Here is a 144,179-nt window from a genome sequence, read left to right on the forward strand (position 1 = left end):
GCAGGATTTTCAGTGTTAACCATAGGACTGATGCTTGCTTGTAAATAGACTTTTTAACAGCTTCTGGAGAACAAGTATCATTAAAAAGGAAGCCAAGTGCTAAATATAAGCAAATGTGTTTAATTTGGATGTAAAATATGAACTACTCTGATTCACTAATGTCCAAATTTTACAGTACACTTACTCCCTCCTGGCTTTCAGTTCATTCTTCTGTTTTCCTGTGGTGATTTATTTCTCACAGGAGCCATCAGCCTACAGGACAATACAACCATGTGTATGGACAGAATTTTCTCTTAAGCATTGCATCCTGGAGGTCTGAAACAAATGGGATTCAGAAAAAACAATATCCAGCATGACTCCCACGAAGTGGTCTCCACAGATGGTTATGTTTGCTGTGAATATCGTTCTAACCTCGGTGTGTGTATCTTCATTCTCCTGAGAGCATTTTCCTATTCAACTGTCACGCCGGAGGTATTTTTTTTTCTACACGTCAGTGATAACTTGGAGCAAAGAAACAGACAGACAAACCTCAAGTGATCTCATTGTTCACATTGGTTTGGATTCTTTCTGCAATTTGTAATTCATTCTACAGGTTTCATAACAAAGCTGCTGGCAGATACAGGCCTGTGTGAAGATGTGAACTGGGTTCTCGAATCTGCTGCATTTGGAGGAGTCACCCTGGGAAATGATACGTCTTAATCGAACACAAATTAGCCTTGATTGCTTCAAGAGCAGCATGATCCTTAGGGAGACCATTCTAAATTTACACCTCATAAAGATCGCCTCCAGACAGAATGAAAACAGCCCAGTGATTTTCTCTTTTTCCACTTATTACATACTTTACAGAATTCTCCCTTTCTGCTTGCCAACATGCCTGAATGGCCTCAGTATGAAAAAGTAATCAGTTGACAAACTGAGAAATGATTAGCTGATACCTAAGAGACAGCTGGATATCTTTGGATGCTCAAACAGTTTAATGAAATATGACAGCTGTATAGTGTCATTTTAATTTCTATAGATAAAGGGCAAAATATGCAGTGTGTTTCAGAGCTTGGCTGCAGCAGTAGCAGAAGCTTAAAGCTTTAATTAATCAGTAGAATTGACTTAAATGGCTAGGGTGGTGAGGATGGCAGATTCCACTGTTTTTTAATAACATTATGCAACGTGGCATTTGTTGGTTGCTTTACTTTACTTACTTTAGTATGATGAGAATCAAAGTATGTTACGGTCTGTACTTTTGACAACTGGGAAGATGGATACATGTACTTAAGGGAGTTTCTTAACACCCCAGTCCTCCTATTAATATGAATAACCAGGAACAAGACCCCCATCACACCAGGCAATTTTTTCCAGTCCTTCAATTTTTCACTTTCTTCAACACAGCACACTTTCTTGCTTTTTTGTTAACAAAAAGAGAACCCTGTTAGGTCATTGGTTGCCAGGCATCATGCAAGACAAAACACAACAAATTGTGCATTTGGAATGCTTCTACTGGCCATTAGCTGACTTAACATAGCTTGTCCATTATTCTAAAAAGTTGCAATAGTCTCTTTTAGCTCATGAGCATGTTGTTCTGGCTACAACCATCTCCTATTGGCTGAGAGCTTGTTGGTTGCAGACCATTCCTGGTGCTACTGTGAAACTGTTGTGTGGAAATTGGTGAAATGGAAACCGGTGAAGCAATGGGTGGCATCGACCTCAGAGTAAGTTATTGGGGTTTACATCTTTCTTATTAGCAAACTGATCAAGAGGGTTTCATGAGATAAAGAAAAAGATGGGCAGTGACATCTGCTTAGTGTGAAGAAAATTGCAGAAGCCAATTACATGATAGGAAGAAGAATGACAGCTGTGGTGCCTCCTGAATTCATAATGAGTTCTAAGCATTGTGTTTACTGGTCATCGACTGTAACAAAGAACCTCCGTATAAGTTCTGGAAAGTCAAAAAATCAGAGGCAGTGTTGAGGACCAATGGTCCATATGTTTCCTGGTTTGCAATAATTTTTTGAAGTGTTAATTTCTTCTGTCTTCCTGGTGACATCATTATCACTTTGTGACTCTGTGTGTAAGTGGCAGCAGTCCCCATAGGTAAAATATTGGGGCACCACAATTTTTTGGCCCCAGAAGCAGCACGTTGGTAAGTAACATGATGTACACAGATGTGGTATAATATGTTGGCATTGCTGCTCTATAGAAAAATGCGGTGTGCCCAGGAAGGGATTTGAACTTTAATTAAGCAAAGGGGAAAAAAAATAAAAGCAACAACAAAAAATAAATAAAAAAAAAAAAAGAAAACAGCTAGTCGGAAACACATATTTTGATTATTGTTTAATTTTGCGATTAGTTTAGTAGACCTTTTAATGGACTGAAAAGTATTCAAAGGTATCTCAGTGTAACAAATGGTGCTAATGACAATCCCAGTCTCTACTGTGTGTTAATGTTTGTATGATTAGGAATCTTTGTTTGTCCACCAGTACAACTCCACTCAGCTCCATACTGGATTCGTAACCATTTAAAAGTTTAAGTCCAATCTCTTTACTCTTTAAATTATACAATGTTAGTAATTTCATATTTGCCTCCAACAGACTTTTGTGAATATATGATCCTGTTTCTACCTGAATAACCACTTACATGTGTACTCAGTGTATACAGATCTATTCTTACATAGTAAAACATTAAAAAAGGCTTCTAGTTGTTATAATGTCACATAAAGGAAAGCAAGGTGAGGTGAGCTGAGCGAAGCTAAAACTGGGGGACAATATTTGCATGATTTCGTATTAAATAAGAAAGTTGATTTGTAATTTATAACACGTAAATTTGAATTCCTATTTGTTCTTCTTCCCTCTGTAACAGATAATTAAAAACACAACAATAAAAAAAAATCAAAAGTTTGAATAACAGGACCATCAATAAATATTGTAATTATTACTTTACAGTAGGTTAAAGGTTATTTCCACTCTGAAAAGGAAAAAAAAGTTAAAAACACAATGTTTTGGCCGTACAGCCTTCATCAGGTATTTAACTCATTACAGCATAGCCATAGAATATGAATTGTGAAAATGTGAATTTCCCCTTGGGATTAATAAAGTATCTATCTATCTATCTATCTATCTATCTATCTATCTATCTATCTATCTATCTATCTATCTATCTATCTATCTATCTATCTATCTATTTAGTATCACCTTGTCAAATCAGTGGCGTAGCCTGACTGGTGCTTGTTTAGTAATCGTCGTCTTAAAGGAAACCATTCTGCTAATGCTTAGTCTCATTTGGAGAAATCTATCATGACCACAGTCAATAAATTACAATTCTGTTTTTCAAGAAATGTTAATTAGACAACAGACCAAATATAATAGATATAAAGAAATGGATTAAAAAAATTTCTTTCAGCCCATTGGGTCAGAAACAGCAAAAACTGAAGCATAAAACAGAACTGTAAAAATAAATAAGAAATGCACCTACACAAAATGCTAGGCTCCACCCCCTGCTCGCTTCACTCGCCAACTCCCAGGTCTCATGGCAAAAGTCTCCGTTTCGCGTAACTTGCTGCCAGAGGTTGTAAGTATGGTGTGACTTGAAAGAATCTCATGGTAAAAGACTCCGTCTCACGGGACTTCCTTCCAAAAAGTCTCTTGAAAAAGTCACGTCTCGTCGCAGGATTAGTCTCACCTTGTCCCAAGAATTTTTTATATAATAGAGAGAATTTGCTCTGATATGTTTGTAGCTTAGAGGAGTAGGAACTGTAAATGACCGCGAAATCATTTTGCACGTAGGAAACGTAACAACATAAAATACCGGAAGTGTGAAGAAACAGTGAGGACATACGCTATCTCTGAAACGGTGACCTTTAGATTTGTTGTACCCCTTGGTAAGCGGAGCGAGGTACGCAATTAATTGTATGTTGTTTAATTTGTTCATGTGTTCTGTTACTTTGTAAAATGTTAAAAAATGTACGTTTATATTTTTGTTTATAGTTTTCTCGGTACTCGTGACGATATAATGACTACAATAAAGAGCCACAGTTTGAGACATAAATAAGAGAAACGTACCAGTCCGAGACTCTCTGCGTATCGATTCCTTAGAAACCAAGGGCTGCTACAGTGAAAACTTGACCATACATCTGAAACGTCCTTCACGTCTTGTGCTGCTTGGCACCTCAAAAACAGCAGTTGTCCTGCTGATAACCTGCACTCAGGCAAGTTCTGAGTCTGACGGCACATCATATATGCGGATACTACAGAAACAGCGATACATCCTTGACGATAAGGGACAGTGAAATTTGAACATCCTTATATATAAATACTTAAACCTACATGGACTATACTATAATGATGTTATAGTAAAATTCTTAAACCCTTTAAGTTAAAACTGTTCAGTAAATTGTATGGTTTATTTTATAAGTAAAAGTTTAAGAAGTGCTATATTTATTTTAATAATTATAAGTCAAAGTTTAAATGTTATTATATTGTAAAAATTTAAAAGTTTGGATAAAGAACTATAATTCCTGAGGTAAAAGTTGACAATCAAAATGTTTAAGACAAAGTAGAGAGATATAGCTGTGAAGGTATGAAAAAGTTCAATGCTATGTTATGAAATCATAACTTTAAGCTTGTAGTACAGTGAAAACACCTTCTGTTTAAGACTGAAAGGGTTATTTAAGTATTCATAGTGTATTTGCCTATGACTTTCATTTTATTCTAATTTAGTAAAATCCTTCAGGGTCCAAAAGTTGTAGGTGTCTGGTGTAAGTGGTGTCACTGCGGGCTGAGATTACTTACTGCTATTTCACAGCCCACTGAAGACACAAAGAACGCAATACTCAAGATAATTAATCAGCTGCCCAGGCTATAAAATGTTGTCCACTACAGAAAATAGTGACAATCCAATAGAGACAACACAAGTTAGATCCAGCTCTCGTGAAAGAAGCTTCACAGAGAAGGGCCAGGAACTGCATGATCAGGAAGCCAAGAAACATAAGAAGGCATTCAACAAGACTTATGACTCCTGGAAGCAAATAGCAAAGGAAATTTGGACAAAATTGAAAACTTTCTGTTCACAAGAAGACCTTAATAAAATACAAGAAGACATTCAAACAAGACATGAAAGGGTGTGCCAACATTATGAATCCATTCGACGCAACCACACTTCTACTCCGGAAATTGTTAAAAAAATGGATGCCTGTGTCATCTTGACTGCAGAAGTCTGTGAGCTTAAAAGTAAAAGACTTCATACTGTTGAAGAGACCTATAATGATCAACTAGAGAAAGAAAGAGTGAGAATGGCACTGAATAAGGATGAGTATGGGTCTATCTTTGGATATACAAAAACAGAAACAGTGATCTCAGGGTTATCACAAAGATCAGACAACCACTCAAAAGCCAGTTCCAAAGTCTCTAGCCAGTGTGCAGATGCAGAAACAGAATTTGCAGCCAAATTAGAGCAGGCCAAAGCTATGCAAAAAATTCATGCTCAGCAAGCAAGATTTCACAAATTAGAAAGCGAATGGAAGCTCAATGAGACAAAAATGTTAGCAGAAATAAAGCAAAAAGAAGCAGAGATGCGCCTAAAGCTGGAGGAGGAAAAGGCAAAGCTCCAGCAACTACACACAGCTAGAGAAGTGAGAGTAGCAGCAGCCTGGGTAAGAGTTTACAACAATCTTGAAGGTGACATGGAGAGGTATGAGGAACAAGATGAACACAGAACCTACTGTGTGCCAAAACATTGAATCTAGAGTTCAGCTAAATACAGAAGCTGTACCTTTTCAATCTCAATATTCTTCTCCTGAAGTGCCTGCACCTCAAGAATAGGTTAGTCTTGCCCAAGCAATTGCAAGTTCTTTAGCCATAAACCGTCTCTCTATCCCTGAACCAACCCCATTTACTGGTGATCCCTTAAAGTTTATTGATTAGAAGACACCATTCATTGCACTTATTGATCGAAAGCCCATTCCAACTTGTGAAAAGATGCTGTATTTGAAAAGGTACCTTGCTGGAGAGGCTTACAAGGCCGTGGAGGGACTTTTCTATAGAAATTCAGAGGATGCGTACAAGAGTGCCTGGACTGTCCTTAATGAGAGATATGGAAACCCATTTATTGTACAAAGGGCCTTTCGAGACAAGCTTATGAAGTGGCCTAAGATTGGTGCAAATGATCCTATAGCACTTCGAGAGTTTGCAGACTTCCTGCAAAGCTGTGTTGAAGCTATTCCCTATGTTAAAGGATTGTCCATCCTAAACAATTGTGAGGAAAATCACAAGCTCCTTAAAAAATTGCCCGAGTGGATTGTACGCAGGTGGAGCCGAGCTGTCATAAAGGAAATGGATGCATCCGGAGACTATCCAGGCTTTACTCACTTCACAGAATTTATACAAAAGGAAGCCCAGATAGCCTATAATCCCATAGCCTCCCCTCTCATGATGAACCTCAGAACAGGAGTTAAGTCACCAAGAAGAGTAAGAACACTTAACACAAGTGCTGAAACAATTAATACCACCACAAGGAAGGTGGAGACATTAGACTCCAAATCCAAACTACCCTGCTCTGTGTGCAGTGATGAAAACCATGACATTGCTATGTGCACTGTTTTTGCAGTGAAACCTACCGAGGAAAAGAAGGCCTTTATTCATAAAAATCACCTTTGTTTTGGATGTTTAAGGAAAGGGCACACCAGCAAGGATTGCAAAGGGCGACACACCTGTCGCACATGTGGCCGACGCCATCCTACCTGTCTGCATGAAGAAAAATTTAAATGTTTTGTGGAGGCATCAATGACAGGTTCCACTTCTACAGAAAACAATGAAGTGCAAAGGTTTCATGTATTTGTTGCTAATCGTATCCAACTAATAAGGGAAACCACAGATCCCAACCAGAGTATTATGTTGACACAGCAGAAAACCCTGCCGACTATGCCTCCAGAGGTCTTAATGCTTCTGACATCTCTATGTCAATCTGGTTGACAGGACCTAAATTTTTGTGGCAGCAAGAAGTGAATCCTACAACTGACCTTTTAGATGAGTTACTTGTGGGTGATCCTGAAGTTAAATCAATTCAGGTATTTGCAACAAGAGTCAGCAAACACATGGACATTCTTAGCCGACTGAGTCGGTTTTCTTCATGGACAACACTTCTTAAGGTGGTTGCAAGAATAAAGAGACTGGGGTCTAAACAAGAAAATCACTGTGACCTGGTGACCACTGAAGAACGTGAAAGAGCTGCAGTAACTGTCATAAAGCTTATTCAACAGCAAGCTTTTTGTCAAGAAATGAAGTCACTCCAAAACCAAAATACTCTTTCAAGCGTGAGTCCTCTCTTCTACCTTGACCCCATTTTGATTAGAGGAATTCTTTGTGTTGGTGGAACACTGAAGAAGTCTTCTCTCAGTCAGTAATTAAAACACCCCATCATTCTTCCAAAGGACAGTCACATCACCAAGTTGATTCTGTTCTATTATCACAATAAGATCTCTCATCAAGGCCGAAGTCAAACTTTAATGGAACTTAGAGTCAATGGATTTTGGGTCATAGGTGGGAGCAAATCTGTTGCCAAATTGATACACAGCTGTGTTTCATGCAGGAAACTTCGACAAGCAGGAGAGGAGCAAAGAATGGCTGATCTCCCAAAAGAGCATGTGGAAGTTTCAGCTCCATTCACATTTTGTGGAATGGACTGCTTTGGACCCTTCCTCATCAAGAGGGCCCGCAAGGAGTACAAAAGATGTGGCCTGATCTTCACATGCTTCTCATCTCGAGCTATACACATTGAAATGCTTGAAGATCTGCCAACAGACACATTTATCAATGCTCTGAGGTGTTTCATTAGTCTTTGAGGAGCTGTTCGCCAACTCCATTGTGACCAGGGGTCAAACTTTGTAGGTGCCAAGAATGAATTCAGAGAAGCACTCAAACAATGCGATAACAAGGCACTCATGGTTTTCCTAACTGAAAAACAATGCGAGTTTATCTTCAATGCTCCCTCAGCAAGCCATCTTGTTGGGTTTTTGTTAATGGCAGATTCGTACTGTTCAAAGTGTGCTGAATGCCACATTTGCTCAGTGTCCAGGAAGACTTGATGACGCCTCCCTTAGAACATTGTTGTATGAAGCAATGGCTATTGTCAACAGTCGTCCATTAACTGTAGATGGAATCAATGATCCCAAGTCACTGGAACCATTGACCCCAAACCATCTGATCTTGATGAAGTCTAAGGTTGCTTTTCCACCTCCTGGGAAATTTGTAAAGGAAGATGTGTATGGTACAAAAAGGTGGCGCAGAGTCCAATTTCTGATTGAACAGTTCTGGAGTCGCTGGAAGAAAGAATACCTCTTGAACCTTTCCACACGCCAGAAGTGGCATGTTCCCAAGCGTAACCTCAAGGTGAATGACATAGTCATTATCAAGGAAGACCCCCTGCCCAGAAATCAGTGGCATCTTGGACGTGTGGTTGAAACCATGGAAGACAGTGATGGCTTAGTTTGTCGAGTCAAAGTGCAAATAGGTGAGCGAAACCCAACTAAAACACATGATCAACCCTCCAAAACTTTCAATCATTGAACGACCCATCCAGAAGTTAGTACTTCTTGTTGAAAGTGGGTGATCGGCTTAAGCACTGGGTGGTTCCCCCTTACATTAGACATGTGATTTATTGTTACTTTTATGCATCCAAAGGTTATGTTTTCCAACTTAAGAGCTCATTTAGGGTTATATAGAAATCATATTATATTCAGTCAATGGTTCCTCATAACATGATTGGTGGGAGTGTAAATGACCGTGAAATCATTCTGCACGTAGGGAACGTAACAATGTAAAATACCAGAAGTGTGAATAAACAGTGAGGACTTACGCTATCTCTGAAACGGTGACCTTTAGATTTGTTGTACCAGATTTGTTGTACCACTTGGTAAGCGGAGCGAGGTACGCAATTCATTGTATGTTGTTTAATTTGTTCATTTGTTCTGTTACTTTGTAGAATGTTAAAAAATGTACGTTTATATTTTTGTTTATAGTTTTCATGGTGCTCATGACGATATAACGACTACAATAAAGAGCCACAGTTTGAGACATAAATAAAGAGAAACGCACCAGTCTTAGACTCTCTGCGTATTGATTCCTTAGAAACCAAGGGCTGCTACAGGAATGTTAATCATCCTTGAGTCTTGAGTCAACTTAAGATAGACAGAGAGACAGAGATAAGATAGGACTTTTTTGCCCCCAAGGCATATACAGTGCACTCACACACACACTTTATATTATAGTCACACAGGCATTAAGCACCTCCACTCTAAGGCAAGTGTGGGCTAACAGGAAATCTCATCCCTTTTTCACAAGCCCTACCCCTTCTGGGAAAAGAGCTACATAAATGACACCCATACCAGAAAAGACTGTCTTTAAGACCAAGCTTCAGAGTGAGAAACACTTTCTCTGTCTGAGTATCACTCTGATTGCTTTTGCATTAGTAATTGCATGCATTGCAGAGAGTCTTTGTTAAACTGAATTACTTTGTTTGAAAATTCTGAGTAAACGGGGCTGCTTCTTGTGCACCCCAACATTAGTCTGTTTATGTAGTGTGAAAAAGTCTTAGGCCATCCAAGGATATTATTTTTAAAACCAGGTATCTGTCCAGTAAATGTTTACTTGCCTTAGAAAACACTACACCTGATACAATAAACAGTCCTGAGAATTTCTTGTGATTTTAAAACAAATCAGTATTTTATGTGGCCTCCCTTTGAATGCAAAATTGAACCAATGGGCTTAAGATAGAAGAAGTGATGAATCACTTTGAGCACATAGCTCTCCATGGTAACAACATCAACATTCGGTCCAATCAGATGGGTATTTTTCTGCCCAAAGTCTCTCCCTACTTACCTGCCTGTGATATCCAGTAATACCTAAAGAAGCTACAGTATACATTGTGACAGCATCACCATACTCTCTGTTCTTGTGCAGATGTACTGTAGATTCCCTCAGGTGATGACCCAAATGCATGATTCAGGAGCAAAGAAAACAATTGAAAGATTTTTTCATAAAAGCATCCAAAATGCTGTCATTATGCTGAACCATTCTTTTCATGTTCACATGAAAGATGAAATGATACTAAGCGGATTTGGAAGACAAATTCTAAATTTATGGGAGGGCAGAAGGCCTAATCTATTGGCTACTATAAACTAAGCAAACATTGTAGCATATGCAGGGTTACTCTGACAAAGAATTCTCAAAACATTAATACAGACAGATATTAAACAAAATTTTTAAACAAAAATGACAACATAATTTCAAATAAATATTAATTTAATAAATAATTACAAATTAAAAATACATTTCTGCCACATAACACAGTATAAAAACAAAACATTCACAGTGTTAGTGCTCAAAATCTCGCAGATTTTGAACTGTTAAAAGATTTTACTGACTAAAGTAAAAAGTTATGCCAAGCTTTTTTTATGATAAAAAATGTTTCAGCTTTTCTTGATTATACAGCAAGTGGATGAATTTGACACCAAATGTAATACAACTCATTATACAAATATACTGTATATACATTTGCTAAGAATTAAAAAAATAAATTTATAACATCAGTATGTTTGGCCCCACTAAATTGTTTTAATATTTTTTTCCAATAATGCTGTCATTGTTCTGTAGTCTTACCTAGCGATGCATAGCAAGTTCACCTCTGCAGTTTTAACAGCATTTTTTTTTTTAAATAGGTATCACTCGTTCAGAATTATGCATTAAATATTACTAAATTCTTTAAACATGAATCGTGATAATCCCATTTTGTGCTGCATTTACAAATATATACAGTACGTACAGCAAGTATGGAATGAGTTTTATATATAAAGGGCATGTACATACAGTATTAATCAATTACTGTGCAGTCTTAATGCAGAAGAAGAGATAACAGTGTGATTTGCTGCAATGAATATAACATTCCCATCATCCCAAACAAAAGTCTGTAATGGCCATTCACATAATCAGTTTTCTTTAGCTAATGCCTCACTGATGCAATTGTTTACAGAAGGAATCCAAACTACATAAAGACATTATCTATTTATAGTTTAAGCAGGAACTTCTTGTCCTAAAGCAAAGGTTCTCACATTCAGTCCTGGAGGTCCATAGTCACTGCAGGCTTTTGCTACACTCTCTTTAATTAGAAGCCAATCCTTGCTAATAAGATATTTAATTTTATGGCTTGTTAGTGTCTTCAATCTGCCACCAGGTAATTTTTCTATTGTGCATATTTTTACTTTTATCCAAATGTTCTGTAGCCCAGAACAGATCAGAAATTGTCAGTCTTACCCTTTTTCTCATCCATTTCTCTCCATGAATTTTATTTACAGGTAGTCAGATAGTACTATCTACAGATAATTCTTGACGCATGTGCACATGCAAATGGGACCAAGTTAGATGGTAATCTGCTAGCTGCTTTATCATCTGTATGTCATAGTTAACTGGCAATTTGTTCAGGCAACAAGACATTCAAAACAGAATCCAGCTATTCAAGAATCAATTAAGCGTTGAGAATCTTCAAACGATCTTACTAAAATAAATAACATAAATGCTACTTGAGAAGCAATAGCTCCAGCAGCAAGAAATGTGTTCTGCATAAGACATTTGATAAAAACAAAATCCTACAACATCTGCTCTCCATGACCAAACTTGACCACTTCTTTCTACAGTGTCTGTTTAACTGCAATACATTACATTTAAAAAATGTACCCAGTCTCTCAAAACATTAGAGGACTATGGAGGATATACAGTACATAAGTTAACATGTCACATTATAACATAAATTGCACATCTATTTAAATAACATAGACTGCACATATATTAATGGTTTCTAAGAAAAAAGTAAAAAAAGAGTGTGTGAGAAAGAAATACAACCCATTTAATAATATGATCCTTACTTTGTGTAAAACTTAGAAAAGAAAGGTGATGCTTCATTTTCCTTTCTGTTTTTGGCAATTACAGTCACAATATTTTCAAAATAAATAAAACTATTAGCAATAAAAACATCACATTTTCCATATAAAATTTTCATTTTTCTTCCACAGGTCTATTGGGGACTGGCTATCTTTTCTCACTTTTGAAGCTATATTCCTGTCTTCACAAATTCTCTCCACAACTGACATATCAGTTAGTATATTTACACTGTCTTCATCATCTTCATTTAAAATATCCCATAAGTCTTTTGACTTTTTCTTAACTTTTGCTGTGTGACTTGATGCAGAAGAGGTTTGTGGCTCAACACTGATTTTTGGATTGAATACATCATCAAGTACAGAGGTATCACCTAATAGGCCTGCAAGTAATTCCTTTTGTGAGTCAGGATTTTCTGTACTGCTATTACTAACCTCAAGAGGCTCATTTTTTTCAGAAGGATTTGCTAATAAGTGAGTATGGCTATCATTTTTTGATTTAACAGTGGACAAAGATTCCTCATTATAACAACTGAAGAAATTCTCTGGGATGATGCAAGAAAAGTCTTCTGAATCCTTTGGAATGTTACTTATTTTCTCTGAATCTCGAGGATTATTTTTACTTACATTTTTAAAATGTTTTAGAGACATTCCTTGTACAGGTTCAGATGAGTCCTTTACGTGAGGAGTAGTTTTATTGCAGGGAGAATGACTTGTGCTTGGCCCTGATGATTCATGTTTAATGTCTGTAAGTGGCATTGGTGGTATAACAGTCAATATGTCGTCAATATCAGGGTAGTGATGGCAATAAAAATCTTTCAACATATGCTGTCGAGATTCTGATGTGGTTGTTAAGATCTGTTCTGCTAGTTGTTTCACTGAGGATTTTTTAAAGAATGCAGTCATCTCAGATATATGCTTCCTGAAAGAGAGAAGAAACAAATAAAAAAACAGAAAGTAAAGCATTTTAAATTTAAAGTTTTTCAGAAAAAATATTTCTAGTGGAATATTCATTCATTAAATATTAATGTTTAATCTGGTTTTTAAAAGTCGATATATCCATCTTACTTTTTTCCACCTTTGTTGATGAAGGGGTTGGAAGCAACAGACTAAGCTAGTCAAACCAAACCTCCCCAACCTCAGCAGCAGAAGTACTAAGCGCTGTAACATTATGCCATTAACTGTTGGTATAGTAGTATTATTTTTATGCTGAACCTGCTGCGCATTACATTCTTGGATTTGTCATTAGTAGCCATATCATTTTTCACTCTTGGCAAATGCATTGATGGTTCATGAAATTTATATTTTTGTTTCTGGTGGTAAAAGATTAATGCAGTTACTGCATCTTTCTTCAATCTGTCCCAAAGTTGTTTGCATTCTTAAACAGAACTGTGAGGTAAAACAAGGGCTGTCTGGGGAAATTAAAAAACATATTCAATTATTATGAGACTCAGGAGAACACGAGGCACACATGTTAAGATTTAAGTATTATATGCGCTTCTTATACAAAGAATTATATCAGTATTGTGATTGAAATCAGACATGGGATGACATCTCTGCTGGAACTGTCCCTGGTTTTTTACCTGGCTGGAAGGACAAGGTAGTGAGTAGTTAGAAAGAAAGTCTGGGTGCTCCCTGCTTCAGCAAGGAGGCTGGTATGTGATGCTTACATGGAAACAGAAGTGAGTACACTGGTATCCTGGTGAGACAGGGAGGGCAGTATAACAGAAGGATGGGGAGACAGCCTGATAGGACTGTAAGCTCCCCTGACACATTAGATTGCAGCATTCCTAGGTTGGAGTACCCAAATGCACGCCTGCAAGACTGCAGTCCCATTGGGCAGCCCTGCTAGGTTTCATGGGTGCCACTAGGGGGAGCTGCAGAGCCTGGCTGTCCCTACTTCATGGGGCTTCTGCCTGACCCAGAAGTGCTTTGCACAGGCAATGGTCCTGGCATTGGAAATACTCACGGATCCTGCATAAAATGAGCCGTTCTGCCTCACCCATGGTGTTGGGAGTTGGGTGCTGAGGAAGAACAAAGCTCGCCTGGAAAGAATGGGCGAAGAGAGAAAATTATACTTTGTGTTGTGAACAAGAAAGAAACCTCTGAAAGGTACTTTGTTAAATAAATACATTTACTTGAACTGGGACTTGTACAAAATTAAACTTGAACTAGTAGTGTTATTTTGTGAAAGACATCAATAATTATGACTAAGAGTGAAATCACTGCACCCAAAATTTTTAGTTAAAGGCCTTCCATGAGTTCACCTCACCAACAAAATATAATGCAAATTGAGAAATATTTCAGTACATTATATAAATGGTACAGTATGCACACATCATATTGCAGCATTCGCAAAATAAGGAGGAAAGAGTTATCTCATAACTGGAGTTGTGAAATTCAAACATGTAATTTTTTTTCTTTTTCAAGGTTATATTACATCTTTTTGCAATTTTCTTTGTCAGAGATTTTTGAAAGAGACCTTCAGGACCTCTTCTTTAGTCTAAAATATAAAGTAGTTTGACATCTGATAAAGATAAACCTACTGTTTGATAAACATTTAAAATCCTCTATCATATCTTCTTACCTACGGATTGCCGGTGGTGTTTCTCCAATTAAAAAGGTGGTTCTTCCGGACCTGTGAACTTTTCTCTCAGTATTGATCACAGGGTGCTCTAGATGAACAAGTTCTGTGCCAGAGGTAATTTCCTGTGATATGTTTTTTTTTGTATGAGTCTTAGCAGGTTGCTCTGAGAAATTCTATTAAAACAAACAAACAAACAAAAAAAAAAAAACAACACAACAAAAAACAAATTTACCCCATGATTTGGTTCTCATTTTGCAGACAATGCTTTCGGGGATCAAACCGACTCCTTGTGACCCCAAATTGGAGAAGAAAGTTAGAAAATGGATTTATGAATTTTTCATGTCTTAAACAAATAATCTAGATTTTTAAAAATGTAAACTGCCATGTTTAGTAACAATATCTGAAACATCCATCTATTGTCATATGCAATTATTCATCCATTAATATATTAAATAATACATTGAATATGATATTCATTATTTCTTATAAACCTAATTCAGCTGGTTCATAATTGATGGCCACCTTACATGAGATATATACGTAAGAACCGTCCACAACATTTCTGTTGTAACGAGATATAGAATTTACTTAAACATTCCAAAATAAGAAACGTTTTTAATTAATCATCTTAGCAGTGTTGAAGGGCATGCATGAACAATCAGGCCAGCCATTGCCATCAGAGTGAAGCAGATGGCTAGGTTTTTCAGACACACAAAGTCATAATCAAATACATTTTTTGAAATTAGTTTACACATAAATTTCAAAGACTCTGGGGAACCAAAAAACTGAGCTAGACTGTCGAAGTTGAGGATAGTCATTACTTATTCACACTAGTGGTCATCCTGTCAAAATCTAGCCAAGAGAACACCATACATTTTTGTACAATGTCTCAAAGCACCCTTCAACACACAGTACACTGATCTGTAGACCGTTTCTGCAATTGCTAAGGTAAGTACTCATGACAAAGACTGGGAAAAGAAATAGGGAGTGTAGAAATTGAAACCACAAGTCAATAGTAAGTGTTCACCTCAGGTTGCCTAAATACACCCGGATCATCATCATAAATTTTGGGAAAATGTTCTATGGACAGGTAACAGAAAAGGGATTTTTTTTTGTTTAATATACTGTATGTCTGATAAAGTCTGCAGGAAAGCTAACACATTTCCCATTGTATGAACCTCATACCAATGGACAGACATGATGGTGGTAGTGTCATGGTTTGGGGATGCTTTTCCACATTAGAATTAGATAACCTGTCATTTTTGAAGGAACAATGCATTTTGCTTTGTATCTGTCAGGTATTTTCCAAACATAGCAGGGTCATGCAGTAAACAAATGACCCAAAACAGACATCATCCATGACATCCATTGCAGCTGGATGATAAATTAGACTGGACTGCCAATACTGCTGCTCTGTGCAAGAAAGGACAGAGCCGACTATACTTCCTTAGAAGGCTGGCGTCCTTCAACATCTGCAATAAAATGCTGCAGATGTTCTGTCAGACAGTTGTGGCGAGCACCCTCTTCTACGCAGTGGTGTGCTGGGGAGGCAGCATTAAGAAGAAAGACGCCTCACGCCTGGACAAACTGGTGAGGAAGGCTCTATTGTTGGCATGAAGCTGGACAGTTTAACATCTGTGGCAGAGCGAAGGGCACTCAGCAGGCTTCTATCAATTATGGAGAATCCACTGCATCCACTAAATAGTATCATCTCCAGACAGAAGAGCAGCTTCAGCGACAGACTGCTGTCACTGTCCTGCTCCACTGACAGATTGAGGAGATCGTTCCTCCCCCAAACTATGCGACTCTTCAATTCCACCTGGGGGGGTAAACGTTAACATTTAACATTATACAAAGTTATTGTCTGTTTTTTCACCTGCATTATTATCAATCTTTAATTTAATATTATTTATTGTATCAGTATGCTGCTGCAGGAGAATGTGAATTTCCCATTGGGATTAATAAAGTATCTATCTATCTATCTATCTATCTATCTATCTATCTATCTATCTATCTATCTATCTATCTATCTATCTATCTATCTATCTATCTATCTATCTATCTATCTATCTATCTATCTAAAAAGCGTAAAGCAGAATGAATGAAGGAAGCAAAACTTGCAAAACAAATTTTACAATTGTTTAGTCAAACAGAGTGTTGTAGTAAGACCAGAAATGAGTGAGTCACGATACATATACTTTACTAAACTGCAAACTCTGATCAACAGCTACAGGAAACCTCAGGAAGCAGGTATTCCTGCTAAATATGGTTTAACCAGAGACTGAGCCTAACACACTAATACATTTTTCACATGGGTATTGCACTCTCTAATAAATACACAAGTATTAAAATGTATGAGTAATTTGTATTTACTTGTATAAATATATAAAATATTAAGTGAAAAATATACACATTTTTTAGAATATTTTAATTCTAAATAAATAATTCTAATAATTTTTAAAAAAACAGACGAGCAAGTAATTTTTCTTTTTGTAAAAAGGCATCAAGTAATTCTAACCAACAAGTCTATCTGCAAACTGCTGTGGCTGTAATGAGGAAATCTATAATGATATGACTACTAAAATATTAGATTTTTTATGCATATCCTATATATATCTAAATAAAGGGCATCTCTATAAATATCCTAAAGAGATATCTATACAGCTCAACTTAAATTACAAAAAATATAGTGAAGATCTGTGATGTCATTTTTCAAAAGTAACAATAAAAACATAATAATGATAATTCCTTTCCTTATAAGTTACTCACTCTCTTAAATGAATAGTTTCAGCTATGTTTTTATTTAACAGAATACTTCAAAAGCAGTGAGTTTTTTTGAGGGGCAGAACATACAAAATCAAAATAATTTAGATCTTCTGTGCCTAGATTACTAATATATGTTAGTCTCAAACAAAAATAAATCCTTCCCTGGATGGATGTTAAAAGCTCAGAGAGAACTACAGAAAAACTCAATGTACTCAACTCAGTGTTAGTGGGAAAAGTCAGTCCTGGAGGGCCGTTGTGACTGTAGGTTTTTGTTCGAACCCAGTTGCTTAATTGGAAAAATCCTTGTCAATAATTTAATTTCATGGCTTGTTAATTGTTTAACTGCCATGTCACGTCATTCTCATAGCCTAGATTTTTTTTCCTTTCTAAGGATATCATCCAAATGATCCAATGTCTAAAACAGATGAGTAATTCTCAGTCCTTCACTTTTTTCTCTTCACTTTCCTTCCAAGTATTTAATCAAACCAAATACTGCACAATAAATACAGACAGGTGTAAATGGAAACAAGCTAAATGGAGAAATGGTGGTTTCTTTTATCATTTGCATCTTATTGCTAATAAGGAGCAATTAAAAACAGAGAATATAGCTGTTTAAGACTAAAATGAGCACTAGGGGTTGAAAATCTCAAAGAGCGACACAACTAAAGTGAAGCAAAAGTGTTACTTGAGCAATAAGTGCTTCTTATTAAGCAACTGGGTTAGAACAAAAACCTGCAGCCACTGCTGCTCTCCAGGAACAACTTTGCCCAGCCCGTGTTAAAGTATACATTGTGTGAATAAATCTTTAAGAGTGTTTTAAAAAGGAAGAAAGCACATTTTCAAATTTCTATTTCTATAAAGACTTAAGAAAAGGAAAAAGTCACAATAATATACACCAAACTACAAACAGTATATTATTATGTATAAGGAATTATATATCTAACATATGGTATTTGCTTTAAGCTAATTACAAGATTTTAAGTCTATTTGTTTAATTATGTTAAAAACTCATCATCAAAATTAATGGTCAAGGTCTTCTGTCTTATCTGATAATGTACACAATCCATATGTGATGGCCTTACCCAGCAAAACAAGAACTAAGTGTAAAAATAAACACATGTAGCAATTAAGGATTTAGTACCTTCATTTTACAGTTTAGGATTATGTCCAAAGTACATTTAATATTTTGAATCATGTAGAGCTGACTAATTTCACTGAAGCTCAAGTTATAAACATAATTGCATAAAGCTGGGACTTCATACTTATCTCAGACCACACACAAACAAATCATACAGTGAAAGAAAAGATCTACAATAAACTGTTACAACTAGTCTTAACTTCTAAATCACTGTCTGTGAACCACAGCACATGCCTTCTTTATTTGCTATAAAATCAGTACAGACAAAAATAATTTTTAATGTAGCTTAAGTAAATAAATTCACAGTATAATGCAAACACTAGTAACTTTAATTATCTTTCTTAGACAGTTATAATTTTCTATGAAATAAAAGACTTAAGTACATCAGCACCTTCATACTGCATTTGAACTTCCTTTGCAACAGCTATTTTAAGAAAATGGGTACACACAAGTCTTAAAAAATAGTTGAGTAGTCATTCACATTGATGAAAAGGAGTTAAAATGAACAAGCCTGTTCCAACTCTGCTTTAAAACAGACAGAAAGTTTTTAAGTAATCAACAAAGAGATGAGACACCTGTGCAAATTGTTTGCTTCAACTTTCAAGGCTTAATTTACTGTAACTACTGCAGAACATCTGTAGGTTGTAACTTCTTAGTTGTTCCTTGAAGAAAGCCCATTTCTAATATTCTAATATTTGCTTTTTTCAGTTTTTTGCTACCCTAAACTTTAGATTTAAACCACTGGCAGTTTACTGCTTACCTTTTCACCATTTTATGTCATTCACTGCATTTCAACTGAGTAAACATGTAGAAAAACTACAAAACTGAGGTGCTCTAAACCATTTGACTGGTAGTGTGTGTATATATATTATACACAAACACACACACATACACTTGCAGGCTTGAATACATCTGTTCTGATACATACACTGGCTGAATATTACATCATATACTTCCTTGTTTTGAATATATATATTTGAATACACACTGTATATTCATATATACAGCTGAGATATATACATATTGATTGGTTGGATCCATTTTGAGGCATAATAAATAATAAATAATAATAAATTTATAACAGCAACGTGGTATGGCAAAGCGGAAGTACCTGCTCAAATATATACTTCAGTTTAGATATACTGTATGTATACACATATATATATATCCATTCAGATATACATTGGTTTAAATACATCCATTTGGAGATATATATATATATATATATATATATATATATATATATATATATATATATCAGAACAGATCTATATCAAACTATTGTATATATATAGAAACCAATGCACCTCAAAAAATATGCTGTACCATATATTTCCCTAAATGGCTCTGCATTATTGTTATATATATTACATACTGTGATATGTGGCCGGCCGTTCATCCCGGCCAATACCCCCAGGCCATCTGCAGCATGGAGGTGCCCCGAATGCCAGCAGGGAATTCTGGACAATGCAGTTTTTATCCCCAACCCTGCTGGATGCCGTGGGAGCCGCTGCAGGGAGGAACAAGGATTATTTGCCTTACGCCCAGGAAGTACGTCAGAGTCACATGGACAAAGGGAACGATGTGCTTCCTGGATGAAGAAGAAATGATTTTTATCTGACCCGGAAGTGTTCCAGGTCACGTGGACAGAGAGGGCGAAACGGGTCAAGGACTATAAAAAGGACTATGAGAGACCAGAGCGTTGAGCTGAGCTGGGTGGAAGGGTGGCAACGCATCTGAGAGTGTGGAGGATTGTATTGATTGTTTATTATGATTATTATATGAGTATTGTGGAGTGTAGGTGCTTTGTGCACTTTAATTTTGTCCGAATAAATAATTATTGGACTTTTACCTGGGGTCTGAAGAGTGGTCAGAAGGTTCAAGGGGTCGAGAGGACCGCAAACTGTCACTGTGGCGTAGTCAGGCAGGATTTTCTGGCTGTCAGTTTGGCAGAGGACCTGTTTAAAAAATTTCTGTTGACAGAGAACCCGAAGACGGCAGCATCAGAACCTGCAATAACATTGCCAGAACCTACCTGCACCACATCCGTCATGGGAAAGAAGAGGGGTAAGCAGAGCAGCAGCATGAGCGGAAAAGCTCTATTCGTTATGGCTGACGCTCGGGATGAGTGTAGGGGCGACCACATGGATCGGGAGAAGCCTACTGAGGAAGACTGCATTGAGGTATGTGCCGGCGATATAGTGAAAAATATTTTTAAAATAACACACTTTGTACCTTGCACATACCTCGGAAATCATCAGCCGGAGGCTCTGCGGGATGCACACAAAGCTCCTACAAAAGGTGGAACACTCTTGTTCGAGCCTGTGAGAGGGACTACAGACTTCTGCATGTCAGCTGCCGGTGAGGGACACGTGACCCAACCCGAAGAATTTTGGGAAGGAGGAGGTCCACGTCCGCTGTTTGCGCCTTCGTCGGCGAAAAGACGGACTTGGACTTTCTAAAGGTGAAGGGGGAGGCGAGCGAAGCACCGCTCACCCCGCAAGAAGGTAAGGAAGGCCGGGAAGTGGCTGATCGGTATGTCGATAAATTAATAAAGACAGACCGCAGTTCACCGAAGGCAACCCGGCCCCCAGACGATAAAAATTCCAATTCCCAGAAGCCTCCTCGAGACCCGTCAGAGCACGTGCCAGCAGCGGGCGTGCTCATTGGCTCCCGGCTGGTAAGTGAGGTAAATAAGGAAGTAAGCTTGCCTCCGGTCGAAATAAATAACATTTTGGACTTGCGGGAACTTCCCATATTAAAGAATACGATGGTGCAGGTACCGTACATAATAGAGGGACACAGAGTGAACCGGGCCTGCGATTGTTCAGTAACAGGTGCCAATCCTCTGTGAGCCCTACAAAAGAGTCTGAAACAATGACCCGAGTGGGCGGGGGAAGATCCGATCGTACCGGAGCAGTGCTGTCTTACGGAGCAAGGTGGATCTAAAGACGCCGTCACCGGTCGTTGTTAAATCTAAAGGGGTGCAGACAGGAAAGGGGCTCTCTTTTACTCATAGGTAGACCCAAACTGTGCACAAGCCCCAGATTAAACAGGAGATCACTAAAATAAAAAAGGGGTCTCCCGATAAGTTGGAAAGCTTAAGGGTGGCCGAAAAATCCTCATCCTCAGCGGAGAAAAGGGTGGAACCAGATGTTCCAAGGGGCTTCCAGTCCAACAGAGAGAGACTACCAAGGGGACTGCGGCTGTGCTATGAATGCCGCAGGCCGGGCCACGGATGGAGAAGTTGTCCTAGGAGGACAGGGGACCAAAACAGTTACTTTTATACTGTTCCTCCTAGGTTTGCACGGGAGTGTCAACAAGATCGCCGAGGTCCGCTTTTGGATCACCTTGGAGGAAGATGTCCCTTGCGGGGCTGGACGCTCCAAACCATGTTTTTTCACTGGGAGAAGGGTACTGTGATATGTGGCCGGCCGTTCATCCTGGCCAATACCCCCAGGCTGCCAGATGGAGCCCTTTCTGCAGCATGGAGATACCCCGAATGCCAGCAGGGAATTCTGGACAATGCAGTTTTTATCCCCAACCCTGCTGGATGCCGTGGGGGCCGCTTGGGGATGCTGCAGGGAGGAACAAGGATTATTTGCCTTACGCCCAGGAAGTACGTCAGAGTCACATGGACAAAGGGAACGATGTGCTTCCTGGATGAAGAAGAAATGATTTTTATCTGACCCGGAAGTGTTCCAGGTCACGTGGACAGAGAGGGCGAAACGGGTCAAGGACTATAAAAAGGACGCGTCTGGGAGTGTGGAGGATTGTATTGATTGTTTATTATTGATTATTATATGAGTATTGTGGAGTGTAGGTGCTTTGTGCACTTTAATTTTGTCCATATAAATAATTATTGGACTTTTACCTGGGGTCTGAAGAGTGGTCAGAGGGTTCAAGGGGTCGAGAGGACCGAAAACTGTCACAATACATACACAATACCTTTACAAAGCATATTTATTAATGGCAATTTGTTACCACTGAAACCATGTCTTGATGTAATACTGTACTCTTCACAAATTGACAGCATTTTCAATTGTACCTCTTCTGCATCACTGTGAACAAGATTCGCTGGCATTTGAGTATACTGATTCAATTCAAATACATCCCGCAGGGCTGAGCGACTCATCTGATTCTCTGCTTTGCTTGATCCAACAATGTGCTGATTTGAATGGGTATAGACAACCCCCTGGACACCATCTAGAATAGAAAAATAAGGTACTGAAATTTTAACTGCCCCAGAATAAGTACATGAAGTTCTACTTTTTAAAATAAATTACTCAGCTCATTTTTCCTATATGTAGGTATTATTTTAAGCATTACTGACATACTTCCAGGAGTATTTAATATTTCATCATTTCAACCAGAAAAACATAGACTTTACAAGTAAGTTTTGTATGTGTCATTTACACTGAAACAAAACCTTACTGTCTGAAATGATAGAATTTCTTTAAAGAACTTGGGTTATGCTTAGCTGCAGGCATTTTAATGATTCACTGTTACAAAGGAGTTCTTTTGTTAATTAAATTGTTTTATTACACCTTTACTTCAATACTTGTTGTTTGGTTTTCAGGAAGTTTTGCTCAAAACTATTAGTTCTTTAAAATGATCTTCATTTTTTAACATAAAATATAAAGTCTCTAATACAACTCTGTACCAAAAACACTTCAATGACTATTTTGACTTCCTAAATTATAATGTACTGACAAATCAATAGTGTTTAAATTTATAACTATAAACTATCTTCAGTAAAAATAATGACATGCCAACTTTTAGAATGTTCAGGGGTAATTTGTCTGTTATCCATATATCAGCATTGGTTTCATTTGGGTACACTGGTTTGCTCACTTATGCCAAAAATGTTGTGTTAGGTTGTTTGGAAACTGGCCTAGTTTGAGTCAAGTTGGATCTGAGTTTGAGTTTTCCCTGTCACAGTTTAGCATCTATTTTATTCAGGGTTGTTGATTCCTGCCAAGTGTCCACTGCTGCCAGGATATGCTCTGGCTTCTTGCAACACTGTAATGGAAAACATGAATTCAGGAAATGGGTGAATGGATAATACATACTGTATGATGGTGTTCAAGGCCACAATTACAACAAGTAATATGCCAAAAGACTGCTGCCAATCCTGTAAAATATGGTTTGGAAAGCAAGAAGAAATCCTAGGCTCAAAGTTCCAAATCTGTGAGATCCTCAAGACTCATCAAAGCATAAGGTCTTAAAAAATGAAATTTGTTACTGACTGCATGAATATTAAATTTTTGGTTAAACTAGAGCTAGCACAAGAAGACATGGTAAGGGTATTTCAAACGGCCCCCTAAATATAATTGTGGCAGAAAACTATATTTTACTGAATTAACACGCTTGACACAGGAAAGATGGGGCACATGTTGACAACTGTTAAAACTGACTGAACAATGACCTAAAATATGTATTTTGATGTGTATTTTGCTCTCTACCATGAAGGCTCAATAGAATTTTGAAACGGATTTTATAGACTAATAAACTGTACAGGGAACATAACATAATGATTACAAGTGGCTATTTCCTACTTTACCTAAACCAAACATTTAAATGGCAATCTTGAGAGAGCAAACCACCAAAGAAAATCAAGAAATGTGACCTGTGTAGAGCATCTAATTTTTAAGAAATTGTCAGATGTTTAATAGTAAGTTAAAAACAAGCCTCTTCTTGGTGACTGAAGTAAAGGTGGATAGTAAAAACAACAATTTGGTCCTCTTGCCTTCACTGATATATAATGCATTATTTTACATTGATGTCGCATATATTCTATAATTGTGTTAAAACATACTTATAAGTTTGAAATATGCACCAAAACAATTTTCAGTTAAATCATTTTACATAACCTTTACACATATTCAAAAGAGGTCTGAATAATAAAAGACTGGGAAAGTTTTCTAGAATTTTTACATATTGCTGACTTTCAGTTTGGCTCTTCATACTAGTTTAAGTGACAGCCCTGGTTCAACTCTGGTGGAAAATTTAAGAACCCTGGTTCAATAACACCAGATAAAAAGGGCAAGCAAGACTAGTTCTATTTAATGGTTAACAAGTTTTAGCTGGTGAAATTGTCACAAATATTTTTCTCATAATCACAGGGAAATTTTCATCACATGAATTGATAAAGGCACACCCGACCAAAGGTAAAATAAACTCTTCACCCAGTATCACTCTATGAACAAAGCTTGATACCATAAAGAAACTAGCACAGAACCTCACAACATTTAAATATCCACAGGCCTCCATCATGCTGATGAACTTTTTACCTGACAAACCCTAATAAATGCATTTTGCTAGGTCACTTGCTGTGTTTGACAAAACACCTTCAGAGGGACTGCTAAGCAAAGTAGGTATAAGTGGCATTTTTTTTAAATTTAGGGAAGCTTTGCTGTTACTGAGCTGAGTATTCTACCACAGAAAAACAGGCACCATTTTTTCCATAACTTGATGAAACATTCATTAACATTACAAAGGAAGTGTCTGAGAGGCAGCTATTTTAGGTAATTTAACTAAGCAGAAACCTAATTTGCTGAGACATATAGGTACAGTTTGGACATTGCATTCCTTTGCATATACAATTAATGAAACAAGTATCAAAAATGTTAAGTGCTGGCTCAATAATTCTCATCTATTATTAAAGACTACATTAAATTTCAAAAATAGGCAAAGATTCATAAAATACATAAAAAAGCAAACTCTGTAATCTATATGACACAAAATATTTTTTATACTCAAACTATAAAACATCTGTGGCCTCATGTATAATGCTGTGAGTAGAAGTCAAACTAAAACATGGCAAAACATGAACAAAAGTGGAAATGTGCGTACGCACAAAAAAATTCAGATGCACAAAACCGTGCGTAAGCCAGCTTCCACACACTTCTGCTCCATAAGTCCCGGTCAGTATGAAATGTAATGCATGTGCCTGCCACCCCATCCCAACTTCTCCCAGAATTTTGCATACTTGATTATGTAAATCAATATAAATATTCCTTTCAGTTGAGTGTTTGTTAAAAGACAATGGCAAAAGCATGTATAAAAAAGAACTTCACCAAATGCAAAGTGGAGATCCTACTCAGTGAAGTGGTAGCAAGGAAAAACATAGTTAGGCAGTGGTACTGTATGAGCAACAAAAGGAACTTGATGGAACAACACTCAAAAGTTCTAGTTCAGAAAGTTGCACTGTGCCTGAAATAAAGAAATTGTCAGATATCAATGTAGACATGAAAATGTGAGTTGTAGCCCCACTGTCTGAGTGTCATACGGAAGTATATTAGAGCACAGAGAAAAGAAAAAAAAAAGGGACACAGTGGAAAAAAAAGAGGCTGAAATGTCGAGTTTAATCTTGTAGTTTATTCTGCCATTAAAGTAGAATGTCATAAACTTCATCTTAAAATCGGTTCAATTTATTAGAGTTTCTCAAATCCCATTATAACTAAAGTAGTATGTTAAATGCATCGTATTCTATGCATGTGAATCACTGTGTGCTTCTTAAATGAGCTTTCCCTTTCGCACATAGGAGTGCACAGGTACTGGTTGCCATACAGAATACATTACATTCATGATATTACAGCTCTCTGAACATTTTAGAATACTAAGATATATAATTGATATCATTTTCATAATGAAATGCATTAAAGCATGTATTAAATGTGGGGGCACAATGGCACCACGATAGCGATGAGCTGGCTCCTTGTCCAGGGATTGTTATTGCCTCCCCCATCTAGGGATTGTTTATGTCTCCCACAAGATGCTTGCTGGGATCCATGCCACCCTCGATGAAATAATTAATTGCAGCAGTACTGTGTCTGTCAAACGTACCAACCCCCAATCCCCGTCCTTCCATTTTCTTTCTCCACATAACCAATCGCCACAATATAAGCACTGTAATTAATGTAAAACCAGCTGTAAGCTTCAAAACTTTTAAGGAAAATTTAAAAATCTTCGTAATACGTGTTTAATTATTACATCCGTCTATTCATACAGGGTCGTGCTAGTCCCAGCAAGCATACAGCTTGAGACAGGAACAATCCCAGAAGTGGGCACCAGCTCATTGCTACCGCTGCTCCACTGTGCCCCCACATGTTTAATTATTAACAGTATACATTATTTAAATGAAGTTAACAATTTATCTGTAAAATATAATATACACACTTTAAAGCATTTCATCATAAAAATGACATCAAGTATACATCCTAGTATTCTAACAGCACACAGCGCCATCAGGATAGCTCTTGGAAATCTAAATCAAATTACAAGCCAGTCATCATCATGTGTAAATATGCGCTCTGTTCTTTTGAATTGAATCAAATTCCTTTATTGTCATTATATGGTACAATAAGATTCAATATACAAATCCTTCATAATCTTATTTTCCTATAAAATGACTAGGGGGCTTTGCCCCCTGCTCGCTTTGCTCGCCAACCCCAAAGCCTGCGCTAAGCGCTAGCCTCTTTGTGGTTTTGCCACTCGCATATGGGGATGCGGATATACAATTTAAACACATTGTTATTTTCATGGGAATTGTTACATTTGTATAATAGATCTATTTTACATTACAGCAAGTAATTAACCATATTAAAAAGTAGTAAAACATAATAATTTGAAAGTAAATGGTTAGAATTAGAGTTATTCGTTGTGTAATATGATTTTGTTCTGTTTGGCTTTGAAATTAACACACAAATACTTTTTAAACTTACATTTTTACTGTAAAACTATTTTTTTAATTCAATTTTCGTCAATATCGCATTGAATTTTGATTCTGTGTTTGGATTTTCATCATGACAATGCAACGTATAACTGCCCGTGATTGAATTTCGTTTCTTTCTCTCTTTTAAATAAAACGACTTTTTTGAATATTTGGCTCTGAGATTTGTTAATTGTCTTTGCAAAAGCTATTCTAACAGGAAACTGTTAATGTTTTAGTACAAATGGAATATCAAGATCTCCTTTGTTGTCTAATGTTATGCACAGAAGATGTATTACATTACCTTTCTTGGATACATCCTTCTTTCTACCGCAATTTGTGTGGTGGAAGACCGGACGGTGTTAACAGTTGTAGATATTCTTCAGGATATTGTAAATTGATGTTTTCATGTTCCGCACGACCACCACCAACTGTTTCAGCATAGTCTATCGATACGCATTTGACCAATTTGCTGATTAACCGATCGTCATTTTTGCCATTAATTCGTTTCACTTCATAGTTTCTTGGTGCTAGGATTGCCCGTGCACTCATTTATTCTGTTAATAACAGTACTGTGCGCGTGGTTGAATATGGTTGAGAGGAGGGTGGGACTTGAAAAAATCTCATGGCCAAAGTCTTGTCTCGCGGGACTCGAAAAAATCTTTTGAAAAAAGTCTTGTCTCATCCCAGGATTTTTTTTATATAATAGAGATATAACGATAATAATAATAATACAATAAAAAACACTGAAAAATATATAGTGTGAAAACATAAGTACAATATACATGTACAGTAATCCCTCGCTATATCGCGCTTCGCCTTTCGCGGCTTCACTCCATCGCGGATTTTATATGTAAGCATATTTAAATATATATCGCAGATTTTTTGCTGGTTCGTGGATTTCTGCGGACAATGGGTCTTTTAATTTCTGGTACATACTTCCTCAGTTGGTTTGCCCAGTTGATTTCATACAAGGGACACTATTGGCAGATGGCTGAAAAGCTACCCAACTTACTTTTCTCTCTCTCTCTTGCGCTGACTTTCTCTGATCCTGACGTAGGGGGTGTGAGCAGGGGGGCTGTTCGCACACCTAGACGATACGGACGCTCGTCTAAAAATGCTGAAAGATTATCTTCACGTTGCTACCTTCTGTGTGCAGCTGCTTCGTGAAGCGACATGCTGCACGGTGCTTCGCATACTTAAAAGCTCAAAGGGCACGTATTGATTTTTCACTGTTTGTTTTTCTCTGTCTCTCTCTGTCTCTCTCTCTCCCTGCTCCTGACGGAGGGGGTGTGAGCTGCCGCCTTCAACAGCTTTGTGCCGCGGTGCTTTGCATACTTAAAAGCCAAACAGCCCTATTGATTTGTTTGCTTTTCTCTATCTCTCTGACATCTGCTCCTGACGCGCACTCCTTTGAAGAGGAAGATATGTTTGCATTCTTTTAATTGTGAGACGGAACTGTCATCTCTGTCTTGTCATGGAGCACAGTTTAAACTTTTGAAAAAGAGACAAATGTTTGTTTGCAGTGTTTGAATAACGTTCCTGTCTCTCTACAACCTCCTGTGTTTCTGCGCAAATCTGTGACCCAAGCATGACAATATAAAAATAACCATATAAACATATGGTTTCTACTTCGCGGATTTTCTTATTTCGCGGGTGGCTCTGGAACGCAACCCCTGCGATGGAGGAGGGATTACTGTACATATAGTGCAGATAGTGCAAATGGTTCATAAAGTTTCTCAGGTTGTGCAAAATTACTGTTGTAGCACAAGTTTACAGTGAGGGAATTGTAATTATAAGTACAAATAGTTCTACCGGGATCACTTGAAGGACTGATTGAGTGTGTTTAAAGCTCTTGAGATGAAACTGTTTATGAGCCTCGATGTCCGTGCAGGTAGGGCTCTGAATTTTTTCCCGGATGGGAAAAGTTCAAATAGACTGTGTCCTCGGCTAAATGGAATTTATGCAAATGCTGATGGCTTTCCTGAGGCAGCATGTGCTATAAATGTCCACCAGGGCTTTTCGATCAGCTGCTGTACAGCTGTGATTCCACATACAGATACAATGGGTTAAAATACTATGAGTGGTGCACTGAGAGTAACAACGTTAAAGCAGCTATGGTATTTGGAAAGTTTTGACCACTGCGTGCACCATTATGTGGTTACAGAATGATTACAATCAGATGCCTTAAATTTGTAAACAATATGCAATTAATTTCGATATATTTGATAAATCCCACTGTCATCTCACTGATGTGAGTCTGGAAAAAGGGAGACCACAAAGAAACAGTAGCACTGCTTTGATGCTGGGTGCTGCCAGTTTGCAATACTAAGCAGAAACTTGTGTATGAAGGTTGGGAGGCTGCCATGAAAATGTGCGTGGCTTTAGTTTTTATACATCTAAAAGTGTGTGTGGAAACGGGCGTATGCAACATTTTTGGGCGTACGCACCATTTATACATGTGGCCCCTGGAGATAAAATATTTTAACTAACCAGTTTACTATTGGCCTTTAACAAAGAACTACAGATATATTTTGTGCTACTACTTTTACTTACCTAAAAAGCTGTCCAATGATCCCTGTTTTTCAGCTGCTTGATTATGTTCTTCTTTTTGTATAAATATTTCCTTATTCTTAAATGATGACCTGGAACTTACGTAACACTGTTTCCGCTTTCTTTTGGCTTTACAGAATTGGACTTTTTTAACAGAAATATCTTCTTCTTCTGAAGAGAAAGAACTGATCATCTGCCAATCAGTTTCAGGTCCCTTCTCACAGACATTAAATGCAACATTTCTTTTTGGCTCTTGGGAAAGTGACATGCACTGTTTGGCTCCTGGTTCTCTGAGTTTTGCTTTACTGTGGGTAATCTTTTCTTTTTTAGACATAGCAACATAATCAGATTCTTCACCACTATCAGATTCAGTGATGTTGCACATTTTTGCAGTCTTCATTTCCAGGTTTTTATTTAAATGTTGGAGGGTATCAACGGTGCTTTTGTGTTTTCTTGGTTTGCAAGATAGTAAGCCAGGATGCCCACGTGAGGACAATTTAATTTTTGCCTCATTTTTAATTTTTTCAGTTAATTCAGAAGTTAATTTCCTGCATGTTTTATTTTTTCTCTTTCTGTTTGTGTTAAAATTTGTCCTTGAACTAACAGAGCTTGCCTTAGAAGGACTACTATGGCTTTCTTCACAGTCTACACAACTGTAATTCTTTATACTTTTAGGTCTGTGATTTGCAGATTGTATCATGTTAACTGGCTTCAGGTTTAGATCAGAACTCTGTCCTGTAATTTTTTTCTTTTTATCTGTTGGCAGTATATTATTTTCAGAAGATGACTGGGTCTCAGAACTTTCATTGTCCTCTTTATAAGAATATTCCAGCGCTATTTTTGCATCAAGAAACTCTGAAAGGCCACACTGAATCAGACTCAAAAGACCAGAGGTTTCATTCTTTTCAGTTCTGTATTTACTTCCCTTTTGCTCTTCTTCACTGTCACTGCTGAAATCTAGTATTTCTTTTGGAAAGTTATTTGTAGCCTTTTGAGCACACTGTCTTCTTTCAGGATTGTCTTCCAGCGCTGATGTCTAAAAAATAATTATTAAATGAAATTCTTAATAAATGTTACTATGGACTAAGATTAAAATAACAGAAAATGGTTTATTTTGACTTTGGGAATGTATTGTTACAGCATAAGAGTTCATATTAAAAGTAGTGAATGGATACATATGTGTAAAAATGTTCTGTCATGCAGAAAATTATGGTCACTTTCATGTGGACTGAATACTTTTGCACGCCACTATAGTTATCAATTTTCTGCTGTCATAGCAGTTTACATTTATGAAGCTGATGCATACATTAAATATATCTGTTATGTTTTAATAGCTAAACATGATTTGTATTCTGAAGATGAATATATGTATCTTGGTTATTAATTAAATACAGCTAGGTCTCAAACTACACAATTTCAGAGTATGTAATTTGCATCAAATATAAGTGACATCCCTCTCCTGGAATCATCACCTTATCATGGTGGAGAGCTTTGAGTGCCCTGTGACCCTGGGAGCTATGCTGTCCAGAGCAGAAGCTCCTAGTAGGGCCTCCCAAGGCAAACTAGCCTGATGCAATGTGACTTGGGCAGCACTGGACCAAATGCCAAATCGGAGTACCAGGCCTTATTGGAGTCACTCGAGGGGATCCTGGAAATAATCCCATCTTGGGACTCCATAGTTCTGCTGGGTGATTTCAACACCCACATAGATAACGATGGAGACACCTGGAGAGGCATTATTGGGAGGAATGGTATTCCTAATCTAAACTGGAGTGGTGTTTTGTTACTTGACTTCTGTGCTGGGATGATTTGTCCATAACGAACACCATGTTCAAACATAAGGTGGCTCATAAGTGAACCTTATACCAGAGCATCATAGGCCAAATATCTATGAGGTATTTAATAATTGTATCATCAGATTTGTGGCCATATGTTCTGGACATTTGGATGAAGACAGGGGCAGAGCTGCCAACTGATCACCACTTGTTGGTGAGGTGGGTCAGACTGTCAGACTTGGGTGGTTGGGCCTGGACAGACCTTGAAAGCCTAAGTAAGTAGTGAGGGTGGACTGGGAACATCTGTGGGCCTTGTTCAAATCCCCCATTGTGGAAGCAACTGCAAAGAGCAGCAGCCGGTAGGCCAAAGGTGCCTCTCAAGATATGGCAACCCAAGGACCCAATGGTAGACAACAGAGGTGAGTGATGCCATCGGGCTGAAAAAGGAGGTCTTCCATGTATGGTTAGCACGGGAGATTCCCAAAGCAGCAGAGACATACCAATGGACAAAATGGGCTGCAGCCTTGGCGGTCAGGTTAAGCAAAAACCCCGGTGTGGGAGGAATTCGGAGAGACCATGGAAACAACTGTCAATCGGACTCAAAGTGGGTCTGGCAAACCATCAGGCGACTCAGAAAGGGAAGGCAGGGATTCACCCAGGCTATTCTCAGCAAGAGGAAAGAGTGTTGATCCAAACTGAGGATGTTGTCTAGTGGTGGAAGAACACTCTGAGGAACTCCTTAACCCAATGGACATGTCCTGTATGGAGGAGGCAGAACCAGAAGCTAATGGGGGATCAATGCCCATTTCCCTAAGGGAGGGTCACTGAGGTAGTTAAGCAACTCCACAGTGGCAAGGCCCTGGGATGGATGAGATCCACCCAGAAATACTGAAGGCTCTGGACACTGTTGGGCTGTCATGGCTGACACTCTTTTTCAATGTTGTCTGGTCACTGGGAGCTGTGCCTCTGGAGTGGCAGACCAGGGTTGTGGCCGCAATTTTTAAAATAAGGGACAGGAGGGTGTACTATCAGGGGATTAAAAACCTTAGCCTCACTGGAAAAGCTTATGCCAGGGTACTAGAAAGAAGACTCTGCCCAGTGGTGGAACCTCAGATCCAGGAGGAGCAATGTGGATTCTGTCAAGGCCGTGGAACGGTGGCCCAGCTTTTAGAGAAGAAATAAGACTGTGTTCCTCAAGGGATTCTATGGTTGCTGGTTGAGTATGGGGTTCTGGGCCCCTAATAAGGGCTATCTGGTCCCTGTATAATCACAGTAAGAACTGCGTCCACATACTCGGAAAAACATTAGCACCGTTTCTAGTGGGCGTGGGACTCTGCCAGGACTGTGCTTTGTCTCCTGTCCTGTTTGTAATTTTCATGGACAGGATATCAAGGCACAGCTGGAGAGGGAAGGGGGTCCAGTTTGGTGGCCTTAGAATCGTGTTACTACTTTTTGCAAATGACGTGGTGCTGTTGGCTTTATTGGGCTGGGAACTCCAGCATGCATTGGGACAGTTTGTGACTGAGTGAGAGGTTACAGGGGATGAGGATCAGCACTTCTAAATCTGAGGCCACTGTCCTCAGTAGGAAAAAGGTGGACTGTCCTCTCTGAGTGTGAGGGGAGTCACTACCTTATGTGGAGGAATTTAAGTACCGTACTTCATGGTGTTGTTCACAAGTGTGGGGAAAAGGGATGGTGAGATTGACAGACCAATTGAGGCGGTGAATGCAGTTATACAGTCGCTATACCGATCTATAGTGGTGAAGAAGGTGAAGCTCTTGATTTACTAGTTGATCTACACCCCTACCCTCACCTACGGTCATGATCTTTGGATAATGACCAAAAGAATGTCACTGGTGCAAGCGGTTGAAATGAGCATTCTCTGCAGGGTGGCTGAGCTCTCCCTTTGAGATATAGCAAGAAGTGCAGACATCCAGGAGAGGACTGGAGTAGAGCCACTGACTCTCTGCATTGAGAGGTGCCAGTTGAAGTGGTTCGATACGGATGCCTCCTGAACACCTCCTTGTAGAGGTGTTATGGGTGCGACTAGGTGGGAGGACTCCGCGGGAAAAAAAAATCCCCTGGAATGAAATCTCCCAGATGGCGTGGGAATCCGTTGGGATCCCAAAGTATGAGTTGACATGTGTGGCTAGCGAAAAGGACATATGGGCCTCACTTCCAATACTGTTGCCCCAGTGACCTGGCTTCGGATAAGCGATGGAAAATAAATGAATGACTAAGTGACATCTTGACTAATGACTAATGAAAAGCAAAAATCATCAAAGTCTCTCACCATATTGTTGAAAAAGTGTCTTTGCTAGAGCTGCTAGATTTAAACTGACATAACAACTTTTATTGATCCTTTCAAGTGAATTAAATTTTTTGAATCAAGATGCTGAAAATCATTTTACAGGAGCATAAAGTAGTTGATGATTCTGCTATTCCATTAGTTATTTTTAATTATTTTCTCCACCAAATGAAAAGCAATGTGTAAATGATTATTTTTTCAGTCAGCTTTTTCACATGCAGCATGAAGACAAAATGCAGTTTGATTCATGATCAGTTTTAATCTACACTGGGATTTTAACATCAATATAGTTATTGACTAGGGCTACAGGTTCTGTGATGGTCTGGTCTTGAACCCGAACTGTCGATAGTTATGAACCAAGATGAGGTGAGAAGTGCCTTTATTACAATCAATTTAAAAAAAAAAAAAAAAAAAAGAAGATCAAAAAATGCAATGCATCAAATCCATAAATAAATAATCCTTAAAAACAGTGTCTATGTGAAGGTTAGAAATATCCAAAAAATAACTATTCCATTAAAACAAGGTTAAAATCCAAAAGACAATTAAAAAATGAGCCCAATGCTGCCTTCTTCAGCCCAAGCCTCGTTTGCAACCACCTGCCTTCATTCAACTTTATCACAGGCTCTCTCTATCCTGCTTCTTGCTCTTTCTTTTCATTGTTTTTCTTTAACCTCCATTTCTCCTTTTCTTTCAGCATTTTCTTTTCATTTTTTCACCCCCTGCTGTGCAGGATTCTCTTATATTGGATTGATTGGGTGCAGATATGACCCTCCGTCCACTCCAAGGTGTGAATTTGGCACCTTACTAATCTTCTTGCTTTTGCACACGAGTACACGATCAGCCGAGCACCTCAATCAACCCCAGAGTAGTAGCGTTATGTGCTCACCTACTTCCATTCCGAGCCTGCATGCTACCAGGACCTGATTATTTATTTAAATCTGCTTGATGCCACAGACCTCTTATCACAGATTCAAGCCATGTGATACACAAGCACCTTTCAGATGATGTGTGAGAGAAACACACACACATATGAATTTGGAAAACTGGCCCTTCAAAAACACGACTGATCTTGTTTTTTCTGTACTTGGTTTTACTACCCTTCCACTGCTACGCTCCATGCTGTGAGACTTCACTCCCACCTCTTCCTCCTCACTGTGTTCACCTCTTTGTTGTTCAGAGCCCACTCGTGCCAATTCGAAATCTCTCACTGCTTATTTGGGGTATTTGGTTGCCTCACACTCCCGCCACCCACCTCTTTGCAGCTTCCATCATCTAAATGTGACAGTATGGTTTGAAAAGCAAGTCATATGACATTCTCTGAGGCTAGGGATCTACACTGGCAATCGGAAGGTTGCCGGTTCAAATCCCGTAAATGCCAATAGGGACTCTGCTCTGTTGGGCCCTTGAGCAAGGCCCTTAACCTGCAATTGCTGAGCGCTTTGAGTAGTGAGAAAAGCGCTATATAAATGCAAAGAAAGAATTATTATTGATTGTGATGATATGCAAACTGAAGTGATCACGACTATCTGTAATATTCTATTTAATGCTTCCCAGCCTCTGTATCTTAAAGCACTTCATCATGATTGGAGTGAATGCCTCTAGTATTTGTCATTCTGTCTACTTTTTTTTTTCTTAGGCATAGGGCTAATAATTGTCCCTTTGAAGAAGATGGGGGCCACGCTTTCTCTCAGACAAATACTAAAGATGCTACTGAAAAAATCAGCTTATTGGCTGTCTGGCATTGTCTCTTGTAATTGTCTATTTGTTTTTTACAAATGATTATGGAATAATATTTGGCACACTCCTACCCCTATTACAACTCCCACAACTATGTGTTGTTTGAGGGGTTTCCTGCATGAAAATCTCATTTAAACGCTCATCCTCAAAGCATTTCAACTCTTATTTTATTTACAGTATTATAAGTATGTAAATGAACATATTGTATAGTGTAATTTGTTTTTAACATGAGATATTTAAAGCTTCTTTTAAAGAACTCTCAGTATGTACTGTTAACTTTAAAATGGAAAGTGTGCTTATAGAGGACTGTGATTTTATCAGGTTATATTTCATCATCTTTAAATTATTAAGAATGTTTTACTTTGTTATAACTGTATGTTTGAACTGTAAGTTTTTTTTTTAATCTGGTTCTGCCCTTGAAAGTTAATTCTCAGTAAAGTAGCTTGTCTAACCACAGAAAGAGGAAGTGTTAGTACAGACTGGATTTTTCTGCAGTCAGAACAGCAGACAGACACCATTTTCAGGGAGAAAAGTAAAAATTTTAAACAGCTAAATTATATTTTAAGAAAGGTCAAGGTCTAATGGCAATTTTCTGGACTTTTCACAAGTGTAACAGCAAAGTTATCAAACCATTGGTTACTTTCATGGGCACACAGTGGACAGAGAGGGGCTAGGGGTGTTTACCATGGCACTGGCAAGCTTTAAAAACCCATCAGCTTAAAGTGAAAGTATCTATTAAATTAAACAGAGGGAGAAACAGGAAAAACATTTTCACCAAGATGCAGCAATGTAACCTTAAGAGACTAAACGGCACACACATTGACTTGGCCAGCATCATCTGCTCCTGAAATAGCCAGTTTGTATGGTGGTTTGCCAGACCCATTTACTTTTATTTACTTTCACTTTTAATAAAGAGAAGATGTCCTCTAATAGGAGACATTAAGTAGAGTAGCAGTTACTTCTGGGTGCAGAACAGATCCATTTAGTCTATTAAGGCTGTGTCTCCTTTCAGGCCAGGTATAGTGCAAGGATAAATGAATAAGAGTTGGAGTGGAGAACAAAGTGAGTGGGTCTACATAATAAAGTTAGGATAGGGTCACAACAAAACCCTTCCATAATAAAAAAAGTGCTCCATAAAATTAATTTAACTTTAAGTTAATTTTTTGAATGATTCCATCTAAATATACATCTTTTGATTGAGAATATGTGAAAAACAATAATGTATTATATGTTACAGATATTGTCAAACTACAAAAAAATGAGTACTCACTGTCTTCTGCCCCTGTGCTAGACTTTCATCTCTCATTTGTGTGACAGCTGTTAATATTCCTGCTTCCACTTGGCCATCTCTCTTAATAATTATAAAGAAAGTAATCAATATAAAAAAATAGCATTCTGGTTAAAAATAACAATATCTGGTTGACACCGTATAAATACCTTTTTTAAATAGGATTTATTATTATCTAAATTAAAACTTATTAGGTTGGAATCTTAAGAACTGAAAACTGAATAAAAGTTATAAATAACAGAAAAATATTCTTTCATTAGCTACTATTTCAAATATATTGCATGTATTCTCATAAAAATAGGAAAACTATTATTAACAAACTGACGTGAAGCAACCACTAAATGTTGCAGTACAAGCAAAATACTATATTGTCTTTTATTTTAATGAGTTCATTATATATGCAATTTTATACTTTTATTATTAAGATACAGAAAGGTCAAAGATTGTACCTGTAAAATGTTTCTAGTTAGACAGGTTCCACTGGTACTGAACTGAAAAAGGTTCTTAATGCCAAATAATTCTCCTCGATGGTCATCTGATCCCTGAACTGCATCAAAATACCGTTTCGCATTTTCCCTCCCAATAACTGCACATTGCAGCTGCTAAAATAATGACAAACAAAAGTATACTTTTAGAAATTTCTACTCAGATGAACCAAACAAATACTGTATAGTATAAAAGACATTTACCAAGAATTTAACAGTCAAACAAATATTAGTAAAATTAAACATGATAGATCAAACATAGTATCACAATTAAAGTCTAATACAAAATTTAAATTGAAGAATAAAGTATCAGAAGATTGTTACAATTATTGCATTCCTTGCTTCCTAAAAGTTAAATAAACCATGAAAAAGTACTTTATAAAGTTATTATTTGAAATCATATGCTAAACTATACTAATAACCTACCATATGTTAATGTACAGATCTAAGAAGAGACACTAGCAATTACTAATTTGGAAATGTCAAGAGTTAATCTGTCATACAAAGTATATATTTAAACAGTTTTAACTCACTTTGATTCATACAATAGAATTATTTTAAATTTGAGTAGAACATTGCAAAGACTTTGTATGTATTAATATAAATTAAATAATTACTGTACCTGCTTGTATACCTGACGAAGATAGATTATTTCTTCAACTGTGCCCAGTGAAATCAATCGAAAGACTTTCACATCTCTGCACTGACCAATTCGATAAGCTCTACAACAACAACAAAAGAAAGCAGTAAAAAAAGTATACTTTTTTATTTGATATATTATGCAATGATTCTGCCAATGTATTACCATGAAGAAACTGAACTTCTATGCAGGAATCCCATTACAGCAAAGAAGAATTTTTTTTTTTTTTTGTTAAGCAAATAAATAAATTTTTTCTGAGGATTTCATAGTCTTTCGTTAGCCTAGAAGTAGCAGCAGCAGTAGTAGTAGTAGTATCACTTGTAGACAGTAAAGTGCAATTCTTACTTGCATGTCCAACTAACATGCAACATGTCACCTGACAAGAAATATTTTTATCAACCCTTTATCTCACTTTAGCTGGAAGAATTAATATTGTTAAGATGAATATCCTTCCTAAGCTTCTCTTTTTATTTCAAAACATTCCAATATACAGTACTGTGCAAAAGTTTTAGGCAGGTGTGAAAAAATGCTGCAAACAAAGAATGCTTTCAGAAATATAAATAATGATGGTTTATCGTTATCAATTTACAAAATGCAAAGTGAGCGAACAAAAGAAAAATCTAAATCAAATCAATATTTGGTGTTACTACCTTTTGCCTTCAAACCAGCATCAATTCTTATAGGTACACTTGCACAAAGTCATGGATTTTGTAGGATTATAGTCAGGTGTATGATCAACCAATTATACCAAACGGGTGCTAATGATCATTAATGTCACACGTAGGTTGAAACACAGTCATTAACTGAAACAGAAACAGCTGTGTAGGAGGCTTAAAACTGGATGAGGAACAGCCAAACTCTGCTATCAAGGTGAGGTTGTGGAAGACAGTTTCATGCCATGGCAAGATTGAGCACAGCAACAACACACAAGGTAGTTATACTGCATCAGCAAGGTCTCTCCCAGACAAAGATTTCAAAGCAGACTGGAGTTTCAAGATGTGCTGTTCAAGCTCTTTTGAAGAAGCACAAAGAAATGGGCAATGTTGAGGATCGTAGACGCAGTGGTCGGCCAAGGAAACAGTGCAGCAGATGAAAGACACATCAAGCTTATTACTCTTCGAAATCGGAAGATGTCCAGCAGTGCCATCAGCACAGAACTGGCAGAAACCAGTGGGACCCAGGTACACCCATCTACTGTTCGGAGAAGTCTGGCCAAAAGTGGTCTTCACGGAAGAGATGCAACCAAAAAGCCATACCTCCGACATGGAAACAAGGCCAAGCAACTCAAGTATGCACGAAAACATAGGAACTGGGGTGCAGAAAAATGGCAGCAGGTGCTCTGGACTGATGAGTCAAAATCTGAAATATCTGGCTGTAGCAGAAGGCAGTTTGTTCATCGAAGGGCTGGAGAGCGGTACAATAATGAGTGTCTACAGGCAACAGTGAAGCATGCTGGAGGTGCCTTGAACGTTTGGGGCTGCATTTCTGCAAATGGAGTTGGAGATTTGGTCAGAATTAATGGTGTTCTCAATGCTGAGAAATATAGGCAGATACGGTGCATGTGCTTTCTCAATTTTTTTATTTTTAATAAATTTGCAAATACCTCAAGTAAACTTTTTTCACGTTGTCATTATGGGGTGTTGTGTGTAGAATTCTGAGGAAAAAAATGAATTTAATCCATTTTGGAATAAGGCTGTAACATAAAATGTGGAAAAAGTGATGCGCTGTGAATACTTTCCTGCACTGTACTTATCCATCATGCAATACCATCAGGGAGGTGTATGATTGGCCCCAAATTTATTCTGCAGCAGGACAACGACCCCAAACATACAGCCAAAGTCATTAAGAACTATCTTCAGCGTAAAGAAGAACAAGAAGTCCTGGAAGTGATGGTATGGCCCCCACAGAGCCCTGATCTCAACATCATCGAGTGTGTCTGGGATTACATGAAGAGACAGAAGGATGTGAGGAAGCCTACTGTACATCCACAGAAGATCTGTGGTTAGTTCTCCAAGATGTTTGGAACAACCTACCAGCCAGTTCCTTCAAAAACTGTGTGCAAGTGTACCTAGAAGAATTGATGCTGTTTTGAAGGCAAAGGGTGGTCACACCAAATATTGATTTGATTTAGATTTCTCTTTTGTTCATTCATTGCATTTTGTTGATTGATGAAAATAAATGATTACCACTTCCATTTTTGAAAGCATTGTTTGTTTACAGCATTTTTTCACACCTGCCTAAAACTTTTGCACAGTACTGTACATCAATAAATCATTTTTTAAGAAATTATATTCAACCACAACCTCATTTATTTGGAATTCAAAACATCCATGTATCCAAAGAGCGACCCTACAAAGACCAAAGCAAAAGGTGGCATGGCTCTACCTAACTTTCAATTTTATTACTGGGCAGCAAATATACAAGCTATAAAAACCTGGACATGGACACAAATAGATGAACATACACAGGCTTGGTCGGCAATAAAAATAAAACCCTGCAGTACATCTTTATATTCTTTGCTTTGTACCCCAATAAATGCAAGTTATTGTCAATATACTAACAAACCAATTGCACTTCACTTACTCAGAATATGGAACCAATGTAGAATGCATTTTAAGATAAAGAAGCTTTTATCTGTGGCACTTCTGCATGAGAACTATTTTTTTCCACCCTCTCAAACATATGCAGTTTTTAATGTCTGGAAAACATTTGGGATTAAATCACTTAGAGATCTGTACATAGACAATGTCTTTGCATCCTATAAACAATTACATTCCAAATTTAACTTTCCCAGCAACACATTTCTTTAACTACCTTCAAATCAGACACTTTGTTAAACAGAACCTGCCCGATTTTCCTCACCTCCCACCTACCTCTAAGCCGGAAAAAATATTGATCAGTTTTGAGGACTCAGACAGCATTTCTGTAATATATAAAACCATTTTACAGTCCATCCCATTCAAAGATCCAAGATGACAGTGGGAAAAGAATCACTCACTGAATATTTCAGAAATGGAGTGGAAAGTAGCAATGCAAAGAATCCACTCAAGCTCCATATGCACAAAGCATACAATTATTCAACTCAAAATTATATACATCAAGCACATCTGTCTCGCTTAAAATGATCCAAAATGTTTCCAGGACAAGATCCAACCTGCGAACGTTGCAATCAAGTTCTAGCCTCACTGGGCCACATTTTTGTGCCTGCACCAAATTAACATCATTCTGGACCAAAATCTTTAAATGCCTATCAGACAGTCTTGGTGTCCCAATCCCTCCTAATCCTCTAACAGCTGTGTTTGGTGTACTCCCAGATTATCTTAAAGTGGAGAAGGAAAAAACAAATTGCAATTGCCTTTCCAACACTATTGGGACGTAGACTTATCTTGCTCAACTGGAAGAATCCTAACTCTTCTCTTTTAAGTCAGTGGGTAACTGATGTTATATACTATTTGAAACTGGAAAAAATCAAAATTTGAATTAAAGGATCTGTGCAGAACTTTTTCAAAACCTAAAAGGATCTAATCAATAACATTTTAGAATAAGCTTTTAAAGCACTGAGAAAACAAATTCTCTCTCCTTTTTTCCCCCATTTATCATTATTCACTTATTAATTAATCTACTTACTTATTTTTACTAGCTTTAAGTTTTACTCTGCTGGCTTAGCTCTCTTTTTCAGAGGTGGGGGTTGATTTGTTTTCGATCTTATGTTTCTAAAAACTGATTTATTTGTATGGAATGTTGTGTGATTTTAATAAAATCAATATATATATATATATATATATATATATATATATATTTGTACAGGTCTTCAGGAATAAGACTAAAGACTGACACTTTTCTTATAATCATTTATTAGACCCAATGAAAAGGAAACACAGACAAAGAGACCAACAGGTTTTAAAGGATTTGTTTAATATTGAATCATTTGTTTAATGAAACTCATATCTTTAAAGGTTTTCTCATTGGAGGCCAGTATTTTAAAATGACTCTGTTTGTTTTTACTCTACTTACATTGTGGCGGTTGGCCAGCCCCTGCCTAGGATGCCCCTATATTAGAAGGACCGGGGAGAAAACATATTCAGAGCTAACCCCCCAGGTTGCAGCAGTGCCTCGGACTCCCACAGGGCTCCATGGGAGATGAAGTTTGCTGCAGCCCTGTTGGGTTCTGTGGGCACAAACAGTGGGTGCTGCAGGTACTGTTCAGCCCTGTGTGGCAGCACTTCCGCCACAAAGTGCTGCCAAAAGAAGGTAGTTGAGCACTTCCAGGTGTCCTATAAAAGGAGCCAGCTGCCACTACTCTGGGAGCCAGAGTCTGAAGGAGGTTGGCAATGCTTGTTGGAGGATGAGTGGAGGTGAAGAAGAGAAAGAAACAGGAAGAAGAAAAGTTTGCTTTGGTGCTGTGTTCTAGTGCTTGAACTGTGCTGTATAGGTGGGAAACATGGGAAGGCATTTTTCAGGCAGAAAAATAAAAATAAAATAAAAGCGTGTGTGCTGAACTTGTGTTCTGCATCTGTCTGTGTTGGGTTTGGGTGACAGGAGCGCCCTCTGCAGTACACAACATTGAAACAACAGTTAAATAGCTCTCTAAGAAGATCCCAGTTCTGAAAATTGTTAAATTTTAACAGAAGCAACTTATGTACCTATGTTTGGTCCTGTTCACTACAAAATAGATTTTTCTTTACTATTAAACATTTTATCTTTATAAAAACATTTTAATGTTATGTTTTTCTAATTACTTTGTTGATGCATAGCCCTTCAAAAGAGGAAGAATTTTTGTGGTTATAATAATCAGCTATTCCCTTTTCCTATATCACTTTATTGCCTCTCCTGAGATCCTGAAATAGTTATTCTGTTTAATGGAGAGGATTCCATGCCCAAGCTATTAGAGCTTTGTTGTCAAGGGTCTTGCACCTCTGATACTGGCAACATTGGCAAATGACTCTAAAGCAGACGTGTTGAACTCTGATGCTGGAGAGCCGCAGTGGGTGCAAGTTCTTGCTTCAGCCACCTTCTTAATCAAAAACTGGATGGATGGATGAATGGATGGACGGACGGACGGACTTTATTCATCGCCTCATGGAAATTCAGGTGTCCAGTAGCTCAAGCACATCAATAAAAATGGTTACAGATTATTAAAAAACTAGACATTAAGCCCGTTACGATAACGGGCGCTAGAATAGTAGTGCATAAACATTAGTAGGAACAGTCTATATTAAATGGCAAGGGACCTTGCATTCTGTTTCTTGTCAAAAATATTTTTGCAAGAAGCCTTAAGTAAAATAATAATAAAAATGAAATAGAAACATATATGACAATACAGTAAGTATAATTAATATTACATTTATCCTCTCCTCTGTGGCTGTTGATTGATAAGTTGTTTCCGTTTGAAGATCTCCTATCCTGCCTCTCTTTATTTTAGCTTGCTGTGGCGTTTCTCCAGCAAGTACTGTGCAGTTCCCCAGCAAGTATTTTAATCTGTGCTGGCATGCAGCTGATTATTTTATGTGTGGCATCTCCCCAGCAACGGATTTTATGTGTGCGAAAATAAATCTACTTTTAAAAGTCATCCTATTGTAATTTCATGAAAATTCGTATATTTAGGAAAACCCTTTCAACGACTGACACTTTACACTTTACCGAGCCAAGCTTCTTGATCGCAAATCTGACATCCTCAGAGTGAACACTTGCACAACAACAAACACTAATCCCACCTCTTTGGGGAAGCTGGTCTCCGCGTCTCAGTACCCAATTGGATTTTTCGTGCCTTATGTTTTAGGTGTTACCTCATTTACCTAAATCCGATTGGATCGGCCGCGCAATATTTTATAGGTCCTGCCCACTCTGTCTTGTGTGACGTGTCAGGCGGCCTTTGAAGCAACTGCTTTGAAGCATCGCACCTCGCCCCGCGCATGCGCACTTCACCAGAAGACACACACACACAGACACATGGACGCACACAGAGATTTTATTAAAGAGGATAAGGAGAAGGAGAACAAAACATAAATAAACAGTAAAAAGTACAAATGTTCAATTGTTACTGTGTTGGAAGGTGGAGTGGTGACCACGTCATGAATCACTTGTGTTGACAACAGTTATAAAATCTCACAGCATTAGGAACAAATGATCTTCTAAACCGTTCTGTTCGACAGCGCAGTGAGAAAAGACGACTGCAATATTTACTTCTCTGACCAGCCAAAATGTTGTGGAGAGGATGACTGCTATTGTCAAGGATGGTCTATACCTTCCACCCATTGCACCTTTCCACCATAATTCCCAGTGAGTCCACAGTCCTACCCAGCACCAAGCCAGCCTTCTTCACCAACTTGTCCAGACTTTAAATGTTCTTATCTGTCACAGTGGAAACAATTGTCTATGATAGAATGCAGACAGCATTTCACTACATACTGTACATTGAATGATCAGTCATCTGAGGAAAAACAGCCTGCTCTGCTCCTTCCCGTAGAGGATATCTGTGTAAACAGACCAGTCCAGTCTGTCATTAAGGTGGACACCTAGAAATTTATAAGTCTACACCACCTTAGTGTCCTTCTCTCGGATGTAAACAGGCTGAAGGGAGAGCTTTGACCTGCGGAAATCCACAATCATCTCCTTGGTCTTTGTTGTGTTCAGAACCAGGCAGTTCTTACTACTCCAGTCACTGAAAGCTCCAATCAGATCCCTATATTCCCCTTCCTGCCTATTCCTTATACACACCACAATAGCTGTATCATCAGAATACTTCAGAATGTGGCAAAAGTCTGACTTATATTTAAAGTCTGTTGCGTATAATGTGAACAGGAATGAGGCCAAAAAAGTTCCTTGTGGGGTCCCAACGTTGCCACTACTGTCCCAGAGACACAGTTCCCCAGTTTGACAAACAGCAGTCATCCACTCAGGTAGCTGCGAATGCAGGAGGTGAAGGTAGAATCCACACACATCACCTCCAGTTTATCTTTAACAATGGAGGGTTGGATGGTGTTGAATGCATTGGAAAAAACAAAAAATATAATTCTCATATAACAACCCAGTTCATCCAAAAAGTAGTGAGTATAGTGTAGTATGTAGAGGACTTCATCTTCAACACCAATGTGCTCCTGGCATGCAAACTGTAAAGGATCCAGTGCATGCAGGCGTTGTGGTCTGAGGCGATGCAAAAGCAGCCTCTCTAGTATCTTCATGATGTATGATGTGAAGGCCACCAGTCTGTACTCACTGGGACACTCCCACCTTGAAGACTCAGGTTGAACAATATCTATAGAGGCTCAGCAAGTTGATATACACACTCCTTCAGCAGTCCGGGGGGCACACCATCCAGACCAGCTGCCTTTCCAGGGCATAGCCTCTTCAGCTGCATCCTCACCTCATCTGTTGTGAAGAGCAGGGGAGTGGAATTTGATGTAGCAGATGTTGCATCAATGATGTCGGGGTGCAGTAACGTTGAGGAGCAAAATTTGTCACTGTAATGGTGGGAGAGGGAACACTTGACTGCTACTAATTGTTAACATATTTTTTTGCCTTAATTATAATAGACTTAACACTAGAATTACCAGAGCTTACGAAAAAACTCGTAGATCCGGCCCACCTTAAATCGCTTCTTAAATCCGTTCACACCTCTCCGCCAGCATCCTTTGTCCTCTAAATGTGCTGATAAGAGACAAGCTGCCGGCTATTCCATCCCCCCACCGACTTAGAACGTGAGCGAACTTTTCCCAGCTCATGCCTTGATTGATTATCTAGAAACGGAACACGCATGAAATGAGTGTGTTCCAAATAACGATCTATTATTTCCACTGTAAAACTCCACTTCACTCCCAGATAATCAATCAAGGCATGAGCTGGGAAAAGTTCGCTCACGTTCTAAGTCGGTGGGGGGATGGAATAGCCGGCAGCTTGTCTCTTATCAGCACATTTAGAGGACAAAGGATGCTGGCGAAGAGGTGTGAACGGATTTAAGAAGCGATTTAAGGTGGACCGGATCTACGAGTATTTTCGTAGGCTCTGGTAATTCTAGTGTTAAAGGGCAGCTAAACAATAATTAGATGTAAAGCAAGCCAAAACATCTCCAGCTTACTCAGGATGTTCAAAATATCTTGGAAGGCCACCATTTTCACTCTAATCAATCTTCTATTTAGATGATAATGAAACCCATTATTCCTTTGGCTTATTAGTGGTCTCATTTTGGCAAGACAGTTATTTCTGTCTACCTTCACATTTTTCTTTTCTAATATTTAATTGAGACAGACATAGTATGAAAGACACAGATGCAAATAGGATAAAGTTAGACTGGTCATCTGTTGCTTTGCTTTGCATCTCATTACTGTTTGGCTGTTGAATAGAAACAATTAAAGTTAAAATGTAAGTTAATTGAAATAAAGGCAAAATAATACAGTATGTTCCATTTGATTTAGCAATGGGTTATTAATGGGTAAAGTGTCTGTAGTATCAGTGTTCTCCCCAGAAATTTTTTCGAGCCGGGTGAATGAAAAAGTAGCCAGGTGGGGTGGGATGGGGAAATTTGGTGGTGGGGAAAATTAAATGTGCACTATTTTTATTAGTTAATTATTTTCCAATCCTCAACATGACTTCCTTTTTTAAGGTTTGACACTTGTGCCAGAATATTTTTATTAAATTTAATAAGTATCCAATTCAGGATCCTGCAACCCTAACAAAAATTTTAAATAACAATTGTTATGACATAAACCAAATGGCACAAGTGTTGTTGCTGTCAGGAAGAAAAGTAAAAACAATGGAAAAAAAAGTATGGGAAACCTAATGAAGAAAAATAAAAAAATATTCTTCAAAGCCAACTTGCATATGCAGAAGGTGTCTTCAGTTAAATATTTATTCTTCTTTTCTTCCTACAGGCCCAGTTGTCTGCAGCTTTCCCATAATCAAAGTCCCCAGGATCTGGGCCCTCCAAGGAGATCAGCATGAGATTATTTAGCGTGCTTTGATTCATGCAATTTCTCAAACATGTCTTGATCCTTTAAGGGCAGAAAAACCCCTTTCACATTCAGCTGTGCTCACTGGGATCACTAGCCCAACAATGGGCTAGTTTGGCTAAATTTGGAAACGACTCTTTGAGCTCTGATGTCGTTGCCATTTTTAGTAAAATCTGTTTTGGACTTAAGTCTTTGTATGATTGACTTCTGATTTTTTTTGACGCAACTGTCCATTCTTGCCTGCTACTTTCAAATTTTAAAATTGGAGGGCTACCATTTTTGTAGTAATGATTGAAAAGAATTTCAGCAGACTCACTTGAATTGTGAGTTTCTGCATTGAAAACTTTTGAAAAGCTGGAAATAATTGGCATGTCAGGGAATCTTGCATCTAGGTGCTTGACAACTGTCTCTAGGTATTTATCATATATTGCAGTTTTGAATGACATTACATCACTCTGTGTATAAACGATAGATAGATAGATAGATAGATAGATAGATAGATAGATAGATAGATAGATAGATAGATAGATAGATAGATAGATAGATAGATAGATAGATAGATAGATAGATAGATAGATAGATAGATAGATAGATAGATAGATAGATAGATAGATAGATAACTTTATTAATTCCAAGGGGAAATTGACAATGCAGAGATCTGACCATTCTTCTGCCAGACAATGATGAAGGCTTTGAAAATATCTCCCAGGAATGTCTTTCAACTCCATGATGGACAATTTTGTGGCGAGCAAAATTGGCTCAATTTCAGTAAGATTGACATCTTGCCTTTGCCAAACCTTAGCTAAGAAGGACAACAAAGGTAATACGTGTGGAAACATCATCAGAGAGGAAACAAAATTGTATGTTTTAATACATCTGCTTAATCCTTCAGCTGTGATGTCATTTCGTTCAATGGCCTCTCTTTCTAGCGCAGCTATGACACTCATCATACACTGTCGTAGTAACTGTACTGCAGAGTCATGAGACAGCCATCTAGTGTCACTGGCCATTTTCATCTTAATCTGCAGAATGTTCAGAATATTTTGGATTTCTATTAAACCAGCCATCCTAACTGAAGAATTTTGGAAGAAATAGAACAGCTGCCTTAAGATGTCATTTGGTTTTGTTAAATAAGGTACAGCATCTGCTGCTTGGGCACTTGCAAGGGCCAATCGGTGGTTTACACAGTGGCAGTTGACCAAGAGTCCAGATGTTTTATCTTTAAGCAGTTTTGCCACACTTTTCTGTTTCCCAATCATAACAGCCGCTCCATCTGACCCTAGTCCAACCAGATTAGCAGTTTTCAAGCCTAGAGTGTCCATAGTCTAACTCAGTATGTTGGTTATAGTCTCCACTTTGCCATCAATCATATTGCAGGTTGATATAAAACTAATTCTGACCTTTTTAGTGACCTGGCAAACATATTTAATGTAAATAATTCATTGTTTTACAACTGAAATGTCTGTGGTTTCATCACACAGAATACTGAAAAAATTTTCAGCGTGTATATTTTTCAGTATGTTAGACTTTATTTCTGATGCTACGACATCCAGCAGCTCTTGCATTATTCTTTCAGAGGTGTAACGTGCATTTTTACCAACATTGAGATGTTGTAAAAAGAAACAACCCATTTCTTTACAGTGTTCCAACAGCTTTTCAAACAACGTTGTATGTGGCAACTCATTTTTTGCCAACCAATACATGGGTCTTAAAGCTCCCACAAAGGCATCTCTCTGTAAGTTATTTAACACAGATACAGATCTCTAAATTTGACCGGTCCCAGTTTGCTCTAGTACACGCTTTCCTAAAGACTGAATGTGCTTTTTACTTTTTTCATGGTCTAGCAAGCTTTCTTTTTGAATTCTTGTTCATGGCACGTTTACCCAAGGTAACTCCCTCCTTCAAGGGTTTTTGTTTGAATATTTCATGCACAATGAGCACCACATACCATTTACTTTGACCATTAGCCAATCAAAATCTTTAAACAATTGTTTGTTTATGCCAGATAAGTGGTGCTCAGATTTATCAATTGGCAGAGTGTGTGCTGAAGAGATTTCCCCTGATGGACCAGCCTCTGCAATGCCTTTATCTGAAATTGCCCCATCAGGAGCTGACGCTGCACCTTCATTAGTTTGTGGCGTCTCTTTCCTGAAATAACTAAGCAGTGCTGTTTTCTGAACACTTTATTTACTCATGTTGGTAAAACATTTGGAAAAAATTTAAAGTACCTATGAATAAGACTTTTGAGTGGGAAAGTGGGAGCCTGTTGGATATTCAATGCACACTTGCACTACGGCAGGGCAAGATATGAACAAAAAAAGGAATGGCAGATGGGTCACTTTAACAAAACCCTCAGCAATTCAGTGACAAAACTTTTGCACAGGACACAGTGTGTGCTGCAAGGGTTTCTGCACACATTTTGCAATATGGACGCATGTCCAAATATAAGCAAATACAAGAACGGCAGATGGGGTCACTTTAACAAAACCCTCAGTATGAGCAAATATAAAACGGCAGAGGGAGTCACTTTAACAGGAACCACAGTGAGTGCTACAAGGATTTTTGCACACAGAACACACCTAATGCTTAACCCTTAAACCGCTGGAACCAGCTATAGTCAGTTCCCAATGCAATTTGCCAGCATGCTGGAGCCGAGTATACTCAGCAAAGTACATTCATTGAACGCAGCAACAGGCTAAAGTTGGTTTCCAGTGCAATTTGGAAGCACGCCGAAGCCGAGTATATGCGGCGACATACATTCGGCGACATACATTCATTGAACTCCACCACCGGCTAAACTTGTTTCTCAGTGCAATTTGCCAGCATGCCAGAGCCAAGTATATTCGGTAACGTATATTCATTGAATGCTGCAACCGGCTATAGTCGTGTCTCATTGCAATCTGCCAGCACACAGGGGCCGAGTATATTCGGCGACGTACAGTCACAGAACGCCGCAACTGGCTATAGTCGCTTCACAGTGCAATTTGCCAGCACATCGGAGCTGATCAGTCAGTGTGTATATTCGTTGAGCAGCCAGCTCAAGACCACTGCTGGCCCCGGCAGCACTGCAGCCTCACTGTCTCTGGGATTCAGCCGCTGCACTAGACTAGCCTGCTAGCGTCACTGTTGGCCCCTGTGTGCTTGTGTGCAGCTAGTTCAAGCGCAGTTGGCTCGGTGATTTACTGAATTTCATCAATGGCGTCAGTTGCACCTTGTACATATAATAATTGATTGTTTCAGTAGTTTTTTTTTTTTTTTTTAAGTTTTTACTGTTCATTGGCAGTGTGTAAAATGATCAGTGTTGCAGTAATTGTGATGCTCTTTGCATGAAAAAAAATATGTGTTCCATTAAAATTTCACATTTTCTTTGTGAATTGTGAAGTTTACTTAAAAAGTGCAGCAAAAAAGTATTTGGCGTCCAGGGGTGCATTAACCCCCAAGTATGTGGCGGTTTAAGGGTTAAACAACTGTCTGTGTGTGTGTGTGTGTGTGTGTGTGTGTGTGTATGTATATGTATATATATATATATATATATATATATATATATATATTGGTTTGCTATGTACTGAACAAGAAGACTGCACTGACACTGAGAACACAGAGTCATTTACTGGTGGCCTTTTTCTGATATCTGACAGGCTGGTTCAATTAGTCTTTTTTATTTTATTATTTACACTGACTCTGCATACACTGTAATCCTGAATCCTAATAGAAGGTGTTACAGGTTTGTAACACCTTCTATTAACATATCACAGCATTCTTCCTCTCGCCCGCCCTCCTCCACATCCTCTTGAACTTGTGAACTTCTGCTCCGCCCCCACTATTAGCATGTACAGCCCCCTCTCGCCCACCCACCTCCCCATACTCTTTGCTTGTGAACTCCGCTCCGCCTGGTCCCCGTTATTAGCTTGTTCAGCATCCAGTGATCGGCAACACTCCATCCCGCCTCTCCCCTCGCTACTTGTGATCCTGCTTCTAAAATATTTGCCCACCTGCCCACTCGTCCCTTGCCATCTCTGCAGATCATTAGATCTGCCTGTGCCTGTCATGCGAGATGATAGCCGGGCACTGCGCCCGGCTAAAAGACACTAGTGAGAACACTGAGTATGACAAACCTGTTCTTAAGGAGGGAACAAAACAAACACTAATCCAAAAGTTTGCTCTAATGACAGTTCTTTTAAAAAAAAGAACATACATACTACTGTAGGGCATAACAGTATTTAAGTATAATTTGTTGTATCTCTATAAAATAATTTCATTTAAAATACAGATCACCAACAGATAAGCAGGTGATACATTAATTAGCAATCAATGGAACATTTTGTAATACACTGCATTTCATTGCTAAATAAATGTAAAATTTATGGAGTTATCACTAAAAACATTTTAACAAAAACTCATCTAATGATACATGATGATGCTATGCTGCGGACATTTATTAGTTAGCTGTGCAGCACCGAAACTGAAAAGTGCAGGAAGACTAAAATCTAGTTGCTGAGATTGTTAATAGGTAATATAAAGATGTGAAATGAAGAAATTAAGCTTGAAATATAGATATGAGTGATATATACTGTAGATAGATAACATTATATAGAACTTGTCTGTATTTAGATAGAGTATTAAAGAGATACTAAACCAAAATGTGATATATCTGTTACTTAACCTGTGTTGCTTGTAGTGATGGCTGAGAAAAAAAAATAAGGTCATGTTTTCATCAAAAATTGGGGGCCAATAATGAACAACATTAATCAATGAACATAGTACATTAATCAAAAAAGGAAAAAGTTTTTTTTATTTTTGTCAAGAATCACTGTTTTCTTCACAATATACTTAATCTAAACTCAGATCCATATTCTACACGAACTCTTCACATTCTTGTCTCCTCCTCTCCCTTTATTTTCCACACCCCACTTTAGTTTTGCCAGTGTAGATAAACTGCTACATGTATGAATTCAGCAGCTTACAGATTTACAATGTAAGGCAACATCAACCAGCAGTCAAAGAAATTGGTCATATGGCCAAATAATAATGAGCCCCAACGATGCATAATAAATGAGTGGGTAATAAGTGGCTAAACCCTTCTTTTGTGCAAATAAATAAATACAATAAAATGAAATTAAACTTCAATAAACACAGGATAACTTAGTAATTATGTGTTACAGGCTTGAATGCATACATGGATGAAGTGGAATAATTACAAAGTATGCAACCAAAGTTAACAGTATTGAATTTACTAATGAGATACTAGCAATAAAAATAATTAGAAATATGTAACTGGCACTGATATAAATCTGCTGAAATACCCACCTGTCAATTGCCTGGAGATCACTAGCTGGATTCCATGTTGGATCAAACAATACCACAATATTTGCACCAACAAAATTAAGGCCTAATCCACCAGCCCTATAATTAAAAATGAAGGCAATACATATTATAAATATACTAACAAATGTTCAAACAGAAATAGCTACTGGTTAACAGCAGAAAATAAAAGGCATATATTAAACTACACTGATCACAGCATTTACTAAATGCAATATGATACATTTTATCACAGTGAATACATAAATGGTATATGGTTATCACATTTTTATATTACTGTACAAGGTTTGTCATCAAATTAAATATGTTTTTACATACAATGTTATCATTAGATCCACTACTGTTTTTGGAAATTAGCTTATGTGAGGTTTCACAGTTCATTGTTTATGGCTCTGTTTTGTTTTTTCCTACAATAAGGCTCATTCATTTCAAGACAGACCTGATTTGCTGACATGTTAACATCTTTAAATGACATGTACAACATAAAAACTAGCAGATCTAGAATCCTTATGAAGAAACCTTTTACTAATGAAATATTGCCTATTTTGCAAAAATGGCAGACTAATCACAGATAACACTCATGTTTCCTGTACTTAATGTACTCCTGTCTGACAGTCTATTTTAGGGTGTCTCACTTTTAGAATATTCTTTTAAATATGCTAGATTAAAGCATTACTTAGCATTTTGATGAAGGCAATAAATAAAAGCCAGATCAAAACATAGTTACAATTTACAACTGAATATTTACAGTATAAGTAACAAAAGAAATGTTTTCTGAAGTTTTTACTAGGTTTGAAAAGCTATTCTAAAGGCTTTATTAGCTACTGTTGTTTCCCAACATTAAAAGATCTGTACATTGCCAGACTGAAAAATAGCACAGGAAAGACTGTAGCTGACTCCACCCACCGCAGCAACCACCTGTTCATTAAATTGCCATCACAGAGGAGGCAAAGGTTTATTGCGACCCAATCTACATACCATCTCTGCAGCTTCTTTCCTCAAATTATTCAGATCTTAAATAAATTTACACAGGCTTACCCCTGTTTTTGCAACATGTAACTGGTAACTATGATATTTGTCTATTCGTAAATACTTCATTTTTGCCTAACTTGTACTATTTGATATCTACCGTATATACTCGAATGTAAGTCGAGTTTTTCAGCACCCAAAATGTGCTGAAAAACGTCACCCTCGGGTTATATTCACGTCAGGTCCCGCTGTCCCCGCCAACCCAACAGAAGGCTGGAGTATACAGATAGAGAGAGTGAGACAGAGAGAGAGAGAGAGAAAGAAAGAGAGAGAGCGCGAGAGACAGACAGACATGCGCGTGCAACAGAGACACACACACACACACACACACACGAGAGGCACGCGCGCGAAAGAGACACATGAGCATGCGTGCGTGCAAGAGAGACAGACAGACAGACACACACACACACACGCACGCACGCACGCACGAGAGAGAGAGAGACAGAGAGACATACCATATTGTTTTTGTTGACCCTCTTCTCCACTTACAGAGCTAGTTTACTGTTTTTCTTTGAAATAAATACTCAAAAACATTTAACCTACTGATGCCTCAATTAATTTATGGTAATTTTATTGGTATTTATTTTGATTATTGAAACTTACCAGTAGCTGCTGCATTTCCCACTCTAGGCTTATCCTCGAGTCAATAAGTTTTTCCAGTTTTTGTAGGTAAAATTAGGTACCTCGGCTTATATTCAGGTCGGCTTATACTCGAGTATATACGGTATATTATTTTGTTATTATTTTTCTATTTATTTGAGTTAACTACTGAAGTATGTAATTGTTTTGTTCAAGAAACTTGTGTTTGTATTGTGGTGTGTACTGTATTACTGTATTACAGATTACTGTAACGCTTTCCTCTCAGGACTACCAAAAAAAGACATAAATCGTTTGCAACAAGTGCAGAATGCAGCTGCTAGAATCCTAACTAGGAAAAGAAAATCCGAGCACATTTCTCCAGTTTTGATGTCACTACACTGGTTACCTGTGTCATTCAGAATTGACTTTAAAATACTGCTTATAGTTTACAAAGCCTTATATCGGAATGTCTGACACCTTATATTCCAAATCGTAACCTTAGATCCTCAAATGAGTGCCTGCTTAGAATTCCAAGAGCTAAACTTAAAAGAAGTGGTGGGTTGAAATTATGTTTTCTTGAGTTGGTTATGACTTATATCTCATGTTTTTCACCTAATCAAAGTCAATTCTACCAATAAAGTGATTCTGTTTCTGATTAAGTATTTTTCTTCCCATCTTCTTCACACATTCAAAAATCTGTCAACTAGATCATTTGTTTACACAATCCTTTTTCCATTTTGTGATTACTGTTTAACCGATTGTATCCTAGCATCATCAGAAGGAAAACAGGGGAAAAAAAATTGGTCATGGGCAACAGTCCACCATATACTCATTCATACATTCAAACTCACTTGCAGTAGGCTAATTTAATCCCATTTGTGGCTCTCTTAGATGTGCAAGGGAAATATGAGAGAAACAAAACGCTCGCGCAACAACGATCCCCCCCACACATCCATAAGAAAAAATGTCTCGACTCCAAAAACGCAAAGCTCAACTACAGCTTCTAACTAACGATGTACCTAAAAGTAAAAACTTTATGAACTGCATTAGATCCTACAATAGTTCATTTGCTTTGGCATATACCGGAGTAAATATCAGGCCACCAAAAGGCAATGGCCCATACTGCTTTCCCATATGTGCACAGATACTGCATCGCATTGGAACAGTGCACCCTGAAACAAATCAACAACGCAAATATGCACAAATCTACATCCTAGATCCACATGACGCAAACTATCAATCAAAGTGTTGCATCGCAACAGGCACGGATTCAAAACGAAACAGCTCCCGTCTCAGACATACGTTAATGGCAGCGAAGGCTACAACGGGCTTCTCACACAGCACAGGCAAATCGATTACAGCTCCAAAACAACACGTCCCAAATACTACACATGCAACAACGCGCCTCTCAAACGGCACAAGGAAAACAAACACCAGGAAAATTCATTCGGATTAATGAATGTCATTTGCAATCATTGTCATTCAGTTCACTTCCCTGAAGAAACAACTGGAAATACAAGTTATACATTTACACGTTGTTGTCAAAAGGGTCAAATTAGACTGCCTTCTTTACATTCATATACTGAATATCTACAGAGGCTTATAACTGACGATGTACCTGAAAGTGAAATCTTTATCAACTGCATTAGATCCTACAAATCGGTGTTCACTATGAACATTAACGGTGGCACTGCACGTGACATCCGTCTTGAAAAAATGTTGTTTATTGATGAATGTACAATGGCATGAAGTCACTTACTCAACACCATTCATAAACTTCTACAAACGTTTATGAATAATAATATTCGATTTGGAGGAAAGGTACTTTTATGAGGAGGAGATTTTAGACAGTGATTAGCTATTCTTCCAGATGCCATGCACTCAGCTATTGTTCAGTGCACCTTAAAATACGCAGACAATTGGCATTACTTTCAAAAGATACAGTTAGTAAAAAAGATACGATGTCCAGAACCAGATCATAACAATTGCTTATTACAACTGAGAGATGGTACACTCACCAATACAGATGGACTTCAGCCACATATTATTACAATTCCTCAAGCCTTTATCTGCGACGACTTAGTTACAGAGACATTTCGAACAGCAATCTCATTAGACCAAATGCCCCTTTTAACACAACACACTATATTATGTCCAAAAAATATTAATGTGGAAAACATAAATACCCAAGTCATTCCATTACTTCCTGGAGAGACACAACTTTTCTAAGCTCTGACAAACTTGACTCTGATCACAACAATAACCATCTTCATTGACCTTACAAGTTCTGAGCTGGAATTACCTTTTACACTTAAACGGCGTGTACAAAGAAATTTTCAAATAAACCTTTACACTGTGCCACACACTTTATTGTTTGCTTTCTATTTGCATCATCTACACCGTCACACTATTCTATATCTCATTCATACATCACGCTCTTTGTCATTCCCAACACCAGGGGTTGGCGAGCGAAGCCCACCCCACATACCCTACAAGCAACGGACGGGACACACACAAAGAGGGGGATTCAAACAAGACACAGGAACACAAAAAGAAAGAAGACGCTCGCGCAACAACAATCCTCACCACCCCCCCCCCACACACACACATCCATAAGAAGTGACACCCAAAGCCAAATATTCTAAAGTGAACGTCAACACCTTCACACTAGACAGCATGGGTGTCACCATAGGTGGATCTCCTTACAATAAAGCACTATTAACCGTTCAACTGCAGAAAAGGAAACATATTAACAGTGACTGCGATCCTCCGGAGTGGCAGCAAATCTGTTAATAAATGGTCGTACATGTCACTCAATATTCAAAATACCGGTCCCAATCACAGAGACATCAGTATCCACTATGAACATTCACAGTAGCAATGCCCGAGACATCCGTCTTGCAAAACTGATAATTATTGATGAATGTACAATGGCATCCAGTCACTTACTCAACACCATTGATAAACTTCTACAAACGTTGATGAATAATAATATTCCCTTTGGAGGAAAAGTTCTTTTATTAGGAGGAGATTTTAGACAATGCTTAGCTATTGTTCCACATGCCATGCGCTCAGCTATTGTTCAGTCCACCTTAAAATACGCAGACAATTGGCATTGCTTTAAAACAATACAGTTGGTACAAAACATGCGATGTCCAGATCCAGAATATAACAGTTGGCTAATACAACTGGGAAATGGTACACTCACAAATACAGATGGACTTCACCCAGATATTATTTCCATTCCACAATCCTTTATCTCAGACGACTTAGTAAAAGAGATATTTGGAACAGCAATCACATTAGACCAAATACCCCTGTTAACACAACGCACTATATTATGTCCAAAAAATATTAATGTTAATCACATTAATAACCAAGTCATTTCATTACTTCCTGGAGAGACACAGATCTTTCTAAGCTCAGACAAAGTTGACTCTGATGACGACAATGAACATAGACCTTGCCCTTAAAAACGGAACAATAATCATGCTATTAAGAAACCTTAACACAAAACAGGGTTTATACAATGGCACACGGTTAGTCGTCAACACAATGACACGCAATGTTATTCAAGCGACATTTCTTACAGGATCACATGCTAACAATACTGTTCTCATTCCTAGAATTGACCTTACAAGTTCTGAGCTAGAATTACCTTTTACATTGAAACGCCGACAGTTCCCCATTAAACCTGCATTTGCCATGACCATCAACAAATCACAAGGACAAACCATGGACAAGGTTGGCATCTACCTCTCTGAACCCGTTTTTGGACATGGACAACTTTATGTTGCCTTCTCACGTGTTCGCCGTTCATCTGACGTTAAAGTTAAAATTATAAATAATCCATGCCAAGGAAGACTCATTCAAGGACAAGACACCATCTTTACTGCTAATGTTGTATACAAGTCTGATTTTCAAGAGAAGAGATGGCTAGTATCACTGGCCAAAATGGGACTGAGTTCTTATACTGTACTTTCTCAGTCTTATCTAGTAAGGCTCTACATGTGAATTACAACCTATAAGAGAAAGCTACTTTGATTATGCCACTGAAGAAATAATTTATTCTGACTTCTAAAGGAATTCCTCTGGTATTGAGCATAATTAAGCAACTATTAGTTCTTCCTAATGTGGAGAGTTATTCAGTCTGGCTCATTGTTGCTTAATGTGAGTCCACTTGGGATTTAAAGAAACCTCACAGCATCTTTTCTGAGATCTTACTAACCTAGCCTCAAGCCTGTTGATGCAGATGTTAAAGCATCAGGAAGTGCTTTAAATTCCACTGCCTTGTGAATGCATGACATTGGACATTGTGGGACTGGCTGGGAGAGAAAAAAAAATTGGCTGTAGTGGGTTGTTCTGCCTGATATCACAAAGCTATTCAGGAATTAAGACATTCACACATGTGGGGAATCCCAAAGGAGAAGATAACTGACTAGAACAATAATAATAATTCATTTTATTTATATAGCACCTTTCCCATGCTGTCTCTGAAATATTTAAATAGGCTTCCAAATTACTGATACTGAAAAGACTATTAGGGGCAAATGGCAGGAACTAGGACCTATCACTCTCTTATGCTTTACTTGCAGGTAGACAGGTGTCACAAAATTTCATAGCCTTCTTTCAAGCTGCTATACAGTATATGAGGCAACTGTGAGATATCCTGGATTTACTCCAAGAAGGATGGGAGGAGTAATCTGGCAACCAAATGTTTTGGAATCTGTTGTCCAGCAAAGAGAGTGAGTTGAGAAATTTAAAACCCTACTGAAAGTACACCTAGGGAATGCTCAATAGGCACAGGCCAAATTGTACAACTATGGAACCACACTTTCTGGATTGAGTTTTGATGTTTGTTCCTACCTCTCATTCAAAATTCAAAAAAGGTCATTTGAAATAAAGGCTTAGTAGATTATATAGTTTTACCACCCAATAAATAACAAAGAACAAACCTACCATGGTAATTTACTTAAGACTTTGGGTGCAACGAAACACTTCAGTGTTGACACGTCAGCTTTCTAAGGATTTCATACTTAATTGTGGAGAGAAAATGGGAAATGACAAGACCCTTGATCAAGCAGGGAAGTGCAACCAAATCATCTAAATGGTGACTCACATATATAATAATATCAATGAGCAATTATTATTATTTGCATCTATGTGACAACCATATAAATTATCAAAAGTGATAAATAAGATGAATGATGAATATATTTTATTTTAATTCCCTTTTAGGATGGACAATGCTGTGTATTTGCACTGAAGAACATTTTTGTGTTTATCAGTTTTTATTGGCTACCTGTTGTCACTTCCAAAATGCAGTACAGTAATCCCTCGCTATATCGCGCTTCGCCTTTCGCGGCTTCACTCCATCGTGGATTTTATATGTAAGCATATTTAAATACATATCGCGGATTTTTCGCTGCTTTGCGGGTTTCTGAGGACAATGGGTCTTTTAATTTCTGGTACATGCTTCCTCAGTTGGTTTGCCCAGTTGATTTCATACAAGGGACGCTATTGGCAGATGGCTGAGAAGCTACCCAACTTACTTTTCTTTCTCTCTCTCTTGCGCTGACTATCTGTGATCCTGACGTAGGGGGTGTGAGCAGGGGGGCTGTTCGCACACCTAGACGATACGGACGCTTGTCTAAAAATGCTGAAAGATTATCTTCACGTTGCTACCTTCTGTGTGCAGCTTTTAAGTATGCTGCATGGTGCTTCGCATACTTAAAAGCTCAAAGGGCACGTATTGATTTTTTTATCTGTCTCTCTCTATCTCTCTCTAACTCTCTCTCTCTCTCTCTGCTCCTGACGGAGGGGGTGTGAGCTGCCGCCTTCAACAGCTTTGTGCCGCGGTGCTTCGCATACTTACAAGCCAAACAGCCCTATTGAATTGTTTGCTCCTTTGAAGAGGAAGATATGTTTGCATTCTTTTAATTGTGAGACTGAACTGTCATCTCTGTCTTGTCATGGAGCACAGTTTAAACTTTTGAAAAAGAGACAAATGTTTGTTTGCAGTGTTTGAATAACGTTCCTGTCTCTCTACAACCTCCTGTGTTTCTGCGCAAATCTGTGACCCAAGCATGACAATATAAAAATAACCATATAAACATATGGTTTCTACTTCGCGGATTTTCTTATTTTGCGGGTGGCTCTGGAACGCAACCCCCGCGATGGAGGAGGGATTACTGTAAATATACAGGCATGATTCAATCCTGCGGAGCTGATCGCACCTCCAGAGAATACAGACGCTACTGGGAAAACCCCTGAAAAACGTTGACAGACTACCTTCACATTCCTCCTTGCCTTTCTGATGGCTCTGTCACGTAATATACATCTCGCACGGTACTCCGCTGACTTAAAAAGCTTGTACGGGCTTCTGTCAGTTTGAAATTGATTGTTTTGCTTCTCCTTCTCTCTCTCAGACTTTTCCTGCTCCTGACACATACTCCTTCGAAGAAGAAGATACCTGTGCTTACTTTTAATTGAGAAACGTAAGTGTCAACTCAATCCTGTCAAGGAGCACGTTTAAAACCTTTTAAAGAAACAAATGTTTGTTTGCAGTGTTTGAATAAAGTTCCAGTCTCTTTAACCTCCTCTGTTTTCTGTGCAATTCTGTGACCCAAGCGTGACAATATACAGGCATGATTCAATCCTTGCTTACAGAAAGCTATAACTATCATGTCCTATAGTCTAATTATAACCTAATACTTCGACACAACATGGCTTATTTAGCACTGCTTGAAGTCTATGAAATTGGTCACACTGTATATGAAAGGAATGAGTTTTTAGAGATTGGTGTGATTTTTTTTTGTCCATGATGAGGACTGGCTTATGATCTTATGGCTGCCTTGAGCCATTCACTTAGAACTATGTGCTGAGTTGGCCCTAGCATTAGAAAGACAGACTGACTGAAATCACGCTACACCTGTTCATATCTAGGTTTTACCAATAGTTGACTTTCTGGCAACAAGCACTATCAGAGGGAACTGGCCATGCTCAGCAAAGCTTCAGCTCCATCATGCCCACCATATTAGAAGCCATGAACAACTGACAATGTGCTACATTCGGTTTCCATATGGTTTGGTTTTATATGCCAATATAAAAAGGAAATGTTCAGCAGTGTCTGGTTTTCCTAAGATAATTGAGGCAATTGACAGCACTCATATTGCAATAAGGGCATAAAGCGAGAATGGTACTGCTTTTGGTATCTGTAAGCAGATACATTCCATTTATGCACAAGTCATCTGTGATGCCAACATGAGACTGACAGTGGCCAGGGTTCCCATTCAGATGTTGGCGCCTTACATATTTCCGTGACCCCCTACAGCACAGAGGAGAGGCACTACAATACTATGTGAAGTGCAACATAGACTTTCTCAAATGCAGTTGGCACTGGCTGGATGCGTTAGGTGGGGGGGCTACTCTACCAGCCAAGGAAGGTCTATAGTAACTTGATTGTAGGTGTATGAGGTTCATTAGCATAGTCCACATATGGTTGTTTCTGGGGGGCAACCAGGAAGGATTTGAGGTGCATCAACGGATGCACATTTACAAGATAGACGATTTATAAAGCTAAATTGTGTAGAAATGTGTGTACACCAGATTTTATAAATCTTTTTTTTTTGTTTTTGGTGTATGCATTTTTCTGATGTTTGGTGTGCACATATATTAAACATCAAATCCACATAAATTTATAGAAATTAGACCGCTGGTGATTGGTTAGTAACTTCAGAAATGAATGCCTTTCCTATGCTCGGAGTGGATGAACCTATTGAGTACCTTGGTGAGGATTGCTTCCTAATAACTACCACAATGACTTATGGATATTGACAAATCCCTTAGGTAGATCACAGAAGGAAAAGAAAAAAAAGACATATTTTTGCATTTCAAGTGAACAGTGGCAGTGTCATGTCCTTTCATTTGAGTGGCACAGCTCCTCAAACACTTTCTAGCATTTGTTGGGCTGGCTGCTTAGGTCCCATTATGCTTATTGGGCCTCCTACCTTCATGATATCATTTGTGTGTCCCGTTGCCTGGAAAAAAACATATATAGCGGCTCTACTCGATATACTTCAAAAAACAAATTCACATATTAATCCTAAACTATTTTTGTAATTGTGATCCAAATAATTTGGGCTTCACTATAGATCAAGGTAAAGCATGGCCACAACTGAAGCTATCACTAGATGGACTTGACCTCAAAACAAGAGATAGATTCAGGCTTTTCTAGGACTGGTGAGGATTACCTTTGTTTTGTACCTTGACTTATTGAGAAAGCAGCCTCATCTGAAAAAACACCCTAATACTGTGGCTTATATTCTAATGGATGAGACAACATTTTAAGACTTTAAATTGGCCTTATCTACTGTGTTCATTTTGACATAACATTTCTCTTCTGTTTATCTTCCATCCAAAATAGGACCGAGAGTAGTGCTAAACTGAATTGTTAATGATGAAGTGCTCCAAATTATGTATCTTAGTTTGGAGATATTAGACTAGGAAAGAGTGGTATGCAGCTGTAGACAGACAGTGAAGATCTGGCTGTGTTGTGATGAATCACATCAGGCATTACCTAATGAGTTTTAAATCTAGCCTACTGACTGATCATACACATTTATGTTATTGAGTCCAATGATCGATTAGTGCCCTATCCATAGCTGGTTTAAGCATTTTGCCCTGTACTGCCAGGATAGTCCCTGACTCTCCTACAACTGTAAATTAGAATAAGTGATTTTGGAAGATGCATACATGGAACACATAAACTGCCATTACTGTAAAATTATTAAAGCATGTTATTTATTCATAGAAAAAACACAAAATAAAGGTAACAGAAGCTGCCTGAGAGACTTAGACCTTGATAGGATTTAAGTAGAGTATGTACAGAATATACTGGTTAATAGTTTTTTTTTTCTTTTGCAATATTACTGATATTTTTGTTATTTTTATTTGACAGATTCATGTTTTGGAATATTTTTCATGCATGCTGCCACTAGTCACAAGAGCAGACAACCATGTGATGCACGATGTTCGTGTGCCACAGCATTAACAGACAGCGGTGCATGCTTATCATTGTCGAATTTTTGAGATTTTCAACAATAAAAATCCAAAACCCTAGTGCAAAAAAAAAACAAATAGAAAAAAAAGAAGAAAAAAAAAAACACAAAACAAACATTTTTTTAACTTAATGGGCAGTTTGACTTCAGCTTTAGAATATTGTTTTGATTTTTGGTAAAAAGCTTTGAAAAGAAAAGAAACAACAAATTTAGTGGGTGTGGAGAGATCCTGGGGACACACTGTCACAGAGTGGACAGGGTATACCCAGGGTTAGACACTGCTTCTTACAATTAATAAGATGGCAATATTGGTGGCAGAAAAAAAGATATATTATTATAATGCAATAAAATACATACAGAAAAATAAACCATCAAAAAATGCAAACAAAAGATAGTATGGACTCAAAATACATTCACAAAACTATATAAATAACAGAACTGGAATTTTTTGCCTTAATCTGCAGTGCCATTTTTGTCTCAACATAAAACAGTATTAAAAAAAATAAAATCTCTTATTAACTTACATTGTTGACACAAGGCAAATGTTAATATCACGGGAGGTATTAAACTCTTTGACCAAGGCGATTCTTTCTTTTGATTTTGTGTTGCCATCTAGCCTTCGGTATTCAATGCCTTCTGCCATACAGAATCGCTCTATCACATCTAGAAGCTTAGAAAATTAAAAAATACAAATTATTAAAATGACGAAAGAAAGGAAACACTATTTTTTTAAGATGTAGAATGTGTGTACTCTGCTTTTCTTATCTGTCCCACTGGGCCCACTTCCACAGTTGCTGCACTTCTTCACTCTGAGTAACAATTTTGATTTCTGATTTTAAAAGCTAAAATTCTACTCTTGGTAAATTAATTTGTAATAATATATAGTTTGGCTATATAACAAATGTTTTAATATTTTAACATCCATTCTCCTTTATACTTTGTATTTAAAATAAAGTTACCTTATATATAACAAATGTAGATTACTAAGTAAAATAAACTCTTTGCATCTTAATAGCATCCATCTGTTTTATGTTAGTTACTCTGGAAAAATACTGGAAAATGTCTGGAAAAATACATATTTTTGGGAAAAGAAATTAGAGTGTAAGGGTCAGTAAAATGGCTTTCTTGTTAATAAGCACACCTGGACTTTTAAACTACCAATCTTTCAACAGATTAAACTTTATATCTCACGTACAGAGAGACTTCCTACTGAGACTTTCCTTGTACTCCCTGCTGGCAACAACTACCCTGTGAAAGAAATAGACAATGACCAAACATCCCTAAAAATATTTAGTGAAATTCAGCATGACCAAACATTCCTTTCTGGTTTCTATATACCTTAACCTTAAAAGAAAACAGTTATGTAAAACTGCTAGAAAGAAAAATTATAACATAGGATAACACCTATTTTATCAGTGTAGCAAGTTCTGAATGCTGATTATTTATTAGTGTTTTAATATTACACTAGCCAACCCGCGGCGTAGCATACGTCGCACAATTATTTATTGATGTGTGAACACTTCCTGAAAGACAGAGTTGTCCAAATGGGGTGGGTTTGAGGATACGACTGTGAGTGAATGAAAAGATGGAACTCTGGAGACAGCAGCATACAATTGTCCATGACTGAAAACGGGATACGCACGACACAGCCCCGCCCGCCAACTCTAACCCTCATCCCGCGTCATGCTCATGTGCCCGCACGCAACACCTCACCAAACACCGTATCAGTCGCTTTCATCTCTGCTACAGTCCACATGCACCTCTGAGCCACGTTGACTTTTCATTGCTCTTACATGCTACAGTCTACATGCACCTCTGAGCCACGTTGACTTTTCATTGTTCTTTTCGGTTCCGGCTGCTTTTAGTGTATCCCATGGTCTCTGTCTTGCGTGCCATAGTCGGCTGCTTAGTGAATTATACAGGGAAATCCGGGAAATAAGGACAGTTTGTGAGGTAGCAGCTGTGATAGTTTTACACTCCAGTACATTGCGGTGAATGCTGGTAACAGTCAGGCGGGCGGGCAGGCGGGCAAGCCAACAAAAACACTATGCTCTTAGTATGGTATGAATCAGTTTTTTGTAGACAAAGATTTTCTCCATTCCTGCAGAACCATTTAAGAAGAAGCATGTTTGTTGTGGATGGGAATCGCTGTATGCAGCGTGTAAAACAGTTTGCGAGGGTGAACGCGGTCATGCGTATCCCATGACGCGGGAGGAAGGTTAGAGTTGGCGGGCGGGGCTCTGTCGTGCGTATCCCATGATGCTGGAGGAGGGTTAGAGTTGGCGGGCGGGGCTGTGTCATGCGTACCCCATGGTCTTAGAGTTGGCAGGCAGGGCTCTGTCGTGTGTTCACCATGCGCACTGCCTGCTCATGGCGGGCGGGGCTCTGTCGTGCGTACCCCATGCGCACTGAATGAAAAGATGGAACTCTGGAGAGAGCAACATACAATTGTCCGTGACTGAAAATGGGATACGCACGACAGAGCCCCGCCCACCAACTCTAACCCACCTCCCGCGTCATGCTCATGTGCCCGCACACAACACCTCACCAAACACCGTCTCAGTCGCTTTCGTCTCTGCTACAGTCCACATGCACCTCTGAGCCACGTTGACTTTTCATTGTTCTTATCTGCTACAGTCTACATGCACCTCTGAGCCACGTTGACTTTTCATTGTTCTTTTCGGTTTCTGGCTGCTTTTAGCGTATCCCATGGTCTCTGTCTTGCGTGCCATGGTCGGCTGCTTAGTGAATTATACAGGGACTAGTTATTTAGCCCGTTACAATAACGGGCGCTAGAACAGTAGTGCATAAACATTAGTAGGAACAGTCTATATTAAATGGCAAGGGACTTTGACCTCATTCTTTTTGTTGGTTGTATTTTTCTTTCTTTCAGCCTTTCTTTTGTTGATGTTTACTTGCTGAGCTGACCATTCTTCGTGGGCTGCCGCCGTGTATTGTGTGTCTTTTTCTGTGACAGTAATACTGTCTTGTACGGCTCTATTCAATAAGGGCGCGCACAAAAAGGCGAGCTTCAAAAGGGCGACTTCAATTGAGCGCGGCAAATAAAGGCGTTCGTAGATAATTTAGTTCAAATGGCTCTGGAATATGTGAAGAGCAACAAAGGTGCAGATCTTTATTTACGCGCGCCTTTATTCGCTGCGCCCAAATGAGGTCGCCCTTTTGAGGCTCGCCTTTTTGTGCGCGCCCTTATTGAAGGATGCCTGTGCGCGCCCTTATTGAAGGATACCGTCTTGTACGTCTGCTGGCTTGTACGTCCGTAATATACCTTTAATTTTCTCTGGCGGTAATACAGGCGTGTGCGTCGGTAATATGCCTTTAATCTCCTCTGACAGTAATACTGGCTTGTATGTGGCTGTAATATGCGTCACTGTATTGTGTACCTTTAATATCCTCTCGCAGTAATACTGGTTTGTATTTCCGTAAAACGCCTCTAACTTTCTCTGACAGTAATATCGTGCATCGCACCGTGCCCCGCGCATACGCACTTCATCAGAAGACACCCACATACGGACACCTGGACGCACATAGGGATTTTATATATATAGATATCCGGGGAATAAGGACAGTTTGTGAGGTAGCAGCTGCGATACTTTTACACTTCAGTACATTGAGGTGAATGCTGGTAACAGTCAGGCGGGCGGGCAAGCCAACAAAAACACTATATGCTCTTAGTATGGTATGAATCAGGTTTTTGTAGACAAAGGTTTTCCACGTTCCTGCAGAACCATCTAAGAAGAAGTATGTTTGTCGCAGATGGGAATCGCTGTATGCAGCGTGTAAAACAGTTTGCGAGGGTGGACGCGGTCGTGCACATCCCATAACGCGGGAGGAGGGTTAGAGTTGGTGGGCGGGGCTCTGTCGTGCGTATCCCATGACGCTAGAGGAGGGTTAGAGTTGGCGGGCGGGGATCTGTCATGCGTACCCCATGGTCTTAGAGTTGGCGGGTGGGGCTCTGTCATGCATTCACCATGCACACTGCCTGCTCATGGCGGGTGGGGCTCTGTCGTGCGTACGCCATTGTCTTAGAGTTGGCGGGCAGTGCTCTGTCGTGCGTACACCATGCGCACTGCCAGCTCATGCCTCGAGAGCGAGGGTGGACGCAGGAGGAGGGTTAGAGTTGGCGGGCGGGGCTCTGTCGTGCATATCCCATGATGCGGGAGGAGGGTAAGAGTTGGCGGGCGGGGCTCTGTCTTGCGTGCGTCTTGCTTGCCATGGTCTTAGTGAATTATATATATAGATTATTTAACACAACAAAGAACATGGGTCACATCTGTGGCTGTTCGTAATACTCCTTTGAAGCCTTTGGCCTTAATTTAATGAAATACAAGACACCATATATAATACTGAGCTAGGTTTCAGTGGCACAATTAATAATATATACAGTATTAAAGTGTAGTTTACTGCTTTTTTGGCTATATCATCATACACAAAACATAATCATTATACAGTAAACATCAATTTTTCTAAAGCTGTGTTGTCACACGTCAAGGCTGTAAGGAGCTATCCCTGTAAAACACAAATCATTGTATAATAGAACCCCAAGTTAATGCACAATACATGTAATATATTTTGAAAATTTAGTGTAAATTAAGAAAATGAATCCTGTCTTTCAAAAGTGTACTATAAAAAGAAGAAAAAATGTGAAAACCGATGACAGATAGACAACACACATTACAGAAAAAACAGGGTAAAAAGAAGGCCAATTAAAATGAAAACACCCAAATATATGCACTTTTTCATTTATGATTTTGTACCATTAATAATTCCTCCATGATTTACAAATATTGATGTTTTACCAATAAACATATTATATTACATCTATGCATTGATTAAAAAGATATTTACATAAATAAAAATAAAATAATTTCCTGAATATAAAATTACTTTTCATTCATTCATTTCCTTATTCTAAGGCAGTGTCTCAGCAAGACCCAACCAATCCTGGCAAGGATATGCACAATACAGGAAATGACCTTGGGAAGTATGCAAGTCCATGACTGGTCATGTTCACATGTCCATATCAGATTAATATAGAACAGTCAATCAACTTAACCTCCATGACTTAAGAACATTGCAAGAAATTTTGTAGACATGAAGAGGTTATGCTTATTTCACACATATCATTTCTGGCCAAGATCTGAACCCCCGGAAATATAAGGCAGCAACACACCACTCCTACTCTCACCCCCAAGCTGATGGTATGGTATTAAATTATTTAAACTTTTGCAGATATATGTAAATATTAATCATTTTAAAAAATGTAATTGTAAATTTTAGAAGGAGTTGGTCATTAACAAATAAGCAAATAGAAAATGTAACGAATTCACTAAACCAGTTCATTATATACAAAGTGTGTCGTGTTTAGATCTGTACCACCAATAAAAAAAATTAATTGCATATATACTTTTAACAAAATGTAATCTTATTTTTATTTGAAATTAAATATTGTTAATGTATTTTCTACAAAAAAAAAGAGTGTAGGCTATACCAGCCAACTTACCACACTGAAGTTTAAGTTGTGTTAACCCTTCAAACAGGTTTACCCCAGGACCACCAGTGCTTGACACCCTTAATCTAAAGATATATAATCTAATAATTTAGCAGTGATTGTGCATGTTTGTACTTCAAGAGACTGTCTGGTTTCTGGATTTCCGATTCCAGATTTTGATAAACAATTAATTGATTTTTACAGCTAAACAGAGCACCACATTAAACAGGGTGTTTCCAAAATTGATTAATCATGTATTGCACATTGGTGAAGAAAGTCAAGGAGAAAATAAAAAAAGTTCCACAAGACATCTACATTGCTGCTTCCTTTTTTAAATTATTAAAACATGAGTACTTAATTAAAAACCACAAATTTTACAGGCAGCATTTAGTCTGTAGTTCAGGTATTGCATACAGTATGGGCCCAAAGTTTGCTATTTATCACTACCAGTATAAAGCAAGTATGTACATAAATTTTAGTTGATTCAACTAAAGTTTAACTGAAGTAACATAAAAAGTAATACTTACCATTGTAGAAAATGAAAAAAGGAGCAGTTTGTCTTTGTTTCTGATGCAGCGTTCTAACAAATGTTTTAAAACCTGCAAATGAAACAATAAGAATGAAAATGTACATTTTATATTAAATCATTTTAAACTTAAGCAGAGGGAAAAACAGACAATAATTCTCATTCATGAAATCTCAAGTTAGACTCATAAATGCTGTGCTAAACTCAGATTTGATTGTAACCACCAGTGTATACTGATGAACCACAGTCAATCGTAAAGTGACAGAACTTTCTTGTTGTTAGTCATTCAACATGAATCTATGTCCATCAACGCTTTTAACTAAAGAACACCCATATTCTGGAATATTTGAACTACCAAAATTACAAAAGATCCAACACTCTCAGCATTTAAACCAAGCCTGGACACTCATTATTTTAGCATAGCATAACATACTTTTGTCAGAGTTGCAATAGCAATGTTTTATTTCTTGCTATAATGCTTTTGAAATTGTAGAAATTGTTTTTGCTAATAGTAAGTAATTTTTGTATTCAATCTCTTCTCAGTGTCTGTGGTAACACTTGATGTGCCTTGGCATACAATAGACCTCTTTCTCAGTGTGTTCTGCCTAAATGGAAATGTCCTTGTTTGCCTATGGAAAGCTCCTTTTCAGAATGTGCCATTCGGACATTCGGAATTTTGAGGTTAAAATAATCCTGTACATATGTAAATCTCTCTATTATATAAAAAAAATCCTTTGACGCAGCAAGACTTTTTGGAAGAGAGACTTTTTCAAGTCCTGCAAGACGCGACTTTTGCCTTGAGATTTTTTCAAGTCACACCCTCCTCTTAAACATTTTCAAACAAAATCACAGTTCTCTCAACTCTCATTCGTGTGAATGCTTTTGTCAGACACACTTCCTGCACTCTAAGCTCTTATACATTTTAACGTTTTCAATCACTTTAAGTTCCCAATTAAAGAAGACGTATTATGTCCGAATCTTACTGAAGAATTTCATCACTAAGGATCATCAACATAAAAAATGAGTACACACGCAATATTAACATAGAGAAATGAGAAAGTCAAAAGAGTTAACACTGAAAATTTTGATCGGTTACAAATCAAATTGGTTAAATGCATCCAAAAATTTTGAACGGTTACACAGCAAATTGGTTAAATGCGTATCAGTAGAATATGCTGAAACAGTTGGTGGTGATAGTGCGGAAGATGAAACAACAACTTACAATATCCCGAAGAATATCTACAACCATTATCAATGTCCGGTCTTACAACGCAGGAATTAATGTAGAAAGAAGGATGTATAGAGAAAAAAACGAAATTCAATCACAGGCAGTTATATGTTGTGTTGATGCATATGTAACAATTCCCATGAAAATAAAAATGTGTTTAAATTGTACATCCGCATCCCCATACACAAGCAGAAACGCAAAGGGGCTAGCGCTTAGTGCAAGCCCAGGGATTGGCAAGCAAAGTGAGCAAGGGTCAAAGCCCCCTAGTTTTATATATGTTGCATGATCTTTCTCTGCTTATATATTATTTCAACATTAGTTTCTGGGTTTCTGTTGTACTTCTTTAATCATATTATATTTTATTTTTTTTTACAATGGACTTGCCTCACAAGTGGAAGTGTGATAAATAAAAATAAACTGAATTGAAAAAAAACCATTAATTTTGTCCTAAAAGGATTTCTTTTCTAAATATGAATAAGATGTTCGTTTTATTTGTAATCTGGCAACATTTGGAAATTCTAAAGTATTTTAACAATTTTGTGGGGAATACACTGCAATAAATACATAATATAATACATTACATAACAAGTAGAAGATATTACACATACAGGTATAATACTATATATGCATGAAGCACAATTAATGGGCCATGCTTTAGCCATCAGAGTATGTGGCAAACCTATTTAATTTCTCATTCCTTGCTATTTCTTCCTGTAACTGACTAGTAACAGTTTTTCTTTTCTCTCAAGACATCCACTCACAACTGTACAACTCTTTCTGTGTGTAGCTGTGCGTCCAAATTCCTTGTGATTCTAGCTTACACTCTACCATTTGATCAAAACCAACAAAGTAATAAAGAGTTGGGAAATCCCCTAATCCCAACACTGCAGGAGTTCTTAAAATACTGAAAGGATGATGAGAAATACAGAACCTTCCTGTATTTCCATGCAATATAGAGTTTAACCTATCATTCTCATATACCAATGCCAAGTATTTACTTAATAAGAAAACGTAAATGCACATAAAGCATCTTCCTATTTGAATAATCAATAAAATGTATGCTAATTTTTAAACTAAAAAAGACTGTGTACATATTTAGACTTTGTTGACCTTTTAGAGTGTATAATATATTAATAATGTCAAAATTACTATTGCTTAACAAAATCTTGAAAGGATAAACAGTTTTTGTATATTATTGAAAGTTTGGTCACTTTAGATTCTGCAATGGACTTTGACTCAGTTCAGTTATAAATGAAGATACACTTTCCTTAAGGAAAAAAAAGATTATTCACAGTATATGTTAAATATAGGATGTTCTAGATGCTCTGGGACGCATCTTCAGTGATGTTCCTGGGGTCATGGGGTGTTTCGGGTGTTTCAACATGAGGTGACCAAGCTGGAGTTGATCAAGCCCGAACTTGCGTCCCAGTAGCAGCCACCCACAGATCAGCCCTCTTAATCCAAAGCCACCTGGTGGCTTTCTATCCAGTTTCACTCATGGATTTAATGACTCTCTCTCCTTGCCTCTCCTGTAATGCCCAGTTAATATAAGACTTAGCAGAGTGAACATCCTGCAAATCCTCTACAGCTAACCTCTATGGGCTCACAGAGCGCGTTACAGCCTCTGTCCAAGCACTTCTCCACCAGTTCCTGGTACTTTGCACATTTCTTCTTGTTTGCTTCTTCCATACACTCTTCCCAGGTTACTGCGAGTTCCAGCATGATCAGGTGTTTTGTCACCTCAGAGATGAAGGTCATGTCCGGCCGTAATGATGTCATGACAATATGTTGCAGAAACTTTAGCCGTTTATCCAGGTCAACATGCATCTACCAATTGGGGGGCTGTAGAAAGGAGGCCCATCCTTGTTTTTGGTTATAGGCAGGGTTTCTCTACAGCTTTCACAAAGGAGATCTTCTTTATGGTGTGATGGTACTTGCCGGACTGGATAGCAATGGCTATACTTTTGGCAACCGCCTTGAAGACCTGGTTGTGGCATTAGCAGTAGCGGCCTTCCCCATGGGCCTTTGTACAACTGCTGAGGCGGTGTTCTAAGGATCCTCTTCCAGAGCACAGAGTCTCACTTTTGCCCTAGACGTGTAGGTTTGTTGGGCTGGATAGGGCATGATAGACAGCTTGTACAAGGAACCAGACACTATGGAAATCTACCAGCATGATGTTAGACCAGTAATCCTGTGCTGCAGTAAACTCTTTCACCTTGTCCACGCTCCGTGCCCCACTGTCCCGCTCACCCATTTTTTCTCCAATGTCTGCTTGAATTTCTTTCTGGATAAGATGGAATCTCTCCTTGCCCTGGGCCTTGCCAACCTGCGTCTTTGGGAAGTATCCAACGCCTGCTCTACTATGGTGCCCACCAGCGTTTTTTTCCAAAGGTGTGATTCTGCCACATCCACTACTTCCTCTGTCCTTCATTTTCACCCCGTCCTTACTTCAGTGCCTGCTGATGACACCTTCTGGTCACTGGAATCCCTGTACTGTAGGGCTTCTCTTGTGCATGCAACCATAAAGAAACATTAACCTCAATTAGATATAAATAATGAAGTAAAACTTTTTATTTTTGAATTCTTGGTTTCTGTGAAAGAAATATAAATGTACTCAATAAAGTAGGTAAAGATTAAGTGTCTTTGGAAGGTAAAGTCAGATGGGCACCAGCACAAATATTTAATCTGTACTGACACCTCTTTTAAATTCTGAAGTTATGAATTAAGAAAAAGTTTGGGAGGATTTTTTAATAGGTTGTCACTGAAACTTTATGTAAAACTGCTTATGCAAAATCTAATTACAGAAAGTATCCTCTGTAGTTATTATTCAGCTCCAGCAAAAGGTTAAGGATTAAGAATTTTTGGCTGCAAAGGTGTCTACTTATTAATTTTTTAGCCCCAGCAAAAAGGGTTAAGTGACAGAGACATTCATATTACACATCTTACCTTAAGACTCACTGGTAACATCATTTGTGCCTGATAACTGAATAATGTAAATTGCTCACCGTGTCATTTCTTAAATCAAGCAAATGCAATATATATTTATCAAAAAACTCTCAAAATAGATTATTTTGTTGGCTTTTAATTGGAAGATTTTAAAAAGTCTAAAAAATAATAGCTACTGGCTTTTCATAATATGTATGATTTCTAGATTTAAATATAAAAATAGCTAACTTATAAAAATAAACAGAATCAGAGGTTCAATCAATGGCATCTTGTGATAATCAGGTTCTTGCACACTGTCAGCATCGCAAAAAATGATAGTAAGAAGTTGCACTGTCATCGGAACAGTATGTTTTGCTAATTTATTTAATTTAAACGATGCTGTTAGATGAATTTGTCAACATGTGCACTTACTCTTTCCAAAGTTTATTCAAATGGATCCTATTGTGGTGTGAAAGTTTGTATATAAGTTAATAAATATTTTGTATGTCTTTATTTGTAAGTCAGACAAAGCAAATCTAATATTAGTGTTTTGTTCATGAGAACAGCAATGCTTTGATGTTTAAAGAACCCCACCCCAGTCTTTAGGGCAATTTGGCAAGGGGGTATATGTGCAGGACATTCAATGAGACATCCCCCACAGGAAGATGGCAAGCTTCAGCTAACTAAATGGTGTCCACTACTTGAGGGTGTAAAAAGATGTAGTAGGGGGATGACTATGTTGGACTGAAAGCCTATGGCCAACCACAAAGCCATAAGTAAAGCAATTGGGAGATGTGTCACACCAGAATTCTACTGGTGAAAGTTGTCTGTTTGGGATTGGTTTGAATCAGAGGCCATTCTGTACCACGATGCCCTATTAGTGTAAGGATTTGGACAAAGAATGTATAAATTTGATCACTTTACTCCTTCTTCTCTCTTATACCATCGCCGTGAAGAAGCATCTCTCTGTCACACCATTGCCAAGAGGAGCACTACTCTGCGGCCATATTGAGACAGGCATGCGGCCTGTACTGAAGAAAACTAGAAATGAAACTTAACTAGAGACATTTAAAGTAACTATAAATCTGTGTGCCACTTGAAACTACATATCAGCATTTATCAGGTTGTATGCTGGCCCATATTTACATGTACTTTGCTTATTGATATTATTTTATGCATATTATCAATAATTCATTATTTAAAGTTGTAACTTAACTCCTGCTTTGTCTTTTACTCTATGTAATTACCTGAGGTTATATATGTAGAAGAGAAGGTGGGGGAAATTATAAAGTACAATACTTTATAAACAGGAGATAATTAGGGGGTCAGAATTTAACTTGGACACTGTGATATGCCCTACACTTTACAAAGGATGCCCATTGATCTTTTATGACCACAGAGAGTCAGGACCTCGGTTTTACGTCTCATCTGAAGGATGGCATCATTTTATATGACACAGTTTCACTATCATCACACTGGGGCATTGGGATCCACATTCAGACCACAGGGTAAGTGCCCCCTGTTAGCCTCCCTAAATCGTCTTCTAATAGCAACCTAAGCTTTTCTTTGGGTTGCTCTACCATCCAAGTTTTTTCCGGGCACGAACATGCTTAGCTTCAGGTGGAGGAATTATTTACTACAAAAGGTCTTTTAATAAATTATTATGATATGTAAAGTTAGCAAAAAAGTACTATATACTTTCATATTTTGAGAAGCTAACTGACTATTTGGCTTGAAATTTTGCTGATAAAATAAAAGAACAGATTTGACAAAGAGAAGTAATTTTACACATGCTATGACCATCAATTCAGCCTAATTCTAAGAAATGCTAACAATGGTATTTAAGTGCAACAACTGTACAAGAGGGTCCATAGTTACACTTATTCTGCAAATAATTAAGTTTATTATTTTCTTCCTTATAAAAAGCTTACCTTCATTTTCCCACTGTACTTAGGATCAGAAATAATTTCAAAGGCTGAATGGTCACTCTGTTGTATAAATTCTGGAAACGTGCTGAACACTTGCATACAGACTTCTTTTATATATTTCACCTAAAAGTAAATATGATTTATTAATAATTGAAAATAAATATTTTATATACTTTATCTCGTAGAAAACAGGACAAGGGTAAAATCAGAGGCCACTATGAACAAAGCTGCCTATATACTCCATAATGGGCCGTCATTAAGCACATTTAGCTCATTCTACCAGCATGTTATAAGAGGCCTGCTTTATTGTCTAGAGTCATCAAATTTTATAATACCTTATCCTTCAGACTAATCAGTTATAAAAGACACGTTTAAGAGACACTATATACAGTATTCAATCAATAATTTAACTGATCTAAAATTCTGTAGTCCTGTGAAGTAAGGGTGCTTATGTTCAAAATTCATATAGTGACAACTTAAAAGAGACATGGATCTGCAATATACAGTATTTATAAAAATTTAAAAAAAAACAGGAGGCAGAAAAGACTGATATTGAATTTTGTTCAAATAAACTGACAGGTAAAATTATGGCAGAGTAAGTAAACAACTTAAAAGCCAGATCTGTAAAATAGGTAAACAGTTTACACTGGCATAAATAAAACAAAGCTTTGCTTCTTTCTTAGAGATATTTTTTTTACTTTTGGATAATGCCTGTCATTTCTCTATTTTTAAAAAATATTTTAATATATATAATGTCAACATATATATATATATATATATATATATATATATATATATATATATATATATCTGCGGTGGGTTGGCACCCTGCCCGGGATTGGTTCCTGCCTTGTGCCCTGTGTTGGCTGGGATTGGCTCCAGCAGACCCCCGTGACCCTGTGTTCGGATTCAGCGGGTTGGAAAATGGATGGATGGATATATACATATATATATATATATATATATATATATATATATATATATATATATATATATATATATATATATATATATATATATATATGAACTCTGAGTTTCACATTGAATTTAATACTACAGTAATCCCTCACCGTTCCAGAGCCCCCCGCGATAGGTGAAAATCCGAGAAGTAGCGACCTATATTTATTTTATTATTTATACATATTTTAAGGCTTTATAAACCCTTCCCACACTCTTATAAACCTTTCTCACTCTCTTGTTAACCTTTCCCATGCTCTTATAAACACTTCCTATGCTCTTAAACACTTTCTACATTCTTAAACACCTCAGACCAACACTGCACACTGCACGCAGCGATCAGACGTCAATATGTCTGCACTCGCTTTGTGAAGGGGGGCAGCTGAACTCACGCTGAGCAGAAATGGACTTTGTGCTGCTTCTGCCAAAATGCCTGCTTGTCGCTCTTCCCGAGGAGTGTGTGTGTGTGGGTGTGTGAGAGCTGAACGCACCTTCGCTCAAACCCCCCCTCCCCGGAAGCGCAGTACGCTCCTGCCACTTCGCATTGTCAAGGGGGTGGGGAGCTGAATGAACGCTAACGAGAAGTGGACTTTGTGCTGGCTTTGTGCTGCTTGTCACTCTGCGTGTCAATAATTTAAAAGCCTGTACATCACCAATTTTCCTGTCTCACTGTCTTGTCTTGCGTGAAGTTAAAATGTTTTATAATAGTGAGATGTTACTCATATCCTTAGCCCGACATCCACATATCATATGTGTTAACAAAGTGTGTTTTATAAGTTTACATGTGTTTAAAGCATGTGGGATGGGTATTTTAAGGCTTAAACTATAAAAATGTTTATTTATATGGTCTTTCTATATCGCGGATTTTCTCCTGTTGCTGATGGGTCTGGAACATAACTTCCGCGATAGGCGGGCAATCACTTGTATTTAAAAATCCGCGAAAAGTGAACCGCGAAGTAGCAAGGGATTACTGTACTGCCTTTCTTGGTAGCCCTGGGTGCATGGAAAGAAACAGCCTTGGACATGGTTCCTTAGATAGTCACACACACATACACATAAACCATTTATACAGGGGCCAGTACAGAGTGTCCAATCAACCTAAACTGAACTTATGATGCTTGAACCGTAAAACTACATGCTACAACTCTTCACAATTATACTATAATCAGTACTTACAAATCAAGCATTGCAAGCCCTTCAGCAAACACATTCTCAACATTCTCAATACAGGTAAAGTCAAAACTGTGATCAGAATATGACTCAAAGTCTTCACATTCCATATTACTAGTATTCTGTAACTTTTCTAGGACTTCCTCAACTGTATGTTTTCTCTTTTTTTGAAGGAGACATTTCCCTAACACAAACTTCAAGTCTTATTGTGCATCAAACCAAATAATCCCCATGCATGATGGTGCATAAAGATGAACTGTCACACACACAGCTTATTTCCTACCTTTTACGCACAGCTGTTACATGTAATATGAACAACCAATCACAACAACTATACATCTCTGGTATGCTCTGAATCTCAATTATCCAATGGTAATGAGCCTTCCACTGTATGTTATTTGACACAGGTGGGATCTTTCATAAAATCAGATTTGCTCAACTGTGAAGTGCTTTTCGCCTCGACATACACATGTGCAAATCAAATATTTTACTAATGAAAGAGAGCTGACAAAATAGAAACTTATGATTTATTTGAAATAAGACACCCATGGGTATGTAAAAATACCATTATAGCTTTTGATTGACTTGTGGGTTTAATGCAATGTAAAACAAACAACTCCGAAATATGCCAGTGTCCACTGTGTATAAGTGGCTACACTCTGAGTGAGGAGCAATGTGAAATTTAGACTGGCAATGTGACAGAAGTAAATAACTTCATTATAAGGTAATGTTAAACTATTTTTAAGCATCTGATGACACCGAAACACTTTGTTAGCTACTTACTAAAGTTGAATTGCACAAATATCTAATTAATGACTGAAAGGCAAGCTACATAACATAACAACATGCAACTCGCTTAATCTAATTTAGGGCTGCAGGGGTTCAGAACTATCCTGGCAGCACTGGGCCATATACCAGTCCATTACAGGGTTCATCTGCAGGTGAGGGGACGCTGGCGCACGCATGTTGTTGCCGCACGCATGTTGTTGCCGCTCCTCCCTGTAAACAACACTTTTCGCAAAATTCGCCTAATTCTACACTTTCTTACGTTTGTTTTATTTCTTTTATTGTACGTATAGTTCATGGATACAGCTGACTCGAATTGTATGGATTTGGCTTATATTTACAGATTTTATGGACTCTACTTTGACTGGGAACAGCTGAGTCTGTGGATCACGGGACGAGAACCTACAAGCATTTCTTTGTGCCTGGCAATCTAGGACCTCGGGATGATCTGTCTCCGTGATTATATTAAATTCGCTTTGCTGATCTGCTCCCGTTTCATCTTACAGTACTCTACGACTGGGAACTGATCTGATGTTCATACTAATCTGGCTTTTGGCTCCGGGGCGATCACGCCTGAAATTACCAAGCGTTACTGTTTGTGGCTGTGTATTGGAACCTCCAACTCCTGCTACCTCCTCCTGCTATGCTTTCTGCTGCTTTGCTATCGCCGCTCACCTACTCTACCACACCCGCCTGTCCTACCGGTTCCGCTGTGCTGTGCTGCTTCTCCACTGCTATTCAGATAAGTATTGCCCAGTATCATGCTAAAATACTCTCATGACAAACTCCTTCTTATTAAACAGTTTGTCCAGAGCAAATGGTCTGACTGCAACATCCTAAAGGACGCCGGTATTTTGCAGCGCCCGAAATATATACATCGCGGGTCAGGTCGCTGCCACCACCGGGCTGCGAATGAAAAGACCACCGGCAGCATTTGCTCAGGAATACGCCGTCCTTCTCATGACCCTGGAAATAGAATTGTCGGTGTGCCAAATTTGCATTATGTGGAAATAAACCCTGATTGCGGCTCTGTGCAGAAAGAAGACTCATTATGTAATGTTGCACTGTTTAACTCGAGGTCTCTTAATGGCAAAGCATTGGTGCTGTCAGAACTCATCACTGACACCAAACTTGATATTCTGTGTTTAACGGAGACTTGGCAAAAACCAAACGAATTTGCGTCTCTCACAGAGGCGACTCCAATTGGTTTCACTTTCCACTCAGAGCCTCGCAGCTCAAGACAAGGCGGCGGGGGCTGGCAGTAATTATCAGAGAAGACTTAAACATTAAAAGAATCCCAATTGACTGCCCATTGTCTTTTGAGTGCCTGGCTCTTAAACTAATAACGGAATCTGTCTCACTCATTGTTCTCTATCGTCCCCCAAAATACAATGCATCCTTCTTATCCGATCTGATTGAACTTTTGACCCACCTAAGCTCTTACTCTCAGAGAATTATGCTTCTTGGTGATTTCAACATCCATATTGACACCCCCACATCTAAACTGAGAAATGAATTCCTGTCCTTACTGGACTGTTTTGACTTGACACAACATGTTGATTTTCCAACCCATTCTGGCGGTCATATATTGGACCTGATCTGCACTTCTGGACTATCTGTTGCCAACATTTACAGCACTGATTTGGGACTCTCTGACCATAAAGCAGTATTTTTCACTGTGTCATTACCTATCCCACCTCTTACCTGTAAACGACAAATTTCTTACAGAAACCTTAAAAATATCTGTCCCTCTATCCTTTCTGGATCCATTTCTGATCTTTTACTGTCTGCACCTATTCCACCAACACTAGATAGTTTTGTTGACCACTATAACACAGCCCTTCACTCAGCATTAGATAAAACAGCTCCTTTAAAACATAAGGAGGTTTCCTTTAAGCGCTCAGCTCCTTGGTATAACTCAGAATTGCGATCTATGAAAGCAGCTGGCCGACGCCTTGAGAGAATGTCACGTAAGACTGGCCTCACCGTGCACAGCCAGGCTTTCTCTGACCACCAAAGAGCTTACAGAGAAGCACTAACTTCTGCCAAGAACACCCATTATGGCAGAATAATAGAAAGTGGCCATGATAACCCAAGGGTTTTGTTCTCTGTAGTTAATAAACTACTTGAACTCGCATCTGGTCCAACTACCTCTTCTACTGAAGTCTGTGAGGAATTCCTCCACTTTTTCTGTAACAAAATTAAAGATCTAAATAATTCAACTAACATAAATATATCATCTGTTTATATCTCTCCCTGTTTTCCCACTCCATCCAGCTCCTTCTCTAAGTTCTCACCAGTCACTTCTGCGTTTGTTAATAACCTGCTTTGTAAGATGAGGCCGACTACTTGTGTACTGGACCCCATCCCCACCACACTACTTAAATCCTGCCTTCATGCCATAATCCCGACTGTTACAACAATAATAAACTCATCCCTTGACACTGGCTCCGTGCTGCTCACTTTTAAAATTGCTTCTGTAACCCCAATGTTAAAAAAGTCTGGCCTTGATGCTGACAATCTTAACAATTTCCGGCCTATTTCCCACTTACCTTTCCTGTCAAAAGTTCTTGAGCGTGTTGTAGCTTCCCAACTCACCAATTACCTAACTTCTAATAATTTGATGGAACCCTTTCAGTCTGGTTTCAGGGCGCGGCACAGCTGTGAAACTGCTCTGCTATGGGTAACCAATGATTTGCTTATGGCAGCAGACTCTGCACAAACTAGCATATTAATTCTGTTAGACCTCAGTGCAGCATTTGACACAGTCAGACATGACATCCTACTGTCCAGAATGGAGAACATGCTGGGTATCTGTGGCACTGCCCTCCAGTGGTTCAAGTCCTATCTGACTGATAGGCAAGAGTTTGTTAGTCTTGGCAACAGCAGATCCAACTCCGTGCCAGTCACACAAGGAGTCCCTCAGGGCTCTGTCCTTGGTCCTCTGCTTTTCTGTATTTATATGCTTCCCCTTGGCCATATTATCCGTAGTTATGGATTGGGTTATCATTTTTATGCAGATGATACCCAGCTCTACTTCAATGTTAAAAGTGGAACTTCATCAGAGCTTTCTCAGCTCACAACCTGCCTTAGTGAAATTAAAACCTGGATGGAGCAGAACTCTTTAAAATTAAATTGCAATAAAACTGAACTCCTGCAAATTGGGACTAAAATGCAACTTAATAAAATGAGCTCCTTCCCAGTCCATCTTGGCAGTGATCTCATCAGACCTGCATCTACTGTAAAAAATCTTGGTGTCATTTTTGATTCCTCCCTCACTTATTCCGCCCACATAAATCACATTAAGAAACTTTCTTACTTTCACCTCCGTAACATATCCCGTGTTCGCTCCTTCCTCTCCTTCTCTAATGCTGAGAAACTTGTCCATGCTTTTATCACATCCCGCATCGATTATTGTAATTCCCTACTGGCAGGTGCCCCTTCTAATCTTATATCACAGCTCCAGCTTATTCAAAACTCAGCTGCAAGAGTCCTTACTCGAACCAGCAGCAGCGAGCACATCACACCCATCCTGCTCCTGTTCAGGAAGGCTTTTAGCTCTACTTGACTTTATTACCTTTCTCTCAGTTTACTTCTCTGTCAAGATGCCAATGTAACCTGTATGTGTGTGCTAGACCATCAATTATGTTGTCTGTTTTTTTTCAGAATTTACTGTCTTAATCTTCTTTATTTATTTATCTGGTTTGTACAATGCTATATACTGTATATTCTGCCGTTCTTTATTATATTCTGTAAGTGCCTTGAGCATGGGAAAGGCGCTATATAAATAAAATGTATTATTATTATTATTATTCATGTCCACAATCACATTCACCCAGGGTCAATCTGAAATCTCCAACTAACCGACACAGCATGACTTTGGGGGAAAACCAGAACAACTAACCAGAGGAGAATCACACTCCACACAGACAGCAAGTGGGTATGGGATTCAAACCTAGGACATTGTATCAATTAGGGACAGCACCACCCACTGTGTCATCATTATGCTCTTAAATCATGTTAGATATCTCTAAAGTACAATGAACTATTACTTTGTTACTTCAATACCTCAACCTCACTGCATGTACATTACACATAAAGCATACTTTATAAATGATTAAAATAATCATAAACAGCCTTTAAGTTTCTAAGGTCCTTTAAATCACAAAACTGTTAATGAGCTTAATTTGGAATAATGGCATTTACACATTGTACACAGTGTACTCCATAAAAAGATCTACAGCTGGAATCCCGTTGTAATGAAATTCATGGGACCATAAATATTTTTGTTATAACAGAAATTACGTTACAATGAATATGGGGAAAATACGTGTACTATTATGAAAGGGGTCCCTGGCGATGTACTGTCTGTAATGGCAGCAATGCAAGGACAGCTTGTGGCTGCTCTGCTATGTCTGGTAAACAACAAGCCAAAGGCAAAGCCATTGGTTGTCCTCTGCAAGATCAGACAACCTCACACTCTCCTGGTCTGCCATGGCAGTGATTCCGAGCCGCCACTGTTCTTCTAATCTGAAGATGAGAGATAAAGCAGGACAATTGCCCCCATGTTGTGGCTCCTATCTCGTATGCTTGAGTACTAAAGTAGCAGCTCCTATTTTGAATGAAGTCTTAAGACTGTACCTGCTTTCTCTAAACAGTAATAAAGTACCTGTATTTTCCTTGGAAACCTGGACTCACCCTCCTGTCTATCATGCAACTTTGTGACTAAAGTTTGACAATATCTGTATAAAAAAACAGCGCTTCTTAAGATGGAAAAAATATTTTATTTAAAAATGAGATTATAACATGTAACTTTTTTTTTTTTTTTTTTTTTATAGAAATACAGGTATGAATACAGAACGAAAATGAGAGGTTAGATGTAACTTTTTTTTCGGCATAAACTGATTTGACTATTTTTATTCATTGGAAAGAAAACTTTGAGAAGCGCTATGAAACTTGAACAGTACAGTATCTGTGCACAACAAAACTACCCATGAGGACGCTTGGTGGAGTACTGACTCAAAATTCTTCTATGTATATGATGTCGTGCATACACTCCTGCCAAGCTTCATCAAGACTGCCCAAGATCAGAAATTCTGCACCAGACTGTCACTTTAATTTGGCCTAAAAAGAAAGAGACTGTTTGTTGCAGGGTTTCTGAGACTCAGCAAAAGTATAGGCACGGCATTAAGTATTTTTTGCATCGCATTATTATCGTCAGTGGTCATTTTTGGTCGAAAAAATGTTTTGTTATATTGAAATTTAGATTTTGTTAAAACAAAATCCATTAAATATGTTGTATGAATGTTTGTCTGGGCCAACAAAATGTATTCATTGTTCTGATAATTTAGTTACTTTGGTATTCAGGAAATTGGGATTTGACCTGTATTCACTTACCTGCATCTTACTTATACCTTCCTTTGGCTGAAGCAAGGCCACATGGTTAGCGACTTTTCTCAGAACAGTAAGGTAGCTCAAATATAAGGTATGCACTGGGATGCCATCTTTATTTGTCTACAATAATAAAAAAAATCCCACTTAAACAGCAGTTTACATATGGAATTGATAGAAACAAGCAATGACAGCCCTCTAAGATAATTCTGAAGTGACCCAGGATCAAATAAATTTAGTTTATTAAAGTAAATCAGAGTTGTGTAGTAGAATGGTTGAAAAGACAGAAACTGTAAGTTTAAACACATGTGGAATTTTTAAGAGCCCTAGGTAACTGTGTTGCATGAATTAATTACAAGTGACATTTAAATGCAGAACACAAAATAATAATTGTTTAAAATAACATGATGCTGAGTGTACAAAAAAAAGTGCTGTAATTTTCTGGCATTTAAAAAAAATATTTCATATGTTGGCAAAGATAATCTTCTGTACATTAAAATATATGAATTACTAGTTTCTAGTACTTGTGATTTATACAGTGTATGTTTCTTTTTTTCATTTACTCCATAGGTGTATAATAGTCAGCATATTATCATAATAATCAAATCATAATCAAATACGATAAATAGAGAGTTGAAATTTACTAAATGTCTATTTATAAAGTCATTTTTCACAGTCATATTTTACTATAAAAGCAAATACAGATATTTTGTTATTAGGAACATAATATTGAAACATATTATAAAACCTTAAAGCAGCACTTCTTCCTTTGACGCCCACTATTACAGCTGCAGGGGTCCCAGCTACGCAGCACCAAACTAACATCTTCACAGTCCAAGACTGCTTTATAGACTGCTTGCTGAAACTCTGTCAATGCACAATAAACTACCTGCAAAGAAAAAAGACACAAAGTATTAAATCCATCCAGTTTCCCAACGCGCACATCCAAATCAGAGGGCTGGGGCCTATCCTAGCAATCCCCGGGCACAAGGGCAGGAATAACACCTGTACAGGGCACCAATCTATTGCAGGGTGAATGCAAATGAACACACACTAGGGCCAATTCAGAACGTGCAACAATTTTACGTCATGTTTTTTTGTCACACTTTAAATCTGGCTTATTTTAAAACCTACATATATATGTTTGGTATCAAACTTTTCAGAATTTATTGAAACTTTACTGTGATACTGTTAGATTTTCTGATTCCTATTCTGTTTATAAATTATAAACTAAAAAATATCAAGAACTCATGTCCTGCAAGGCGAGACTTTGTGCCAAAAGATTTAACCACGCCCGGGGCCGGAAATAAAAGACAAAGAGAAGGACAGCTGCTGTACAGGCTTTTAAATGTTTGAAGTGCCGTGTGATTTGCAGATCACGTGGCACGGCAGCAGCAGCAAGCCAGCAGCTGATCGAGAAAAGAGGAGGTAAAAAAAACTGTACTTGTTTCCCATTGTATCACTGTTTAAGAGGGGGTTTCAGAGGAGCGACTGCGTCTCCTTGGGGTGTGTTCAGCCCCCCTCTTCACAACGCGAGCGGCAGAGACACGAAGACAACCCAACCCAACAGACAGACACACTCAACACAGGGTAAAATCACCAAGAATGTTTTTAATTATTTTTCTTCTTCTTGTAGTGCCCTGAAGCACCTCTGCCACCATAAACAGGCAATACAATAATAATAAATACAATTAACCAACACAAATGTCTCCTCCACACCTCCCAGCAAGCTCTGTCCTCTACTTCCCAACTCCGGCTCCCTTGCTGGGTCTCCAACAGTCCTTTATATAGTGTCTGACCTGGAAGTGCTTCGGTTCTTCCGTCTATGTGACTTTCCCGCACTTCCAGGCCAGCTGGAGAAGTTGAATCTTCTTTCAGCCTGGAAGTACTTCAGAACTTCTGTCCCTGTGATTTGATAGTATTTCTGGGCTATGGAAAAGATACGAGTCTCCAGGTCCCCCTGCAGCATCTCCTGGCGGCACCCATGGTATCCAGCAGAACTGAGAAGCCGAACTTCAAATCCCATGGTGCCCTGTGGGAATCCGGGGCACTGCTATGCTTCAAGGAAATCGCCATCTGGCGTTTTGGGGGAGGCAATGTCCCACAGTAGCTGCCATATCCCATCTTTCTCTTCTTTGGGCATCCCGGCCTGGTTGTGCAGATATATATATATATATATATATATATATATATATATATATATATATATATATATACAGTGCATCCGGAAAGTGTTCACAGTGCATCACTTTTTCCACATTTTGTTATGTTACAGCCTTGTTCCAAAATGGATTAAATTCATTTTTTTCCTCAGAATTCTACACACAACACCCCATAATGATAACGTGAAAAAAGTTTACTTGAGGTTTGTGCAAATTTATTAAAAATAAAAAAAATGAGAAATCACATGTACATAAGTATTCACAGCCTTTGCTCAATACTTTGTCGATGCACCTTTGGCAGTAATTACAGCCTCAAGTCTTTTTGAATATGATGCCACAAGCTTGGCACACCTATCCTTGGCCAGTTTCGCCCATTCCTCTTTGCAGAACCTCTCAAGCTCCATCAGGTTGGATGGGAAGCGTCGGTGCACAGCCATTTTAAGATCTCTCCAGAGATGTTCAATCGGATTCAAGTCTGGGCTCTGACTGGGCCACTCAAGGACATTCACAGAGTTGTCCTGAAGCCACTCCTTTGATATCTTGGCTGTGTGCTTAGGGTTGTTGTCCTGCTGAAAGATAAACCGTCGCCCCAGTCTGAGGTCAAGAGCGCTCTGGAGCAGGTTTTCATCCAGGATGTCTCTGTACATTGCTGCAGTCATCTTTCCCTTTATCCTGACTAGTCTCCCAGTTCCTGCCACTGAAAAACATCCCCACAGCATGATGCTACCACCACCATGCTTCACTGTAGGGATGGTGCCAGGTTTCCTCCAAACGTGACGCCTGGCATTCACACCAAAGAGTTCAATCTTTGTCTCATTAGACCAGAGAATTTTCTTTCTCATGGTCTGAGAGTCCTTCAGGTGCCTTTTGGCAAACTCCAGGCGGGCTGCCATGTGCCTTTTACTAAGGAGTGGCTTCCGTCTGGCCACTCTATCATACAGGCCTGATTGGTGGATTGCTGCAGAGATGGTTATCCTTCTGGAAGGTTCTCCTCTCTCCACAGAGGACCTCTGGAGCTCTGACAGAGTGACCATCGGGTTCTTGGTCACCTCCCTGACTAAGGCCCTTCTCCCCCGATCACTCAGTTTAGATGGCTGGCCAGCTCTAGGAAGAGTCCTGGTGGTTTCGAACTTCTTCCACTTACGGATGATGGAGGCCACTGTGCTCATTGGGACCTTCAAAGCAGCAGAAATTTTTCTGTAACCTTCTCCAGATTTGTGCCTCGAGACAATCCTGTCTCGGAGGTCTACAGACAATTCCTTTGACTTCATGCTTGGTTTGTGCTCTAACATGAACTGTCAACTGTGGGGCCTTATATAGACAGGTGTGTGCCTTTCCAAATCATGTCCAACCAACCGAATTTACCACAGGTGGATTCCAATTAAGCTGCAGAAACATCTGAAGGATGATCAGGGGAAACAGGATGCACCTGAGCTCAATTTTGAGCTTCATGGCAAAGGCTGTGAATACTTATGTACTTGTGCTTTCTCAATTTTTTTATTTCTAATAAATTTGCAAAAATCTCAAGTAAACTTTTTTAAGTTGTCATTATGGGGTGTTGTGTGTAGAATTCGGAGGAAAAAAATGAATTTAATCCATTTTGGAATAAGGCTGCAACACAACAAAATGTGGAAAAAGTGATGCGCTGTGAATACTTTCCGGATGCACTGTACATACATACATATATATATATATTGTCATGCCTGGGTCACAGATTTGCACAGAAACACAGGAGGTTGTAGAGACAGGTACTTTATTCAAACACTGCAAACAAACACGTCTCTTTTTCAAAAGTTTAAACGTGCTCCTTGACAAGACGGAGATGACAGTTCCATCTCATAATTAAAAGAATGCAAACATATCTTCCTCTTCAAAGGAGTGCGCGTCAGGAGCAGGGAAGGTCAGAGAGAGAGAGAGAGAGAAAAGCAAACAATCCAAAATTGACAGGTGCTGTTCGGACTTTTAAGCATGCGAAGTAATGCGCGATAGATCGGCTACAAGTAAGCCCAGCAAGCAAGGGAGCAATGTGAAGGTAGTCTTTCAGCGTTTTTTAACCTGTAGGGGTGCAATCAGCCCCCCAGCTCACAATATATATTAGTGCTGGGCGGTATACTGGTTCATACCGAAAATCGTTTTTTATTTTTTTTATGATATGGATTTTTCTTATAACGCAACACCGGTTTAAATTGCCTAAACGACGTTCGGAACGTGGCGCAGCAGGAAACTGTTCAAGTGGGGACCTTTTTCACTGCTACACCGCTAAACACAGATTTGTTGCACTACGGTTCTTTTTCACTGCTACACCACCAAATAGTGGGCGATAGCATAGGTATATGGAGGACTATTTCGGACAAAATTAAATAAATAAATAAATGCGCAAATAAATTAAAGTTCTGTGAAATGTGAAAAATGGACAGAGAGCATTCCTAAACTGAAGCCGACGATAAAGTTGAACATGAACAACAGAAGAACTTTTGCCGAAAAAAAGGAGTCACGTCCGTCGCCTGGAGATACTTTAGTTTTAAAAGGTCAGATGTGTAAATACTGTTTCTATACTACTGGATAATACTGCAAGCCAAGTTGTACTTGTTTTAGTACTTGCTAGTGTATGTTTTGCTTGAATTCATCCTGCAATGTGCTGGCGACTCGTTCAGAGATGGGCACAACTCTGAATGGATGGCATAATTAAACATGTATAACGAAGATACTTTTAAAGTTCTGAACACTCCGTCGGCTAAGTTAATAACTAGTTTTAATTTCACAAAGACGTTTATCGTGTGGTGATTGGTAATGTGGAGAAAGAAAAAGGAAAGATAGGAACTGGGGTTTTGATAGAGAGCAGGAATATCATGAAGTGAATGGATTCTGTGCGGTGATTGCTGCAGGCACCTGCTCTTAGTGCGGAGGAAGTCAGTTTAAGAAGCATAGTGATTAACGACTGGGTCAAGGAACACTTAACACAAAGTATTTGATGTGCTGCATTAACTTATGACGGGGTTTGAGAAAATCTAGTAAATTAAACATTGATTTTAGGATGAAGTTTAGTTTACAACATTCTACTTTAATTATAAAATAAACTATGAGAATAAAGTGGAAATGTCGACTTTAATCTTGACATAAGCGTCAACATTAAAGTGGAAATGTCAAGAATAAAGTCAACATGTCGAATTTATTCTCGACATATTGTTTGTTTTTTTTTTTCCGTGTCCATATTTTTTTTTCTTCACAGTGGCCCTAATGCGCTTCCATAGGGCTATACCACAAACAGCATTATAAATGCAAGTTGCAGTTTTATTATTTATGTATATAGCTTAGCTTGAAGCAAGGTCCATATTAATGCAGTTTGCCTAAATGATGGTACAGTTGGTAAGATGTCATCACCAAGTTGCACTTGTTTTATTTTATTTGGTGAATACTGTGTAATGCACCTGGGCTTGAAGCCTTGAAGTAATGGTGCAACTATCAGTAATACTATTATGTATTTTATTGTTATTATTTATTAGTTTAAATATTATGCAGTTTAATGATGGTAAAATTGTTTAAAAAGTCACTTTAACGTGTCAGTGGACAGAGATTGTTAACATTAACAGAAAGTGTAGTTGGTTTACAAAAAATATTTACTATTTATTCCTTTTCTAAGACGTGTTCAGTGCAATCCAACTTTTGACAAACACCTCTGGATATTTTACTAAGTCTAAATGCCTCTTTGGATGGTTGAAAATATGTTGTCAAAATCATAGTTTAAGCTTTTGCAAAATTTGTTCAATTAAAAGGTTCTATATTTTGACTACTGCGGTGGGTTGGCACCCTGCCCAGGATTGGTTCATGCCTTGTGCCCTGTGTTGGCTGGGATTGGCTCCAGCAGACCCCCGTGACCCTGTGTTCGGATTCAGCGGGTTGGAAAATGGATGGATGGATATATTTTGACTACATCTGTCATGCAATGTGATTCCTTCTCTTTAGTGCCACCCCCTTGAAAACTATCACTTTATGGGGCCATGCAAACCTGGATTAATACTTGTGTGCACATTAAAATGTCTTTTTGTACGATGTACAATTCTCGTAACAGTCGAACAGGTTATTGTTAGCCAGTCTACTGCAGTAATTGCAGTGGAAAATGTGGTTAACATCCACTCATGCATGGGGAAAAAAATACCGTGAAACCGGCAGAATTTAGAAAAATATAGTGATATAGAATTTTGGTCATACTGCCCACCTCTAATATATTTATTAATATATATATATATATATATATATATATATATAAATATACAATATATATATATATATAAATATACAATATATATATATATATATATATATATATATATATATATATATATATATATATATATTGTATATATTGTATATATATATATATATATATATATATATATATATATATACACATATATAAATATACAATATATATATGTATATATATATATATATATATTGTGTATATATATATATATATATATATTGTGTATATATATATATATATATATATATATATATATATTGTGTATATATATATATATATATATATATATATTGTGTATATATATATATATATATATATATATATATATATATATATATATATATATATTATATATATATATATATATATATATATATGAATGGAAGAGAAGGTCTGTGATACGGTTTGCATATTTGCAGCTGGAGATCCACGAAGGGAGAAAAAAGAATCACGTATCATAAAATAGTTTTTTATTCCTGAGCTTTCAACCCCTATCAGGGGTCTTCATCAGAGGATAATGCTTAGACTTACAAGAATCAAAGGCAATATATAGCAACACATTCAGTGGGGGGTGGGTGGAGGTACCCCCCCCCACTGAATGTGTTGCTATATATTGCCTTTGATTCTTGTAAGTCTAAGCATTATCCTCTGATGAAGACCCCTGATAGGGGTTGAAAGCTCAGGAATAAAAAACTATTTTATGATACGTGATTCTTTTTTCTCCCTTCGTGGATCTCCAGCTGCAAATATATATATTATATATATATATATTCCTGTCATTAAGTTACAGAGTTGTCTGTGTGAGGTTTTAATTTTCATGTTGTGCAATCCACCAAAGTCCATGAAAAAAGTTCAGTGACAAGCATGTTTAAACATTATCTATAGATAGGCCTGAAGCATACTATCATTCCCTGCATAGTATGAGAATACTTCTAACCAAAATCAAAAGGGTAGCAGATGCTGTAATGTATGATTTTAGTCAAGGAAATAATATGTTTCAGTATAGTGGTACATAATACATACAAGTGAATGACTTATTATAGTATGAGAATACATTTAACCAAAGTCAAAAAAGGTGGTAGATGGTATGATGATTTTATTCTAGAAAATAATGATTGGTACTATACCAGCAAATAACACACTATGTACAAGTGAATAATTTATTTTTTAAGTGATCCAGTAACAAAACTAGCTGTAAAACAATATTCCATCCTGAGATAAAAAAAGCAATACTTTAGCAGTAAAGCTAAAGCTTTCCAACTGGGATCAAATGTACTGAATCATTACTATTATATTCCTGATTAGCAATTAAGGAACAGTAAAGGAGCAAAGATATTGTTTTACACTTACTTTGTCATCTTTCTTTGGTAACTGACTGCTTATAAGAGACTTGGTTCGTCTCAGGAACCAGCAAGAAAGTTTTTTTGCTAGTTTGTAAACAGCTCTTCTTCCCAATGCCAGCCCTCGTTTACTCACGTTGTGCCTTTGCCCATTCTCTACTGGATCAGAAAAGTTAGACTTGAACCAGTTCAGGCTTCCTAAACATCCAGGAACTGCCCTGAAGACAATAAGTAAACAAACAAACAAATAAATAAATAAAATGGTAAAGCAAACAGTACATTTAAGATTCATTTAAAATATATGCAGTGTTAAATTAATCTGTTAAATTACAAATGGTTTTTAAATATTAAAGTGTAAATATTAGGTCAAATAAATGATGTACTTAAACTGCTCTAAATAAAGTTCAAAATAAATAGCATAGAGCCACAATCACTTTCTGGCTGTGAAAATTAATTTAATCCAAATAATTATGAGAATTTACAAACATGAAATATTTAATATATTTCAAAAAAATATACATTTTTAAAGGGGCTTCATTCCATTAAAAATAACAGATTGCATATATAATACTGCTTTTCAATAACATTAATGTAATGTAAAGATTTTGAAATTATTGTGATCAGAGAAAGGAGGACGGTGGAACATTAAAGCATGAAAAATGCAAAGAAATAGGTATAGAGCTGCTACTCTTACCATAAGATGGTCTCTGTAATTTTTAATTTTATCAAGTGTAAAAAAATGCTTACCAGTCCACTACACACCACAATTCTTCCATATTATTTTGAAGAATTGTTCCAGTTAATCCAATTCGAATTTTGCATTGTAAAGCCTTCATTGCCACGGTAATCTGTGAGTTTGGATTTTTTATTCTGTGAACTTCATCAACAATTACAGCAGACCATTCTATTCTATAAGGGATGGAAAATAGGAAATGTTTCCACTTAAAAACAAGATCAGTTATATAAAAATGAAAAAAAAACCTCTCACACATGCATACACTGTGCAGTGACACTAACCTGGAAGATGTATTTTCCTTACAAATGGTCAGATTTCATTTCCTGCTTGTAAAAATAGTTTTATATGCATTATCATTACTAACAGAGAGGAAACAAATGGGAATTACTCCAGGGCTGGAGGTAAGGCAAAATTACCTTTATATAAAAGGACATTACACTCTTCCAAGGTATAGGAGACAAATTTACATCAGCCAAAAGAAAATCAATTACAAAAAGAGAAAAATGCACATGCAAACACATATAATATGCAGTGACACTAATCTCGTGTTTCCTTACAAATTGTTGCATTTCATTCTCCGCTTGTAAAAATCTTTCAAGATTGTGTGTTTTTATATATAAAGTATTTTCATGTATAATGATTCACTTTACAGATACACTTTACAGTTTTATACTTGAATAACTCCAAGGATAATAGTCTGCTCCTATCTAGGTGAAATAACATCATGCTACAAAATATCATGAAAAGTTCTATGTGTTCTGCCATTTTATGGTAACTCATCAATATTCATGTGTGGGATGGACCCATCAACCAAAAACACAATGGCAAATAAAAATCCATAAAGCCAATTGTAGATGCTTTAAAATGGGTAGAGGGAACCAAGTGGGATGGCAAGTAAAGTCAATACTGCATCTCTACATCATCTGTGCTATCTATCTTGGACCTTTTGCTTGACCAAGGTTAAACTGCTGGAGATTTTACTTCAAAGGAAAACTGAATCATATAGTACTGTGCAACCAAACTACTGTGATATGCCCGTTGACTCTGGTTACATGAACATGTAAAGCGTAGGTATGCAGCAAAAAGTGCAAAATGACTGCAAACAAGAGTAAAGGCAAGAAAGATGTCTGCCTCCTAAGCACTGTTCACAATGTAGCAACTGTCAATGTCCATGTCAGGAGAAATGTGGCAATCACTATGCCTTGCAATATGACATGTCAGGTACTGACATTCCACTCTGTCATTTGTTAGCAACAGAAAAAAAAATAGTTCAAAAAAGTCTTTCACATGTGATCTAACTGTGCCTAAAACATATCACACAAAGCAAGGACACTAAATCTGCATCAGTATAGCAGTGGAGATTAGACATACTTTTCTAACTATGATTATGTTGACGTTTACAGGTTTCTGATACAAATAAAAACATTTTTTTTAATTCAGTGTTTTTTTTCCTGTTTTTCCAGTAGTAAATACTAAAGAGCTTAACAGGTTTACTATTACAATTACTGTCACATGTACATAATACACTGAATAATGAATATCTGGAAGCACCATGAGCTATTATCTGCTTCCACAGATAAGTCAAGAGCTTTTGTAAGCTCTTGTGTTGAAGAAGAGGAATGTCATCTCAGTAATATGTACAGCAGAAAAAGTTACTGAAGTAATTGTTAAAATAAATACTTCAGCTTAAAAATAGCATACATTTTTCAAGAATACAATTTGAATATTAACAGCCATATCCACTGTTTCCCAAACAGGCCCAAGGGAGTCTACCCCTGCGTATGACTGTTAAGTATTCGATCTAAATGTTAAAGTGATATACTTTATGTGTTAGTGATGCAAAACTATTACATGTTACAGAGAGAAATATTTTCCAATTACTTATCTTTATGTTACCAAAGTAAACTATGAATAAAGAGGTGCTTTGCTTTGTTTGGCTACAGATCAGTTTTATATAAATACAACTTTCTTATTCAGAGGCATTTAATGGAGTAGCATCGGATTCTCATGCAATATATACTATATAGATGTATTCATTTATTGTTAAAATGTTATGGAAAAATGATAAGCAGACTATATAACCTGGAAAGTTCAAAACAGTATTATTTCTGATGTTTAATAATATGGACAATTGATTAACACGGAAACTTGTTGATAAGTAGTATACCATGCAGAGCAGTTCAACTATGATGTGTGAGTAATAGCAAACCAAAAATGCTACTGTTGTGAATCATAACAGTGTATTAGAAGAAGCTGCAGTATTACAGATGCTGGATGGACCTCAATAAAGGATGGCTGCAAATTACCAACTTTAGTAAATGAGTAAATAGTTGCTTACTTGTAGTTGTCATTCTTTTTCATATAAATAGTTAAATGACTTTAATACTATTCAACAACTGGTACCACAATGGTTAAAAAAGCCATCTTAGAAAACACTGGAACTCCTAAAATAACTACAATAGAGAATTCTGCGAAAATAAATGCAGAGTCATGAAATTGTCAAAAAGATACTGTACAATAGTAAAGACTATAAATACCTCTGATTTAAATGCAGAAACCTATTTTTTGTAATAAACACCATCTTGATTTTCTAGAATAATTCACAATACACTCATTTCACTGCACTTGGCTTGTGCCCTGCTGAATTTGGGCTCAACAATTTATCAAGTAATTGATGATTCTCTGCACAAAAATATTTTTCAACTTTAACATAATATAAAATACACTGAACCATGACAGTCCAAGGCAAAAAAAATGTTATAGTTATATTATTACGTTCATACACAATAACAAAACTGCACTGGACAGGCTGAGCATTATCCCCCCTTTGAAATATCTGAATTAAAAATTGGTAGCATAGTAGTTGGTAATTGGCAGTTAACTATTAAAATATTACTACTTAAGGAAGACTATGGAAGTCCAAATCTCATTTCAACCCACTAGAACATTCTGAAATATCAGACCGTATATAAGGAAAAGGGACTGGAATATAGCACTCATAAGAGAAGAAGCCATCTGATGTTTTACAACAGTCATGATTACTGGCCAAGATATGGTAAATTACTATATTATATTTATCTGTTGATGTATAATGCTTGAAAAGTGTGGTGTTTTCTGTTTAACCTAATGCACTTCTCTATTTTTGTTTACATATATTGAGTATCTATACTGTCTGCTGGCACCATGTTAGTGCTGTTGCTTTTCAAATCCAGTGTATTGGTTTCTAATCCTATGTCTGGTCACTGTCTATTTAGGGTTTGCATGTTCTCCCGGTGTCTACATAAGATTTTCTTTAATTACTCACTACCTTAAAAAAATAGTCAGTGTTGGGTTAATTGGGGATTTCAAATTGTTCCCTGTGAGAGTGTGAGTGGCCTGTGCATTGGACTACTGATGACAGAATGCGAGTTTATTTGTAATATATTTGTTTTTGAAGCACTGCCACACTGAACCTGAAGACACTGGCTAAGATCCTGAAGCACAGAGGTTACCTAAAAAGGCACTGTTTAAATTTAACTTTTTAAAACGTATACAGTAGAATGTGAAAGCCAAGATTACTTTCAGGATTACTTACAGCATATACTGTATTGTTTTCTTCAACAAATTTTGCTAATAATAACAATCAATACCTGTTGAAATCGTCAAGATAAAGGCGAAGAGTTTCATATGTAGTTAAAGCATATTCAAATTTTCCTCTTTTAACTCGGGCAAACTCTTCTTCTTTCTTGTTTCCATGTAAGATGGTTCCTTTGAAGTATCCCCAAGTATCAAATTCATCTTTCCAGTTATAGAGGACGGAGAGAGGTGCAACAATTAAAAAAAGCTGTAAAACAAATAATGGCTAATGTAAAAAAGTAACATTTATAAGAAATATGTTTTATCATTTTTCAAAATATACTCTGAAGAAACTCACTTTACAATATTAAACACATGCTTTACACAAATATATGTGGAGAAAAAAATGATACCTTTTTGTTTTCACAGCCTGATTCAGGTCTCTGTGTCAATAAAAATTCAGGGACAAAGTTTTCTATGTCTTTCCGGGTGCCCTTTTTCTGTAGTGCTGCTGCCAGGAAGGAAATTACCTGAAATATTGTAGTATAACAGCTTTAAAGTTGAAAGAATATTTAATACACATAACCTCATATATCAAATGGATGAAACTCCAATTATGCAATCAAAACACTCTGAATAAACTTTTTTATATGCAAACATGACACAACATAGGAAGTGACAAATTTTACTTAAGCAGGTACCTTTACCCAATGAAGTCTACAATTTAAATCTGATGTTTGACCAATATGGAGCAGGCCATCACTGTACTCATCCTCAGAGCCTGAATCTTACTCCATTGGTTATGTATAACATCATAAAATAATAGCTAATAGTAAGCAAACAGCCAAAGTTCCTTTCACAAACATTTTGTGAAACTGTTGCAAAATTTTGCTTAGCATGCCATTTTTCAACTGTGAAAACTCACAAAAAGGGTGTTTGAGTTAAATTATTTTTTCGGGAGGTTGAAAGAAAGAAATATTGCTCCTTAAGGGTTTGGGGACACCATACACCCCTTTTGGACACCTGTTTATTTCTCTGAAAAGGGTCTAGATTAATGTTTCTCAACCTCTTTACTGTTGTGACTTACTTTTTCCCATATAAGTGGCTTTGTAACACTTTGAGCATGATCATCAGAGTGGGGCATTGGGGTTTCCGGTTAGTGGGTCAAGTTTAGGTCTATGACCCAAAAGTGTGTTGCGACCTAGTGATTTGAGAAACACTGGTCTAGATGAAAATAAATGGGGGCGCGGTCTTTTGGAAATTCAACATGGCTAAACACAAACCACAATGAGAAAAAAAGACTTACTCTTTGACAGAAACTGTTATACAACAAGACAATGAAACTGATGTTCAAATTAGTTTAGAAATAAATTCTCTACTTGTGGTCTTAGATGAGATCCCACATTTACCAGCCCAAAACTCTTAGCACTCTGATGAATGTGTTCCCTGCTGCTGGTGTGAACTGTAGTCCCCATGTCAGCATTGGCTTTTTGGTTGCCAGCTTCCCACAATTACATAGGTTCACATGAAGTAAGAGCAATTCACAAAGTGATGGAAGAGGCTACTTGTAAGAGAGGGAACAAGTCTTACATTTGTAATCACACAGATTAAAGTGCCTACTTTAGTTTTGATAATGATTGGATGTCTCATAGCTTTAATAAAAGGGTGCCTCCTTCAAATGACGCAAGCACCTGTTTGGCTTTCATTGCAAATTATCCTTATGCATCAACTGTAAATGGGTGCTTTTAAATTGAAGCATTTCATCACTAATATAGACGTTTTGAAATCTTAAAGCAAAGTTCACCCTTAATTTGTTAAAAATGCTGTTATTGCTATGAAAATAAGTATCCTGTCATCTGCACAAATTAAGTTGTGTGGTGTTCAAAAATGCAGAATTTTCTAAATAATTTAAATCAGTTTAACTGAGTCTGTTTTTTAAATAAACTTAATAAATAATAAAACTTTTTGAATTCATTGCCTATACTTAGCCACCCAACTTACCTATGTACAGTACAAAGTCATTTTGCTTAGCGGACCTACAGTATCTGACAGAAATTTGTTAAACAAGTTGTGCTGAAGGCTCAAAGTTGCCCTGATAAAATTAACCAACTTCAATTGACATTGCTTTTTTTAACTCACCACTTAGTTTTTACAAAAAGAACACGTTGATTTATCAGGCAATGTACAGTGCATCCAGAAAGTATTCATAGCGCATCACTTTTTCCACATTTTGTTATGTTACAGCCTTATTCCAAAATGGATTAAATTAATTTTTTCCTCAGAATTCTACACACAACACCCCATAATGACAATGTGAAAAAAGTTTACTTGAGATTTTTGCAAATTTATTAAAAATAAAAAAATTGAGAAAGCACATGTACATAAGTATTCACAGCCTTTGCCATGAAGCTCAAAATTGAGCTCAGGTGCATCCTGTGTCCCCTGATCATCCTTGAGATGTTTCATGCAGCTTAATTGGAGTCCACCTGTGGTAAATTCAGTTGATTGGACATGATTTGGAAAGGCACACACCTGTCTATATAAGGTCCCACAGTTGACAGTTCATGTCAGAGCACAAACCAAGCATGAAGTCAAAGGAATTATCTGTAGACCTCCAAGACAGGATTGTCTCGAGGCACAAATCTGGGGAAGGTTACAGAAAAATTTCTGCTGCTTTGAAGGTCCCAATGAGCATAGTGGCCTCCATCATCCGTATGTGGAAGAAGTTCGAAACCACCAGGACTCTTCCTAGAGCTGGCTGGCCATCTAAACTGAGCTATTGGGGGAGAAGGGCCTTAGTCAGGGTGGTGACCAAGAGCCTGATGGTCACGCTGTCTGAGCTCCAGAGGTCCTCTGTGGAGAGAGAAGAACCTTCCAGAAGGACAACCATCTCTGCAGCAATCCACCAATCAGGCCTGTATGGTAGAGTGGCCAGACGGATGCCACTCCTTAGTAAAAGGCACATGGCAGCCTGCCTGGTGTTTGCCAAAAGGCACCTGAAGGATTCTCAGACCATGAGAAAGAAAATTCTCTGGTCCAATGAGACAAAAATTGAACTCTTTGGTGTGAATGCCAGGCGTCACGTTTGGAGGAAACCAGGCACCGCTCATCACCAGACCAATACCATCCCTACAGTGAAGCATGGTGGTGGCAGCATCATACTGTGGGGATGTTTTTCAGCGGCAGGGACTGGGAGACTAGTCAGGATAAAGGAAAAGATGATTGCAGCAATGTACAGAGACATCCTGGATGAAAACCTGCTACAGGGTGCTCTTGACCTCAAACTGGGGCGACGGTTCATCTTTCAGCAGGACAACGACCCTAAACACACAGCCAAGATATCAAAGGAGTGGCTTCAGGACAACTCTGTGAATGTCCTTGAGTGGCCCAGCCAGAGCCCAGACTTGAATCTGATTGAACATCTCTGGAGAGATCTTAAAATGGCTGTGCACCGACGCTTCCCATCCAACCTGATGGAGCTTGAGAGGTGCTGCAAAGAGGAATGGGCGAAACTGGCCAAGGATAGGTGTGCCAAGCTTGTGGCATCATATTCAAAAAGACTTGAGGCTGTAATTGCTGCCAAAGGTGCATCGACAAAGTATTGAGCAAAGGCTGTGAATACTTATGTACATGTGATTTCTCCGGTTTTTTGTTTTTAATAAATTTGCAAAAACCTCAAATAAACTTTTTTCACGTTGTCATTATGGGGTGTTGTGTGTAGAATTCTGAGGAAAAAAATGAATTTAATCCATTTTGGAATAAGGCTGTAACATAACAAAATGTGGAAAAACTGATGCGCTGTGAATACTTTCCAGATGCACTGTAAAGTGAAACCAAATGGGCAGACAGACTCCATATCTTTCCTGCCATGGAAGGGACACCATCTGTTACTAACAGGTTGACTCATTGCAAATCCTATTCACTCTCATTGAAAAATAAAATGATTTTCAGAAAAACGATTGCCCTTTTTGTTGCAGTACAATTAGTCTTCACAAGGGATCTCCTTCATTACAAAACCTCACACTGAGACACAGAGTTGTTAGGGATGCCCCCATTCAGTATTTTTAGAGACAACTCCTCACATGCCCCTTCCTCAGACTACTATTCCACTTTTCTTAATGTAAAAGTTAATATTCCTGCCTTTACTCTCTCCTAAAGTATGACTGTCTGCTCTTGGTTTACAGTAAGTTTGGCAACAAAACAACAGCAAATGACAAAATTGGTGATTCCTCAAGTACCGGAATACTATTATAATAAAGGAACACAACAAGTAAATTATCATAAAGATTAGAAAAGCAGATCCTGAAAAAAAGTTTTTGGAGATCAGCTAATTTAATGATCACTGATTGCTCGGCCTTTCTTTGGCATTCATCACTACATCCTCTTGTGTAACTAGCATGCAGTCTTTCCTGGTTCCTGAATCTGTGGTCATTTTTCTCTTTTGTCCTGTCAGTCAATACACTGAGATGCTGACAAAAGACAAATTCCCCTAGGGGATTAACAAAGTATATCAAATAAAAATATACTGTATACTATATATAAATATAGCCTTCTATTCCTCTGAACATGGTTGGATCATAACAGATGATCCCTTTTCATAGTTTATTATTAGTCTCTGCAATTTACATCTGCAAGCAACTGAGACTACAGGTAAATGTGTGTCAAATTCTGAGTGCTTGGTATTAAAGTACTTTCATCACAGCAAAAAACTCATCACTTAATAAACTCATTGGATTTGTTCCAACTTTTATTAATAAATATTTCTCAGTCCAATCATTATTAAGCAGTCTATTCTCACTATCATCTTCTCTCTTACTGAAGGTAGGCAAAGGCATTTTGGCTAATTTTGTAGAAAGATGATAACCAACAAAGAGATGGAATAGTGGTGGAATCTTCACAGCCTGTCAAGCTCCAAAGCACACACAGTATTCAAGCAAGACTTGGCAGCAAGGGATCAAAATGAAAAGGAAACGTCATTTCATATTAGAGGAATCTACGCTGGGTGCAGTTTTGGCCAGGAGAGACCTTTTTGCTGTGATAAAGGGATTTAAATGCTTAATGTTCAAAATCAGTCAAAGGACCAGATAAAATTATATATGGGCCAGACTTGGCTTGAGGACTGCAGTTGAAGAATCCTAAACTACAGGTGAAATGCTATCACAAATGTTAAAAAGAATGAAGTGGGCAGCCACATTCCTTTAAAAATGTAAGATCTTAGGAGTGGGTGGAATGGTCAAAAATCCAAATCCTACTATGATTAAAAATTCTGACAGTTTTAGCAGATACTGTCAAAATACGTTTGTTTATACTTTTCAAACTGAAATGCATTTTTAAAAAAATGAAAAATGTACTGCTACTAATTAACTGTACACACAGGTAGACCTATTATCAACCAAAATGCTTCTTAATGCTCTGCCAAATGTGTTTGCCAATCTTACATTAATTTATAACATACCAGGAAAAATTTTTTTTTTCTTTTTAATCTTTAATTTGAAGAAGAATTTCATCTGGTATACTGGATCAACTACTATATTGCCCATTCTAGAAGGACCTCATATAAATAAATTATTTTTTGGGGAAAAATGATACGGATACACATTTTTCTAACGTGTACTATCTCAACACACAAATCAATGCTCAGAAGCATTTTGTGCTTTGAAATCAATGGACCCAGTAAGAATTTTTTTTTTTACCATTTCCTTTGGTGCTCTGTGGGCTGCCATTGTAAGCTCCTGGGTAAACACATTGTTTTTTTAACTTTATAGATAAAGCTTTACCAAACAATGAAAGTTTCCACAGCAAATTAATGTTTGCCACAAATGCAACAACAAAAAAAACCCCTTTTATTTCAAAAATACCATTTACACTACAAAAATATGTAGGAAAAATAATGATAGATATGTGTATTTACACAAGTTCAAAGATATAAGGATTTATTTCAGCCTTTTACAAGTGTCTAAGGCACTCTATACCATATACAGTAAGCACAGGGGAGCGAAAGAGATAGGTTGGGAGCATGCAATGATACAGCTCGTTGCTTCACCCACCACAAGATGAACCACCTCAGGATCCCAAATAAGGACCCAAGCGCAGCTGTACAATGGGTGACACCTCAGCACCCCACTAGTTTGAATGGAATGGAACAGTGTGAAGTGCCAATCCTGCCATCAACCCCCAAGTTTTCCCTGCAAGCTGGAGGACCTGCTTGCAAGGCTGAAAAAAATATAAAAGGTGATAGTTAACATAAAATTACATAAACACAAAAATATATAAATCACATTAAAAAGTGAATAAATTGCTGCATTATTTTAATAGATTTGCAACCTGCTCAATAGTTTAGTAATAGGTTCCACACACAATACACAACTATTACAGATTGACCTACGCCTACGTAACACATCTACATGAGCCTCTCTTATTGTGGAGATGACATTAGGCTGATTGATTACAAAAGCTAAAACAATGTTTTACATTTCCAGAAAATATTATTTAAACAAACTGTGTATATATAATTTTAAGGCTGTGCTAATGGATTTTAGTGGAAGCTTGGCCATCAAAAATGAGCTCTGATTCAAAAGAAAGATTCCCTCAAATATAAATAAATACTTTCATTTTCATGGAGTTATACAGCACATGTCTACATGAAAATGGAATCCTAGATTATGAGTAGATTGGCAACCTACTCTGTTATAAATCCTAGCACCATAATTTTAACTGCATTAAATACAGTGATTCTTTGGACTGTCTCTAAAAGACTGCCTGCTGTTAACTGCCCAGCATGTGTATAATGTGCAATGCTTGACCTATATTTAAAACAAAGTTAATAATTAAAATGAGGTCTTGATTAAACAGGGGACTTTTTGTCAATGCAAAAAATACTTTTTGAGTATATTCAAAAGGAGTCTGAACAATTAAAATGGATTTTTACTGGAAAATAAATGTTCCTAATGAAAAACATTTGAATTTAAGATACAATTTGTTCCAAGTTTTGTGCATCATCTAAAAGTGAACAGATCTATGCCTTGAAAGAAATTTCTCACTGAGCTGATGTAAAAGTAAAGCTTATAGTAAACTTCATAAAGGAAAAATGAAAAATAAGGACTACAGACCGAAGAAAAGCAAGATGCAAAGTCTTCCTTTCAACACATTATATTTCACAAATTGAGACAAATCTCAGACTTACACAGCATCAAAATTCTACATTTGCATTTTTATCAAAATAATTTTCAAACTGTGAAACTGAAATTGGGCCGCATAGCCCTAAAAGAAAATGAAAGCAACTTGCAATATACTTGTAATAACTGACCGACCTTACAAGAATGATTAAAACATTGTATATCACAACTTCAGCAATTGGTCATTTTTTAAATTTACCAAATCCTTTCTCAGTCTTATTTAAGAATGTAATGGAAGAGAATGATCAACCCCCATAGCTCATAAATTCCTATGAACAAAATTCTGCAATTTCGTTAAGTCAACATTTAAAGGTGTATAAAGTATTATTGCTTTAGAGTTAGACCTGTTGCCCAAAGAATCATGCAGTTTATCATGGTCATATGTCTAAACACAGAGACAATTCATAACATACACACATACAAATATAGTTTAAACCTGTATATATGTACTCAACCTGCATACTCCACTACTGACTTGCAGAAATTCAAAGCCTTGTGCGACAACATCAGGCAAAGAGGAGAAAACTACCTTAGAAGAGATTCCAACCATCTCCGAGCATAACTGAAAAAACACTTATACTCACTCATACTGGGCCAATACAGAAATAATAATTAACCTACCATATGTGTCTTTCTGATGTGGGAAGTACTAGGGTGTTGTACCTTGTTAGCCATTATGAATGTAGTGAGAAGTCAAACAAAATGACACCTTTTATTGGCTAACTAAGAAGATTACAATATGCAAGCTTTTGAAACACAGACAAGCAGAGAATGTGCAGACTCCACACAAACAAACACTAGGCTTAACGATTGACTATGAACATTTCAGATATGAGCAGCACTAATGACAGAGCCACCATCTGAATATCTACAGTATGTAGAGATTATCATCCATTATATGAAACCCAAAACCTAAAACCAGTCAAGTTCATAAAATACATATAATTTATGCTAGCAATATATTTCATAAGCAGTGGTTGTTGCTTGTTCACAGCTTTAAAGTTAATATTTATGTTCTAGATTTATTTATTTATGAATCATATAGTCATGTGAAAAAGGAAATACACACTCTTTCAATTCTAAGGTTTTACGTTATCAGGGCATAATAAAAAAAAAAATCATCTGGGGCCTCATGTATAAACGGTGCGTACGCACAGAAATGTTGCGTACGAATGTTTCCACGCTCAAATCGCGATGTATAAAACCTAAACTTGGCGCAAAGCCACGCACATTTCCACGGTAACTCATACCTTGGCATACGCAATTTCTCCGCTCGGTTTTGCAGACTGGCGGCACCCAGCGTCAAAGCAATGCTACTGTTCCTGTGTGATCACCCTTTCTTTCTTAGCTCCACATTCCTGACGCGGCTTTATAAATACACTGAAACTAACTGCATATTGTTTATTAGTGTAATGCATCTGATTGTAATTAACCTGTAGCAATATAATGGTCCAGGGAATAGCCACAGTATTCCAAATACCATAACTGCTTTAGCGTTGTTACGCTCACTGCATCTTGTTCTTCTTTTTGCTGCTCCCGTTAAGGGTTGCCACTGCGGATCATCTTTTTCCATATTACTCTCACTGCACCACTCGGAGTATTTATATCACTGTATCTGAGTGTGAATCACAGCAGCAGCTGATCGGAAAGAGAATTATCGGTATACAGTTTCAAGTACACACTACCTCAACCACGGCAAAAAGCGTCAAAGCCTTTCCTGTACGGACCTTGCGTTTCAGAAACAGTTTCATCCCAAGAACTATAAACGCATTAAATCAGTCCATCAAGTGCTCCTTGTAGAACTGTTTGTACTTATAAGTACAATTACCTCACTGTAAACTTACACTACAGATATAATATTGCACAACCTGCACTACTTTATAAAGCACTTATGATGACAATATCATTTTTAAGATGAAATGCAGCAAAATATGTTGCTTATAGTATACAGATAAAACTTTAACTTCATTTAAATAATCTGCATTGTTAATAATTAAACAGGTGAGGACACGGTGCCGCAGCGTATAGCTGGTTCACGGATAGCTCCTGCATTGCGCTGTGTTATTGCTGGTGCTGACGCGACACTGGAAGGATAGACGGATAGAATAATTAAACATGTACTACGAAGATATTTTAATGTTCCTTAAAAGTTTTGAAGAATCGGCGTTCTAAGCTTACAGATGGCTTAACGTCTATTACAGAGCTGATTGTGTGGCGCTTGGGTATTTGGAGAAAGAAAAGTACGTTTGAAAGAGAAAGTACTTCTGTAATAAATTATTTCATCGAAGGTCGCACATGGCGCAGCAAGCCTCTTGCGTGAGATATGAACAATCACTGCGCCACCGTGTTCCCATGTTTAATAACATGTTTTCATTGCTATCATAATGAAAATGATATCACGTATACATCTCAGTATTTTAATTATTCAGAGAGCTGTAATATCTCGAATGTAATGGATTCTGTGTCCTGTCGGAGAAAGAGAAAGAACGGAAGCACGTAGTGATTCACACACATAGAGCACATAGAAGATCAAATACAGAACAAAGCATTTAACGTGCTACTTGAGAAACTAGTAAAATAAACGGTTTTAAGATGAAGTTTATGATGTTCTACTTTAATGGCAAAATAAACTACGTGATTAAAGTGGAAATTTCGAGATTACGAGTCGCCTTTTCACGGTGACTTTGATATGTGATTTCTTTTTTATTTCGGGGCACTGTGTGACTTTGTGAACTTGGATCTTTCGAGTTTCTCCGACACTCTGTCACTCGATCAACTTTCTTTTGTTGATTATACCACTGTTTAAACAAACAAATAGTAGGTTTTTCCTTTGCCTCCACTTGGTATTCGCTGAAATTCTTATATTTTCCCCTGTGCTTTTCCCATTGTCTTTTCTCAGAAGGCTATTTATATTGATTTGCATATTCAAAGAGGCGTAATTCTGGGAGGAGTTGGGGCGGGACAGAAGGCGGGTGCACGTGCGTTACTTTTCACGCTGATCGGGATTTATGTAATGGAAGAACGTGAAATTTTGCATACGTACAGATTCCTGCATCTGGATTTTTCTGTGCGTACGCACAATCCCGCTTTTGTGCTTACGCTATGTTATAGTGTGAGTTCTACGCACGGCGTTATACATGAGGCCCCTGGTCCTTAGCAGGTCTTGCACGAAAATGCAAAAGCAGTGTGTGAAAAATTAAGTACACCCTTACTGCTTCCATAGGAATTAGCAGAGTAAGTAGCAGTCAGATGCTACTGATTGAATGTACTAGATAAAGCGCTTCCCAAATTTGGTCCTGGGAACCCACTGTGGCTGCAGGTTTTTGTGCCAACCAGCTTCTGTTTTTAATTGGACTCCTAGGCTAATTAAGTGAACTGTTATTTCTCAAGTTCTGTGTTAAGGGGACAATATCGAAATTTGAAAAGTAAGTTTGGTAAAAAAAAAAAAAAAAAAATGTACCAAGCAGATATATGGGAATAATGTATTTTTTTTAACAATATTTTCATCTTGATTTTCATTCTTCTTTTCCATGTGTTCTAATTTTTTAATTAATCCAACATTTACTAATTAGTGGGTCTGACACTAAAGTAGTTGCAGCCTTTCAATATTCCGTGCCAATGTGTCTGCTCTGCTCATTTTTGTCATTAATAAAATACAACAAAGAGGGAAAACTGCACAGAGAAAGGGCAAAATATAAAGAAATCAACAAAAGACAGTTAAGCATTTAAATCTACAGCAAAAGCACACATATTTCTAAATGTCTTATAAATGTAAAAATCATGCTGCTGTGCTTTTCAGAATGTAGTAGAAGAGAAAAATAATACCACCTAATTAAATGATTATCAGGTGTGGCCAATGATTATGAATCTGGTTGAAACAAAAACCTGCAGCCATAGTGGGTCCCCAGGACCAAGTTTGGGAAGCACTGTACTAGATTAACTGATCGTTAGCAAGTGTAATCACCTCTACAAAAGCAGAAGTTTTGGAAGCCAGCTGGTCTGGGGTATTCATGTGTATGTTAACACACCTTTATCTAAGCCCCTCCAATCTTGAGCACAAACAATTCAAAGCTATACCCCATTAGAAAGAAACTATACTCATTTTATCTTCCAAAAGTGATTCCTTCTTAACAACACTAACACTCTGCTAAATCATAACTAAAACAGGATACCGTATACAGAACTACAGTACAATCAACTCTTCTACATGCAACTGAGACCCGCTTAATGATAACAAATTTATCTGATTAAAAAAAGATCCTCAGGATCTGTAGCAAATGATATGATACTTGTATGTCAAAAAAATCCCATTTACAAAAAATGAATTTTATGATATGCCACGTTATGACTTCATTTGTCATTTTAAGCTATCATAACCATACCATACTATACCATTATGGCCGGAATTTACAGAAGGTGTAAAATCCATTATAGAAAAGGACATAAGTTTGGCATGACAGCATTCTGACTGATTTCAAAGCAATACGATTAGACTTAGATATCTTAACATTAAAAACCTGCACTATTTTGGGGAAAGCGATGTTAGATTTCAAGAGTTAAGACAGATACTCACCTTACTTAAAGAACAGGCCTTTAAGCAATTACCAGAATTCTAACATTAGCTTACCTGTATTGTTTTGCCAAGTCCCATATCATCACCAAGTATGCAGCCTTTTCCTTGAATATAATGGTTGTAAATAAACATGACTCCTTCACGTTGATAGTCTCTGAGGTATCTGTTGATGGTATATGGAATACTTGGACCATTTTCAGATAACTTATAAGGGACTGCAGGGCTTGGTAGATTTTTATCATGGAAAAACGGTTTCTCCTCGTTTTCAACGTCAAGTAAAAACCTTCTCTCACCCTGGTAGTCTTTGATTTTGGACAGTTGTTTGATAGACACATTTCTTTCTCGTAAACAAGGAAACTTTACAAGGGCAGTGCCTTCTTTAGGAAACAACTGCTTAATTTCTGCTTCACAGAGAGTACCCTGGTCAGAGTAGGGAGCAATGCATTTTTCTCCTTCACACCAATGCTCTTCTGTATGATAATAAAACAAATACATATCATTACCAAATATATCACTGTTTCTTATAAATGAGAGCCAAAATGGTATAATAATTGCAAGAAATTTAAGTATGAAAATTTATAATTTTAATTCATGTTGGTATTTTAACTTTACATTGGCACAGCAATGGAAAAAAAAAAACAAATTTATGTTTTAGACAACCTAGTTCACATTTATAAAGGGACAGCAAAATACATATTTACAAACATTAGGTTAGATAAAGCATTATTAATCCCATGGGAAAATTCAAATATATACAGCAGCAGAAACATAAAAAACAAAAATACAGTGAACCAAACAAATAAAGGAAAAACAAAACCAATCAATCTATCAATCAATCAATAAGTAAATAAACTAATAAAAATAAACTTAACAAGTACATCAGGCAGAAGCAATGTATTACCTGATTGCATAATGCATTGGTAGTTAAAAAAAATACTTAATATGGATCATACACAAGACCACGTATCTATCCACTGATTGTCTAAACCCCCTTGTCTAATAGGGACCCATACTTGTGGAGCCAATACCAGCAATTAGGTTCAAGGTAGGAACCAACTATGGATGGAGCAACACTTACAATTTATATAGCCCTAACAAAGCATTACGCATTAGTTTCCCAAACTCCATGCCTTATAGAACACCAGCACTAATCACTGCAACACCATGGCAGACCTCTCATCTACACTGTTCCTGTAAGCATTAAATTATGGCCACCGCTAATATGGTGACCCAGCATTCATTTTTCTAAGTCCTGTACAGTGTCTCCATGACTATGTGGCTTTTCCTATGGTGTATTCAAAAAGTTACTGGCAATTTCCAGGAGACCCTGCAAGTTTGTGAGCAAGTGCCCTACTATGTATTAGTACCCAAGACTAGTGTTGATTTCTGGACTAGATGCTGCTGATGTAGGCTGTGAACACTGTGACTCTAAAACAGTGCGATTTTTTAATCTTTAAAAATGACTTATGTATAACGAAGAGTAAAAATTAATAAACTGAGCACAATACACAGTTAAACATGTTTCAGTAGAAAGGATCCTACAACTTTAGATTCAAAAAATAAAAGTGATTTAACGTTGTATTTTAAGAGTATTTGACTGGCACGCTTCTTACTTTACATACAGGTAAACGATGATGTGAAACATCCAGGCTACAGTACATAATATTGTGGATTGCTCAGTCTCTGCTGACAAGTTCGATTCCAGGATCGAACTTTTTTTATTTTTTTATTATTGTATTCTCAAATCATATTTCATTACACGATCTTGGTGAAAATTTATGCAATGGCGCTTTCATTATTTTTATCACATTAATCACTGGATATAAGGAAGGAAGCAGAACTAGTATACATCTTTTAAAGCTTACCTGAACCAGAATCACTGTCGCTACCAGACTCACGTCCCGATGACATTACTTAAATAACAGAAAATACAGGTGTTTGATTGTAACATAAAATGTATTCTAACTAACATCTGATCATTTCTGGAACTTGTTTATTCCAATAATGCGACTCGAGATTTTAACTATCAATCAGAAAAAAAACTTAAATATGCAATGTTCTCACTTGTAAAATGTCATATATTTGAAGAAAGTGACAGTTATAGATGGACGTTTCTGATACTTAAAACTGATTGCAGAAACTATGTCCATCCATCCCCAAGCCCGTTTAATCCGCTCCACGCTCGCACGCCTACTTTAGACTCCTCAGTGCTTACAGCACAAGCGCTCTTCCGGATCTTGGCGTCAGCAGTATGAGGTAAAGTTGATGTCAATTCCGTCGTCATCGGTTTGGGTTTGTACCGCATTTATTTTTCGTTAATAAATGACAACATAAAATACATACATTGTAAATGTTATTAATATTTATTTATTATCCAAACGGATCATTAGGCAAACTTTTTTGTTAATCTGCAATATTCTTTAATAAGTTAATTTTCTGGGAAAGTACCAACTTGAAATGTAAACCTATGAAAATGCAGCATGACTCAGACCGGGTGGGTATTTTTCGTACATCGCTTAAACCATCCGAGATCAGGTGCCTCATCTTGAATGAGTTAATGCCAGTGAAACTCATCCAGATAAGTCGGTTTTTCAAACGCAGCTGTGTATTAGATTAGTCGAGCTGGATCTAATCATACGAGATGAATGCGCGCACCCGCGCTGATTGAAAAGCCCATATATATTGAGTCTAGAAAACATGATCAGCAAGTCTTTGATAGGCTGTAACAAAATGACGAAAGAACGGCGCATTTTTTTTTTCACACACGCGGCGCAAGACCTTTTATTCGAAGGACACGAAGAATTTCAAGATTTAATATACACAAGCGGTAACACTGCAAAAGCAGCCCAGACCAGAAAAGACGGCTGGCAAAAAGTGGCCGAAAAAATTAAACGCTAAGTAGTGTACATTGTACTTAGTGAATGCAGCGTTTCATTTCCTATGTGTCAGATTAATTATTATTTAATATGTCATAATTCCAGATCAAACGTGAGCACAAGGAGAACATGGGAACAGGTTAAAGTGAAGTACAAGAATATACTTCAAACTGGTAAATATTGGTATATAACTATTTAAAGAATTGTTGACATAAAGAATCATATATAATATAAAAAACATTAATTTTAAAGCTAATAAGGAGGCAGACAAGCAAAAAACAGGTGGAGGTCCACGCGGTCCAGACCTAACCCCCTGCAGAAGAGTTGGCTCTCCAGCAAAATGCCCATCGCCCTGTTTCTGAGGGCATTCCAGGGGGAAGCTCCTCCTCAGAACCAGTGGCAGGAAGTAGTGGTCACTTCATTTCAGGTAAAGGATGGTCATTGCATATTTGTCCTCCATGTGTGCTATAGGTATGTTCCATATAGCCCTCTTTTTTGTTGGGTCAGTTGCAGGGAATGTCATATCCCTTGAACCTGTGTCTGACCAACGAGATATTAACGAAGGTCAAATATTTGATGAAGACACTGTGTCTGATTATTCATCAGGAGGAGAGGTACACTTTCCAAATAATGTTTGATCAAACTCCACTCTGATCAGTTCCATGTGCCCCAATCACATTTGGAAATCCTGGTAATGAGAATGTTAGGCTGATTGTGGGATTCTTCGTGGAACTGTGGGTGTTTTAGCCTGTGTATTACCTACCTGCAATGGCATGAAACGCCTCTTTTATTGTCTGCACACGCAGGTGTCCAGGAAACACAATGAAAACCTGAAGGAAATGTTTCAGAGCCAAACAGACTTTACGAATTGCCTGGCAAACTGCACTTTTCGATAGCTGTTCCGCATCGCCTACGGTATATAAAAAAGTGCCGCTTGCAAGAAACCTCAAAGCAATGCCTACTGTCTGTGTGGTTGTGAGAGCCCGACTTCGCCGAGTTTGACTTCGAATATACGGAGCTAATAAATCTTTGAGGTACAATATTCCCCCTCGGCTAAAGCGGTATCTTTCGTACAGAATTTCCTCGGGGGGCAATAAAGGATCTTGCCGATCGCACAAAACCCTCTTTATATGAAATTCTCTTCGTATAATTTGCACACCAATATCAATTGGTCGCTCATTCATGAACGGCAAAGCCCTGACTGGATGACTTCCACGCACCGTCACTGATCACGTGTGTAAACTAATCTTTGTTTACGCAGAACAAACCTGCTCCGAGCAGGTTTGCGGATTTGGATGTGTTGCTATGACAACACTTCCAGCAAGAGTTTCAAAAAACCGACAGATCCAGGATCAGGCCAAATCGTCAACAATTACATCCGGCTAAGCGAGTAATCCACGTACGAAAAATACCCCCCGGGAGTCGTACATTTTCTGTTTATTGTTGGGTTTTATGAGTAAGTTAGAGTTACAAACTGTATTTATTACTTTTTGTATAAAATGTTTTTTACATTATTATATTAGTTAAAACTGTGAGGAAATCTCTTTCACCGCGACCTTCAATTTGATTAGGCAGTTTAGTAAACGAGTTCACGAAATGTCATAAATCCTGAAAACTACCCCGTTAAGGGGACAGTCTGTTATTTCAACCATCCATCCATCCATCCATCCATTGTCTCCCGCTTATCCGAGGTCGGGTCGCGGGGGCAGCAGCTTGAGCAGAGATGCCCAGACTTCCCTCTCCCCGGCCACTTCTTCTAGCTCTTCCGGGAGAATCCCAAGGCGTTCCCAGGCCAGTCGAGAGACATAGTCCCTCCAGCGTGTCCTGGGTCTTCCCCGGGGCCTCCTCCCGGTTGGACATGCCTGGAACACCTCACCAGGGAGGCGTCCAGGAGGCATCCTGATCAGATGCCCGAGCCACCTCATCTGACTCCTCTCGATGCGGAGGAGCAGCGGCTCTACTCTGAGCCCCTCCCGGATGACTGAGCTTCTCACCCTATCTTTAAGGGAAAGCCCAGACACCCTGCGGAGGAAACTCATTTCAGCCGCTTGTATTCGCGATCTCGTTCTTTCGGTCACTACCCATAGCTCATGACCATAGGTGAGGGTAGGAACATAGATCGACTGGTAAATTGAGAGCTTCGCCTTGCGGCTCAGCTCCTTTTTCACCATGACAGACCGATGCAACGCCCGCATTACTGCGGATGCCGCACCGATCCGCCTGTCGATCTCACGCTCCATTCTTCCCTCACTCGTAAACAAGACCCCGAGATACTTGAACTCCTCCACTTGGGGCAGGATCTCGCTACCAACCCTGAGAGGGCACTCCACCCTTTTCCGGTTGAGGACCATGGTCTCGGATTTGGAGGTGCTGATTCTCATCCCAGCTGCTTCACACTCGGCTGCGAACCGATCCAGAGAGAGCTGAAGATCACGGCCTGATGAAGCAAACAGGACAACATCATCTGCAAAAAGCAGTGACCCAATCCTGAGCCCACCAAACCGGACCCCCTCAACACCCTGGCTGCGCCTAGAAATTCTGTCCATAAAAGTTATGAACAGAATCGGTGACAAAGGGCAGCCCTGGCGGAGTCCAACTCTCACTGGAAACGGGTTCAACTTACTGCCGGCAATGCGGACCAAGCTCTGGCACTGATCGTACAGGGACTGAACAGCCCTTATCAGGGGGGCCGGTACCCCATACTCTCGGAGTACCACCCACAGGATTCCCCGAGGGACACGGTCGAATGCCTTTTCTAAGTCCACAAAACACATGTAGACTGGTTGGGCAAACTCCCATGCACCCTCCAGGACCCTGCTAAGGGTATAGAGCTGGTCCACTGTTCCGCGACCTGGACGAAAACCACACTGTTCCTCCTGAATCCGAGGCTCGACTATCCGACGGACCCTCCTCTCCAGGACCCCTGAATAGACTTTTCCAGGGAGGCTGAGGAGTGTGATCCCTCTGTAGTTGGAACACACCCTCCGGTCCCCCTTCTTAAAGAGGGGGGACCACCACCCCAGTCTGCCAATCCAGAGGCACTGTCCCTGATGTCCATGCGATGTTGCAGAGGCGTGTCAGCCAAGACAGTCCTACAACATCCAGAGCCTTGAGGAACTCCGGGCGTATCTCATCCACCCCCGGGGCCCTGCCACCAAGGAGTTTTTTGACCACCTCGGTGACCTCAGTCCCAGAGATGGGGGAGCCCACCTCTGAGTCCCCAGGCTCTGCTTCCTCATTGGAAGGCATGTTAATGGGATTGAGGAGGTCTTCAAAGTATTCCCCCCACCGACCCACAACGTCCCGAGTCGAGGTCAGCAGCGCACCATCCCCACCATATACAGTGTTGACACTGCACTGCTTCCCCTTCCTGAGACGCCGGATGGTGGACCAGAATCTCCTCGAAGCCATCCGAAAGTCATTCTCCATGGCCTCCCCAAACTCCTCCCACGCCCGAGTTTTTGCCTCAGCAACCACCAAAGCCGCATTCCGCTTGGCCTGCCGGTACCTATCAGCTGCCTCCGGGGTCCCCACAGGACAAAAGGGTCCTGTAGGACTCCTTCTTCAGCTTGACGGCATCCTTCACCGCCGGTGTCCACCAGCGGGTTCGGAGATTGCCGCCACGACAGGCACCGACCACCTTACGGCCACAGCTCCGGTCAGCTGCCTCAACAATAGAGGCACGGAACATGGCCCATTCGGACTCAATGTCCCCCACCTCCCTCGGGATGTGGTCGAAGTTCTGCCGGAGTGGGAGTTGAAGCTACTTCTGACAGGGGGCTCTGCCAGACATTCCCAGCAGACCCTCACAACACGTTTGGGCCTACCACGCCTGACCGGCATCCTCCCCCACCATCGAAGCCAACTCACCACCAGGTGGTGATCAGTTGACAGCTCCGCCCCTCTCTTCACCCGAGTGTCCAAGACATGTGGCCGCAAGTCCGACGACACGACCACAAAGTCGATCATCGAACTGAGGCCTAGGGTGTCCTGGTGCCAAGTGCACATATGAACACCCCTATGCTTGAACATGGTGTTCGTTATGGACAATCCGTGACGAGCACAGAAGTCCAATAACAAAACACCGCTCGGGTTCAGATCAGGGGGGCCATTCCTCCCAATCACGCCCTTCCAGGTCTCACTGTCATTGCCAACCAGTGTCATGAAAAACATGCATAATTTCAGGAAACCTGACAAATACAGTATTACAAAGTCCAATCTTGGAGACTCACGGTGGCTCTTCAGTTTACCAGTGGGGCCAGGTGCTTCCCTCATCAGCAAGCCAATTTATCCCCATTTTGAAAAATTTGCCCCCATTCTGAAAAAGCAAATCTGTTAAATGTTGTTTAGTAATTTCCATGCATAATCTAGGCTGTTTTTTAAAAAAACGCATCTATTTTAAAGAGAGGTCTTGTCTCCAGAGCTATTTAGGCAACAGTTGTGCTAAAATATTTTAAATTACTCCAATGAAAAATTATTTCCAACTTTCATGGGAATTCTTGTATGCCATCTGCAAAAGAACGCCATTTTTTTTGCACTACATGAAGGATGTTCACAAATGATGGGCACCTTTTGTTATCCGAAACAGTTTAAAATACATAGCTTAATAAAAAGTCATGCTAACAAAAAAACTCAGTGAATGAATTCTTTAGTGATATTAAAGCTTTATTATACTGAATGGAAATCTCTCCTAGGACACAGTCTGTTTCACAGTTGGGTGAACTGACAATGCTAAATTGCCCTGTGTGTGAGGCCATGTGTACTCCCTACAATGGACTGGTGCCCATCAAGGGGTTGTACCTGCCTTGTGTCCAAGGCTTGCTGAGATAGACTCCAGCTGCCTTGTGTCCCTACCCTGGATAAGTGGGTTGGGAAGATGGACGGAAACAGCTCTCACATGTGCAGGCAATGTTCAGTACTCAGGTATGAACAGACAGTTTAATTTTAAAATGAATAACTCACGATAAGTGTATTTCCCAAAACGTAATATACTATCATAGTTTCATTTACAAGCCAAAGCATTTTAAAAAATCCAAAGTAATCATTTAAATAATAAACGCAACCTCTAAACTCTTGTCCTGTACTCTATTTACTGCTTTATCTCTATCTGCACCTTGATGCTTTGGGAGTTATCATTACAAATCGTAAATGTTATACTTAAATATACTAAAATATATTTGATTCTAATGTTGCAAAGCTAAGACAACAACTTCACAGAACACTCCAAGCTCATACCAGTTACAAATTTGCTTTCAATCATGGCTGGAGCTCTGAATTTTGTTAATAAATGTAGAAAAATTAAAATAATTAGTACATGGTGGAGTGGGATACTGCGGTGGGTTGGCACCCTGCCCAGGATTGTTTCCTGCCTTGTGCCCTGTGTTGGCTGGGATTGGCTCCGGCAGACCCCCGTGACCCTATGTTCGGATTCAGCGGGTTGGAAAATGGATGGATGGATGGATGGAGTGGGATAAAAATAATACTGTCAGAGGCTATCAATTCTAACTCCTCTGACCTTTAACCAATTATACATGAACTTTGGGATGAGTATACACAGCAATGATAGGCAGCTCTTGCAAGGTTCAGAACGTTGGTTATTGCTGCATGGTGCTTTCATTGAGTATTTAGGGATGAAGAAAATGAGGAACGTATGAAATCCAATTTCCAAAGTAAGGTAAAGAATCCCCGTTATTTTTAAGAATTTCCCATGTGTTAACTTTTTGTTTCCTTGTAATTCCACCCAATTTATGCTCCTTATTTCCTCCTAAAATGGTGGGGATTCCTCATAACCTGGCAACCCTGGTTTTCAGTCCAACCTACTTAGGCTTCTGATTGGACTGCTAACATTAGGCAAGCTGTTGCTTCCAGTTTCCATGTTTCAGTGTCAATCCAGGAAATATAAAACTGTCTTTTATAATTTAATATTTTTACTTTGGTTTTTAAGGTTTTAATCATTCTTACAATTTTCTCAGTATTTAAGGTGTTATTTACAAATGAGTATGATATAAGATTAAAAAAAATCTATTTAAACAATGAAATCTATTAGAGATTAAAGAACTCACTGATTGTTTAACTTGTTGCAACAAAAATTTGCATCTGCAGTTGAGTACCCAGGATTGAAATCAGTAACCAGATTGCTAACTAAAAAATTAGTGAGCATTACACAAAAAAATAAATGTAGTCTACATTTAGTACTGGTGGACATTAACAAAGGAGTCTATAAATAGGCTAAAAGAACTCTTGTTTTTAATGAGTTGGTTGCTAATGCATTTGACTTTGCTCAAGAGTGAGGGTGTTATTGCCTGTGCAGGGATAAGCAATATAATATTATGCATCCAAAAAATTAAACATTTCTTGAGACCAATGCCTAAAATCTTTAACCAAACCAAGGATCAAAGACAAAAATCAGAAAACAAAGCAAAAATTCTATAAACCAAAAAATCAAACAAGAAAAAGTCTGGTATTCAATCTTGGATACCAAGAAATGTATGAGCTGATTGTAATAATTAGTTTTGAGTGCCTAAATAAGCCTTTTAAATTCCATTCTTCTTGCCAGTGCCCTTCTCAGATGGTACTTGGTGTCTCTACCTTTTATATCAAGTTATTTCTCCCTATCTTGAAATTAGAACTAAGAGTTGGTGGGGTTTTTTTTCCCAGTTTCAAACCATTGGGTTTTCCACTAAAATTACCATGGCTTGCTGTTTTTACTTTAGATGTATTGTGTAGTTTGCATGTTCTCCCTGTGTCTTAGTGTGATTCCTCTAGTTGTTCCGGTTTCGTCCTAACAAGTTTGGTATGTTGAGTTTGACAGAGCCAACCACAAAAGACAGCATCAACAATTGAAGAGTTGGAGTGAATCTTATCAGATATAGGCAACCATTTCTATTACTTCTTGATAAGCCAAAGTAACATCTATCTATCTTCATAAATGTCAAACTCTGGCGTCTCTGTCTCTTCTGATTTTAAGAATCTGCCCATTATTTGGTGATGCTCAATATAGTTTATATAATATAATATAATATCTGTTTCTTACCATTGAAGCAGGATTAAGGTTTAGGAATAATAGTGATCAGGTAGATAGATTGATAGTTGTACTTTATTTATCCCCAAGGGGAGTTTAGAACTTCACTGAAGCTTGAGAGAGAGAGAGAGAGAGAAGTATATAAATGATATATAAATAATAAAACAAACAACAACCCCCTATAACACACATATGAACTTCTGGCTTGGATACTGGAGAACTGCTGCAGTCATTAACAGGGCTTTAGGTGGGAGTAAGATGGTAAACATCAGTGTCTCCAGTTCACTCAAAATGGCTAAGATACTTCTGCTGCCGTCTTTATTGGTTCATGTTGGTCTAAATACACCGGAAAGAATGCTGACAGAGAAAGGTCCTCAGAATAAAGGACAAACAGGTAAGCTGTGGTATAACCTCAATGTCTTTCCACTGTTGCTATATGCTTGTGAATATACATACATGTATACTTTCTAAGTACATACAGTACACTATGACATGGTGCATTTTATTCAGCACTATTGTATCTATTTTTGTTGCCTTAATTTTATACCTTTTTTTGCTATATCATATTTGTAATAGTATATAGTGTACTGGGATTACCAGTATTTATCAATGTATTTATTTAAAAAATGTTTGAGCTGAACCAAATTTCTCAGTGTTAACTCTTGGTTAATAAACCTTGTGAGACTGCATTTTGCACTAATACTGGTGTCACTGTCTTCACATTATTTGTAACACAGTAACAGCTGCAATACTAATTAGAAGACATTTCAAAACATATTTGCTTATATCATAATGACCTTTCTGGGATAGTCCCTATGGGCATATGAAGTTCTGAATGGTGTGAAATGTGGAAACTGAAATCCATTAATCCTTTAAAATCATGTGGTACGATGATGTACATCACTGCTGAGTTGAAAAAAGTCTAGAAATGTTTTATTTCAAATAGTAGGTCTTGAAAGTAACGTTTATAATCCATATCTAATAACCAACAATAAACTGTAAAAACAGCATTACAATCATCAAACCACAGTCACAATGAAAAGACTTAAAATTAAAATGCTATTTGTTAAGAAAAGTAACCAAATTCACATGTTTACAAAAAGAAATACAGGTAAAATTCCGTTACAACGAATATCTTTACAACGAAATTTTCATTACAACAAAGTATTTTTATGGTCCCGACAGTTTCCCCATATGACACAAGTCTATAGAAGTCTCGTTACTACGAAGTACATTCAGCAGATACTTTCATTACAACGAAGTGCCCAAAAGACCTTGAAATGCCTGAATGAATCATCCACATAGCAGTTAGTTCTGTGGTCGCAGCTCAGTTGTGCATAATGATCCTCAAACAGAAACATTGTTAAAAAAAAAATTCTTTCTTTGAACTTTGCTTGCACTGTTTTTTTACTGTTTTTGTTTTCGGTGGTTTTCAGTGATACCTTTTGCTTATTGCTCATCAACATTAGAAAAACATCCCTTGGAATTTAACTCATTGTCACCCTCCTATAGAAACGGCAGTCACGAAAAAACAATAACAGTTCATATTAGAAAAAAAACTTTAAATTTTTGCAGCTGTCGATTGTGGCAAATAGAAAAAAGATGTTGCCAGTAAACTCTGAATTTCGCCGTCGACACTGTCAACTTTCTTGAAAGACTGAGCAAAAAAAAAAACAAGAAAAATCTCTGGTTGCAATTGTATGCGAACTGTTGCATTTGTAGACGTCGAAAAAGCAGTTTTTATGTGGTTCAGTGATGCTCGTTCAAGAAACATTCCTATTAATGTGGCACTCATTCAAGAAAATGTGAGGTTTCTAAATAATAATAATAATAATTCTTTGCATTTATATAGCGCTTTTCTCACTACTCAAAGCGCTCTAAACCCTCCTGGGACCTCCCACAACTGGACAACACACAGAAGAGCGTCCCAAAGTGCGATCACCGAGTGTGTGGAAGACTGTTTATATGGGTAATGCAGAGAACAGGATTATTTGCCCATTAATAATAATAATAATAATAATTGATTACATTTATATAGGGCTTTTCTCAGTACTCAAAGCGCTATCCACATGACCTGGCCACGACCCTGCCTGACTGCTGTGTCTGTTTATAGGAGAGTGGCAGATCCCGCTACAATAAATAACCATACTTTTCCTGTTTCGAGCTGAATAAAGCTGGTTTTGCTAAAGTACTGAGACTCAGCCTCGTGTTTTGGGGTGTAAGACAGGGACTTATAGCACGACCCCGATCTTTTAGGATTCGCTGCTGTGGCAACTCACTACACTGCTATGAGCCTGCTGTTGCCCTGCCCCGGCAACTGACAAACAATCTTACACAGACGTGACAATCACGCTTTAGGACGCACTTCAGCGTGACATTCCCGTTGGGTGGGGGGGATGGGGGGGATCCCAATCCCAATCTGGAGGCGTGGCATTGGGGGGGGGATCGCAAAAGAGTTCAGAAACCTCACAATACGAAGAAAAAGAAAAGGATGATTTGGCTTCTGATTGTTAACTGTGCTGCCCACAAAATGCTTCCATATTTAAATAATGTTTGCATTGAATTCCTCCCACCCAATTGCACAGCAGTGCTTCAGCCTTTAAATTTGGGCATCATTCTCTCACCCTGAAAGTGTATTATCGCAAGGAAATGCTGAGAAAAATTCTCATCAACATAACTTGTAGACAGGAGGAGATTAAAATTAACGTGAAATAAGCTATTGAAATGATTGCAGACGACTGGATGCAAGTTAAAGAAAGTACTATAGCTACAAATACAGAATCTCATTACAACAAAATTTTCATTACAACAAAATATTTTTTAGGTCCCTGGTAATTTGTTGTAATGGAATTTTAACTGTAATTCAGTGTTTCTGTTGTATAATACAAGCAAATAATAGGATTAGAACTGTAATGACCATGTTGCAAATAAAGCAGCTATCAAGAAAACCAAACTAATCGCCTTTCTAATAAAATTTATAAAATTAAAAAATTATTATTTTTTTCTGATTAAATTATATTCATGTCTGAAATAAAAAAAATAAATAAAGGTTAGGGTGATCTAAAGCACTACATCTACAGAAGGAATTTTTATGATGATTTTCAAACAGTCTGCAGTTGTTATGGTACAGTCTAGGTGGTTGCCCTGGCTCATATTTATTTCTTGTTCATTTGTTTTTCATGTTGCACTTAAATGTAAAGTTGTATATTATGTTATTAATTCTGTTTTTAGTTTTGCTTTGTTTTTGTATTAGGGTAATTCTATGAGTGTCTTTGTTATTTAGTTTCTATGTAGTGTTGTTTTTGATCTGCCCTGCTTGCTGTATGTAGAACATACTGTAAGGAGATAGAGCCACTTAATCATGCAGCTGGGCATGAACCCGAAACTTTAGAATGTTCTACAGCTTTGGCATAATAACAGTGCTTGGGTTTAGTAGTTCATTCCTTCTTTTTTTTTTGTTCTCATTTTTTGTGTTGACCTCTGGCTTGTGAATAAGAGTCTCTGGATTTTCTAATGGGGTGGCACGGTGGCGCAGTGGTAGTGCTGCTGCCTCGCAGCTAGGAGACCCGGGTTCGCTTCCCGGGACCTCCCTGCGTGGAGTTTGCATGTTCTCCCCGTGTCTGTGTGGGTTTCCTCTGGGCGCTCCGGGTTATCTCCCACAGTCCAAAGACATGCAGGTTAGGTGGATTGGCAATTCTAAATTAGCCCTAGTGTGTGCTTGGTGTGTGGGTATGTTTGTGTGTGTCCTGCAGTGGGTTGGCACCCTTCCCGGGATTGGTTCATGCCTTGTGCCCTGTGTTGGCTGGGATTGGCTCCAGCAGACCCCCGTGACCCTGTAGTTAGGATATAGCGGGTTGGATAATGGATGGATAGATGGATTTTCTAATGGATTTATTTACCTTGGGGTTAACCTTTTTTGTGTTGGATCACATTTACATGGTTTTCTTCTTCTCCATTTTTGGAAAATTTTGAGACTTTCAAATTGTTATTCAAAAGCCATAGCCCATTGTGGGACTAGAAGCCTGCCTGTTGAGTTTAAGGACCAGCTGCCTAGGTTAAGATGGATTTTGTTTGACTGATGGTATTTGGAGGCCTACTCACCTTGAGTGGTGCTCTGAGTGGAAGGATTTCATAACAACTATAAACAGAAAATGAATAGTTGACCCACACAAAATACATGATAACCCGAAATAATTTAATCTCATTTTACTTGGAAAGTGTCACTGTAGGATTACAGACACATCCATGACAGATTTGTCCATTCATCCCTCCATCTTTCTTATTAATACATTTATTCACGCTTCACAAGGGAGATAAAGCCCATACTAGAAACATCAGGCCCAGATCAATAATAAACCCTAGATTGCATGCCAGTTCATTGTAGGGCAGACTCCAGATATTCAAAGAAAAGCACACTCAAGACAGACAGACAGTGAGAGGAACCATGAGAGCAGGCAATTTCCACACAGAAAGTTTTTGAAACAGGATTCAAATACAGTCTTAGTGTCAATAAAAACAATTAATCTCTCTCCTGTGAAAATACCCTTATGTTTTACTAAAACTAAAAGAAATTCTGTTAAGTCTGTTAAGTTGGAGAGGAATATAGCGGATAAGGCAAAAGAAGACCCTAAGAGATTCTTTCAGTATTTTAGTAGTAAAATAACAGTCAAGGAGGAGGTGAAGTGCATTAGAAATAGTAAAGGGGAATTAAAAGATACAGATAATGAAATAGCAGACTTCTTAAACTTACACTTTTATGAGGTGATCACAAGTGAGCAAGTGGATAACCTCCCAGAGGTAAACAGGTCTACTAAGGAGGTACTGAGGGATTTGGAAATTGTAGACGGAGAAGTACTGCTCAGATTAAATAGGTTGAAATCAAATAAATCATAAGGACCAGATAATATTTACCCTTGAGTTTTTAAGAAGGCTTGTGGGTACATATATAAACCCTTGACACATATTTTTAGGAAGTCACTGCGCACTGGAGAGATTCCAAAGGACTGGAAAATGTCAAATATCATCCCATTATATAAAAAGGGTGACAGGGCAGATCCAAGCAACTATAGGCCAGTAAGCTTAACATGCATCACAGGAAAATTAATGGAAGGATTTATTAAGGACTAGGGGGCTTTGCCCCCTGCTCACTTCACTCACCCACTACCCCCGGGGCGCGCTACTTACCAGCCACTTTGCGTCTCTGCCTCTTGCATTGTGAAGAGGGGGGCTGTACGCACACTAAGCAGATGCTGTCACTCCTCTAAAACCCCCTCTTAAATGGTGACACAATGGGAAACAAATAAAATTTTTTACTCTATGCTCGATCATTTGGCTTGCTGCTGCTTGTGCCATGCTGCGTGATCTGCATGTCGCGCAACACTTCGAACTTTTAAAAGACTGTACAGCAGCTGTCCTCCTTGTCTCATGGGACGTTAAAGTGTCTCTGAGAAAATCACGTCTTGACCCAAGATTTTTTTTATATAATAGAGAGATAACATTGAGCAGCACATGGCAAGGACAGGAGTTATTCTGAACAGTCAGCATGGTTTCAGAAGAGGGAGGTCATATTTTATTAACATGCTGGAATTCTATGAGGAGGCAACAAAAGGATATGATTAAAGTGGAGCATATGATATTATTTATCTTGACTTTCAGAAAGCATTTGATAAGGTGCCACATGAGAGGTTGGGCATCAAACTAAAAGAAGTGGGAGTTCAGGGTGATGTTTTTAGATGGGTGCAGACACAGGAAGCAGAGGGCGATGGTGCGAGGAACCTCATCAGAATTGGCCGATGTTAAGAGTGGTGTTCCACAGGGGTTAGTGCTAGGGCCGCTGCTATTTTTAATATATATAAATGATTTAGATAGGAATATAAGTAACAAGCTGGTTAAGTTTGCAGATGATACCAAGGATAGGTGGATTAGCAGATAATTTGGAATCCATTATATTGTTACAGAAGGACTTGGATAGCATACAGGCTTGGGCAGATTTGTGGCAGATGAAATTTAATGTCAGTAATTGGAAAGTATTACACATAGGAAGTAAAAATGTTATGTTTGAATACGCAATGGGTGGTTGGAAAATCGAGAGTACACTTTATGAGAAGGATTTACAAGTCGTAGTGAACTCTAAGCTATTGACTTTCAGACAGTGTTCAGAAGCCATTAAGAAGGCAAACAGAATGTTAGGTTATATAGCACGATGTGTGGAGTACAAGTTCAAGGAGGTTATGCTCAACCTTTATAATGCACTAGTGAGACCTCATCTGGAATACTATGTGCAGTTTTGGTTTCCGGGCTACAAAAAGAACATAGCAGCACTAGAAAAGGTACACAGAGGAGCAACTAGGCTAATTCCAGGGCTAAAGGGGATGAATTATGAGGAAATATTTAAAGAGATGAGCCTATACAGTTTAAGTAAAAGAAGATTAAGTTGTGCCATGATTGAATTGTATAAAATTTATGAAGGGAATTAGTCCAGTGGATCGAGACTGTTATTTTAAAATTAGTTCATCAAGAACACGCGGCCACAGTTGGAAACTTGTTAAGGGTAAATTTCGCACAAACATTAAGAAGTTTATCTTTACACAAAGTACTATAGACACTTGGAATAAGCTAGTAGTGTGGTAGATAGACTTTAGGAACTTTCAAAAGTTGACTTGATGGCTTTGCCCCCTGCTCGCTTCATTCACCAACCCCCTGGCCTGCGCTATGAGTCAGGCACTTCATGTCTCTGCTGCTCGTGTATGTGGATTTCAATTTCACCAAACAACAAATCTTTTAATTCTTGCTGATGCGCCTCTTCATTGGAAAAAAAACACTACTTTTCCCTGATGGCAACACAAAATAGACGATCTACAAGTCTCCGACTTAAAGTTTAAATCTGTTAAATATTTAAGTTAAATATTTAGAAATAATTGACTGTCTTCCTTCTTAGCAACAGCGATCTTCATCCAGGATTGTTCCACAAAACAGGAACATTAATAGCAAACTAGTGATATGCACTTCAAAATGAAGTCAACCAGGGTTAAATACCTTTGAACTGGAGTACTCCAGTTCATTTATTCATTAGTTCATGTTTTCCAATTTATTTATAAACACATATTCTGCTGTGAAAGCTTGCAGTGGTATCAATGCAGTCTGTAGGTGTATTAAAATGTAGATATCTTTCCACTTACTGACTCCACTCAGTCTCAGTTTAGGACTGCAGAGTCACTGACAAGTTGACTGATATCAGTGGTAATGAGCATAGTATTTGGCCATCATATGAAGGTACTATGGGATATAGCATATTAACTGGAGTGGTGATGGCAGTCAGTTGGTCAGTCAAGTTGTGACTTTGGTTATGTTTAAGGAGATGTAAAGGTTCTAGTTTCCTCTGACACAGGATATGTCACCTTTGCTATATTTTTGGACTTTATGGTGTAGCGGGTCCACAACTCATGTCAAAAAGGCCACTTTTTAAATAAATAATCTCCGCCTTCGCGGTTTAGAGAGGGGGTGTGGTAGTGTGGCGTATCGGTTCCCAGGGAATTCGTGATGCGGGTGATCCTCACTAAAGTGCACATGTGAGGAGTCGTCCGCATCCGTAATTGTTCCCGGGAGCTGATAATTGCCACATCTGATCCATGTCCCCATAATAAATAGAAGCGTAAGGCTGCTGGGGAGAGATGGAAAAAAAGTGAACGGAGGTTAAGAGAAGAGAAGAAGGCGGCAGGAAGCAGGCAGGAGAAAGCCGGTGTGTGAGTGAGCGAAGAAGACAGCTGAACAGTGAGCCCTAGCGGGGTGTTTGGCCAACACCTAGGGCAGTCGGTAGTGGTCGCTCCTGCTGAGCATGTTGTTGATGAGCAGGAGTGACCGGAAGAAGGATGGCTTGCCACTGAAGACAGCAGGAGTTGGGAGGCTTGGGAGGTGGATGCCCCAGCGTGAGCGTCCTGGTCGCTGGGGAACCCAAGTCTCGGTCTGGGGAGGGCAGAACCGAAGCCAAGGATTGGGAAGCCTCCTGACCACCAGGTAGAGCAAGTCAGCTGCAGCTAGGGTGACTCCCCTGGTGCATTGCCAGGATGGGAGAAGCAGAGGAGTCGCCAGTCACCAGAAGAAGAAGGCACCAGGCTTTATTTTAAAAAGACAGCTTCCAGCCATTGTTTTAACCTCGTTGTTTTTTTAAAAGGATTTTTTCAATTGTATTGGATTTTAACCTCCACCTTTCACTAGTTTTAATGGATTATTTATTTAATGAAGACTTTTGATACACTGCACTTTATTTATTTGGACACTGTTTTGTTTGATTTTAAATAAAAGCACTTTTGCACTTTTTGCGCCATCCCCTTGCTTCATTGTTTGTGCCTCACTGTCCAGCTCATCGGTGACATTATCGGCGGTGTCGGGTTCAAGAGCTCCCAGAAGCAAGATGGGAGCATGGAGCGAACCTGCATCGTCACAGACTTAAATTGTGCTTTTGATAGTATTGATCATAGCATCCTATTACAGAGATGTGGAAATTTAATTGCCACTGTTCTTAGCTTTTTTACAACTAGGCACATACAACATTATGACCATACTACAACCATAATAGCTGTCTGTGTGACATTCTTGACAGACTCCTCCTGATGAAACTCATTCCTCCAAAAGGTCATGATTTGCTTGTCTGTTTTGCCTTGTATTTTGAATACAAGCATAGACATTATAATACAGTAATCCCTCCTCCATCGCGGGGGTTGCGTTCCAGAGCCACCCGCGAAATAAGAAAATCCGCGAAGTAGAAACCATATGTTTATATGGTTATTTTTATATTGTCATGCTTGGGTCACAGATTTGCGCAGAAACACAGGAGGTTGTAGAGAGACAGGAATGTTATTCAAACACTGCAAACAAACATTTGTCTCTTTTTCAAAAGTTTAAACTGTGCTCCATGACAAGACAGAGATGACAGTTCAGTCTCACAATTAAAAGAATGCAAACATATCTTCCTCTTCAAAGGAGTGTGTGTCAGGAGCACAGGCTGTCAGAAACAGAGAGCAAAGCAAACAAATCAATAGGGCTGTTTGGCTTTTAAGTATGCGAAGCACCGTCGGTACAAAGCTGTTGAAGGCGGCAGCTCACACCCCCTCCGTCAGGAGCAGGGTGAGAGAGAGAGAGACAGAGAAAAACAAAACAGTGAAAAATCAATACGTGCCCTTTGAGCTTTTAAGTATGTGAAGCACCGTGCAGCATGTCACTTCACGAAGCAGCTGCACACAGAAGGTAGCAACGTGAAAATAATCTTTCAGCATTTTTAGACGAGCGTCCGTATCGTCTAGGTGTGCGAACAGCCCCCCTGCTCACACCCCCTACGTCAGGATCAGAGAAAGTCAGCGCAAGAGACACAGAGAAAAGTAAGTTGGGTAGCTTCTCAGCCATCTGCCAATAGCGTCCCTTGTATGAAATCAACTGGGCAAACCAACTGAGGAAGCATGTACCAGAAATTAAAAGACCCATTGTCCGTAGAAATCCGCGAACCAGCAAAAAATCCGCGATATATATTTAAATATGCTTACATATAAAATCCGCGATAGAGTGAAGCCGTGAAAGGCGAAGCGCGATATAGATAGATAGATAGACAGATAGATAGATACTTTATTAATCCCAATGGGAAAGCGAGGGATCACTGTAAAGGTGTTTGTCATTAATCCATATGTGCCTTTATTTGATGATGTATCACCATCTGACTTATGAATCAATAGAGGTCTTCATCACTGAAAGTCCTACCAAAAATGTCCTAACAATAAGCTCACTCTAAAACTCACTTGGATTTCTTTTGAGAACAATGAAATTCCACTGATCTGCGTGGCATTTTTATACATGATCTTAAGCATGGCAAGATGGTATTTGCTTCATTATCTCAACAACCACATCTTTTTAGAAACACCTGTTTCAATATAACTTATATCCTTCAACTTATATCCTTTCTTGAACCATTATGCATTATATCTTGCAGTAAGGACATACTTCATGTATTCCTTCATCTCTCCATCAGAATCAGAATCAGAATCAGCTTTATTGGCCAAGTATATGTGCACATACAAGGAATTGGACTCCGGTTTTACCTAGTATTGTCCCTGATGCTGTGAGATTGACTTAAGTGTTCATGAGAGTGATGGCCTGAGGAAAGAAACTGTTCACATGTCTGGTAGTTTTGGCGTACAGTGCTCTGTAGCGCCTACCAGAGGGAAGAAGTTGAAAAAGGTTGTAACCAAGGTGTGATGGGTCTGCAATGATGTTTTCTGCCCGTTTCCTGACTCGAGATCTGTATAAGCCTTGAATGGAGGGCAGATCAACACCAATGATTTTTTCTGCAATCCTGACTGTCCGTTGAAGTCTGTTCCTGTCCTGTTTTGTGGCTGAGCCAAACCAGACTGTGATAGATGAACAGAGAACAGACTGGATTACTGCAGAGTAAAATTGGATGAGCAGCTCCTGAGGCAGGTTGAATTTCCTGAGCTGACGCAGGACGTACAACCTCTGCTGGGCCTTTTTAACAATTGTGTTTATGTTTAGTTCCCACTTTAGGTCCTGGGAAATTGTGGATCCCGGAAACCTAAAGTTTTCCACAGCAGACACAATGCTGTTGAGTAGTGTGAGAGGGGGCAGCACTGGGGGGCTCCTCCTGAAGTCCACTGTCATCTCCACAGTTTTAAGCTTGTTCAGCTCCAGGTTGTTTTGACCGCACCAGAGGGCCAGCTGTTCGACCTCTCGTCTGTATACAGACTCGTCACTGTCCTTGATGAGGCCAATGACTGTCATATCATCTGCGAACTTCAGGATTTTAACAGATGGGTCTCTTGAGGTGCAGTCATTTGTGTAGAATCCATCCATTTTCCAACCCGCTGAATCCAAACACAGGGTCACGGGGGTCTGCTGGAGCCAATCTCAGCCAACACAGGGCACAAGGCAGGAACCAATCCCGGGCAGGGTGCCAACCCACCGCAGGACACCTTCATCTCTCCTGATGTTCAAAATTCAATGTATTTTCTTAAAACTAAGAAAAATAAAAACTTTCTTTTTAAATATATTTATCAGGTAAATAAGAAAAAATGCACACTGTCGTCTTCTTAAAGGGTTTGTATATGAAAAAGCAAGTTTTGCTTCTTATGATTCATCAAGGAAGTATTTAGAGATTTTAATTTTAAAAAATGTGTTACTAAAGATGACAATTTTATTTTATGCCATATGTGTTTTTGCTTTTGATTGTTTTAGCACATCTGTTGCTGCTGTTTATATTTTTAGGACAATTATGTTTTAACATTATATGGTTTCTAAGTCTCATGCCAGCTAAATAATATAAACTGTTAGAAAATGCACAAAAAATTTTGATTTTTGTCCACTTTTACATCTGTGGTGAAATGATGATTAAATGTATGTCACATGTTCACTTATTTTAGGCAAGATATTTTGCATCCCTTTAATACTGAAAACCCACATCCCAAGGCCATATGTGTTAAGTTAATTGGCAACCTCAAACTAGCTCTATGTGGGCATTTATAGGACTATGCCCTTTAGTAGGCTGATTCAGAATGTAGCTTTTTATTCTTGATTTGCACCAACCTTTGATTCTCCACTGTGAGGTTGTCTAGGAAACTGACCTTGTTTAACTGTTTTTCAGATATTTTTATGTAGGTTTATTGGTTAATTATTGTCACATGTATAGAATACAATACAAATGTTTTCCTAAGAGTTTGTCACACTATATCACCTTGGCATGTTCTGCCTTGAAAAACGTACTGTAGTAGACAGAACTGAGACAAAAAAGCTCATGGCCCAGAAGTAAAGCCAAAATGCATATTCTAATAGCAAACAAGATTTTAAGTCCCAAAATAAAAACAAAATTGAAAGCAGCAAAACAAAATATTATTCTGGAGTCATAATCAAAGTAATTAAGCAAAAAAGTGAAGCACCTACAGTACATGCTTGCAAAACAAATTACAAATGTTTATTTGAGAACGCTTAAACTTGAATGCCTCTGACAATAACATATTGCAACTTCCGAGCATCACAAGACAGTAAAACTAGGTTGTTGCCAACAAGGAAGTTTCAAAATGCAGCACCCATGAAACAAAATGGCAGCATGGAAACATCAACAAATCAATGAGAAAAAAATCGCATAATAGATACAATAATTGCAGAACTGAATCCAGCACAATACAATACTCCAAAAATCATAAAAGGTGACTGTCATTCTTGCACATGTGCAGAACATAGACAAGTATCTATGTAACGTTTACTATGGTTGACTGTACCTTTCTTTAAGAAGTCACTCAAGAATGTAAGGAACCATCAGCTTTTCTGTGCTGTTTTAGAAAGATAGAAACCTCCTTATTTTTGTTTTGTTTTCTTCCCAAGAGTTATCTAGCCTTTTTCTTCTTGTCTTTTTAATGCTTTGAATACTTTATTTATTTATTTCCCCTGTTTCAGTTCTTTTAGCTTTGTGGTGTTTTTTTTATGCTCAATAAGTGCTAGTGAAGTGAGTGAGTCTGGAAAATTATGGAGATGGTTCAATAATATACTGTGTAAAAAGTACTTATTAACCACATGTTCAACCTCCTGTTCCATTGTTGCAATATTTATTGAACTAGTTTAGGTTTATATTATCATTCAATGTTTTTTGTAACACTATAACATTACATAGCACTTACGCTGTTGCCCTGGAATTTTTGAGTTAACTTCATAAATGTATTTGCTAAATCAGATTTCTTTTCAGCACTATTATCTACACCGACCAAATAATCATATCTATCTCATTTCTACAAATACCTGTATGTTACCTGGGTGGCACAGGGTTATTAGAACTGCTTCCTCACAGATTCAGTGTCCTAGATTTGAATTACATCACTGTGTGTATGGAGTTTGCCCATTCATCCTCTGTCTGCATGATAGGATGATAGGTAATTGTAAATTGGGTCCATGTGGATGTTGATTTATGAAAGTAAATACCGTATGTATCTATGACTTAGATTAAGATAGATTATGCTTATGCTGTATTTTACCTCCCCCTTTTTTATAACACACAGGTTTATAAACTGGTACTAAAGTAAAATTTATAGGATCCCCCACAATTACCATTTTATATACATTTATATAGTTTTTCTGTATATTTACAATTTCTGTGTTTCCTTTATGTTTTTGAATCAATATAAACAGTTTATTCTCAAATTTTGTCCTCCCTTTCCCAATAAACAAAATTACCACAGAGCAATATAAAATAAAGCTTTGTATGAACTTAATTATTACATAAAATGTTTCAGTGCTTGTTAGGCTTGGCAACAGAAATAAAACATATGATATGACTCAGTACTGAGGTTAACCCCTGGGTTTCAAATTCAATATATCCTGGTCTTTTCACACCTGTAGTTCATTATCATTATCAGTCAGTATCTTTATACTTGAGTTTTATTTGTTGGATGCCAGATGAGGATTGCATAAAACTTAAATCAGTGTCCCTAAAAATAAAACATGCTCCTAGGCCTGTCATGTGTTATGGAGGGAAAACAGGAGGTAGCACACGTAAATCTCATAAACAGAGCTGAAAGTCTGTGAGTTCTGTATTTAAAGCTACTGAGGGCTGTAACTGTTTTTTCCACATTCTGGAAAACATGTAATAAAATTTAGACACCAAAGGAACTGATTCTGTTTAATGGAGTAACGCAGGAGATGTTAAGATTGGCAACTCAAAAAGGTGTGGCATTAGAAGAGGCTTTAAGGCATCTCTCAACACTAGGAATAATTCCATGGAGCTAAAAAGAACATAAAGTAACACACAAGTGAAGGATCAACAAAAAAGTATGAAAAAATACAACATTAAATTGAGTTAAATTAAGTACAAAGTACAGATTGTTGTCTCTGTCAATCAGCTGAGATGGGGTGGCTTACTTCTTGTATATCTGCCAATATATTTTATTAAAGCCGTCTCTTCTCACCTCCTATCTCTGTCTCTCATGATTCTGGCCTCTTCCTTTTCCTCCTCCAACCAATGAAGCTTTGCAATACATTCTCCTTTAAAGCAGACCTGTTGAGCCCTTGTTATTACGTTCAGGTTGAAGAGAAAGGCATATCCAAATAAAGTTGAAGAGAAGGAGCAGGAGGAACATGCCAACATTTCTCTTTAGCACTTAAGCAAGAGGACTGTCAGAGTCATTGCCAGGTCTTTAACACAGGCGATTATTATATACCAGTAATTTACCTACCAAAATAAACAAAACAGAATTATAGTCTGAATCAAATGAATATTAAGACCAACACTTGTTCCTAAATAAATGTTTTTCATTGCTAGAGTACAAGTCTCTCACAGGGCCTTCAATAGATTGTAAGCTAATAACACTTTCTTAATGCAAGACGCCATCTTATGCTATATATCATGGCCACCATTATATCATGGGTTGTGTACCATGCATTAAGTGCCCAGTAACCATGCATGATCATACAACTAGGCACACAAAACAGTGTTGCATACAAAAAAAGCAAATAAATACACAAAATGGTGATACAGTGAAGGCACTGTAAAAACACTAAAAAATATAAACAAATGAAAAAATGAACAATGCATGGAAACTAAAGCCCAACTAACAAGACAAAACTTACATGTTCCTTATACAGTAGTTTGGTATAAGGCAGCTTTAAATTCTTTTACTATGGTATGTCCAGTTAAGCCCCAGGATCACTTCCAAAATTAGAAATTGAACTTCTTTTGCTGCAGGAACACAAAGCTTAAACTTCTGCTGGCAGCCCCTGGTGTCCCTGAAGCACCAGTCTTATGTAGCTTGTAAAGGATGAGTAGTCTTATTAAGCTTTTGAGTTGTGTATATTAAAAGGGTAATACAGTCCCGTTCTTCCGTGTCAGGAACCATGTGCTGCCACCTAATGGGCAGCACATGTACAGCCAGTCATAACTTAAAGGTTACAACTGGCCTCCTGCCAGTACTCATTCACGAAAAGGCAGCATGGCCTCAATTCTCCCAACTTGGAACTGTGTCCAGCTTACTACTTCCCAGGAGATACAGCGGCTTTTAGCTCTCCATGCTGTCATTCTCTGGTGCCCCCAGGAAGACTACTTCTGGAGCCTTACCATGTAATGGATTATACTGTCAGGCATGCATTGACCAGGTGAGCTCATAGATGTTGGGAACACATGCAGCACATGAAAAGACAAGATACAGAATTCCAGAATTCTCACTGTACACACCAAGGCTACTGTGCATATTGGTGTGAGTTGAATTTGAAATTTGTTTCTCAAAATGAAAAATAAACCTAATGTATTAAACAAGTTTGTAATCCATAAGGAAGATAAAAAGCATGATATAATTCTTTTACTACTAGTCACACTGTGTAAAGGGTTAGAGAAACAACTACTGCCTCATTTTACTTTCAGTTGTTTTTCTACCTTTCAGCTAGTGACAGGCAGGTACATTTCTGGCTTTGATAGTTTGTTAAAAAAAGGAACAAAATTTTCATCTGTTCCTCATTGTAATCACATGCCAATGTGGCTTAATTTAGTAGTTAGTGCTGCTGCCTCTCAATTCATGGAGATGATTTTTTTTTGTCCTTTACACAGATTTACCACCATTAGTAAAAGAGACACCCATAAAAGTAGAATTCCCCCATGGTCTGAACCTTTGCTAATAGAAGAAAAAAATTTCGATTAATTATTGAATTTATTAACAAATTAATTAACAGAACAAACAAAAGTTTAAACTCAATAAAATAATATAAACACAAATAACACTACAAAAACATTTCTTCAAATGTTTTTCTTCCTGAAAAATGTTTGGTGATTATGATAGACAGCTTAAAGCTAAACAGAAATGTAATTTCAAATTAACTCCATCATGTAGGAATTTGGAGAAACAAGAAATGAGCTTTTATTGAATGTAGAGTGTTTAAGCACCTAATGATGCTAACACATGATATTAGTTCATTTGCACTAAAACTTTTTTGCTACTAATTTTTGTTTGAACTTGGCATCTAATGCTTTTTTTTCAGTGTCCAACAATAGCTGACCTGCACTGATGATTTCCACTTGCCTTTCCACCCCTTTTCAATCATTGCAATGTCCTGATGAAACATTTTTGCCATGTTCGACATTGACTACACCGAGATTAGCTGGAAATAAGTCAAAGCATGAATGCAGAAAATTAATGTTTAGCAACATATTGCACTTCATGGTTTCATGTGCTTGAAGCATGTTGTCTGGATGCAGTTTGGTAGTTGTCAATATAAAATACTCAATGACACCTTTGAATGTCTTCCGTTCAATTTTCTTTTTCCCAACTATCAGATCTCCGAGCTTGCTTATCATTGATGATGATGTGTCTGATTTGTAAACCAACAAAAATGCATTCTTTATTCATGGCATCGGTTATTTGTGAAAACATCAGTCAAAAATATCAAAAACTCCTTCACCTTTCTTGTTCATTGCTTTCATGAATTTTTTCATCAGTCCAAGTTTTATATGAAAAGGGAGCAAAAATAGCATTGTTGGGTGACAAGTTGTTTATGTGCCACACTTTTCTGCCATTGAATCAAATGCAATGCCAGTTCTTTTTAATGTAATGAGACACTTTAGCATGTCTATCCTATTTGCAAATGAAACAACAGTACTTTGTATATCCAATCTGCATTCCTAATAGCCATGTCACTACTTTTAGATCACAGCAGATGTTCCAGTTGTAGTTGTTGTACTGTATATGTATACTTATAAGAGTAAATCTAAAAAATAGGAGGTTGCAATAAAACATGATAGGAAAATTTAAAGGAGATGTTTTCTTTCAGCATTCCAGAATACAAAAGATACACCCAAAAGTGATCAGTGAGCAAATTTTTCATTATCCGATGTAATTAATCTATAAACAAGAAAATAATGATGATGTAAGCAATATTAAACAAATGAAGAATCTAGTGAGCAAATTATTAAATAATAAAAATGGATGAGGCTTTCAAAAAGACCCACAAAAACCAGGTAGGACTCCTGACTGGCCAGCCCCAATATGAACAAAATATAAATATAAAGAAAATGGAGAATTTCCCCTTGGGATTAATAAAGTATCTATCTACAGTATTTATCAATATACTGGAAGCCTCACTTAGGCAAGCCTTAATCTAGGCATCTGCAGGGCTTCAGGCCATACTAGGCCCCCAAATAAAGAACAGGCTTTAAAGTAAAAACAATAGCAAAGAATCTCAAAAAGCTCCAGGTAGGTCTCTTCAGAGGGAGCACTGTAAAAAAAACTATGACTGGATCTAGAGACAAGTCCACAAAAATCTTTATAAATTTGAAGATTTATGTATAGAAATCTGAAAAATATAATAAAATGTTCAAAAGAGCAGAAAAAAGGCAAAAGGAGTTACCAGCAAAGCAATCCAAAAGAAAACTAGTGCCAATACAAAATACTAAATTATAATCCAAAAGCAGAAGCAACAAGTTGGAAAAAGTAAAAAAATAGAAAAGTACAAAATAAAATAGCATTACTTACAGTGACACAACACTCTACCAAAGTACATTCATTTAACGGTGTGATCCTGCATTATCCATCAGGGATTATCAACTCACCTATCCATAAAGGTGCTTCGTGTTTCATCTTAAGTCGATGTCACATTGCACAACTTCTAGTAGTGGAATATGTCAGATTTGTCAATCACGTTGCTAATCATTTTATTGGACTATGTGAATATAAACAACTGAAAATCACTGGTCATGTCACATTTACAGACTGCTTGTCAACCTCCACCACAGTTGTGCTCAACCCTTTTTGTGATAGCCAATAGCATGCTGCCTGATGGATCCAGTGCTGTATAAAGTGTTAACAGGTATGGCGACTTTTCTTTTTTTCATTCTGTTATGATATATACTGCAAAACGTGACATTAAACAAATGAGCTTCTCTTCTATTTGTGAGGACAAAAACATTTCTTATTACTCGTAACTGCATTATACAGTATGCATTGTAGTTTCGATTTAGCATTCATTGTTTGTCAGCCCTCATATACACACACAGCCCATGCCAGTGACTAAAGGTTTCATTTTGTTGGAATGAGTTGTGGACTAGTTAGAATGAATCACTGGGCATGTAACATTATGCAACTGGCTTCACGGGAATGAGCTGCTGACTGCCTCCAACTCACAGCCCAAATGAAATATTGTGGGTGGCTGTAGCCAGTTCATCCCAAGGCACTGTCAAACACAGTCGGCATGTTAAACTAAAATTAATGTCTTTGGAATGTGGGTAGAATACTGAGTTACTTAAAGAAACCCCATATAGACACAGGGAGAATGTATAAGCTCCAACACACAATGAATCAAGTGCAGTCTCCTGGAGCTATAAGACAGGAGCAACACTAATCACTGAGCCATCATGTTGTAATTAACTTCAAAATAAGTACAAATGATTGTATTTATATATGTGGGCTGTGGGATTCAGTTTAATCATGTTCTGTGTGATTAGAGTTACAGGACATTTACAACTACCCAGTCGTCAGGAAACTTTCCTAAACAACATTTCAGTAATGGTTTTAATATATGATCCTTCACTTCTTTATGTAATACTGGTAGAACTCATTCAGGCCCAGGTATTTTATTAGTTTTTCGGCCATCTGGTGCTTGTCTCGCCTCTTTTGAAATCTTTTAAAGCAGCATGCAGTTTACAGGCCCAGTGTAGCACAGTCACTTTTTAAAATTTTGTACTAAAGGACATATGATTGTGAGGCTCACTATTGCTTTCTGTTTCAAGGCTTCTCTATATCATTATGACACTGTTTACTCTACTCTATTACATTCTTCTGTATGCAGCTACTGTAGCTCTGTTTGTATCAAAAAGCAAGGGTCACATGCTTGTGTGGAGTTTCTTCCACCATAATTTTGCCACCAAAGGCAATTCTGCCACCCATTTCCTACAACAAACTACATGATATTGAAGGAACAAACCTCTTAAAATATATTACATAATGGCAATCCACTACAAAGAAATTTTATTTGAGACATAGGCAAAACACTATAAAGTGTATCTTTACAGATCATTCTGAGCTTGACTTGGGTTTAACAGTAATTGCTTAGAATCCCGAGTCTGAGTCATTTGTGGGGTTAACACCAAGAAGGTTAAAGATTTGTGAAGTTTTAAGTAGTTAATTACATTATCAGTGTTTTCATTGATGATTTGATAACAGGATCAAATAGCATGAAGTTGTCAGATTCTAATACTAGGGTTAGTTTTTAATTTAAAAAATGTATTTAAATCAGTTACATTATTTTTATGACTTTTGTGATGCCATTTTGTTTTTCATGGACTCCATATTTTGCAGTTTTGTTACCATGTTTTTAAAGGGTGTGGTTTTGAAGGTTGCAACCTGTTACTCACTAGTGCAACAATTTGAAGGTTGGCACAATTCACTTCCTGGTATCCGAGATTATTCATAAACTCCATCAAAACATAGTGTGTGATTATTATTGGTTATCATTTCCTTGTACAAGAACTTTAACATCGTCTTCTTACTTTGATTTAGGACTTTGTTTAACTTTGATGACAGTGGGTTTTGACTTTCTGTTTTTGACCCTTGCTTGTTTATTTTGACTATGTTTCATTTTCTGGTCTCTTCCCATTTAAAACCTGCCATCTCCATCAATGGCAGCATATTCTGATTGGTGGGAGGGATAGTAAGGAGGAGAAGCAGGGACATAGGTGTTTACTGCAATGAAAAAAGTAAGTTTTAGTAAGTTTTGTTTATTTCCGAAGCAAATTTAATCATCTATTTGGCTAAACATTTGAACAGTTTTATTCGCATTACTATTTGCTACAGTCATTAGAGAGGTGCCTTCTAGATGTTAGTATGAAGAACCAAGGACCACTAGGAGGCTGTCATTGTAGGACAAAAACCCATTGAAACCTTATGTTTGCAATTGCTTTTAAGTCAAGTTATGATGGACATTAAGTAAGGAGTGCAAGGTGGAACACTGATTATGCTTATGTATAGACAGGGAACCATATTGTTATTTGCCTTTGGGGTTGGAGCTTCTTTGCAAGTAAAGCAATTGTTAAAACACCATGAAGGATTTCCAGATGAATCCTGCTGCCATCATATTTGACACAGAAAATGAAGCATACATGAGCCATAAGTCTTTTTGGAACTGCCATTGACCTTAACTACATAAGCTATGTGATCATGAATTGTGGGTGTATAAAAGCTTTAACCCGCTAAGTCTAAGCAGGAAAATTTCACAGGTCTGTTACTCCCGGTAAGAAATGAAGATTGAGATCCGTGGTAAGAAAAGATGTGTATAGATGACAGAGACAGATTACTTGCTTCAAATAGGCAGCCACCCTCGGGACAAAGTGAGGAGTCTGTTATGCTAGAAACAGCAAGATATTGTGTTTACTTAGTGTTTTGTTACTCTATGTATTTCCATTGGTGTGGAGGTGAATGACCTACCCATTATTTTAAGAGTGATTAGAAAAAATGAAAAACTGATTCCTAAGTTCTTGTCCAAAGGCCATGTTATTTAACTGGCAGTTCGGCACAGTGCCAAGGGCTTATGAAAAAATAATAAGGATTAAAAATATATAATATAAATGAACAGAAAAAAACATTCTTCATGGATTTAATTTGAAAAAAAAAATGCAGTATATAATATAAATGTATTAAACAATAACTAAAACATCTTTTCACACCCAAGTGCCTGCTTACTTATGTGCCACATTTTCACTTAATGGAGACTGCTTGGTGACCTGATAAGTTTAATAAATGTTTGAAGGCGGTGTTTCATCTCTTGACTTTAAAACAAAAAACATGAAACAAATTTATATATAATGGAAAAGTATTTAATAAAAGCAAAATTTTATTTAGGGCCTCTGAAAGGATAAAGATAGTTCTGTCCTGTACAGGATTCTTGAAAATTATCTTGGCAATAGATTATTCTATAGTTACAGATTTATTATTGTTCATTTTCTCTCAAAAAAAATAAACCTGTTGAATTACTGTAGATGTTATTAAATCATGACTACTATTCATCTATGTCCACCATCTTACTTTTCCAGAATCTACAACTTAGACTCTGTAGCTTCAACTATCACTGGATCTAGTAAAATCTGAATGACCTTTGAAGGTGTCTATGTTTAAAGAATAAACATAACTGGAATAATATACCATGGTAATACATTCACTTTTTGGATTGAAAATCAATTAACAGGAATACACTGGAGGTGGCATTCCCCATCGCCCATAAAATGGTAGTTATAGGCCTACTGCCCCTGAGCAACTACCAAATAGTAAACTGGAGTCCACCATATGAAATAAAGCCCCTTACAAGCTTCTGGACTCTCGGTCATCCCTTGACTGTTTTTGCATTGTGCCTGACCATACTTCTAGCCACACATCCTCAAACTGTGGTTTTGGTCTAAATAAATTAGTAGGTACATTGGCTCTTTGAATTTTTCAGACAAGCATCTTGTGTCTTTGTTTTTCTCAAGCCTTAGCCCTAGACTTTTTTGTGACATTCCTTTTTATTATTTTCAACTGTGCCCTTAGCCTTGCATTTTACTTTCATGTAAATTGAAGCATTGATGATAGACTCAAAAATTTGCTATTAAGTTAAGTTCATATTCTGATACCATGATGTTCAAAACATTGGGGAAAGTTGATTTTAGTATGGTGTGCATATGTGTGTCTGTGTGTGTGTCTGTTAGTTGATTTTCACATCTTAAAATTGCAATTTTTTTTTAGATATTTGCCCTGAACATTGTGCCCTATGTACAACAATAACTTTAGAAAAAAATCGACATATCTTTTTCAAACAAGTGGCATCATGTTTGTCTTGTTACAGTTTCCAAACTTATTGTTTTTGTTCCAGTTTAGTGTGGTACTTATCCTTAAATCCTTCAAGAACACACTGACCTATGTCCAACAATAACTGCCACACAAATACTCGATTTAATCTGGACATTTGCAGTTTGCTCCATTTAGTCATGGGACGAGGCCTATTGATTTACAACTTTTTTGCACAGGTAGTTATTGAGACACATATATTATTTAAATATACATGTATGCACACCCAGAGGCACACACAGACACAGTCAAAGAAATGTATAAGTGACAACTTGTTTGCCCCATCAGAGCCTATGTTCCCAAAAGATTAAAAAGTGTAATTAAAAAAGGGGGTGTGTGACACAGTGTTAAACTGTCCCAACTTTTTTGGCGTGTGTTGCAGGTATCAATTTCTAAATTTGTTTATGTTTAGCAAATAGGATTGAGTTTGTCAGTGAAAACACTGAAACTCTTTACTTTGTCCTTTGGCCTGTTAAATAAAGGTTCAAGTGAATTACCAAATTACAGATTTTAGTTATAATTGCATTTTAGACAGTGTTCCAACATTTTTGGAAATTAAGTTTCTAAATATCATATTCCTTCATTCAAGGACTCAATCATTCATTCTCCCTCACTGGGTTAGTAGCAATTAACTTGAAAGCATGAAGAAGAAACCCATGAGAACACAGGTTTCCTTCAGAAAAAAATATCATCCTATATGGAAATTGAATTAGGGTCTAAGTGCTGAAGCAGTGCTACCTACTCTATCACCATCTGGTTTATTGGTTAATCAAATGTTGCAAAGAGAAATCTTCAGTTGAGGTTTAATATCCTATTTTGAACTAACTAGCATTAAATTCTTACAAATACAAAAAAATCTCTGTTAAATATAATTTGATCTTGATTATCAATGATTAATTATTATTCTATGCATCCATTTATTTATTTTTCAAATCTGCTTTTTCCAAAACATGGTAGGGACATGTGGAACATATGCTGGAAGCACTTTATTCTTTTGAAACAATATACTTAATTTACATACATAAAATATGAGTAAACGTTATTATTATATTCATCCATCCATCCATCCATCCTCTTCCGCTTATCCGAGGTCGGGTCGCGGGGGGCAGCAGCTTGAGCAGAGATGCCCAGACTTCCCTCTCCCCGGCCACTTCTTCTAGCTCTTCCGGGGGAATCCCAAGGCGTTCCCAGGCCAGCCGGGAGACATAGTCCCTCCAGCGTGTCCTGGGTCTTCCCCAGGGCCTCCTCCCGGTTGGACGTGCCCGGAACACCTCACCAGGGAGGCGTCCAGGAGGCATCCTGATCAGATGCCCGAGCCACCTCATCTGACTCCTCTCGATGCGGAGGAGCAGCGGCTCTACTCTGAGCCCCTCCCGGATGATTGAGCTTCTCACCCTATCTTTAAGGGAGAGCCCAGACACCCTGCGGAGAAAACTCATTTCAGCCGCTTATATTCGCGATCTTGTTCTTTCGGTCACTACCCATAGCTCATGACCATAGGTGAGGGTAGGAACATAGATCGAATGGTAAATTGAGAGCTTTGCCTTATGGCTCAGCTCTTTTTTCACTATGACAGACCGATGCAGAGCCCACATCACTGCGGACGCCGCACCAATCCGCCTGTCGATCTCACGCTTCATTCTTCCCTCACTCGTGAACAAGACCCTGAGATACTTGAACTCCTCCACTTGGGGCAGGATCTCGCTCCCAACCCTGAGAGGGCACTCCACCCTTTTCCGGCTGAGGACCATGGTCTCGGATTTGGAGGTGCTGATTCCCATCCCAGCCACTTCACACTCAGCTGCGAACCGATCCAGAGAGAGCTGAAGATCATGGCCTGATGAAGCAAACAGGACAACATCATCTGCAAAAAGCAGTGACCCAATCCTGAGTCCACCAAGCCGGACCCCCTCAACACCCTGGCTGCACCTAGAAATTCTGTCCATAAAAGTTATGAACAGAATCGGTGACAAAGGGCAGCCTTGGCGGAGTCCAACTCTCACTGGAAACGGGTTCGACTTACTGCCGGCAATGCGGACCAGGCTCTGGCAACGATCGTACAGGGACCGAACAGCCCTTATCAGGGGGTCTGGTACCCCATACTCTCGGAGCACCCCCCACAGGATTCCCCGAGGGACACGGTCAAACGCCTTTTCCAAGTCCACAAAACACATGTAGACTGGTTGGGCGAACTCCCATGCACCCTCCAGGACCCTGCTAAGGGTGTAGAGCTGGTCCACTGTTCCGCGACCAGGACGAAAACCACACTGTTCCTCCTGAATCCGAGGTTCGACTATCCAACGGACCCTCCTCTCCAGAACCCCCGAATAGACTTTTCCAGGGAGGCTGAGGAGTGTGATCCCTCTGTAGTTGGAACACACCCTCCGGTCCCCCTTCTTAAAGAGGGGGACCACCACCCCAGTCTGCCAATCCAGAGGCACTGTCCCTGATGTCCATGCGATGTTGCAGACAAGACAGCCCTACAACATCCAGAGCCTTGAGGAACTCCGGGCGTATCTCATCCACCCCTGGGGCCCTGCCACCAAGGAGTTTTTTGACCACCTCGGTGACCTCAGTCCCAGAGATGGGGGAGCCCACCTACGAGTCCCCAGGCTCTGCTTCCTCATTGGAAGGCATGTTAGTGGGATTGAGGAGGTCTTCGAAGTACTCCCCCCACCGACCCACAACGTCCCAAGTCGAGGTCAGCAGCGCACCATCCCCACCATACACAATGTTGACACTGCACTGCTTCCCCCTCCTGAGACGCTGGATGGTGGACCAGAATCTCCTCGAAGCCGTCTGAAAGTCGTTCTCCATGGCCTCCCCAAACTCCTCCCATGCCCGAGTTTTTGCCTCAGCAACCACCGAAGCCGCATTCCGCTTGGCCTGCCGGTACCTATCAGCTGCCTCCAGAGTTCCACAGGACAAAAGGGACAGGTAGGACTCCTTCTTCAGCTTGACGGCATCCTTCACCGCTGGTGTCCACCAACGGGTACGGGGATTGCCGCCACGACAGGCACCAACTACCTTACGGCCACAGCTCCGGTCAGCCGCCTCAACAATAGAGGCACGGAACATGGCCCATTCGGACTCAATGTCCCCCACCTCCCTCAGGACATGGTCGAAGTTCTGCCGGAGGTGGGAGTTGAAGCTACTTCTGACAGGGTGCTCTGCCAGACGTTCCCAGCAGACTCTCACAACACGTTTGGGCCTACCAGGCCTGACCGGCATCCTCCCCCACCATCGGAGCCAACTCAACACCAGGTGGTGATCAGATGACAGCTCCGCCCCTCTCTTCACCCGAGTGTCCAAGACATGTGGCCGCAAGTCCGACGACACGACCACAAAGTCGATCATCGAACTGAGGCCTAGGGTGTCCTGGTGCCAAGTGCACATATGAACACCCCTATGCTTGAACATGGTGTTCGTTATGGACAATCCGTGACGAGCACAGAAGTCCAATAACAAAACACCACTCGGGTTCAGATCGGGGGGGCCATTCCTCCCAATCACGCCCTTCCAGGTCTCACTGTCATTGCCCACGTGAACATTGAAGTCTCCCAGCAGTACGAGGGAGTCCCCAGAAGGTGTGCCCTCCAGCACCCCCTCCAGGGACTCCAAAAAGGGTGGGTACTCCGAACTGCTGTTCGGTGCATACTCACAAACAACAGTTAGGACCCGTCCCCCCACCCGAAGGCGGAGGGAGGCTACCCTCTCGTCCACCGGGGTAAACCCCAATGCACAGGCTCCAAGTCGGGGGGCAATAAGTATGCCCACACCCGCTCGGCGCCTCTCACCAGGGGCAACTCCAGAGTGGTAGAGAGTCCAGCCCCTCTCAAGGAGATTGGTTCCAGAGTCCAAGCTGTGCGTCGAGGTGAGCCCGACTATATCTAGCCGGAACCTCTCGACCTCGCACACTAGCTCAGGCTCCTTCCCCTTCAGAGAGGTGACATTCCACGTCCCAAGAGCCAGCTTCTGTAGCCGAGGATTGGACCGCCAAGGTCCCCGCCTTTGGCCACTACCCAACTCACACTGCACCCGACCTCCTTGGCCCATCCCATAGGTGGTGAGCCCATGGGAAGGGGGACTCACGTTGCCTCTTCGGGCTGTGCCCGGCCGAGCCCCATGGGTGCAAGCCCGGCCACCAGGCGCTCGCCATCGATCCCCACCTCCAGGCCTGGCTCCAGAGGGGGGCCCCGGTGACCCGCGTCCGGGCAAGGGAAAACGCTGTCCAAATTTTGTATTCATCATGGAGGTTTTGATGAACCGCACTTTGTCTCATCCCTCACCTAGGACCAGTTTGCCTTGGGTGGCCCTACCAGGGGCATGAAGCCCCGAACAACAGAGCTCCTAGGATCACTGGCACACGCAAACCCCTTCACCACGATAAGGTGGCGGTTCGAGGAGTTTTAGTTTGAATAATATTTTTATATTACACAATTAAATCCTGCACTATACATTGTAGTGTACTTAAATGGCGTATACTTTCAACCGCAGAAACACAGCCGTATTACATTGCCGTATACAATATGCAGCATACAATGTTGCACAATACATTATAAATTATGCACTGTGTTATCGGGTGGAGCATATTGTAAATTTCCCATTGGGATTAATAAAGTATCTATCTATCTATCTATCTATCTATCTATCTATCTATCTATCTATCTATCTATCTATCTATCTATCTATCTATCTATCTATCTATCTATCTATCTATTCATACAATAAATCAACAGATGATTTGGATTTTTAGTTGATGGGGGTGGAGTAGGATAAGGTGAGAAAGATGCCTTAAGGTTTATTTTTACCTTCCTGGCAAAACTGGATACAATGCAGCCAGACATGCAGTTTATGGCAGGGCTTAATCATGCACAAACACTCTCACTCATACATGGGCAACCTCTTTTTCTTAGGTTAGAACATCCACTTAGTACTAAATGTTTGACTAATCTTTCAGTCTTACTTACACAGAATTTGTTTCTGTGCTTCTTTACCGAAGCCTAACAATAACCTTCATGTACACCATTCAGCCATTAGTTTATTCATTTAATTCTCTACCTCACAGCCAAAATGTTATCTTTCTCTCTTAATTTTTCAACATAGAATTATTTTTCCCTGAATCCATTCTACACATGTCTGGTACTGTAGTTGACCCCCAGAGGATTTAACATCAGTTACTGTGTTTATTTCTTTTAACATTTTTGCTCATTGCATTCATTGTATGCATGCCAGTGACTAAATGTATTTATACTGTGCTGGCCAAATTTAATTTTGCACCATTACTGACCTAAGTTGAAAAAAATATATACTTTTATATGTAATATACTGTACGTTCAAAGTAAAGAGTCACATGCTGACATGGAAAAAACTGATGGGCCAA

General features: G+C 38.4%; 1 protein-coding gene across 3 annotated transcripts; it reads right to left on the bottom strand.

The window, feature by feature from the left end:
• Positions 1-10,270: 10,270 nt before the first annotated feature.
• On the bottom strand, positions 10,271-109,281 carry ercc6l2 (excision repair cross-complementation group 6-like 2). 3 transcript variants are annotated; one of them, XM_051929657.1, is made up of 21 exons: positions 109,125-109,281; positions 108,926-108,973; positions 107,115-107,530; positions 95,726-95,842; positions 95,387-95,580; positions 91,769-91,930; positions 91,032-91,239; positions 84,004-84,144; positions 83,262-83,378; positions 74,955-75,074; positions 68,872-68,943; positions 63,360-63,505; positions 52,154-52,249; positions 37,884-37,983; positions 37,226-37,378; positions 36,759-36,839; positions 29,672-30,704; positions 22,451-22,608; positions 14,499-14,671; positions 13,914-13,956; positions 12,679-12,833 (listed from the first exon to the last, which is right to left on the bottom strand). In XM_051929657.1, the coding sequence occupies exons 2-21, from the start codon at positions 108,969-108,971 to the stop codon at positions 12,819-12,821; spliced, it is 3,591 nt and encodes a 1,196-aa protein (XP_051785617.1). In that variant the 5' UTR covers positions 108,972-108,973; positions 109,125-109,281; the 3' UTR covers positions 12,679-12,818. The 3 variants fall into 3 exon arrangements, with proteins under 3 accessions (XP_028661172.2, XP_051785617.1, XP_051785615.1); XM_051929655.1 differs by having other exon boundaries at positions 13,881-13,956; XM_028805339.2 differs by lacking the exon at positions 13,914-13,956 and having other exon boundaries at positions 10,271-12,833; positions 109,125-109,279.
• Positions 109,282-144,179: the final 34,898 nt, after the last annotated feature.

This window comes from Erpetoichthys calabaricus, chromosome 7 (assembly GCF_900747795.2).
Source record: "Erpetoichthys calabaricus chromosome 7, fErpCal1.3, whole genome shotgun sequence".
In the NCBI taxonomy this organism is placed as follows: domain Eukaryota; kingdom Metazoa; phylum Chordata; class Cladistia; order Polypteriformes; family Polypteridae; genus Erpetoichthys; species Erpetoichthys calabaricus.

Coding starts and splice junctions, on each gene's coding strand:
- ercc6l2 (XM_028805339.2), bottom strand. CDS start 108,971: ATGTCATCGGGACGTGAGTCTGGTAGCGACAGTGATTCTGGTTCAG. Junction 68,944..74,954: donor AGTACAGTGGGAAAATGAAG/GTAAGCTTTTTA, acceptor TTTCATTTGCAG/GTTTTAAAACATTTGTTAGA. Junction 36,840..37,225: donor TAACTAGAAACATTTTACAG/GTACAATCTTTG, acceptor ATAATTATTAAG/AGAGATGGCCAAGTGGAAGC.